Source organism: Salvelinus fontinalis, chromosome 22, assembly GCF_029448725.1.
Source record: "Salvelinus fontinalis isolate EN_2023a chromosome 22, ASM2944872v1, whole genome shotgun sequence".
Taxonomy (NCBI): domain Eukaryota; kingdom Metazoa; phylum Chordata; class Actinopteri; order Salmoniformes; family Salmonidae; genus Salvelinus; species Salvelinus fontinalis.
Window position 1 is genome coordinate 19221312 of NC_074686.1, and position 138157 is coordinate 19359468.

The 138157-nt window shown below is 43.7% G+C and overlaps 2 protein-coding genes and 77 non-coding genes across 80 annotated transcripts; 1 reads left to right on the forward strand and 78 right to left on the reverse strand.

Moving 5' to 3' along the window:
• Window positions 1-3830: 3830 nt before the first annotated feature.
• Window positions 3831-3904, reverse strand: trnai-aau (transfer RNA isoleucine (anticodon AAU)). Its single transcript has one exon. It is a non-coding gene; the product is annotated as a tRNA-Ile (tRNA).
• A 3127-nt stretch (window positions 3905-7031) lies between these two features.
• On the reverse strand, window positions 7032-7104 carry trnaf-gaa (transfer RNA phenylalanine (anticodon GAA)). The gene has a single exon. It is a non-coding gene; the product is annotated as a tRNA-Phe (tRNA).
• An 82-nt stretch (window positions 7105-7186) lies between these two features.
• trnai-aau (transfer RNA isoleucine (anticodon AAU)) lies at window positions 7187-7260 on the reverse strand. Its single transcript has one exon. It is a non-coding gene; the product is annotated as a tRNA-Ile (tRNA).
• A 1118-nt stretch (window positions 7261-8378) lies between these two features.
• Window positions 8379-8451, reverse strand: trnaf-gaa (transfer RNA phenylalanine (anticodon GAA)). Its single transcript has one exon. It is a non-coding gene; the product is annotated as a tRNA-Phe (tRNA).
• A 1422-nt stretch (window positions 8452-9873) lies between these two features.
• Window positions 9874-9947, reverse strand: trnai-aau (transfer RNA isoleucine (anticodon AAU)). The gene has a single exon. It is a non-coding gene; the product is annotated as a tRNA-Ile (tRNA).
• Window positions 9948-11215: 1268 nt separating this feature from the next.
• On the reverse strand, window positions 11216-11289 carry trnai-aau (transfer RNA isoleucine (anticodon AAU)). The gene has a single exon. It is a non-coding gene; the product is annotated as a tRNA-Ile (tRNA).
• Window positions 11290-11730: 441 nt separating this feature from the next.
• Window positions 11731-11803, reverse strand: trnaf-gaa (transfer RNA phenylalanine (anticodon GAA)). The gene has a single exon. It is a non-coding gene; the product is annotated as a tRNA-Phe (tRNA).
• Window positions 11804-11885: 82 nt separating this feature from the next.
• Window positions 11886-11959, reverse strand: trnai-aau (transfer RNA isoleucine (anticodon AAU)). The gene has a single exon. It is a non-coding gene; the product is annotated as a tRNA-Ile (tRNA).
• A 597-nt stretch (window positions 11960-12556) lies between these two features.
• trnai-aau (transfer RNA isoleucine (anticodon AAU)) lies at window positions 12557-12630 on the reverse strand. Its single transcript has one exon. It is a non-coding gene; the product is annotated as a tRNA-Ile (tRNA).
• A 1272-nt stretch (window positions 12631-13902) lies between these two features.
• Window positions 13903-13976, reverse strand: trnai-aau (transfer RNA isoleucine (anticodon AAU)). The gene has a single exon. It is a non-coding gene; the product is annotated as a tRNA-Ile (tRNA).
• Window positions 13977-14417: 441 nt separating this feature from the next.
• Window positions 14418-14490, reverse strand: trnaf-gaa (transfer RNA phenylalanine (anticodon GAA)). The gene has a single exon. It is a non-coding gene; the product is annotated as a tRNA-Phe (tRNA).
• An 82-nt stretch (window positions 14491-14572) lies between these two features.
• On the reverse strand, window positions 14573-14646 carry trnai-aau (transfer RNA isoleucine (anticodon AAU)). The gene has a single exon. It is a non-coding gene; the product is annotated as a tRNA-Ile (tRNA).
• A 597-nt stretch (window positions 14647-15243) lies between these two features.
• Window positions 15244-15317, reverse strand: trnai-aau (transfer RNA isoleucine (anticodon AAU)). The gene has a single exon. It is a non-coding gene; the product is annotated as a tRNA-Ile (tRNA).
• A 589-nt stretch (window positions 15318-15906) lies between these two features.
• trnai-aau (transfer RNA isoleucine (anticodon AAU)) lies at window positions 15907-15980 on the reverse strand. The gene has a single exon. It is a non-coding gene; the product is annotated as a tRNA-Ile (tRNA).
• A 597-nt stretch (window positions 15981-16577) lies between these two features.
• Window positions 16578-16651, reverse strand: trnai-aau (transfer RNA isoleucine (anticodon AAU)). The gene has a single exon. It is a non-coding gene; the product is annotated as a tRNA-Ile (tRNA).
• Window positions 16652-17092: 441 nt separating this feature from the next.
• Window positions 17093-17165, reverse strand: trnaf-gaa (transfer RNA phenylalanine (anticodon GAA)). Its single transcript has one exon. It is a non-coding gene; the product is annotated as a tRNA-Phe (tRNA).
• Window positions 17166-17247: 82 nt separating this feature from the next.
• On the reverse strand, window positions 17248-17321 carry trnai-aau (transfer RNA isoleucine (anticodon AAU)). The gene has a single exon. It is a non-coding gene; the product is annotated as a tRNA-Ile (tRNA).
• Window positions 17322-18581: 1260 nt separating this feature from the next.
• Window positions 18582-18655, reverse strand: trnai-aau (transfer RNA isoleucine (anticodon AAU)). The gene has a single exon. It is a non-coding gene; the product is annotated as a tRNA-Ile (tRNA).
• Window positions 18656-23123: 4468 nt separating this feature from the next.
• trnaf-gaa (transfer RNA phenylalanine (anticodon GAA)) lies at window positions 23124-23196 on the reverse strand. The gene has a single exon. It is a non-coding gene; the product is annotated as a tRNA-Phe (tRNA).
• An 82-nt stretch (window positions 23197-23278) lies between these two features.
• Window positions 23279-23352, reverse strand: trnai-aau (transfer RNA isoleucine (anticodon AAU)). Its single transcript has one exon. It is a non-coding gene; the product is annotated as a tRNA-Ile (tRNA).
• A 136-nt stretch (window positions 23353-23488) lies between these two features.
• trnaa-agc (transfer RNA alanine (anticodon AGC)) lies at window positions 23489-23561 on the forward strand. The gene has a single exon. It is a non-coding gene; the product is annotated as a tRNA-Ala (tRNA).
• Window positions 23562-24470: 909 nt separating this feature from the next.
• On the reverse strand, window positions 24471-24543 carry trnaf-gaa (transfer RNA phenylalanine (anticodon GAA)). Its single transcript has one exon. It is a non-coding gene; the product is annotated as a tRNA-Phe (tRNA).
• Window positions 24544-24625: 82 nt separating this feature from the next.
• Window positions 24626-24699, reverse strand: trnai-aau (transfer RNA isoleucine (anticodon AAU)). Its single transcript has one exon. It is a non-coding gene; the product is annotated as a tRNA-Ile (tRNA).
• Window positions 24700-27163: 2464 nt separating this feature from the next.
• On the reverse strand, window positions 27164-27236 carry trnaf-gaa (transfer RNA phenylalanine (anticodon GAA)). Its single transcript has one exon. It is a non-coding gene; the product is annotated as a tRNA-Phe (tRNA).
• Window positions 27237-27318: 82 nt separating this feature from the next.
• On the reverse strand, window positions 27319-27392 carry trnai-aau (transfer RNA isoleucine (anticodon AAU)). The gene has a single exon. It is a non-coding gene; the product is annotated as a tRNA-Ile (tRNA).
• Window positions 27393-29180: 1788 nt separating this feature from the next.
• trnaf-gaa (transfer RNA phenylalanine (anticodon GAA)) lies at window positions 29181-29253 on the reverse strand. Its single transcript has one exon. It is a non-coding gene; the product is annotated as a tRNA-Phe (tRNA).
• Window positions 29254-30526: 1273 nt separating this feature from the next.
• Window positions 30527-30599, reverse strand: trnaf-gaa (transfer RNA phenylalanine (anticodon GAA)). Its single transcript has one exon. It is a non-coding gene; the product is annotated as a tRNA-Phe (tRNA).
• Window positions 30600-30681: 82 nt separating this feature from the next.
• Window positions 30682-30755, reverse strand: trnai-aau (transfer RNA isoleucine (anticodon AAU)). Its single transcript has one exon. It is a non-coding gene; the product is annotated as a tRNA-Ile (tRNA).
• Window positions 30756-33225: 2470 nt separating this feature from the next.
• On the reverse strand, window positions 33226-33298 carry trnaf-gaa (transfer RNA phenylalanine (anticodon GAA)). Its single transcript has one exon. It is a non-coding gene; the product is annotated as a tRNA-Phe (tRNA).
• Window positions 33299-35235: 1937 nt separating this feature from the next.
• Window positions 35236-35308, reverse strand: trnaf-gaa (transfer RNA phenylalanine (anticodon GAA)). Its single transcript has one exon. It is a non-coding gene; the product is annotated as a tRNA-Phe (tRNA).
• A 1955-nt stretch (window positions 35309-37263) lies between these two features.
• trnaf-gaa (transfer RNA phenylalanine (anticodon GAA)) lies at window positions 37264-37336 on the reverse strand. Its single transcript has one exon. It is a non-coding gene; the product is annotated as a tRNA-Phe (tRNA).
• A 1937-nt stretch (window positions 37337-39273) lies between these two features.
• On the reverse strand, window positions 39274-39346 carry trnaf-gaa (transfer RNA phenylalanine (anticodon GAA)). The gene has a single exon. It is a non-coding gene; the product is annotated as a tRNA-Phe (tRNA).
• Window positions 39347-39943: 597 nt separating this feature from the next.
• trnaf-gaa (transfer RNA phenylalanine (anticodon GAA)) lies at window positions 39944-40016 on the reverse strand. Its single transcript has one exon. It is a non-coding gene; the product is annotated as a tRNA-Phe (tRNA).
• A 3307-nt stretch (window positions 40017-43323) lies between these two features.
• Window positions 43324-43396, reverse strand: trnaf-gaa (transfer RNA phenylalanine (anticodon GAA)). Its single transcript has one exon. It is a non-coding gene; the product is annotated as a tRNA-Phe (tRNA).
• Window positions 43397-45333: 1937 nt separating this feature from the next.
• On the reverse strand, window positions 45334-45406 carry trnaf-gaa (transfer RNA phenylalanine (anticodon GAA)). The gene has a single exon. It is a non-coding gene; the product is annotated as a tRNA-Phe (tRNA).
• A 1267-nt stretch (window positions 45407-46673) lies between these two features.
• On the reverse strand, window positions 46674-46746 carry trnaf-gaa (transfer RNA phenylalanine (anticodon GAA)). Its single transcript has one exon. It is a non-coding gene; the product is annotated as a tRNA-Phe (tRNA).
• Window positions 46747-47343: 597 nt separating this feature from the next.
• Window positions 47344-47416, reverse strand: trnaf-gaa (transfer RNA phenylalanine (anticodon GAA)). Its single transcript has one exon. It is a non-coding gene; the product is annotated as a tRNA-Phe (tRNA).
• A 2607-nt stretch (window positions 47417-50023) lies between these two features.
• On the reverse strand, window positions 50024-50096 carry trnaf-gaa (transfer RNA phenylalanine (anticodon GAA)). Its single transcript has one exon. It is a non-coding gene; the product is annotated as a tRNA-Phe (tRNA).
• A 1267-nt stretch (window positions 50097-51363) lies between these two features.
• trnaf-gaa (transfer RNA phenylalanine (anticodon GAA)) lies at window positions 51364-51436 on the reverse strand. Its single transcript has one exon. It is a non-coding gene; the product is annotated as a tRNA-Phe (tRNA).
• Window positions 51437-52703: 1267 nt separating this feature from the next.
• Window positions 52704-52776, reverse strand: trnaf-gaa (transfer RNA phenylalanine (anticodon GAA)). Its single transcript has one exon. It is a non-coding gene; the product is annotated as a tRNA-Phe (tRNA).
• A 603-nt stretch (window positions 52777-53379) lies between these two features.
• Window positions 53380-53452, reverse strand: trnaf-gaa (transfer RNA phenylalanine (anticodon GAA)). The gene has a single exon. It is a non-coding gene; the product is annotated as a tRNA-Phe (tRNA).
• A 1272-nt stretch (window positions 53453-54724) lies between these two features.
• Window positions 54725-54797, reverse strand: trnaf-gaa (transfer RNA phenylalanine (anticodon GAA)). The gene has a single exon. It is a non-coding gene; the product is annotated as a tRNA-Phe (tRNA).
• A 1272-nt stretch (window positions 54798-56069) lies between these two features.
• trnaf-gaa (transfer RNA phenylalanine (anticodon GAA)) lies at window positions 56070-56142 on the reverse strand. Its single transcript has one exon. It is a non-coding gene; the product is annotated as a tRNA-Phe (tRNA).
• Window positions 56143-58084: 1942 nt separating this feature from the next.
• On the reverse strand, window positions 58085-58157 carry trnaf-gaa (transfer RNA phenylalanine (anticodon GAA)). Its single transcript has one exon. It is a non-coding gene; the product is annotated as a tRNA-Phe (tRNA).
• A 1272-nt stretch (window positions 58158-59429) lies between these two features.
• On the reverse strand, window positions 59430-59502 carry trnaf-gaa (transfer RNA phenylalanine (anticodon GAA)). Its single transcript has one exon. It is a non-coding gene; the product is annotated as a tRNA-Phe (tRNA).
• A 1266-nt stretch (window positions 59503-60768) lies between these two features.
• On the reverse strand, window positions 60769-60841 carry trnaf-gaa (transfer RNA phenylalanine (anticodon GAA)). The gene has a single exon. It is a non-coding gene; the product is annotated as a tRNA-Phe (tRNA).
• Window positions 60842-61443: 602 nt separating this feature from the next.
• On the reverse strand, window positions 61444-61516 carry trnaf-gaa (transfer RNA phenylalanine (anticodon GAA)). The gene has a single exon. It is a non-coding gene; the product is annotated as a tRNA-Phe (tRNA).
• A 602-nt stretch (window positions 61517-62118) lies between these two features.
• Window positions 62119-62191, reverse strand: trnaf-gaa (transfer RNA phenylalanine (anticodon GAA)). Its single transcript has one exon. It is a non-coding gene; the product is annotated as a tRNA-Phe (tRNA).
• A 602-nt stretch (window positions 62192-62793) lies between these two features.
• trnaf-gaa (transfer RNA phenylalanine (anticodon GAA)) lies at window positions 62794-62866 on the reverse strand. The gene has a single exon. It is a non-coding gene; the product is annotated as a tRNA-Phe (tRNA).
• Window positions 62867-63468: 602 nt separating this feature from the next.
• On the reverse strand, window positions 63469-63541 carry trnaf-gaa (transfer RNA phenylalanine (anticodon GAA)). Its single transcript has one exon. It is a non-coding gene; the product is annotated as a tRNA-Phe (tRNA).
• Window positions 63542-64813: 1272 nt separating this feature from the next.
• trnaf-gaa (transfer RNA phenylalanine (anticodon GAA)) lies at window positions 64814-64886 on the reverse strand. Its single transcript has one exon. It is a non-coding gene; the product is annotated as a tRNA-Phe (tRNA).
• Window positions 64887-66152: 1266 nt separating this feature from the next.
• trnaf-gaa (transfer RNA phenylalanine (anticodon GAA)) lies at window positions 66153-66225 on the reverse strand. The gene has a single exon. It is a non-coding gene; the product is annotated as a tRNA-Phe (tRNA).
• Window positions 66226-66827: 602 nt separating this feature from the next.
• trnaf-gaa (transfer RNA phenylalanine (anticodon GAA)) lies at window positions 66828-66900 on the reverse strand. The gene has a single exon. It is a non-coding gene; the product is annotated as a tRNA-Phe (tRNA).
• Window positions 66901-67502: 602 nt separating this feature from the next.
• Window positions 67503-67575, reverse strand: trnaf-gaa (transfer RNA phenylalanine (anticodon GAA)). The gene has a single exon. It is a non-coding gene; the product is annotated as a tRNA-Phe (tRNA).
• Window positions 67576-68177: 602 nt separating this feature from the next.
• Window positions 68178-68250, reverse strand: trnaf-gaa (transfer RNA phenylalanine (anticodon GAA)). Its single transcript has one exon. It is a non-coding gene; the product is annotated as a tRNA-Phe (tRNA).
• Window positions 68251-69516: 1266 nt separating this feature from the next.
• Window positions 69517-69589, reverse strand: trnaf-gaa (transfer RNA phenylalanine (anticodon GAA)). Its single transcript has one exon. It is a non-coding gene; the product is annotated as a tRNA-Phe (tRNA).
• A 602-nt stretch (window positions 69590-70191) lies between these two features.
• trnaf-gaa (transfer RNA phenylalanine (anticodon GAA)) lies at window positions 70192-70264 on the reverse strand. Its single transcript has one exon. It is a non-coding gene; the product is annotated as a tRNA-Phe (tRNA).
• A 1266-nt stretch (window positions 70265-71530) lies between these two features.
• On the reverse strand, window positions 71531-71603 carry trnaf-gaa (transfer RNA phenylalanine (anticodon GAA)). The gene has a single exon. It is a non-coding gene; the product is annotated as a tRNA-Phe (tRNA).
• Window positions 71604-72205: 602 nt separating this feature from the next.
• On the reverse strand, window positions 72206-72278 carry trnaf-gaa (transfer RNA phenylalanine (anticodon GAA)). Its single transcript has one exon. It is a non-coding gene; the product is annotated as a tRNA-Phe (tRNA).
• Window positions 72279-72880: 602 nt separating this feature from the next.
• On the reverse strand, window positions 72881-72953 carry trnaf-gaa (transfer RNA phenylalanine (anticodon GAA)). The gene has a single exon. It is a non-coding gene; the product is annotated as a tRNA-Phe (tRNA).
• A 602-nt stretch (window positions 72954-73555) lies between these two features.
• Window positions 73556-73628, reverse strand: trnaf-gaa (transfer RNA phenylalanine (anticodon GAA)). Its single transcript has one exon. It is a non-coding gene; the product is annotated as a tRNA-Phe (tRNA).
• Window positions 73629-74894: 1266 nt separating this feature from the next.
• On the reverse strand, window positions 74895-74967 carry trnaf-gaa (transfer RNA phenylalanine (anticodon GAA)). Its single transcript has one exon. It is a non-coding gene; the product is annotated as a tRNA-Phe (tRNA).
• A 597-nt stretch (window positions 74968-75564) lies between these two features.
• On the reverse strand, window positions 75565-75637 carry trnaf-gaa (transfer RNA phenylalanine (anticodon GAA)). Its single transcript has one exon. It is a non-coding gene; the product is annotated as a tRNA-Phe (tRNA).
• Window positions 75638-77586: 1949 nt separating this feature from the next.
• Window positions 77587-77659, reverse strand: trnaf-gaa (transfer RNA phenylalanine (anticodon GAA)). The gene has a single exon. It is a non-coding gene; the product is annotated as a tRNA-Phe (tRNA).
• A 1266-nt stretch (window positions 77660-78925) lies between these two features.
• trnaf-gaa (transfer RNA phenylalanine (anticodon GAA)) lies at window positions 78926-78998 on the reverse strand. The gene has a single exon. It is a non-coding gene; the product is annotated as a tRNA-Phe (tRNA).
• Window positions 78999-79600: 602 nt separating this feature from the next.
• trnaf-gaa (transfer RNA phenylalanine (anticodon GAA)) lies at window positions 79601-79673 on the reverse strand. Its single transcript has one exon. It is a non-coding gene; the product is annotated as a tRNA-Phe (tRNA).
• A 602-nt stretch (window positions 79674-80275) lies between these two features.
• trnaf-gaa (transfer RNA phenylalanine (anticodon GAA)) lies at window positions 80276-80348 on the reverse strand. Its single transcript has one exon. It is a non-coding gene; the product is annotated as a tRNA-Phe (tRNA).
• A 1266-nt stretch (window positions 80349-81614) lies between these two features.
• Window positions 81615-81687, reverse strand: trnaf-gaa (transfer RNA phenylalanine (anticodon GAA)). The gene has a single exon. It is a non-coding gene; the product is annotated as a tRNA-Phe (tRNA).
• Window positions 81688-82959: 1272 nt separating this feature from the next.
• Window positions 82960-83032, reverse strand: trnaf-gaa (transfer RNA phenylalanine (anticodon GAA)). The gene has a single exon. It is a non-coding gene; the product is annotated as a tRNA-Phe (tRNA).
• A 602-nt stretch (window positions 83033-83634) lies between these two features.
• Window positions 83635-83707, reverse strand: trnaf-gaa (transfer RNA phenylalanine (anticodon GAA)). Its single transcript has one exon. It is a non-coding gene; the product is annotated as a tRNA-Phe (tRNA).
• An 82-nt stretch (window positions 83708-83789) lies between these two features.
• On the reverse strand, window positions 83790-83863 carry trnai-aau (transfer RNA isoleucine (anticodon AAU)). Its single transcript has one exon. It is a non-coding gene; the product is annotated as a tRNA-Ile (tRNA).
• Window positions 83864-91597: 7734 nt separating this feature from the next.
• Window positions 91598-91671, reverse strand: trnaf-aaa (transfer RNA phenylalanine (anticodon AAA)). The gene has a single exon. It is a non-coding gene; the product is annotated as a tRNA-Phe (tRNA).
• A 447-nt stretch (window positions 91672-92118) lies between these two features.
• trnaf-gaa (transfer RNA phenylalanine (anticodon GAA)) lies at window positions 92119-92191 on the reverse strand. The gene has a single exon. It is a non-coding gene; the product is annotated as a tRNA-Phe (tRNA).
• Window positions 92192-92794: 603 nt separating this feature from the next.
• Window positions 92795-92867, reverse strand: trnaf-gaa (transfer RNA phenylalanine (anticodon GAA)). Its single transcript has one exon. It is a non-coding gene; the product is annotated as a tRNA-Phe (tRNA).
• Window positions 92868-93470: 603 nt separating this feature from the next.
• Window positions 93471-93543, reverse strand: trnaf-gaa (transfer RNA phenylalanine (anticodon GAA)). The gene has a single exon. It is a non-coding gene; the product is annotated as a tRNA-Phe (tRNA).
• Window positions 93544-93625: 82 nt separating this feature from the next.
• Window positions 93626-93699, reverse strand: trnai-aau (transfer RNA isoleucine (anticodon AAU)). Its single transcript has one exon. It is a non-coding gene; the product is annotated as a tRNA-Ile (tRNA).
• A 436-nt stretch (window positions 93700-94135) lies between these two features.
• trnaf-gaa (transfer RNA phenylalanine (anticodon GAA)) lies at window positions 94136-94208 on the reverse strand. The gene has a single exon. It is a non-coding gene; the product is annotated as a tRNA-Phe (tRNA).
• Window positions 94209-107058: 12850 nt separating this feature from the next.
• Window positions 107059-112553, reverse strand: LOC129819986 (septin-10-like). Of its 2 annotated transcripts, none has more exons than XM_055876756.1 (10): window positions 112400-112553; window positions 111739-111803; window positions 111458-111653; window positions 111171-111357; window positions 109923-110084; window positions 109423-109519; window positions 109165-109333; window positions 108838-108970; window positions 108522-108700; window positions 107059-108319 (listed from the first exon to the last, which is right to left on the reverse strand). In XM_055876756.1, exons 1-10 carry the CDS (start codon window positions 112414-112416, stop codon window positions 108304-108306), a joined length of 1221 nt encoding a protein of 406 aa, XP_055732731.1. In that variant the 5' UTR covers window positions 112417-112553; the 3' UTR covers window positions 107059-108303. The 2 variants fall into 2 exon arrangements, with proteins under 2 accessions (XP_055732731.1, XP_055732730.1); XM_055876755.1 differs by having other exon boundaries at window positions 111739-111847.
• Window positions 112554-130638: 18085 nt separating this feature from the next.
• Window positions 130639-132128, reverse strand: LOC129820377 (type-4 ice-structuring protein-like). The gene is made up of 3 exons (XM_055877445.1): window positions 132076-132128; window positions 131079-131186; window positions 130639-130807 (listed from the first exon to the last, which is right to left on the reverse strand). Exons 1-3 carry the CDS (start codon window positions 132126-132128, stop codon window positions 130639-130641), a joined length of 330 nt encoding a protein of 109 aa, XP_055733420.1.
• Window positions 132129-138157: the final 6029 nt, after the last annotated feature.

The following is a 138157-nucleotide window of genomic DNA, read 5'->3' on the forward strand; positions in this document are numbered from 1 at the left end:
TTAACCTGGGTCAAACGTTTCGGGTAGCCTTCCACAAGCTTCCCACAATAAGTTGGGTGAATTCTGACCCATTCCTCCTGACAGAGCTGGTGTAACTGAGTCAGGTTTGTAGGCCTCCTTGCTCGCACACACTTTTTCAGTTCTGCCCACACATTTTCTATAGGATTGAGGTCAGGACTTTGTGATGGCCACTCTAATACCTTGACTTTGTTTTCCTTAAGCCATTTTGCCACAACTTTGGAAGTATGCTTGAGGTCATTGTCCATTTGGAAGACCCATTTGCGACCAAGCTTTAACTTCCTGACTGATGTCTTGAGATGTTGCTTCATTATATCAACATAATTCCCCTCCTCATGATGCCATCTATTTTGTGAAGCACACCAGTCCCTCCTGCGCTAAAGCACCCCCACAACATGATGCTGCCACCCCCGTGCTTCATGGCTGGGATGGTGTTCTTCGGCTTGCAAGCATTCCCCTTTTTCCTCCAAACATAACGATGGTCATTATGGCCAATGTCGTGTCTTTGGCATCATTAAACTGAAGACTGTTAGTTTATCAAATCAATTCTCTGTAATTATTATTACGTGATTAACATCTTGACGCTAGGGGCCAGATTTGTTTTTATAACGTTCCCAACGTAAACGGACTATTTCTCAGGCCCAGATCGTAGAATATGCATAGAATTTACAGATTATGATAGAAAACACTCCAAATTTTCCAAAATTGTCAAAATATTGTCTGTGAGTTTAACAAAACTGATTCTGCAGGCAAAAACCTGAGGAAATCCAACCCGGAAGTGCTTTTATTTTTTTTTATCCCTGTTCTGTTGCCTGCCCCTCCTCCATTTAAAGGCATATCAAACAGATTCCTTTCCTAATGGCTTCCTCGGGCTGTGACCAGGCTTTAGACATAGTTTCAGGCTTTTATTTTGAAAAATGAGCGAGAGTTTTCAAAACGAGTCAGGTGTCCTTTGATTAGTTCCTGGGCGCGAGAGGGGTAGCTCGAAATTTTCTTTCTCTCTTTTATTGAGTAGGTTATCATCCGGTTGAAATATTATTGATTATGTATGTTAAAAACAACCTGAGGATTGATTATAAAAAACGTTTGACATGTTTCTACGAACATTACGGATATTTTTGGGAATTTGTCTGCCTTTCAGGAACGGAACGAGGCTGTGGTTTTCTGAACATAACGCGCAACCCAAATGCCGTTTTTTTGTTATAAAACTAATATTTATCGAACAAAAATAACATTTATTGTGTCACTGGGAGTCTCGTGAGTACAAACATCCGAAGATTATGAAAGGTAAGCAATTCATTTTATTGCTTTTCTGACTTTCGTGACCAAGCTAATTTAAGGCTAACTGTTTTAGCATTGACTGATACACTCACAAACGCTTGGATTGCTTTCGCTGTAAAGCATATTTTCAAAATCTGACAAGATAGGTGGATTAACTAGTCAGGAAAATGTAATTAACCTCTTTGGGCTGCAGGGGCAGTATTGAGTAGCCTGGATAAAAGGTGCCCATTTCAAACGGCCTCGTACTCAATTCTTACTCATACAATATGCATATTATTATTACTATTGGATAGGAAACACTCTCTAGTTTCTAAAACCGTTTGAATTATATCTGTGAGTGAAACGGAACTCATTTTGCAGCAAACTTCCTGACAGGAAGTGGAAAATCTGAAATCGATGCTCTGTTCTAGGGCCTGCCTATAAATGTGCTTGATATTTATTAGTATACATGCACTTCATACGCCTTCCACTAGATGTCAACAGGCAGTGAGAGAAGAAATGGAGTGTATAACATGATCTGAGGTTGAATAAAAGCGCTTGGCATGACGTGACCCCAATTTCCTGTTTTCTGGAACGCGCGAGAAGGGACCTGGTATTGCCTTCTGTAAAGCTGTCGTTATAGACGACTAATATCTCCGGCTTTGATTTTATTTGATACATGTGACAATATCATCGTAAAGTATGTTTTTTCAATATAGTTTTATTAGATTATTGAAATTTTTTCGGGACGTTAGGCGTGTTGCTTTATCTGCGTTTGTTCAGGAAGGAGAGCTTTGCGCCACTTTGCTAGCTTTCTATGCTAATTGACTGGAGAAGAGGACATTCTAAATCCAAGCAACGATTGTTCAGGACAAAGGACACCTTGTACAACATTCTGATGGAAGATCATCAAAAGTAGGACCCATTTTATGATGCTATTTCATATATCTGTCGAACATGTGAACTAGTAGTTTGCGCCCAGATTTTGGACACGCTCTCGCCATAACGTAAACTGCATGTCGTAATGAAGTTATTTTTAGAATTCTAACACGGCGATTGCATTAAGAACTAGTGTATCTATCATTTCCTATACAACATGTATTTTTTAGTAATGTTTATGAATAGTTATTTGGTCAGAATATGTGAGTGTCAGAAAAATATCCGGACGTTGTGGGAAAAATATGCTACGTTAGCACAATGTATAACCACTGATTTCAGCTCTAAATATGAACATTTTCGAACAAAACATAAGTGTATGTATAACCTGATGTTATAGGACTGTCATCTGATGAAGCTTATCAAGGTTGGTCAAAAATTATATATTTTGCTGGTTTGTTACGATCGCTAACTTTTGCTGCTGGTAAATGGCTTGTGTTTCTGGCTATTGTGGTAAGCTAATATAATGCTATATTGTGTTTTCGCTGTAAAACACTTAAGAAATCGGAAATATTGGCTGGAATCACAAGATAACTGTCTTTCATTTGCTGTACACCATGTATTTTTCAGAAATGTTTTATGATGAGTATTTAGGTATTTGACGTTGGTGTCTGTAATTACTCTGGCTGCTTCGGTGCTATTTCTGACGGTAGCTGTGATGGTAGCTGCAATGTAAAACTGATTTATACCTCAAATATGCACATTTTTCGAACAAAACATAGATTTATTGTATAACATGTTATAAGACTGTCATCTGATGAAGTTGTTTCTTGGTTAGTTAGGTTGGTTCTTGGTTAGTTAGGTTGGCTTTGTGCATGCTACCTGTGCTGTGAATGATGTCTGTCCTTTTTTGTATTTGGTGGTGAGCTAACATAAATATACGTGGTGTTTTCGCTGTAAAACATTTAAAAAATCAGACATGTTGGCTGGATTCACAAGATGTTTATCTGTACCTCATGGCCAGTACGGGGATTGAACCAACGACCTTGGCGTTATTAGCACCACGCTCTAACCAACTGAGCTAACCGGCCACTTGCTACGGAGCGAAATTTTTAGGATGCACAGAGCCTCGGCCAGTGCTGGCGCAAAAACTAACAAGTCCACCAACAGTATAGCCTGACAAGACTAGACCCTCTTGGTTGCTCCTTGTGGCAAATCAACAAGGATGGGGAATTAGCTCAAATGGTAGAGTGCTTGCTTAGCATGCGAGAGGTGGTGGGATCGATGCCCACATTCTCCAAAATAACACATTTTGTTAGGGATCCAAGAACGTTCCAGTTCACACTTCATGCAACTTTGTCTAACAACAACCTACTGTCATGTAGCAACTTTCATGTCACAATGTCGGATGTAAAAGAATGACATGACTAACTTTCAGAGGAGCTGTAGGCACACACAATTGATGCCCACAAACAAAGCTGTGGGAAGTTTCCTTGAAGCCAAAGACAGAACAACAACTTATGCCGAAACCCAGGATCGAAACAGGGAACTTTAGATCTTCAGTCTAACGCTCTCCCAACTGAGCTATTTCGGCAAGTCAATAATATTAATTATGTGGCACACTTGACCATACACATGCAAGTGACTCATGATCTTGACAATCAAAATATACCTCATGGCCAGTACGGGGATCGAACCCACGACGTTGGCGTTATTAGCACCACGCTCTAACCAACTGAGCTAACCGGCCACTTGCTACGGAGCGAAATTTTTAGGATGCACAGAGCCTCGGCCAGTGCTGGCGCAAAAACTAACAAGTCCACCAACAGTATAGCCTGACAAGACTAGACCCTCTTGGTTGCTCCTTGTGGCAAATCAACAAGGATGGGGAATTAGCTCAAATGGTAGAGTGCTTGCTTAGCATGCGAGAGGTAGTGGGATCGATGCCCACATTCTCCAAAATAACACATTTTGTTGTGGATCCAAGAACGTTACAGTTCACACTTCATGCAGCTTTGTCTAACAACAACCTACTGTCATGTAGCAACTTTCATGTAACACTGATGTCACAATGTCGGATGTAAAAGAATGACATGACTAACTTTCAGAGGAGCTGTAGGCACACACAATTGATGCCCACAAACAAAGCTGTGGGAAGTTTCCTTGAAGCCAAAGACAGAACAACAACTTATGCCGAAACCCAGGATCGAAACAGGGAACTTTAGATCTTCAGTCTAACGCTCTCCCAACTGAGCTATTTCGGCAAGTCAATAATTTTAATTATGTGGCACACTTGACCATACACATGCAAGTGACTCATGATCTTGACAATCAAAATGTACCTCATGGCCAGTACGGGGATCGAACCCACGACCTTGGCGTTATTAGCACCACGCTCTAAACAACTGAGCTAACCGGCCACTTGCTACGGAGCGAAATTTTTAGGATGGACAGAGCCTCGGCCAGTGCTGGCGCAAAAACTGACAAGTCCACCAACAGTATAGCCTGACAAGACTAGACCCTCTTGGTTGCTCCTTGTGGCAAATCAACAAGGATGGGGAATTAGCTCAAATGGTAGAGTGCTTGCTTAGCATGCGAGAGGTAGTGGGATCGATGCCCACATTCTCCAAAATAACACATTTTGTTGTGGATCCAAGAACGTTCCAGTTCACACTTCATGCAGCTTTGTCTAACAACAACCTACTGTCATGTAGCAACTTTCATGTAACACTGATGTCACAATGTCGGATGTAAAAGAATGACATGACTAACTTTCAGAGGAGCTGTAGGCACACACAATTGATGCCCACAAACAAAGCTGTGGGAAGTTTCCTTGAAGCCAAAGACAGAACAACAACTTATGCCGAAACCCAGGATCGAAACAGGGAACTTTAGATCTTCAGTCTAACGTTCTCCCAACTGAGCTATTTCGGCAAGTCAATAATTTTAATTATGTGGCACACTTGACCATACACATGCAAGTGACTCATGATCTTGACAATCAAAATGTACCTCATGGCCAGTACGGGGATCGAACCCACGACCTTGGCGTTATTAGCACCACGCTCTAAACAACTGAGCTAACCGGCCACTTGCTACGGAGCGAAATTTTTTGGATGGACAGAGCCTCGGCCAGTGCTGGCGCAAAACCTGACAAGTCCACCAACAGTATAGCCTGACAAGACTAGACCCTCTTGGTTGCTCCTTGTGGCAAATCAACAAGGATGGGGAATTAGCTCAAATGGTAGAGTGCTTGCTTAGCATGCGAGAGGTAGTGGGATCGATGCCCACATTCTCCAAAATAACACATTTTGTTGTGGATCCAAGAACGTTCCAGTTCACACTTCATGCAGCTTTGTCTAACAACAACCTACTGTCATGTAGCAACTTTCATGTAACACTGATGTCACAATGTCGGATGTAAAAGAATGACATGACTAACTTTCAGAGGAGCTGTAGGCACACACAATTGATGCCCACAAACAAAGCTGTGGGAAGTTTCCTTGAAGCCAAAGACAGAACAACAACTTATGCCGAAACCCAGGATCGAAACAGGGAACTTTAGATCTTCAGTCTAACGCTCTCCCAACTGAGCTATTTCGGCAAGTCACTAATATTAATTATGTGGCACACTTGACCATACACATGCAAGTGACTCATGATTTTGACAATCTAAGTGTACCTCATGGCCAGTACGGGGATCAAACCCACGACCTTGGCGTTATTAGCACCACGCTCTAAACAACTGAGCTAACCGGCCACTTGCTACGGAGCGAAATTTTTAGGATGGACAGAGCCTCGGCCAGTGCTGGCGCAAAAACTGACAAGTCCACCAACAGTATAGCCTGACAAGACTAGACCCTCTTGGTTGCTCCTTGTGGCAAATCAACAAGGATGGGGAATTAGCTCAAATGGTAGAGTGCTTGCTTAGCATGCGAGAGGTAGTGGGATCGATGCCCACATTCTCCAAAATAACACATTTTGTTGTGGATCCAAGAACGTTCCAGTTCACACTTCATGCAGCTTTGTCTAACAACAACCTACTGTCATGTAGCAACTTTCATGTAACACTGATGTCACAATGTCGGATGTAAAAGAATGACATGACTAACTTTCAGAGGAGCTGTAGGCACACACAATTGATGCCCACAAACAAAGCTGTGGGAAGTTTCCTTGAAGCCAAAGACAGAACAACAACTTATGCCGAAACCCAGGATCGAAACAGGGAACTTTAGATCTTCAGTCTAACGCTCTCCCAACTGAGCTATTTCGGCAAGTCAATAATTTTAATTATGTGGCACACTTGACCATACACATGCAAGTGACTCATGATCTTGACAATCAAAATGTACCTCATGGCCAGTACGGGGATCGAACCCACGACCTTGGCGTTATTAGCACCACGCTCTAAACAACTGAGCTAACCGGCCACTTGCTACGGAGCGAAATTTTTAGGATGGACAGAGCCTCGGCCAGTGCTGGCGCAAAAACTGACAAGTCCACCAACAGTATAGCCTGACAAGACTAGACCCTCTTGGTTGCTCCTTGTGGCAAATCAACAAGGATGGGGAATTAGCTCAAATGGTAGAGTGCTTGCTTAGCATGCGAGAGGTAGTGGGATCGATGCCCACATTCTCCAAAATAACACGTTTTGTTGTGTATCCAAGAACGTTCCAGTTCACACTTCATGCAGCTTTGTCTAACAACAACCTACTGTCATGTAGCAACTTTCATGTAACACTGATGTCACAATGTCGGATGTAAAAGAATGACATGACTAACTTTCAGAGGAGCTGTAGGCACACACAATTGATGCCCACAAACAAAGCTGTGGGAAGTTTCCTTGAAGCCAAAGATAAAGATAGAACGACAACTAATGCCGAAACCCGGGATCGAACCAGGGACCTTTAGATCTTCAGTCTAACGCTCTCCCAACTGAGCTATTTCGGCAAGTCACTATTATTAATTATTTGGCACACTTGACCATACACATGCAAGTGACTCATGATTTTGACAATCAAAATGTACCTCATGGCCAGTACGGGAATCGAACCCACGACGTTGGCGTTATTAGCACCACGCTCTAACCAACTGAGCTAACCGGCCACTTGCTACGGAGCAAAATTTTTAGGATGCACAGAGCCTCGGCCAGTGCTGGCGCAAAAACTAACAAGTCCACCAACAGTATAGCCTGACAAGACTAGACCCTCTTGGTTGCTCCTTGTGGCAAATCGACAAGGATGGGGAATTAGCTCAAATGGTAGAGTGCTTGCTTAGCATGCGAGAGGTAGTGGGATCGATGCCCACATTCTCCAAAATAACCCATTTTGTTAGGGATCCAAGAACGTTCCAGTTCACACTTCATGCAACTTTGTCTAACAACAACCTACTGTCATGTAGCAACTTTCATGTCACAATGTCGGATGTAAAAGAATGACATGACTAACTTTCAGAGGAGCTGTAGGCACACACAATTGATGCCCACAAACAAAGCTGTGGGAAGTTTCCTTGAAGCCAAAGCTGAGGATAAAGATAGAACGACAACTAATGCCGAAACCCAGGATCGAACCAGGTACATTTAAATCTTCAGTCTAACGATCTCCCAACTGAGCTATTTCGGCAAGTCCCTAATAATAATTATGTGGCACACTTGACCATACACATGCAAGTGACTCATGATTTTGACAATCAAAATGTACCTCATGGCCAGTACGGGGATCGACCCACGACCTTGGCGTTATTAGCACCACGCTGTAACCAACTGAGCTAACCGGCCACTTGCTAAGGAGGAAGAATTTTTAGGATGCACAGAGCCTCGGCCAGTGCTGGCGCAATAACTAACAAGTCCACCAACAGTATAGCCTGACAAGACTAGACCCTCTTGGTTGCTCATTGTGGCAAATCAACAAGGATGGGGAATTAGCTCAAATGGTAGAGTGCTTGCTTAGCATGCGAGAGGTAGTGGGATCGATGCCCACATTCTCCAAAATAACACATTTTGTTGTGGATCCAAGAACGTTCCAGTTCACACTTCATGCAGCTTTGTCTATCAACAACCTACTGTCATGTAGCAACTTTCATGTAACACTGATGTCACAATGTCGGATGTAAAAGAATGACATGACTAACTTTCAGAGGAGCTGTAGGCACACACAATTGATGCCCACAAACAAAGCTGTGGGAAGTTTCCTTGAAGCCAAAGATAAAGATAGAACGACAACTAATGCCGAAACCCGGGATCGAACCAGGGACCTTTAGATCTTCAGTCTAACGCTCTCCCAACTGAGCTATTTCGGCAAGTCACTAATATTAATTATGTGGCACACTTGACCATACACATGCAAGTGACTCATGATTTTGACAATCTAAGTGTACCTCATGGCCAGTACGGGGATCAAACCCACGACCTTGGCGTTATTAGCACCACGCTCTAAACAACTGAGCTAACCGGCCACTTGCTACGGAGCGAAATTTTTAGGATGGACAGAGCCTCGGCCAGTGCTGGCGCAAAAACTGACAAGTCCTCCAACAGTATAGCCTGACAAGACTAGACCCTCTTGGTTGCTCCTTGTGGCAAATCAACAAGGATGGGGAATTAGCTCAAATGGTAGAGTGCTTGCTTAGCATGCGAGAGGGAGTGGGATCGATGCCCACATTCTCCAAAATAACACATTTTGTTGTGGATCCAAGAACGTTCCAGTTCACACTTCATGCAGCTTTGTCTAACAACAACCTACTGTCATGTAGCAACTTTCATGTAACACTGATGTCACAATGTCGGATGTAAAAGAATGACATGACTAACTTTCAGAGGAGCTGTAGGCACACACAATTGATGCCCACAAACAAAGCTGTGGGAAGTTTCCTTGAAGCCAAAGACAGAACAACAACTTATGCCGAAACCCAGGATCGAAACAGGGAACTTTAGATCTTCAGTCTAACGCTCTCCCAACTGAGCTATTTCGGCAAGTGACTAATATTAATTATGTGGCACACTTGACCATACACATGCAAGTGACTCATGATTTTGACAATCTAAGTGTACCTCATGGCCAGTACGGGGATCAAACCCACGACCTTGGCGTTATTAGCACCACGCTCTAAACAACTGAGCTAACCGGCCACTTGCTACGGAGCGAAATTTTTAGGATGGACAGAGCCTCGGCCAGTGCTGGCGCAAAAACTGACAAGTCCACCAAAAGTATAGCCTGACAAGACTAGACCCTCTTGGTTGCTCCTTGTGGCAAATCAACAAGGATGCGGAATTAGCTCAAATGGTAGAGTGCTTGCTTAGCATGCGAGAGGTAGTGGGATCGATGCCCACATTCTCCAAAATAACACATTTTGTTGTGGATCCAAGAACGTTCCAGTTCACACTTCATGCAGCTTTGTCTAACAACAACCTACTGTCATGTAGCAACTTTCATGTAACACTGATGTCACAATGTCGGATGTAAAAGAATGACATGACTAACTTTCAGAGGAGCTGTAGGCACACACAATTGATGCCCACAAACAAAGCTGTGAGAAGTTTCCTTGAAGCCAAAGACAGAACAACAACTTATGCCGAAACCCAGGATCGAACCATGGACCTTTAGATCTTCAGTCTAACGCTCTCCCAACTGAGCTATTTCGGCAAGTCACTATTATTAATTATTTGGCACACTTGACCATACACATGCAAGTGACTCATGATTTTGACAATCAAAATGTACCTCATGGCCAGTACGGGGATCGAACCCACGACGTTGGCGTTATTAGCACCACGCTCTAACCAACTGAGCTAACCGGCCACTTGCTACGGAGCAAAATTTTTAGGATGCACAGAGCCTCGGCCAGTGCTGGCGCAAAAACTAACAAGTCCACCAACAGTATAGCCTGACAAGACTAGACCCTCTTGGTTGCTCCTTGTGGCAAATCGACAAGGATGGGGAATTAGCTCAAATGGTAGAGTGCTTGCTTAGCATGCGAGAGGTAGTGGGATCGATGCCCACATTCTCCAAAATAACCCATTTTGTTAGGGATCCAAGAACGTTCCAGTTCACACTTCATGCAACTTTGTCTAACAACAACCTACTGTCATGTAGCAACTTTCATGTCACAATGTCGGATGTAAAAGAATGACATGACTAACTTTCAGAGGAGCTGTAGGCACACACAATTGATGCCCACAAACAAAGCTGTGGGAAGTTTCCTTGAAGCCAAAGCTGAGGATAAAGATAGAACGACAACTAATGCCGAAACCCAGGATCGAACCAGGTACATTTAAATCTTCAGTCTAACGATCTCCCAACTGAGCTATTTCGGCAAGTCCCTAATAATAATTATGTGGCACACTTGACCATACACATGCAAGTGACTCATGATTTTGACAATCAAAATGTACCTCATGGCCAGTACGGGGATCGACCCACGACCTTGGCGTTATTAGCACCACGCTGTAACCAACTGAGCTAACCGGCCACTTGCTAAGGAGGAAGAATTTTTAGGATGCACAGAGCCTCGGCCAGTGCTGGCGCAATAACTAACAAGTCCACCAACAGTATAGCCTGACAAGACTAGACCCTCTTGGTTGCTCCTTGTGGCAAATCAACAAGGATGGGGAATTAGCTCAAATGGTAGAGTGCTTGCTTAGCATGCGAGAGGTAGTGGGATCGATGCCCACATTCTCCAAAATAACCCATTTTGTTAGGGATCCAAGAACGTTCCAGTTCACACTTCATGCAACTTTGTCTAACAACAACCTACTGTCATGTAGCAACTTTCATGTCACAATGTCGGATGTAAAAGAATGACATGACTAACTTTCAGAGGAGCTGTAGGCACACACAATTGATGCCCACAAACAAAGCTGTGGGAAGTTTCCTTGAAGCTAAAGCTGAGGATAAAGATAGAACGACAACTAATGCCGAAACCCAGGATCGAACCAGGTACATTTAAATCTTCAGTCTAACGCTCTCCCAACTGAGCTATTGCAGCAAGTCCCTAATAATAATTATGTGGCACACTTGACCATACACATGCAAGTGACTCATGATTTTGACAATCAAAATGTACCTCATGGCCAGTACGGGGATCGAACCCACGACCTTGGCGTTATTAGCACCACGCTGTAACCAACTGAGCTAACCGGCCACTTGCTAAAGAGCAACATTTTTAGGATGCACAGAGCCTCGGCCAGTGCTGGCGCAATAACTAACAAGTCCACCAACAGTATAGCCTGACAAGACTAGACCCTCTTGGTTGCTCCTTGTGGCAAATCAACAAGGATGGGGAATTAGCTCAAATGGTAGAGTGCTTGCTTAGCATGCGAGAGGTAGTGGGATCGATGCCCACATTCTCCAAAATAACACATTTTGTTGTGGATCCAAGAACGTTCCAGTTCACACTTCATGCAGCTTTGTCTATCAACAACCTACTGTCATGTAGCAACTTTCATGTAACACTGATGTCACAAAGTCGGATGTAAAAGAAGGACATGACTAACTTTCAGAGGAGCTGTAGGCACACACAATTGATGCCCACAAACAAAGCTGTGGGAAGTTTCCTTGAAGCCAAAGATAGAACGACAACTAATGCCGAAACCCGGGATCGAACCAGGGACCTTTAGATCTTCAGTCTAACGCTCTCCCAACTGAGCTATTTCGGCAAGTCACTATTATTAATTATTTGGCACACTTGACCATACACATGCAAGTGACTCATGATTTTGACAATCAAAATGTACCTCATGGCCAGTACGGGGATCGAACCCACGACGTTGGCGTTATTAGCACCACGCTCTAACCAACTGAGCTAACCGGCCACTTGCTACGGAGCAAAATTTTTAGGATGCACAGAGCCTCGGCCAGTGCTGGCGCAAAAACTAACAAGTCCACCAACAGTATAGCCTGACAAGACTAGACCCTCTTGGTTGCTCCTTGTGGCAAATCAACAAGGATGGGGAATTAGCTCAAATGGTAGAGTGCTTGCTTAGCATGCGAGAGGTAGTGGGATCGATGCCCACATTCTCCAAAATAACCCATTTTGTTAGGGATCCAAGAACGTTCCAGTTCACACTTCATGCAACTTTGTCTATCAACAACCTACTGTCATGTAGCAACTTTCATGTCACAATGTCGGATGTAAAAGAATGACATGACTAACTTTCAGAGGAGCTGTAGGCACACACAATTGATGCCCACAAACAAAGCTGTGGGAAGTTTCCTTGAAGCCAAAGCTGAGGATAAAGATAGAACGACAACTAATGCCGAAACCCAGGATCGAACCAGGTACATTTAAATCTTCAGTCTAACGCTCTCCCAACTGAGCTATTGCAGCAAGTCCCTAATAATAATTATGTGGCACACTTGACCATACACATGCAAGTGACTCATGATTTTGACAATCAAAATGTACCTCATGGCCAGTACGGGGATCGAACCCACGACCTTGGCGTTATTAGCACCACGCTGTAACCAACTGAGCTAACCGGCCACTTGCTAAGGAGCAACATTTTTAGGATGCACAGAGCCTCGGCCAGTGCTGGCGCAATAACTAACAAGTCCACCAACAGTATAGCCTGACAAGACTAGACCCTCTTGGTTGCTCCTTGTGGCAAATCAACAAGGATGGGGAATTAGCTCAAATGGTAGAGTGCTTGCTTAGCATGCGAGAGGTAGTGGGATCGATGCCCACATTCTCCAAAATAACACATTTTGTTGTGGATCCAAGAACGTTCCAGTTCACACAGCTTTGTCTATCAACAACCTACTGTCATGTAGCAACTTTCATGTAACACTGATGTCACAATGTCGGATGTAAAAGAATGACATGACTAACTTTCAGAGGAGCTGTAGGCACACACAATTGATGCCCACAAACAAAGCTGTGGGAAGTTTCCTTGAAGCCAAAGCTGAGGATAAAGATAGAACGACAACTAATGCCGAAACCCAGGATCGAACCAGGTACATTTAAATCTTCAGTCTAACGATCTCCCAACTGAGCTATTTCGGCAAGTCCCTAATAATAATTATGTGGCACACTTGACCATACACATGCAAGTGACTCATGATTTTGACAATCAAAATGTACCTCATGGCCAGTACGGGGATCGACCCACGACCTTGGCGTTATTAGCACCACGCTGTAACCAACTGAGCTAACCGGCCACTTGCTAAGGAGGAAGAATTTTTAGGATGCACAGAGCCTCGGCCAGTGCTGGCGCAATAACTAACAAGTCCACCAACAGTATAGCCTGACAAGACTAGACCCTCTTGGTTGCTCCTTGTGGCAAATCAACAAGGATGGGGAATTAGCTCAAATGGTAGAGTGCTTGCTTAGCATGCGAGAGGTAGTGGGATCGATGCCCACATTCTCCAAAATAACCCATTTTGTTAGGGATCCAAGAACGTTCCAGTTCACACTTCATGCAACTTTGTCTAACAACAACCTACTGTCATGTAGCAACTTTCATGTCACAATGTCGGATGTAAAAGAATGACATGACTAACTTTCAGAGGAGCTGTAGGCACACACAATTGATGCCCACAAACAAAGCTGTGGGAAGTTTCCTTGAAGCTAAAGCTGAGGATAAAGATAGAACGACAACTAATGCCGAAACCCAGGATCGAACCAGGTACATTTAAATCTTCAGTCTAACGCTCTCCCAACTGAGCTATTGCAGCAAGTCCCTAATAATAATTATGTGGCACACTTGACCATACACATGCAAGTGACTCATGATTTTGACAATCAAAATGTACCTCATGGCCAGTACGGGGATCGAACCCACGACCTTGGCGTTATTAGCACCACGCTGTAACCAACTGAGCTAACCGGCCACTTGCTAAAGAGCAACATTTTTAGGATGCACAGAGCCTCGGCCAGTGCTGGCGCAATAACTAACAAGTCCACCAACAGTATAGCCTGACAAGACTAGACCCTCTTGGTTGCTCCTTGTGGCAAATCAACAAGGATGGGGAATTAGCTCAAATGGTAGAGTGCTTGCTTAGCATGCGAGAGGTAGTGGGATCGATGCCCACATTCTCCAAAATAACACATTTTGTTGTGGATCCAAGAACGTTCCAGTTCACACTTCATGCAGCTTTGTCTATCAACAACCTACTGTCATGTAGCAACTTTCATGTAACACTGATGTCACAAAGTCGGATGTAAAAGAAGGACATGACTAACTTTCAGAGGAGCTGTAGGCACACACAATTGATGCCCACAAACAAAGCTGTGGGAAGTTTCCTTGAAGCCAAAGATAGAACGACAACTAATGCCGAAACCCGGGATCGAACCAGGGACCTTTAGATCTTCAGTCTAACGCTCTCCCAACTGAGCTATTTCGGCAAGTCACTATTATTAATTATTTGGCACACTTGACCATACACATGCAAGTGACTCATGATTTTGACAATCAAAATGTACCTCATGGCCAGTACGGGGATCGAACCCACGACGTTGGCGTTATTAGCACCACGCTCTAACCAACTGAGCTAACCGGCCACTTGCTACGGAGCAAAATTTTTAGGATGCACAGAGCCTCGGCCAGTGCTGGCGCAAAAACTAACAAGTCCACCAACAGTATAGCCTGACAAGACTAGACCCTCTTGGTTGCTCCTTGTGGCAAATCAACAAGGATGGGGAATTAGCTCAAATGGTAGAGTGCTTGCTTAGCATGCGAGAGGTAGTGGGATCGATGCCCACATTCTCCAAAATAACCCATTTTGTTAGGGATCCAAGAACGTTCCAGTTCACACTTCATGCAACTTTGTCTATCAACAACCTACTGTCATGTAGCAACTTTCATGTCACAATGTCGGATGTAAAAGAATGACATGACTAACTTTCAGAGGAGCTGTAGGCACACACAATTGATGCCCACAAACAAAGCTGTGGGAAGTTTCCTTGAAGCCAAAGCTGAGGATAAAGATAGAACGACAACTAATGCCGAAACCCAGGATCGAACCAGGTACATTTAAATCTTCAGTCTAACGCTCTCCCAACTGAGCTATTGCAGCAAGTCCCTAATAATAATTATGTGGCACACTTGACCATACACATGCAAGTGACTCATGATTTTGACAATCAAAATGTACCTCATGGCCAGTACGGGGATCGAACCCACGACCTTGGCGTTATTAGCACCACGCTGTAACCAACTGAGCTAACCGGCCACTTGCTAAGGAGCAACATTTTTAGGATGCACAGAGCCTCGGCCAGTGCTGGCGCAATAACTAACAAGTCCACCAACAGTATAGCCTGACAAGACTAGACCCTCTTGGTTGCTCCTTGTGGCAAATCAACAAGGATGGGGAATTAGCTCAAATGGTAGAGTGCTTGCTTAGCATGCGAGAGGTAGTGGGATCGATGCCCACATTCTCCAAAATAACACATTTTGTTGTGGATCCAAGAACGTTCCAGTTCACACAGCTTTGTCTATCAACAACCTACTGTCATGTAGCAACTTTCATGTAACACTGATGTCACAATGTCGGATGTAAAAGAATGACATGACTAACTTTCAGAGGAGCTGTAGGCACACACAATTGATGCCCACAAACAAAGCTGTGGGAAGTTTCCTTGAAGCCAAAGACAGAACAACAACTTATGCCGAAACCCAGGATCGAACCATGGACCTTTAGATCTTCAGTCTAACGCTCTCCCAACTGAGCTATTTCGGCAAGTCACTATTATTAATTATTTGGCACACTTGACCATACACATGCAAGTGACTCATGATTTTGACAATCAAAATGTACCTCATGGCCAGTACGGGGATCGAACCCACAACGTTGGCGTTATTAGCACCACGCTCTAACCAACTGAGCTAACCGGCCACTTGCTACGGAGCAAAATTTTTAGGATGCACAGAGCCTCGGCCAGTGCTGGCGCAAAAACTAACAAGTCCACCAACAGTATAGCCTGACAAGACTAGACCCTCTTGGTTGCTCCTTGTGGCAAATCAACAAGGATGGGGAATTAGCTCAAATGGTAGAGTGCTTGCTTAGCATGCGAGAGGTAGTGGGATCGATGCCCACATTCTCCAAAATAACCCATTTTGTTAGGGATCCAAGAACGTTCCAGTTCACACTTCATGCAACTTTGTCTAACAACAACCTACTGTCATGTAGCAACTTTCATGTCACAATGTCGGATGTAAAAGAATGACATGACTAACTTTCAGAGGAGCTGTAGGCACACACAATTGATGCCCACAAACAAAGCTGTGGGATGTTTCCTTGAAGCTAAAGCTGAGGATAAAGATAGAACGACAACTAATGCCGAAACCCAGGATCGAACCAGGTACATTTAAATCTTCAGTCTAACGCTCTCCCAACTGAGCTATTGCAGCAAGTCCCTAATAATAATTATGTGGCACACTTGACCATACACATGCAAGTGACTCATGATTTTGACAATCAAAATGTACCTCATGGCCAGTACGGGGATCGAACCCACGACCTTGGCGTTATTAGCACCACGCTGTAACCAACTGAGCTAACCGGCCACTTGCTAAAGAGCAACATTTTTAGGATGCACAGAGCCTCGGCCAGTGCTGGCGCAATAACTAACAAGTCCACCAACAGTATAGCCTGACAAGACTAGACCCTCTTGGTTGCTCCTTGTGGCAAATCAACAAGGATGGGGAATTAGCTCAAATGGTAGAGTGCTTGCTTAGCATGCGAGAGGTAGTGGGATCGATGCCCACATTCTCCAAAATAACACATTTTGTTGTGGATCCAAGAACGTTCCAGTTCACACTTCATGCAGCTTTGTCTATCAACAACCTACTGTCATGTAGCAACTTTCATGTAACACTGATGTCACAAAGTCGGATGTAAAAGAAGGACATGACTAACTTTCAGAGGAGCTGTAGGCACACACAATTGATGCCCACAAACAAAGCTGTGGGAAGTTTCCTTGAAGCCAAAGATAGAACGACAACTAATGCCGAAACCCGGGATCGAACCAGGGACCTTTAGATCTTCAGTCTAACGCTCTCCCAACTGAGCTATTTCGGCAAGTCACTATTATTAATTATTTGGCACACTTGACCATACACATGCAAGTGACTCATGATTTTGACAATCAAAATGTACCTCATGGCCAGTACGGGGATCGAACCCACGACGTTGGCGTTATTAGCACCACGCTCTAACCAACTGAGCTAACCGGCCACTTGCTACGGAGCAAAATTTTTAGGATGCACAGAGCCTCGGCCAGTGCTGGCGCAAAAACTAACAAGTCCACCAACAGTATAGCCTGACAAGACTAGACCCTCTTGGTTGCTCCTTGTGGCAAATCAACAAGGATGGGGAATTAGCTCAAATGGTAGAGTGCTTGCTTAGCATGCGAGAGGTAGTGGGATCCATGCCCACATTCTCCAAAATAACCCATTTTGTTAGGGATCCAAGAACGTTCCAGTTCACACTTCATGCAACTTTGTCTATCAACAACCTACTGTCATGTAGCAACTTTCATGTCACAATGTCGGATGTAAAAGAATGACATGACTAACTTTCAGAGGAGCTGTAGGCACACACAATTGATGCCCACAAACAAAGCTGTGGGAAGTTTCCTTGAAGCCAAAGCTGAGGATAAAGATAGAACGACAACTAATGCCGAAACCCAGGATCGAACCAGGTACATTTAAATCTTCAGTCTAACGCTCTCCCAACTGAGCTATTGCAGCAAGTCCCTAATAATAATTATGTGGCACACTTGACCATACACATGCAAGTGACTCATGATTTTGACAATCAAAATGTACCTCATGGCCAGTACGGGGATCGAACCCACGACCTTGGCGTTATTAGCACCACGCTGTAACCAACTGAGCTAACCGGCCACTTGCTAAGGAGCAACATTTTTAGGATGCACAGAGCCTCGGCCAGTGCTGGCGCAATAACTAACAAGTCCACCAACAGTATAGCCTGACAAGACTAGACCCTCTTGGTTGCTCCTTGTGGCAAATCAACAAGGATGGGGAATTAGCTCAAATGGTAGAGTGCTTGCTTAGCATGCGAGAGGTAGTGGGATCGATGCCCACATTCTCCAAAATAACACATTTTGTTGTGGATCCAAGAACGTTCCAGTTCACACAGCTTTGTCTATCAACAACCTACTGTCATGTAGCAACTTTCATGTAACACTGATGTCACAATGTCGGATGTAAAAGAATGACATGACTAACTTTCAGAGGAGCTGTAGGCACACACAATTGATGCCCACAAACAAAGCTGTGGGAAGTTTCCTTGAAGCCAAAGACAGAACAACAACTTATGCCGAAACCCAGGATCGAACCATGGACCTTTAGATCTTCAGTCTAACGCTCTCCCAACTGAGCTATTTCGGCAAGTCACTATTATTAATTATTTGGCACACTTGACCATACACATGCAAGTGACTCATGATTTTGACAATCAAAATGTACCTCATGGCCAGTACGGGGATCGAACCCACAACGTTGGCGTTATTAGCACCACGCTCTAACCAACTGAGCTAACCGGCCACTTGCTACGGAGCAAAATTTTTAGGATGCACAGAGCCTCGGCCAGTGCTGGCGCAAAAACTAACAAGTCCACCAACAGTATAGCCTGACAAGACTAGACCCTCTTGGTTGCTCCTTGTGGCAAATCAACAAGGATGGGGAATTAGCTCAAATGGTAGAGTGCTTGCTTAGCATGCGAGAGGTAGTGGGATCGATGCCCACATTCTCCAAAATAACCCATTTTGTTAGGGATCCAAGAACGTTCCAGTTCACACTTCATGCAACTTTGTCTATCAACAACCTACTGTCATGTAGCAACTTTCATGTCACAATGTCGGATGTAAAAGAATGACATGACTAACTTTCAGAGGAGCTGTAGGCACACACAATTGATGCCCACAAACAAAGCTGTGGGAAGTTTCCTTGAAGCCAAAGCTGAGGATAAAGACAGAACGACAACTAATGCCGAAACCCAGGATCGAACCAGGTACATTTAAATCTTCAGTCTAACGCTCTCCCAACTGAGCTATTGCAGCAAGTCCCTAATAATAATTATGTGGCACACTTGACCATACACATGCAAGTGACTCATGATTTTGACAATCAAAATGTACCTCATGGCCAGTACGGGGATCGAACCCACGACCTTGGCGTTATTAGCACCACGCTGTAACCAACTGAGCTAACCGGCCACTTGCTAAGGAGCAACATTTTTAGGATGCACAGAGCCTCGGCCAGTGCTGGCGCAATAACTAACAAGTCCACCAACAGTATAGCCTGACAAGACTAGACCCTCTTGGTTGCTCCTTGTGGCAAATCAACAAGGATGGGGAATTAGCTCAAATGGTAGAGTGCTTGCTTAGCATGCGAGAGGTAGTGGGATCGATGCCCACATTCTCCAAAATAACACATTTTGTTGTGGATCCAAGAACGTTCCAGTTCACACTTCATGCAGCTTTGTCTAACAACAACCTACTGTCATGTAGCAACTTTCATGTAACACTGATGTCACAATGTCGGATGTAAAAGAATGACATGACTAACTTTCAGAGGAGCTGTAGGCACACACAATTGATGCCCACAAACAAAGCTGTGGGAAGTTTCCTTGAAGCCAAAGACAGAACAACAACTTATGCCGAAACCCAGGATCGAAACAGGGAACTTTAGATCTTCAGTCTAACGCTCTCCCAACTGAGCTATTTCGGCAAGTCAATAATTTTAATTATGTGGCACACTTGACCATACACATGCAAGTGACTCATGATCTTGACAATCAAAATGTACCTCATTGCCAGTACGGGGATCGAACCCACGACCTTGGCGTTATTAGCACCACGCTCTAAACAACTGAGCTAACCGGCCACTTGCTACGGAGCGAAATTTTTAGGATGGACAGAGCCTCGGCCAGTGCTGGCGCAAAAACTGACAAGTCCACCAACAGTATAGCCTGACAAGACTAGACCCTCTTGGTTGCTCCTTGTGGCAAATCAACAAGGATGGGGAATTAGCTCAAATGGTAGAGTGCTTGCTTAGCATGCGAGAGGTAGTGGGATCGATGCCCACATTCTCCAAAATAACACATTTTGTTGTGGATCCAAGAACGTTCCAGTTCACACTTCATGCAGCTTTGTCTAACAACAACCTACTGTCATGTAGCAACTTTCATGTAACACTGATGTCACAATGTCGCATGTAAAAGAATGACATGACTAACTTTCAGAGGAGCTGTAGGCACACACAATTGATGCCCACAAACAAAGCTGTGGGAAGTTTCCTTGAAGCCAAAGACAGAACAACAACTTATGCCGAAACCCAGGATCGAAACAGGGAACTTTAGATCTTCAGTCTAACGCTCTCCCAACTGAGCTATTTCGGCAAGTCACTAATATTAATTATGTGGCACACTTGACCATACACATGCAAGTGACTCATGATTTTGACAATCTAAGTGTACCTCATGGCCAGTACGGGGATCAAACCCACGACCTTGGCGTTATTAGCACCACGCTCTAAACAACTGAGCTAACCGGCCACTTGCTACGGAGCGAAATTTTTAGGATGGACAGAGCCTCGGCCAGTGCTGGCGCAAAAACTGACAAGTCCACCAACAGTATAGCCTGACAAGACTAGACCCTCTTGGTTGCTCCTTGTGGCAAATCAACAAGGATGGGGAATTAGCTCAAATGGTAGAGTGCTTGCTTAGCATGCGAGAGGTAGTGGGATCGATGCCCACATTCTCCAAAATAACACATTTTGTTGTGGATCCAAGAACGTTACAGTTCACACTTCATGCAGCTTTGTCTAACAACAACCTACTGTCATGTAGCAACTTTCATGTAACACTGATGTCACAATGTCGGATGTAAAAGAATGACATGACTAACTTTCAGAGGAGCTGTAGGCACACACAATTGATGCCCACAAACAAAGCTGTGGGAAGTTTCCTTGAAGCCAAAGACAGAACAACAACTTATGCCGAAACCCAGGATCGAAACAGGGAACTTTAGATCTTCAGTCTAACGCTCTCCCAACTGAGCTATTTCGGCAAGTCAATAATTTTAATTATGTGGCACACTTGACCATACACATGCAAGTGACTCATGATCTTGACAATCAAAATGTACCTCATTGCCAGTACGGGGATCGAACCCACGACCTTGGCGTTATTAGCACCACGCTCTAAACAACTGAGCTAACCGGCCACTTGCTACGGAGCGAAATTTTTAGGATGGACAGAGCCTCGGCCAGTGCTGGCGCAAAAACTGACAAGTCCACCAACAGTATAGCCTGACAAGACTAGACCCTCTTGGTTGCTCCTTGTGGCAAATCAACAAGGATGGGGAATTAGCTCAAATGGTAGAGTGCTTGCTTAGCATGCGAGAGGTAGTGGGATCGATGCCCACATTCTCCAAAATAACACATTTTGTTGTGGATCCAAGAACGTTCCAGTTCACACTTCATGCAGCTTTGTCTAACAACAACCTACTGTCATGTAGCAACTTTCATGTAACACTGATGTCACAATGTCGGATGTAAAAGAATGACATGACTAACTTTCAGAGGAGCTGTAGGCACACACAATTGATGCCCACAAACAAAGCTGTGGGAAGTTTCCTTGAAGCCAAAGACAGAACAACAACTTATGCCGAAACCCAGGATCGAAACAGGGAACTTTAGATCTTCAGTCTAACGCTCTCCCAACTGAGCTATTTCGGCAAGTCACTAATATTAATTATGTGGCACACTTGACCATACACATGCAAGTGACTCATGATTTTGACAATCTAAGTGTACCTCATGGCCAGTACGGGGATCAAACCCACGACCTTGGCGTTATTAGCACCACGCTCTAAACAACTGAGCTAACCGGCCACTTGCTACGGAGCGAAATTTTTAGGATGGACAGAGCCTCGGCCAGTGCTGGCGCAAAAACTGACAAGTCCACCAACAGTATAGCCTGACAAGACTAGACCCTCTTGGTTGCTCCTTGTGGCAAATCAACAAGGATGGGGAATTAGCTCAAATGGTAGAGTGCTTGCTTAGCATGCGAGAGGTAGTGGGATCGATGCCCACATTCTCCAAAATAACACATTTTGTTGTGGATCCAAGAACGTTACAGTTCACACTTCATGCAGCTTTGTCTAACAACAACCTACTGTCATGTAGCAACTTTCATGTAACACTGATGTCACAATGTCGGATGTAAAAGAATGACATGACTAACTTTCAGAGGAGCTGTAGGCACACACAATTGATGCCCACAAACAAAGCTGTGGGAAGTTTCCTTGAAGCCAAAGACAGAACAACAACTTATGCCGAAACCCAGGATCGAAACAGGGAACTTTAGATCTTCAGTCTAACGCTCTCCCAACTGAGCTATTTCGGCAAGTCAATAATTTTAATTATGTGGCACACTTGACCATACACATGCAAGTGACTCATGATCTTGACAATCAAAATGTACCTCATGGCCAGTACGGGGATCGAACCCACGACCTTGGCGTTATTAGCACCACGCTCTAAACAACCGAGCTAACCGGCCACTTGCTACGGAGCGAAATTTTTAGGATGGACAGAGCCTCGGCCAGTGCTGGCGCAAAAACTGACAAGTCCACCAACAGTATAGCCTGACAAGACTAGACCCTCTTGGTTGCTCCTTGTGGCAAATCAACAAGGATGGGGAATTAGCTCAAATGGTAGAGTGCTTGCTTAGCATGCGAGAGGTAGTGGGATCGATGCCCACATTCTCCAAAATAACACATTTTGTTGTGGATCCAAGAACGTTCCAGTTCACACTTCATGCAGCTTTGTCTAACAACAACCTACTGTCATGTAGCAACTTTCATGTAACACTGATGTCACAATGTCGGATGTAAAAGAATGACATGACTAACTTTCAGAGGAGCTGTAGGCACACACAATTGATGCCCACAAACAAAGCTGTGGGAAGTTTCCTTGAAGCCAAAGATAAAGATAGAACGACAACTAATGCCGAAACCCGGGATCGAACCAGAGACCTTTAGATCTTCAGTCTAACGCTCTCCCAACTGAGCTATTTCGGCAAGTCACTATTATTAATTATTTGGCACACTTGACCATACACATGCAAGTGACTCATGATTTTGACAATCAAAATGTACCTCATGGCCAGTACGGGGATCGAACCCACGACGTTGGCGTTATTAGCACCACGCTCTAACCAACTGAGCTAACCGGCCACTTGCTACGGAGCAAAATTTTTAGGATGCACAGAGCCTCGGCCAGTGCTGGCGCAAAAACTAACAAGTCCACCAACAGTATAGCCTGACAAGACTAGACCCTCTTGGTTGCTCCTTGTGGCAAATCGACAAGGATGGGGAATTAGCTCAATTGGTAGAGTGCTTGCTTAGCATGCGAGAGGTAGTGGGATCGATGCCCACATTCTCCAAAATAACCCATTTTGTTAGGGATCCAAGAACGTTCCAGTTCACACTTCATGCAACTTTGTCTAACAACAACCTACTGTCATGTAGCAACTTTCATGTCACAATGTCGGATGTAAAAGAATGACATGACTAACTTTCAGAGGAGCTGTAGGCACACACAATTGATGCCCACAAACAAAGCTGTGGGAAGTTTCCTTGAAGCCAAAGCTGAGGATAAAGATAGAACGACAACTAATGCCGAAACCCAGGATCGAACCAGGTACATTTAAATCTTCAGTCTAACGATCTCCCAACTGAGCTATTTCGGCAAGTCCCTAATAATAATTATGTGGCACACTTGACCATACACATGCAAGTGACTCATGATTTTGACAATCAAAATGTACCTCATGGCCAGTACGGGGATCGACCCACGACCTTGGCGTTATTAGCACCACGCTGTAACCAACTGAGCTAACCGGCCACTTGCTAAGGAGGAAGAATTTTTAGGATGCACAGAGCCTCGGCCAGTGCTGGCGCAATAACTAACAAGTCCACCAACAGTATAGCCTGACAAGACTAGACCCTCTTGGTTGCTCATTGTGGCAAATCAACAAGGATGGGGAATTAGCTCAAATGGTAGAGTGCTTGCTTAGCATGCGAGAGGTAGTGGGATCGATGCCCACATTCTCCAAAATAACACATTTTGTTGTGGATCCAAGAACGTTCCAGTTCACACTTCATGCAGCTTTGTCTATCAACAACCTACTGTCATGTAGCAACTTTCATGTAACACTGATGTCACAATGTCGGATGTAAAAGAATGACATGACTAACTTTCAGAGGAGCTGTAGGCACACACAATTGATGCCCACAAACAAAGCTGTGGGAAGTTTCCTTGAAGCCAAAGATAAAGATAGAACGACAACTAATGCCGAAACCCGGGATCGAACCAGGGACCTTTAGATCTTCAGTCTAACGCTCTCCCAACTGAGCTATTTCGGCAAGTCACTATTATTAATTATTTGGCACACTTGACCATACACATGCAAGTGACTCATGATTTTGACAATCAAAATGTACCTCATGGCCAGTACGGGGATCGAACCCACGACGTTGGCGTTATTAGCACCACGCTCTAACCAACTGAGCTAACCGGCCACTTGCTACGGAGCAAAATTTTTAGGATGCACAGAGCCTCGGCCAGTGCTGGCGCAAAAACTAACAAGTCCACCAACAGTATAGCCTGACAAGACTAGACCCTCTTGGTTGCTCCTTGTGGCAAATCGACAAGGATGGGGAATTAGCTCAATTGGTAGAGTGCTTGCTTAGCATGCGAGAGGTAGTCGGATCGATGCCCACATTCTCCAAAATAACCCATTTTGTTAGGGATCCAAGAACGTTCCAGTTCACACTTCATGCAACTTTGTCTAACAACAACCTACTGTCATGTAGCAACTTTCATGTCACAATGTCGGATGTAAAAGAATGACATGACTAACTTTCAGAGGAGCTGTAGGCACACACAATTGATGCCCACAAACAAAGCTGTGGGAAGTTTCCTTGAAGCCAAAGCTGAGGATAAAGATAGAACGACAACTAATGCCGAAACCCAGGATCGAACCAGGTACATTTAAATCTTCAGTCTAACGATCTCCCAACTGAGCTATTTCGGCAAGTCCCTAATAATAATTATGTGGCACACTTGACCATACACATGCAAGTGACTCATGATTTTGACAATCAAAATGTACCTCATGGCCAGTACGGGGATCGACCCACGACCTTGGCGTTATTAGCACCACGCTGTAACCAACTGAGCTAACCGGCCACTTGCTAAGGAGGAAGAATTTTTAGGATGCACAGAGCCTCGGCCAGTGCTGGCGCAATAACTAACAAGTCCACCAACAGTATAGCCTGACAAGACTAGACCCTCTTGGTTGCTCATTGTGGCAAATCAACAAGGATGGGGAATTAGCTCAAATGGTAGAGTGCTTGCTTAGCATGCGAGAGGTAGTGGGATCGATGCCCACATTCTCCAAAATAACACATTTTGTTGTGGATCCAAGAACGTTCCAGTTCACACTTCATGCAGCTTTGTCTATCAACAACCTACTGTCATGTAGCAACTTTCATGTAACACTGATGTCACAATGTCGGATGTAAAAGAATGACATGACTAACTTTCAGAGGAGCTGTAGGCACACACAATTGATGCCCACAAACAAAGCTGTGGGAAGTTTCCTTGAAGCCAAAGATAAAGATAGAACGACAACTAATGCCGAAACCCGTGATCGAACCAGGGACCTTTAGATCTTCAGTCTAACGCTTTCCCAAATGAGCTATTTCGGCAAGTCACTATTATTAATTATTTGGCACACTTGACCATACACATGCAAGTGACTCATGATTTTGACAATCAAAATGTACCTCATGGCCAGTACGGGGATCAAACCCACGACCTTGGCGTTATTAGCACCACGCTCTAAACAACTGAGCTAACCGGCCACTTGCTACGGAGCGAAATTTTTAGGATGGACAGAGCCTCGGCCAGTGCTGGCGCAAAAACTGACAAGTCCACCAACAGTATAGCCTGACAAGACTAGACCCTCTTGGTTGCTCCTTGTGGCAAATCAACAAGGATGGGGAATTAGCTCAAATGGTAGAGTGCTTGCTTAGCATGCGAGAGGTAGTGGGATCGATGCCCACATTCTCCAAAATAACACATTTTGTTGTGGATCCAAGAACGTTACAGTTCACACTTCATGCAGCTTTGTCTAACAACAACCTACTGTCATGTAGCAACTTTCATGTAACACTGATGTCACAATGTCGGATGTAAAAGAATGACATGACTAACTTTCAGAGGAGCTGTAGGCACACACAATTGATGCCCACAAACAAAGCTGTGGGAAGTTTCCTTGAAGCCAAAGACAGAACAACAACTTATGCCGAAACCCAGGATCGAAACAGGGAACTTTAGATCTTCAGTCTAACGCTCTCCCAACTGAGCTATTTCGGCAAGTCAATAATTTTAATTATGTGGCACACTTGACCATACACATGCAAGTGACTCATGATCTTGACAATCAAAATGTACCTCATGGCCAGTACGGGGATCGAACCCACGACCTTGGCGTTATTAGCACCACGCTCTAAACAACTGAGCTAACCGGCCACTTGCTACGGAGCGAAATTTTTAGGATGGACAGAGCCTCGGCCAGTGCTGGCGCAAAAACTGACAAGTCCACCAACAGTATAGCCTGACAAGACTAGACCCTCTTGGTTGCTCCTTGTGGCAAATCAACAAGGATGGGGAATTAGCTCAAATGGTAGAGTACTTGCTTAGCATGCGAGAGGTAGTGGGATCGATGCCCACATTCTCCAAAATAACACATTTTGTTGTGGATCCAAGAACGTTCCAGTTCACACTTCATGCAGCTTTGTCTAACAACAACCTACTGTCATGTAGCAACTTTCATGTAACACTGATGTCACAATGTCGGATGTAAAAGAATGACATGACTAACTTTCAGAGGAGCTGTAGGCACACACAATTGATGCCCACAAACAAAGCTGTGGGAAGTTTCCTTGAAGCCAAAGATAAAGATAGAACGACAACTAATGCCGAAACCCGGGATCGAACCAGGGACCTTTAGATCTTCAGTCTAACGCTCTCCCAACTGAGCTATTTCGGCAAGTCACTATTATTAATTATTTGGCACACTTGACCATACACATGCAAGTGACTCATGATTTTGACAATCAAAATGTACCTCATGGCCAGTACGGGGATCGAACCCACGACGTTGGCGTTATTAGCACCACGCTCTAACCAACTGAGCTAACCGGCCACTTGCTACGGAGCAAAATTTTTAGGATGCACAGAGCCTCGGCCAGTGCTGGCGCAAAAACTAACAAGTCCACCAACAGTATAGCCTGACAAGACTAGACCCTCTTGGTTGCTCCTTGTGGCAAATCGACAAGGATGGGGAATTAGCTCAATTGGTGGAGTGCTTGCTTAGCATGCGAGAGGTAGTGGGATCGATGCCCACATTCTCCAAAATAACCCATTTTGTTAGGGATCCAAGAACGTTCCAGTTCACACTTCATGCAACTTTGTCTAACAACAACCTACTGTCATGTAGCAACTTTCATGTCACAATGTCGGATGTAAAAGAATGACATGACTAACTTTCAGAGGAGCTGTAGGCACACACAATTGATGCCCACAAACAAAGCTGTGGGAAGTTTCCTTGAAGCCAAAGCTGAGGATAAAGATAGAACGACAACTAATGCCGAAACCCAGGATCGAACCAGGTACATTTAAATCTTCAGTCTAACGATCTCCCAACTGAGCTATTTCGGCAAGTCCCTAATAATAATTATGTGGCACACTTGACCATACACATGCAAGTGACTCATGATTTTGACAATCAAAATGTACCTCATGGCCAGTACGGGGATCGACCCACGACCTTGGCGTTATTAGCACCACGCTGTAACCAACTGAGCTAACCGGCCACTTGCTAAGGAGGAAGAATTTTTAGGATGCACAGAGCCTCGGCCAGTGCTGGCGCAATAACTAACAAGTCCACCAACAGTATAGCCTGACAAGACTAGACCCTCTTGGTTGCTCATTGTGGCAAATCAACAAGGATGGGGAATTAGCTCAAATGGTAGAGTGCTTGCTTAGCATGCGAGAGGTAGTGGGATCGATGCCCACATTCTCCAAAATAACACATTTTGTTGTGGATCCAAGAACGTTCCAGTTCACACTTCATGCAGCTTTGTCTATCAACAACCTACTGTCATGTAGCAACTTTCATGTAACACTGATGTCACAATGTCGGATGTAAAAGAATGACATGACTAACTTTCAGAGGAGCTGTAGGCACACACAATTGATGCCCACAAACAAAGCTGTGGGAAGTTTCCTTGAAGCCAAAGACAGAACAACAACTTATGCCGAAACCCAGGATCGAAACAGGGAACTTTAGATCTTCAGTCTAACGCTCTCCCAACTGAGCTATTTCGGCAAGTCAATAATTTTAATTATGTGGCACACTTGACCATACACATGCAAGTGACTCATTATCTTGACAATCAAAATGTACCTCATGGCCAGTACGGGGATCGAACCCACGACCTTGGCGTTATTAGCACCACGCTCTAAACAACTGAGCTAACCGGCCACTTGCTACGGAGCGAAATTTTTAGGATGGACAGAGCCTCGGCCAGTGCTGGCGCAAAAACTGACAAGTCCACCAACAGTATAGCCTGACAAGACTAGACCCTCTTGGTTGCTCCTTGTGGCAAATCAACAAGGATGGGGAATTAGCTCAAATGGTAGAGTGCTTGCTTAGCATGCGAGAGGTAGTGGGATCGATGCCCACATTCTCCAAAATAACACATTTTGTTGTGGATCCAAGAACGTTCCAGTTCACACTTCATGCAGCTTTGTCTAACAACAACCTACTGTCATGTAGCAACTTTCATGTAACACTGATGTCACAATGTCGGATGTAAAAGAATGACATGACTAACTTTCAGAGGAGCTGTAGGCACACACAATTGATGCCCACAAACAAAGCTGTGGGAAGTTTCCTTGAAGCCAAAGATAAAGATAGAACGACAACTAATGCCGAAACCCGGGATCGAACCAGGGACCTTTAGATCTTCAGTCTAACGCTCTCCCAACTGAGCTATTTCGGCAAGTCACTAATATTAATTATGTGGCACACTTGACCATACACATGCAAGTGACTCATGATTTTGACAATCTAAGTGTACCTCATGGCCAGTACGGGGATCAAACCCACGACCTTGGCGTTATTAGCACCACGCTCTAAACAACTGAGCTAACCGGCCACTTGCTACGGAGCGAAATTTTTAGGATGGACAGAGCCTCGGCCAGTGCTGGCGCAAAAACTGACAAGTCCACCAACAGTATAGCCTGACAAGACTAGACCCTCTTGGTTGCTCCTTGTGGCAAATCAACAAGGATGGGGAATTAGCTCAAATGGTAGAGTGCTTGCTTAGCATGCGAGAGGTAGTGGGATCGATGCCCACATTCTCCCAAATAACACATTTTGTTGTGGATCCAAGAACGTTCCAGTTCACACTTCATGCAGCTTTGTCTAACAACAACCTACTGTCATGTAGCAACTTTCATGTAACACTGATGTCACAATGTCGGATGTAAAAGAATGACATGACTAACTTTCAGAGGAGCTGTAGGCACACACAATTGATGCCCACAAACAAAGCTGTGGGAAGTTTCCTTGAAGCCAAAGACAGAACAACAACTTATGCCGAAACCCAGGATCGAAACAGGGAACTTTAGATCTTCAGTCTAACGCTCTCCCAACTGAGCTATTTCGGCAAGTCAATAATTTTAATTATGTGGCACACTTGACCATACACATGCAAGTGACTCATGATCTTGACAATCAAAATGTACCTCATGGCCAGTACGGGGATCGAACCCACGACCTTGGCGTTATTAGCACCACGCTCTAAACAACTGAGCTAACCGGCCACTTGCTACGGAGCGAAATTTTTAGGATGGACAGAGCCTCGGCCAGTGCTGGCGCAAAAACTGACAAGTCCACCAACAGTATAGCCTGACAAGACTAGACCCTCTTGGTTGCTCCTTGTGGCAAATCAACAAGGATGGGGAATTAGCTCAAATGGTAGAGTGCTTGCTTAGCATGCGAGAGGTAGTGGGATCGATGCCCACATTCTCCAAAATAACACATTTTGTTGTGGATCCAAGAACGTTCCAGTTCACACTTCATGCAGCTTTGTCTAACAACAACCTACTGTCATGTAGCAACTTTCATGTAACACTGATGTCACAATGTCGGATGTAAAAGAATGACATGACTAACTTTCAGAGGAGCTGTAGGCACACACAATTGATGCCCACAAACAAAGCTGTGGGAAGTTTCCTTGAAGCCAAAGATAAAGATAGAACGACAACTAATGCCGAAACCCGGGATCGAACCAGGGACCTTTAGATCTTCAGTCTAACGCTCTCCCAACTGAGCTATTTCGGCAAGTCACTATTATTAATTATTTGGCACACTTGACCATACACATGCAAGTGACTCATGATTTTGACAATCAAAATGTACCTCATGGCCAGTACGGGGATCGAACCCACGACGTTGGCGTTATTAGCACCACGCTCTAACCAACTGAGCTAACCGGCCACTTGCTACGGAGCAAAATTTTTAGGATGCACAGAGCCTCGGCCAGTGCTGGCGCAAAAACTAACAAGTCCACCAACAGTATAGCCTGACAAGACTAGACCCTCTTGGTTGCTCCTTGTGGCAAATCGACAAGGATGGGGAATTAGCTCAATTGGTGGAGTGCTTGCTTAGCATGCGAGAGGTAGTGGGATCGATGCCCACATTCTCCAAAATAACCCATTTTGTTAGGGATCCAAGAACGTTCCAGTTCACACTTCATGCAACTTTGTCTAACAACAACCTACTGTCATGTAGCAACTTTCATGTCACAATGTCGGATGTAAAAGAATGACATGACTAACTTTCAGAGGAGCTGTAGGCACACACAATTGATGCCCACAAACAAAGCTGTGGGAAGTTTCCTTGAAGCCAAAGCTGAGGATAAAGATAGAACGACAACTAATGCCGAAACCCAGGATCGAACCAGGTACATTTAAATCTTCAGTCTAACGATCTCCCAACTGAGCTATTTCGGCAAGTCCCTAATAATAATTATGTGGCACACTTGACCATACACATGCAAGTGACTCATGATTTTGACAATCAAAATGTACCTCATGGCCAGTACGGGGATCGACCCACGACCTTGGCGTTATTAGCACCACGCTGTAACCAACTGAGCTAACCGGCCACTTGCTAAGGAGGAAGAATTTTTAGGATGCACAGAGCCTCGGCCAGTGCTGGCGCAATAACTAACAAGTCCACCAACAGTATAGCCTGACAAGACTAGACCCTCTTGGTTGCTCATTGTGGCAAATCAACAAGGATGGGGAATTAGCTCAAATGGTAGAGTGCTTGCTTAGCATGCGAGAGGTAGTGGGATCGATGCCCACATTCTCCAAAATAACACATTTTGTTGTGGATCCAAGAACGTTCCAGTTCACACTTCATGCAGCTTTGTCTATCAACAACCTACTGTCATGTAGCAACTTTCATGTAACACTGATGTCACAATGTCGGATGTAAAAGAATGACATGACTAACTTTCAGAGGAGCTGTAGGCACACACAATTGATGCCCACAAACAAAGCTGTGGGAAGTTTCCTTGAAGCCAAAGCTGAGGATAAAGATAGAATGACAACTAATGCCGAAACCCAGGATCGAACCAGGTACATTTAAATCTTCAGTCTAACGCTCTCCCAACTGAGCTATTGCAGCAAGTCCCTAATAATAATTATGTGGCACACTTGACCATACACATGCAAGTGACTCATGATTTTGACAATCAAAATGTACCTCATGGCCAGTACGGGGATCGAACCCACGACCTTGGCGTTATTAGCACCACGCTGTAACCAACTGAGCTAACCGGCCACTTGCTAAGGAGCAACATTTTTAGGATGCACAGAGCCTCGGCCAGTGCTGGCGCAATAACTAACAAGTCCACCAACAGTATAGCCTGACAAGACTAGACCCTCTTGGTTGCTCCTTGTGGCAAATCAACAAGGATGGGGAATTAGCTCAAATGGTAGAGTGCTTGCTTAGCATGCGAGAGGTAGTGGGATCGATGCCCACATTCTCCAAAATAACACATTTTGTTGTGGATCCAAGAACGTTCCAGTTCACACTTCATGCAGCTTTGTCTATCAACAACCTACTGTCATGTAGCAACTTTCATGTAACACTGATGTCACAATGTCGGATGTAAAAGAAAGACATGACTAACTTTCAGAGGAGCTGTAGGCACACACAATTGATGCCCACAAACAAAGCTGTGGGAAGTTTCCTTGAAGCCAAAGACAGAACAACAACTTATGCCGAAACCCAGGATCGAAACAGGGAACTTTAGATCTTCAGTCTAACGCTCTCCCAACTGAGCTATTTCGGCAAGTCAATAATTTTAATTATGTGGCACACTTGACCATACACATGCAAGTGACTCATTATCTTGACAATCAAAATGTACCTCATGGCCAGTACGGGGATCGAACCCACGACCTTGGCGTTATTAGCACCACGCTCTAAACAACTGAGCTAACCGGCCACTTGCTACGGAGCGAAATTTTTAGGATGGACAGAGCCTCGGCCAGTGCTGGCGCAAAAACTGACAAGTCCACCAACAGTATAGCCTGACAAGACTAGACCCTCTTGGTTGCTCCTTGTGGCAAATCAACAAGGATGGGGAATTAGCTCAAATGGTAGAGTGCTTGCTTAGCATGCGAGAGGTAGTGGGATCGATGCCCACATTCTCCAAAATAACACATTTTGTTGTGGATCCAAGAACGTTCCAGTTCACACTTCATGCAGCTTTGTCTAACAACAACCTACTGTCATGTAGCAACTTTCATGTAACACTGATGTCACAATGTCGGATGTAAAAGAATGACATGACTAACTTTCAGAGGAGCTGTAGGCACACACAATTGATGCCCACAAACAAAGCTGTGGGAAGTTTCCTTGAAGCCAAAGATAAAGATAGAACGACAACTAATGCCGAAACCCGGGATCGAACCAGGGACCTTTAGATCTTCAGTCTAACGCTCTCCCAACTGAGCTATTTCGGCAAGTCACTAATATTAATTATGTGGCACACTTGACCATACACATGCAAGTGACTCATGATTTTGACAATCTAAGTGTACCTCATGGCCAGTACGGGGATCAAACCCACGACCTTGGCGTTATTAGCACCACGCTCTAAACAACTGAGCTAACCGGCCACTTGCTACGGAGCGAAATTTTTAGGATGGACAGAGCCTCGGCCAGTGCTGGCGCAAAAACTGACAAGTCCACCAACAGTATAGCCTGACAAGACTAGACCCTCTTGGTTGCTCCTTGTGGCAAATCAACAAGGATGGGGAATTAGCTCAAATGGTAGAGTGCTTGCTTAGCATGCGAGAGGTAGTGGGATCGATGCCCACATTCTCCCAAATAACACATTTTGTTGTGGATCCAAGAACGTTCCAGTTCACACTTCATGCAGCTTTGTCTAACAACAACCTACTGTCATGTAGCAACTTTCATGTAACACTGATGTCACAATGTCGGATGTAAAAGAATGACATGACTAACTTTCAGAGGAGCTGTAGGCACACACAATTGATGCCCACAAACAAAGCTGTGGGAAGTTTCCTTGAAGCCAAAGACAGAACAACAACTTATGCCGAAACCCAGGATCGAAACAGGGAACTTTAGATCTTCAGTCTAACGCTCTCCCAACTGAGCTATTTCGGCAAGTCAATAATTTTAATTATGTGGCACACTTGACCATACACATGCAAGTGACTCATGATCTTGACAATCAAAATGTACCTCATGGCCAGTACGGGGATCGAACCCACGACCTTGGCGTTATTAGCACCACGCTCTAAACAACTGAGCTAACCGGCCACTTGCTAACAAGCAACATTTTTAGGATGCACAGAGCCTCGGCCAGTGCTGGCGCAATAACTAACAAGTCCACCAACAGTATAGCCTGACAAGACTAGACCCTCTTGGTTGCTCCTTGTGGCAAATCAACAAGGTTGGGGAATTAGCTCAAATGGTAGAGTGCTTGCTTAGCATGCGAGAGGTAGTGGGATCGATGCCCACTTTCTCCAAAATAACACATTTTGTTGTGGATCCAAGAACGTTCCAGTTCACACTTCATGCAGCTTTGTCTATCAACAACCTACTGTCATGTAGCAACTTTCATGTAACACTGATGTCACAATGTCGGATGTAAAAGAATGACATGACTAACTTTCAGAGGAGCTGTAGGCACACACAATTGATGCCCACAAACAAAGCTGTGGGAAGTTTCCTTGAAGCCAAAGACAGAACAACAACTTATGCCGAAACCCAGGATCGAAACAGGGAACTTTAGATCTTCAGTCTAACGCTCTCCCAACTGAGCTATTTCGGCAAGTCAATAATTTTAATTATGTGGCACACTTGACCATACACATGCAAGTGACTCATGATCTTGACAATCAAAATGTACCTCATGGCCAGTACGGGGATCGAACCCACGACCTTGGCGTTATTAGCACCACGCTCTAAACAACTGAGCTAACCGGCCACTTGCTAAGGAGCAACATTTTTAGGATGCACAGAGCCTCGGCCAGTGCTGGCGCAATAACTAACAAGTCCACCAACAGTATAGCCTGACAAGACTAGACCCTCTTGGTTGCTCCTTGTGGCAAATCAACAAGGTTGGGGAATTAGCTCAAATGGTAGAGTGCTTGCTTAGCATGCGAGAGGTAGTGGGATCGATGCCCACATTCTCCAAAATAACACATTTTGTTGTGGATCCAAGAACGTTCCAGTTCACACTTCATGCAGCTTTGTCTATCAACAACCTACTGTCCTGTAGCAACTTTCATGTAACACTGATGTCACAATGTCGGATGTAAAGGAATGACATGACTAACTTTCAGAGGAGCTGTAGGCACACACAATTGATGCCCACAAACAAAGCTGTGGGAAGTTTCCTTGAAGCCAAAGATAGAACGACAACTGATGCCGAAACCCGGGATCGAACCAGGGACCTTTAGATCTTCAGTCTAACGCTCTCCCAACTGAGCTATTTCGGCAAGTCACTAATATTAATTATGTGGCACACTTGACCATACACATGCAAGTGACTCATGATTTTGACAATCTAAGTGTACCTCATGGCCAGTACGGGGATCAAACCCACGACCTTGGCGTTATTAGCACCACGCTCTAAACAACTGAGCTAACCGGCCACTTGCTACGGAGCGAAATTTTTAGGATGGACAGAGCCTCGGCCAGTGCTGGCGCAATAACTAACAAGTCCACCAACAGTATAGCCTGACAAGACTAGACCCTCTTGGTTGCTCCTTGTGGCAAATCAACAAGGTTGGGGAATTAGCTCAAATGGTAGAGTGCTTGCTTAGCATGCGAGAGGTAGTGGGATCGATGCCCACATTCTCCAAAATAACACATTTTGTTGTGGATCCAAGAACGTTCCAGTTCACACTTCATGCAGCTTTGTCTATCAACAACCTACTGTCATGTAGCAACTTTCATGTAACACTGATGTCACAATGTCGGATGTAAAAGAATGACATGACTAACTTTCAGAGGAGCTGTAGGCACACACAATTGATGCCCACAAACAAAGCTGTGGGAAGTTTCCTTGAAGCCAAAGCTGAGGATAAAGATAGAATGACAACTAATGCCGAAACCCAGGATCGAACCAGGTACATTTAAATCTTCAGTCTAACGCTCTCCCAACTGAGCTATTGCAGCAAGTCCCTAATAATAATTATGTGGCACACTTGACCATACACATGCAAGTGACTCATGATTTTGACAATCAAAATGTACCTCATGGCCAGTACGGGGATCGAACCCACGACCTTGGCGTTATTAGCACCACGCTGTAACCAACTGAGCTAACCGGCCACTTGCTAAGGAGCAACATTTTTAGGATGCACAGAGCCTCGGCCAGTGCTGGCGCAATAACTAACAAGTCCACCAACAGTATAGCCTGACAAGACTAGACCCTCTTGGTTGCTCCTTGTGGCAAATCAACAAGGATGGGGAATTAGCTCAAATGGTAGAGTGCTTGCTTAGCATGCGAGAGGTAGTGGGATCGATGCCCACATTCTCCAAAATAACACATTTTGTTGTGGATCCAAGAACGTTCCAGTTCACACTTCATGCAGCTTTGTCTATCAACAACCTACTGTCATGTAGCAACTTTCATGTAACACTGATGTCACAATGTCGGATGTAAAAGAAAGACATGACTAACTTTCAGAGGAGCTGTAGGCACACACAATTGATGCCCACAAACAAAGCTGTGGGAAGTTTCCTTGAAGCCAAAGACAGAACAACAACTTATGCCGAAACCCAGGATCGAAACAGGGAACTTTAGATCTTCAGTCTAACGCTCTCCCAACTGAGCTATTTCGGCAAGTCAATAATTTTAATTATGTGGCACACTTGACCATACACATGCAAGTGACTCATTATCTTGACAATCAAAATGTACCTCATGGCCAGTACGGGGATCGAACCCACGACCTTGGCGTTATTAGCACCACGCTCTAAACAACTGAGCTAACCGGCCACTTGCTACGGAGCGAAATTTTTAGGATGGACAGAGCCTCGGCCAGTGCTGGCGCAAAAACTGACAAGTCCACCAACAGTATAGCCTGACAAGACTAGACCCTCTTGGTTGCTCCTTGTGGCAAATCAACAAGGATGGGGAATTAGCTCAAATGGTAGAGTGCTTGCTTAGCATGCGAGAGGTAGTGGGATCGATGCCCACATTCTCCAAAATAACACATTTTGTTGTGGATCCAAGAACGTTCCAGTTCACACTTCATGCAGCTTTGTCTAACAACAACCTACTGTCATGTAGCAACTTTCATGTAACACTGATGTCACAATGTCGGATGTAAAAGAATGACATGACTAACTTTCAGAGGAGCTGTAGGCACACACAATTGATGCCCACAAACAAAGCTGTGGGAAGTTTCCTTGAAGCCAAAGATAAAGATAGAACGACAACTAATGCCGAAACCCGGGATCGAACCAGGGACCTTTAGATCTTCAGTCTAACGCTCTCCCAACTGAGCTATTTCGGCAAGTCACTAATATTAATTATGTGGCACACTTGACCATACACATGCAAGTGACTCATGATTTTGACAATCTAAGTGTACCTCATGGCCAGTACGGGGATCAAACCCACGACCTTGGCGTTATTAGCACCACGCTCTAAACAACTGAGCTAACCGGCCACTTGCTACGGAGCGAAATTTTTAGGATGGACAGAGCCTCGGCCAGTGCTGGCGCAAAAACTGACAAGTCCACCAACAGTATAGCCTGACAAGACTAGACCCTCTTGGTTGCTCCTTGTGGCAAATCAACAAGGATGGGGAATTAGCTCAAATGGTAGAGTGCTTGCTTAGCATGCGAGAGGTAGTGGGATCGATGCCCACATTCTCCCAAATAACACATTTTGTTGTGGATCCAAGAACGTTCCAGTTCACACTTCATGCAGCTTTGTCTAACAACAACCTACTGTCATGTAGCAACTTTCATGTAACACTGATGTCACAATGTCGGATGTAAAAGAATGACATGACTAACTTTCAGAGGAGCTGTAGGCACACACAATTGATGCCCACAAACAAAGCTGTGGGAAGTTTCCTTGAAGCCAAAGACAGAACAACAACTTATGCCGAAACCCAGGATCGAAACAGGGAACTTTAGATCTTCAGTCTAACGCTCTCCCAACTGAGCTATTTCGGCAAGTCAATAATTTTAATTATGTGGCACACTTGACCATACACATGCAAGTGACTCATGATCTTGACAATCAAAATGTACCTCATGGCCAGTACGGGGATCGAACCCACGACCTTGGCGTTATTAGCACCACGCTCTAAACAACTGAGCTAACCGGCCACTTGCTAACAAGCAACATTTTTAGGATGCACAGAGCCTCGGCCAGTGCTGGCGCAATAACTAACAAGTCCACCAACAGTATAGCCTGACAAGACTAGACCCTCTTGGTTGCTCCTTGTGGCAAATCAACAAGGTTGGGGAATTAGCTCAAATGGTAGAGTGCTTGCTTAGCATGCGAGAGGTAGTGGGATCGATGCCCACTTTCTCCAAAATAACACATTTTGTTGTGGATCCAAGAACGTTCCAGTTCACACTTCATGCAGCTTTGTCTATCAACAACCTACTGTCATGTAGCAACTTTCATGTAACACTGATGTCACAATGTCGGATGTAAAAGAATGACATGACTAACTTTCAGAGGAGCTGTAGGCACACACAATTGATGCCCACAAACAAAGCTGTGGGAAGTTTCCTTGAAGCCAAAGACAGAACAACAACTTATGCCGAAACCCAGGATCGAAACAGGGAACTTTAGATCTTCAGTCTAACGCTCTCCCAACTGAGCTATTTCGGCAAGTCAATAATTTTAATTATGTGGCACACTTGACCATACACATGCAAGTGACTCATGATCTTGACAATCAAAATGTACCTCATGGCCAGTACGGGGATCGAACCCACGACCTTGGCGTTATTAGCACCACGCTCTAAACAACTGAGCTAACCGGCCACTTGCTAAGGAGCAACATTTTTAGGATGCACAGAGCCTCGGCCAGTGCTGGCGCAATAACTAACAAGTCCACCAACAGTATAGCCTGACAAGACTAGACCCTCTTGGTTGCTCCTTGTGGCAAATCAACAAGGTTGGGGAATTAGCTCAAATGGTAGAGTGCTTGCTTAGCATGCGAGAGGTAGTGGGATCGATGCCCACATTCTCCAAAATAACACATTTTGTTGTGGATCCAAGAACGTTCCAGTTCACACTTCATGCAGCTTTGTCTATCAACAACCTACTGTCCTGTAGCAACTTTCATGTAACACTGATGTCACAATGTCGGATGTAAAGGAATGACATGACTAACTTTCAGAGGAGCTGTAGGCACACACAATTGATGCCCACAAACAAAGCTGTGGGAAGTTTCCTTGAAGCCAAAGATAGAACGACAACTAATGCCGAAACCCGGGATCGAACCAGGGACCTTTAGATCTTCAGTCTAACGCTCTCCCAACTGAGCTATTTCGGCAAGTCACTAATATTAATTATGTGGCACACTTGACCATACACATGCAAGTGACTCATGATTTTGACAATCTAAGTGTACCTCATGGCCAGTACGGGGATCAAACCCACGACCTTGGCGTTATTAGCACCACGCTCTAAACAACTGAGCTAACCGGCCACTTGCTACGGAGCGAAATTTTTAGGATGGACAGAGCCTCGGCCAGTGCTGGCGCAATAACTAACAAGTCCACCAACAGTATAGCCTGACAAGACTAGACCCTCTTGGTTGCTCCTTGTGGCAAATCAACAAGGTTGGGGAATTAGCTCAAATGGTAGAGTGCTTGCTTAGCATGCGAGAGGTAGTGGGATCGATGCCCACATTCTCCAAAATAACACATTTTGTTGTGGATCCAAGAACGTTCCAGTTCACACTTCATGCAGCTTTGTCTATCAACAACCTACTGTCCTGTAGCAACTTTCATGTAACACTGATGTCACAATGTCGGATGTAAAGGAATGACATGACTAACTTTCAGAGGAGCTGTAGGCACACACAATTGATGCCCACAAACAAAGCTGTGGGAAGTTTCCTTGAAGCCAAAGATAGAACGACAACTAATGCCGAAACCCGGGATCGAACCAGGGACCTTTAGATCTTCAGTCTAACGCTCTCCCAACTGAGCTATTTCGGCAAGTCACTAATATTAATTATGTGGCACACTTGACCATACACATGCAAGTGACTCATGATTTTGACAATCTAAGTGTACCTCATGGCCAGTACGGGGATCAAACCCACGACCTTGGCGTTATTAGCACCACGCTCTAAACAACTGAGCTAACCGGCCACTTGCTACGGAGCGAAATTTTTAGGATGGACAGAGCCTCGGCCAGTGCTGGCGCAAAAACTGACAAGTCCACCAACAGTATAGCCTGACAAGACTAGACCCTCTTGGTTGCTCCTTGTGGCAAATCAACAAGGATGGGGAATTAGCTCAAATGGTAGAGTGCTTGCTTAGCATGCGAGAGGTAGTGGGATCGATGCCCACATTCTCCCAAATAACACATTTTGTTGTGGATCCAAGAACGTTCCAGTTCACACTTCATGCAGCTTTGTCTAACAACAACCTGCTGTCATGTAGCAACTTTCATGTAACACTGATGTCACAATGTCGGATGTAAAAGAATGACATGACTAACTTTCAGAGGAGCTGTAGGCACACACAATTGATGCCCACAAACAAAGCTGTGGGAAGTTTCCTTGAAGCCAAAGACAGAACAACAACTTATGCCGAAACCCAGGATCGAAACAGGGAACTTTAGATCTTCAGTCTAACGCTCTCCCAACTGAGCTATTTCGGCAAGTCAATAATTTTAATTATGTGGCACACTTGACCATACACATGCAAGTGACTCATGATCTTGACAATCAAAATGTACCTCATGGCCAGTACGGGGATCGAACCCACGACCTTGGCGTTATTAGCACCACGCTCTAAACAACTGAGCTAACCGGCCACTTGCTACGGAGCGAAATTTTTAGGATGCACAGAGCCTCGGCCAGTGCTGGCGCAAAAACTAACAAGTCCACCAACAGTATAGCCTGACAAGACTAGACCCTCTTGGTTGCTCCTTGTGGCAAATCAACAAGGATGGGGAATTAGCTCAAATGGTAGAGTGCTTGCTTAGCATGCGAGAGGTAGTGGGATCGATGCCCACATTCTCCAAAATAACACATTTTGTTGTGGATCCAAGAACGTTCCAGTTCACACTTCATGCAGCTTTGTCTATCAACAACCTACTGTCATGTAGCAACTTTCATGTAACACTGATGTCACAATGTCGGATGTAAAAGAATGACATGACTAACTTTCAGAGGAGCTGTAGGCACACACAATTGATGCCCACAAACAAAGCTGTGGGAAGTTTCCTTGAAGCCAAAGCTGAGGATAAAGATAGAACGACAACTAATGCCGAAACCCAGGATCGAACCAGGTACATTTAAATCTTCAGTCTAACGATCTCCCAACTGAGCTATTTCGGCAAGTCCCTAATAATAATTATGTGGCACACTTGACCATACACATGCAAGTGACTCATGATTTTGACAATCAAAATGTACCTCATGGCCAGTACGGGGATCGACCCACGACCTTGGCGTTATTAGCACCACGCTGTAACCAACTGAGCTAACCGGCCACTTGCTAAGGAGGAAGAATTTTTAGGATGCACAGAGCCTCGGCCAGTGCTGGCGCAATAACTAACAAGTCCACCAACAGTATAGCCTGACAAGACTAGACCCTCTTGGTTGCTCATTGTGGCAAATCAACAAGGATGGGGAATTAGCTCAAATGGTAGAGTGCTTGCTTAGCATGCGAGAGGTAGTGGGATCGATGCCCACATTCTCCAAAATAACACATTTTGTTGTGGATCCAAGAACGTTCCAGTTCACACTTCATGCAGCTTTGTCTATCAACAACCTACTGTCATGTAGCAACTTTCATGTAACACTGATGTCACAATGTCGGATGTAAAAGAATGACATGACTAACTTTCAGAGGAGCTGTAGGCACACACAATTGATGCCCACAAACAAAGCTGTGGGAAGTTTCCTTGAAGCCAAAGCTGAGGATAAAGATAGAATGACAACTAATGCCGAAACCCAGGATCGAACCAGGTACATTTAAATCTTCAGTCTAACGCTCTCCCAACTGAGCTATTGCAGCAAGTCCCTAATAATAATTATGTGGCACACTTGACCATACACATGCAAGTGACTCATGATTTTGACAATCAAAATGTACCTCATGGCCAGTACGGGGATCGAACCCACGACCTTGGCGTTATTAGCACCACGCTGTAACCAACTGAGCTAACCGGCCACTTGCTAAGGAGCAACATTTTTAGGATGCACAGAGCCTCGGCCAGTGCTGGCGCAATAACTAACAAGTCCACCAACAGTATAGCCTGACAAGACTAGACCCTCTTGGTTGCTCCTTGTGGCAAATCAACAAGGATGGGGAATTAGCTCAAATGGTAGAGTGCTTGCTTAGCATGCGAGAGGTAGTGGGATCGATGCCCACATTCTCCAAAATAACACATTTTGTTGTGGATCCAAGAACGTTCCAGTTCACACTTCATGCAGCTTTGTCTATCAACAACCTACTGTCATGTAGCAACTTTCATGTAACACTGATGTCACAATGTCGGATGTAAAAGAATGACATGACTAACTTTCAGAGGAGCTGTAGGCACACACAATTGATGCCCACAAACAAAGCTGTGGGAAGTTTCCTTGAAGCCAAAGACAGAACAACAACTTATGCCGAAACCCAGGATCGAAACAGGGAACTTTAGATCTTCAGTCTAACGCTCTCCCAACTGAGCTATTTCGGCAAGTCAATAATTTTAATTATGTGGCACACTTGACCATACACATGCAAGTGACTCATTATCTTGACAATCAAAATGTACCTCATGGCCAGTACGGGGATCGAACCCACGACCTTGGCGTTATTAGCACCACGCTCTAAACAACTGAGCTAACCGGCCACTTGCTACGGAGCGAAATTTTTAGGATGGACAGAGCCTCGGCCAGTGCTGGCGCAAAAACTGACAAGTCCACCAACAGTATAGCCTGACAAGACTAGACCCTCTTGGTTGCTCCTTGTGGCAAATCAACAAGGATGGGGAATTAGCTCAAATGGTAGAGTGCTTGCTTAGCATGCGAGAGGTAGTGGGATCGATGCCCACATTCTCCAAAATAACACATTTTGTTGTGGATCCAAGAACGTTCCAGTTCACACTTCATGCAGCTTTGTCTAACAACAACCTACTGTCATGTAGCAACTTTCATGTAACACTGATGTCACAATGTCGGATGTAAAAGAATGACATGACTAACTTTCAGAGGAGCTGTAGGCACACACAATTGATGCCCACAAACAAAGCTGTGGGAAGTTTCCTTGAAGCCAAAGATAAAGATAGAACGACAACTAATGCCGAAACCCGGGATCGAACCAGGGACCTTTAGATCTTCAGTCTAACGCTCTCCCAACTGAGCTATTTCGGCAAGTCACTAATATTAATTATGTGGCACACTTGACCATACACATGCAAGTGACTCATGATTTTGACAATCTAAGTGTACCTCATGGCCAGTACGGGGATCAAACCCACGACCTTGGCGTTATTAGCACCACGCTCTAAACAACTGAGCTAACCGGCCACTTGCTACGGAGCGAAATTTTTAGGATGGACAGAGCCTCGGCCAGTGCTGGCGCAAAAACTGACAAGTCCACCAACAGTATAGCCTGACAAGACTAGACCCTCTTGGTTGCTCCTTGTGGCAAATCAACAAGGATGGGGAATTAGCTCAAATGGTAGAGTGCTTGCTTAGCATGCGAGAGGTAGTGGGATCGATGCCCACATTCTCCCAAATAACACATTTTGTTGTGGATCCAAGAACGTTCCAGTTCACACTTCATGCAGCTTTGTCTAACAACAACCTACTGTCATGTAGCAACTTTCATGTAACACTGATGTCACAATGTCGGATGTAAAAGAATGACATGACTAACTTTCAGAGGAGCTGTAGGCACACACAATTGATGCCCACAAACAAAGCTGTGGGAAGTTTCCTTGAAGCCAAAGACAGAACAACAACTTATGCCGAAACCCAGGATCGAAACAGGGAACTTTAGATCTTCAGTCTAACGCTCTCCCAACTGAGCTATTTCGGCAAGTCAATAATTTTAATTATGTGGCACACTTGACCATACACATGCAAGTGACTCATGATCTTGACAATCAAAATGTACCTCATGGCCAGTACGGGGATCGAACCCACGACCTTGGCGTTATTAGCACCACGCTCTAAACAACTGAGCTAACCGGCCACTTGCTAACAAGCAACATTTTTAGGATGCACAGAGCCTCGGCCAGTGCTGGCGCAATAACTAACAAGTCCACCAACAGTATAGCCTGACAAGACTAGACCCTCTTGGTTGCTCCTTGTGGCAAATCAACAAGGTTGGGGAATTAGCTCAAATGGTAGAGTGCTTGCTTAGCATGCGAGAGGTAGTGGGATCGATGCCCACTTTCTCCAAAATAACACATTTTGTTGTGGATCCAAGAACGTTCCAGTTCACACTTCATGCAGCTTTGTCTATCAACAACCTACTGTCATGTAGCAACTTTCATGTAACACTGATGTCACAATGTCGGATGTAAAAGAATGACATGACTAACTTTCAGAGGAGCTGTAGGCAAACACAATTGATGCCCACAAACAAAGCTGTGGGAAGTTTCCTTGAAGCCAAAGACAGAACAACAACTTATGCCGAAACCCAGGATCGAAACAGGGAACTTTAGATCTTCAGTCTAACGCTCTCCCAACTGAGCTATTTCGGCAAGTCAATAATTTTAATTATGTGGCACACTTGACCATACACATGCAAGTGACTCATGATCTTGACAATCAAAATGTACCTCATGGCCAGTACGGGGATCGAACCCACGACCTTGGCGTTATTAGCACCACGCTCTAAACAACTGAGCTAACCGGCCACTTGCTAAGGAGCAACATTTTTAGGATGCACAGAGCCTCGGCCAGTGCTGGCGCAATAACTAACAAGTCCACCAACAGTATAGCCTGACAAGACTAGACCCTCTTGGTTGCTCCTTGTGGCAAATCAACAAGGTTGGGGAATTAGCTCAAATGGTAGAGTGCTTGCTTAGCATGCGAGAGGTAGTGGGATCGATGCCCACATTCTCCAAAATAACACATTTTGTTGTGGATCCAAGAACGTTCCAGTTCACACTTCATGCAGCTTTGTCTATCAACAACCTACTGTCCTGTAGCAACTTTCATGTAACACTGATGTCACAATGTCGGATGTAAAGGAATGACATGACTAACTTTCAGAGGAGCTGTAGGCACACACAATTGATGCCCACAAACAAAGCTGTGGGAAGTTTCCTTGAAGCCAAAGATAGAACGACAACTAATGCCGAAACCCGGGATCGAACCAGGGACCTTTAGATCTTCAGTCTAACGCTCTCCCAACTGAGCTATTTCGGCAAGTCACTAATATTAATTATGTGGCACACTTGACCATACACATGCAAGTGACTCATGATTTTGACAATCTAAGTGTACCTCATGGCCAGTACGGGGATCAAACCCACGACCTTGGCGTTATTAGCACCACGCTCTAAACAACTGAGCTAACCGGCCACTTGCTACGGAGCGAAATTTTTAGGATGGACAGAGCCTCGGCCAGTGCTGGCGCAATAACTAACAAGTCCACCAACAGTATAGCCTGACAAGACTAGACCCTCTTGGTTGCTCCTTGTGGCAAATCAACAAGGATGGGGAATTAGCTCAAATGGTAGAGTGCTTGCTTAGCATGCGAGAGGTAGTGGGATCGATGCCCACATTCTCCAAAATAACACATTTTGTTGTGGATCCAAGAACGTTCCAGTTCACACTTCATGCAGCTTTGTCTATCAACAGCCTACTGTCCTGTAGCAACTTTCATGTAACACTGATGTCACAATGTCGGATGTAAAGGAATGACATGACTAACTTTCAGAGGAGCTGTAGGCACACACAATTGATGCCCACAAACAAAGCTGTGGGAAGTTTCCTTGAAGCCAAAGACAGAACAACAACTTATGCCGAAACCCAGGATCGAAACAGGGAACTTTAGATCTTCAGTCTAACGCTCTCCCAACTGAGCTATTTCGGCAAGTCAATAATTTTAATTATGTGGCACACTTGACCATACACATGCAAGTGACTCATGATCTTGACAATCAAAATGTACCTCATGGCCAGTACGGGGATCGAACCCACGACCTTGGCGTTATTAGCACCACGCTCTAAACAACTGAGCTAACCGGCCACTTGCTAAGGAGCAACATTTTTAGGATGCACAGAGCCTCGGCCAGTGCTGGCGCAATAACTAACAAGTCCACCAACAGTATAGCCTGACAAGACTAGACCCTCTTGGTTGCTCCTTGTGGCAAATCAACAAGGTTGGGGAATTAGCTCAAATGGTAGAGTGCTTGCTTAGCATGCGAGAGGTAGTGGGATCGATGCCCACATTCTCCAAAATAACACATTTTGTTGTGGATCCAAGAACGTTCCAGTTCACACTTCATGCAGCTTTGTCTATCAACAACCTACTGTCCTGTAGCAACTTTCATGTAACACTGATGTCACAATGTCGGATGTAAAGGAATGACATGACTAACTTTCAGAGGAGCTGTAGGCACACACAATTGATGCCCACAAACAAAGCTGTGGGAAGTTTCCTTGAAGCCAAAGATAGAACGACAACTAATGCCGAAACCCGGGATCGAACCAGGGACCTTTAGATCTTCAGTCTAACGCTCTCCCAACTGAGCTATTTCGGCAAGTCACTAATATTAATTATGTGGCACACTTGACCATACACATGCAAGTGACTCATGATTTTGACAATCTAAGTGTACCTCATGGCCAGTACGGGGATCAAACCCACGACCTTGGCGTTATTAGCACCACGCTCTAAACAACTGAGCTAACCGGCCACTTGCTACGGAGCGAAATTTTTAGGATGGACAGAGCCTCGGCCAGTGCTGGCGCAATAACTAACAAGTCCACCAACAGTATAGCCTGACAAGACTAGACCCTCTTGGTTGCTCCTTGTGGCAAATCAACAAGGATGGGGAATTAGCTCAAATGGTAGAGTGCTTGCTTAGCATGCGAGAGGTAGTGGGATCGATGCCCACATTCTCCAAAATAACACATTTTGTTGTGGATCCAAGAACGTTCCAGTTCACACTTCATGCAGCTTTGTCTATCAACAACCTACTGTCCTGTAGCAACTTTCATGTAACACTGATGTCACAATGTCGGATGTAAAGGAATGACATGACTAACTTTCAGAGGAGCTGTAGGCACACACAATTGATGCCCACAAACAAAGCTGTGGGAAGTTTCCTTGAAGCCAAAGATAGAACGACAACTAATGACGAAACCCGGGATCGAACCAGGGACCTTTAGATCTTCAGTCTAACGCTCTCCCAACTGAGCTATTTCGGCAAGTCACTAATATTAATTATGTGGCACACTTGACCATACACATGCAAGTGACTCATGATTTTGACAATCTAAGTGTACCTCATGGCCAGTACGGGGATCAAACCCACGACCTTGGCGTTATTAGCACCACGCTCTAAACAACTGAGCTAACCGGCCACTTGCTACGGAGCGAAATTTTTAGGATGGACAGAGCCTCGGCCAGTGCTGGCGCAAAAACTGACAAGTCCACCAACAGTATAGCCTGACAAGACTAGACCCTCTTGGTTGCTCCTTGTGGCAAATCAACAAGGATGGGGAATTAGCTCAAATGGTAGAGTGCTTGCTTAGCATGCGAGAGGTAGTGGGATCGATGCCCACATTCTCCCAAATAACACATTTTGTTGTGGATCCAAGAACGTTCCAGTTCACACTTCATGCAGCTTTGTCTAACAACAACCTGCTGTCATGTAGCAACTTTCATGTAACACTGATGTCACAATGTCGGATGTAAAAGAATGACATGACTAACTTTCAGAGGAGCTGTAGGCACACACAATTGATGCCCACAAACAAAGCTGTGGGAAGTTTCCTTGAAGCCAAAGACAGAACAACAACTTATGCCGAAACCCAGGATCGAAACAGGGAACTTTAGATCTTCAGTCTAACGCTCTCCCAACTGAGCTATTTCGGCAAGTCAATAATTTTAATTATGTGGCACACTTGACCATACACATGCAAGTGACTCATGATCTTGACAATCAAAATGTACCTCATGGCCAGTACGGGGATCGAACCCACGACCTTGGCGTTATTAGCACCACGCTCTAAACAACTGAGCTAACCGGCCACTTGCTACGGATCAAAATTTTTAGGATGCACAGAGCCTCGGCCAGTGCTGGCGCAAAAACTAACAAGTCCAGCAACAGTATAGCCTGACAAGACTAGACCCTCTTGGTTGCTCCTTGTGGCAAATCAACAAGGATGGGGAATTAGCTCAAATGGTAGAGTGCTTGCTTAGCATGCGAGAGGTAGTGGGATCGATGCCCACATTCTCCAAAATAACACATTTTGTTGTGGATCCAAGAACGTTCCAGTTCACACTTCATGCAGCTTTGTCTATCAACAACCTACTGTCCTGTAGCAACTTTCATGTAACACTGATGTCACAATGTCGGATGTAAAGGAATGACATGACTAACTTTCAGAGGAGCTGTAGGCACACACAATTGATGCCCACAAACAAAGCTGTGGGAAGTTTCCTTGAAGCCAAAGATAGAACGACAACTAATGACGAAACCCGTGATCGAACCAGGGACCTTTAGATCTTCAGTCTAACGCTCTCCCAACTGAGCTATTTCGGCAAGTCACTAATATTAATTATGTGGCACACTTGACCATACACATGCAAGTGACTCATGATTTTGACAATCTAAGTGTACCTCATGGCCAGTACGGGGATCAAACCCACGACCTTGGCGTTATTAGCACCACGCTCTAAACAACTGAGCTAACCGGCCACTTGCTACGGAGCGAAATTTTTAGGATGGACAGAGCCTCGGCCAGTGCTGGCGCAAAAACTGACAAGTCCACCAACAGTATAGCCTGACAAGACTAGACCCTCTTGGTTGCTCCTTGTGGCAAATCAACAAGGATGGGGAATTAGCTCAAATGGTAGAGTGCTTGCTTAGCATGCGAGAGGTAGTGGGATCGATGCCCACATTCTCCCAAATAACACATTTTGTTGTGGATCCAAGAACGTTCCAGTTCACACTTCATGCAGCTTTGTCTAACAACAACCTGCTGTCATGTAGCAACTTTCATGTAACACTGATGTCACAATGTCGGATGTAAAAGAATGACATGACTAACTTTCAGAGGAGCTGTAGGCACACACAATTGATGCCCACAAACAAAGCTGTGGGAAGTTTCCTTGAAGCCAAAGACAGAACAACAACTTATGCCGAAACCCAGGATCGAAACAGGGAACTTTAGATCTTCAGTCTAACGCTCTCCCAACTGAGCTATTTCGGCAAGTCAATAATTTTAATTATGTGGCACACTTGACCATACACATGCAAGTGACTCATGATCTTGACAATCAAAATGTACCTCATGGCCAGTACGGGGATCGAACCCACGACCTTGGCGTTATTAGCACCACGCTCTAAACAACTGAGCTAACCGGCCACTTGCTACGGAGCAAAATTTTTAGGATGCACAGAGCCTCGGCCAGTGCTGGCGCAAAAACTAACAAGTCCAGCAACAGTATAGCCTGACAAGACTAGACCCTCTTGGTTGCTCCTTGTGGCAAATCAACAAGGATGGGGAATTAGCTCAAATGGTAGAGTGCTTGCTTAGCATGCGAGAGGTAGTGGGATCGATGCCCACATTCTCCAAAATAACACATTTTGTTGTGGATCCAAGAACGTTCCAGTTCACACTTCATGCAGCTTTGTCTATCAACAACCTACTGTCATGTAGCAACTTTCATGTAACACTGATGTCACAATGTCGGATGTAAAAGAATGACATGACTAACTTTCAGAGGAGCTGTAGGCACACACAATTGATGCCCACAAACAAAGCTGTGGGAAGTTTCCTTGAAGCCAAAGATAAAACGACAACTAATGCCGAAACCCGGGATCGAACCAGGGACCTTTAGATCTTCAGTCTAACGCTCTCCCAACTGAGCTATTTCGGCAAGTCACTAATATTAATTATGTGGCACACTTGACCATACACATGCAAGTGACTCATGATTTTGACAATCTAAGTGTACCTCATGGCCAGTACGGGGATCAAACCCACGACCTTGGCGTTATTAGCACCACGCTCTAAACAACTGAGCTAACCGGCCACTTGCTACGGAGCGAAATTTTTAGGATGGACAGAGCCTCGGCCAGTGCTGGCGCAAAAACTGACAAGTCCACCAACAGTATAGCCTGACAAGACTAGACCCTCTTGGTTGCTCCTTGTGGCAAATCAACAAGGATGGGGAATTAGCTCAAATGGTAGAGTGCTTGCTTAGCATGCGAGAGGTAGTGGGATCGATGCCCACATTCTCCAAAATAACACATTTTGTTGTGGATCCAAGAACGTTCCAGTTCACACTTCATGCAGCTTTGTCTAACAACAACCTACTGTCATGTAGCAACTTTCATGTAACACTGATGTCACAATGTCGGATGTAAAAGAATGACATGACTAACTTTCAGAGGAGCTGTAGGCACACACAATTGATGCCCACAAACAAAGCTGTGGGAAGTTTCCTTGAAGCCAAAGACAGAACAACAACTTATGCCGAAACCCAGGATCGAAACAGGGAACTTTAGATCTTCAGTCTAACGCTCTCCCAACTGAGCTATTTCGGCAAGTCAATAATTTTAATTATGTGGCACACTTGACCATACACATGCAAGTGACTCATGATCTTGACAATCAAAATGTACCTCATGGCCAGTACGGGGATCGAACCCACGACCTTGGCGTTATTAGCACCACGCTCTAAACAACTGAGCTAACCGGCCACTTGCTACGGAGCGAAATTTTTAGGATGCACAGAGCCTCGGCCAGTGCTGGCGCAAAAACTAACAAGTCCACCAACAGTATAGCCTGACAAGACTAGACCCTCTTGGTTGCTCCTTGTGGCAAATAAACAAGGATGGGGAATTAGCTCAAATGGTAGAGTGCTTGCTTAGCATGCGAGAGGTAGTGGGATCGATGCCCACATTCTCCAAAATAACACATTTTGTTGTGGATCCAAGAACGTTCCAGTTCACACTTCATGCAGCTTTGTCTATCAACAACCTACTGTCATGTAGCAACTTTCATGTAACACTGATGTCACAATGTCGGATGTAAAAGAATGACATGACTAACTTTCAGAGGAGCTGTAGGCACACACAATTGATGCCCACAAACAAAGCTGTGGGAAGTTTCCTTGAAGCAAAAGATAGAACGACAACTAATGCCGAAACCCGGGATCGAACCAGGGACCTTTAGATCTTCAGTCTAACACTCTCCCAACTGAGCTATTTCGGCAAGTCACTAATATTAATTATGTGGCACACTTGACCATACACATGCAAGTGACTCATGATTTTGACAATCTAAGTGTACCTCATGGCCAGTACGGGGATCAAACCCACGACCTTGGCGTTATTAGCACCACGCTCTAAACAACTGAGCTAACCGGCCACTTGCTACGGAGCGAAATTTTTAGGATGGACAGAGCCTCGGCCAGTGCTGGCGCAAAAACTAACAAGTCCACCAACAGTATAGCCTGACAAGACTAGACCCTCTTGGTTGCTCCTTGTGGCAAATCAACAAGGATGGGGAATTAGCTCAAATGGTAGAGTGCTTGCTTAGCATGCGAGAGGTAGTGGGATCGATGCCCACATTCTCCAAAATAACACATTTTGTTGTGGATCCAAGAACGTTCCAGTTCACACTTCATGCAGCTTTGTCTAACAACAACCTACTGTCATGTAGCAACTTTCATGTAACACTGATGTCACAATGTCGGATGTAAAAGAATGACATGACTAACTTTCAGAGGAGCTGTAGGCACACACAATTGATGCCCACAAACAAAGCTGTGGGAAGTTTCCTTGAAGCCAAAGACAGAACAACAACTTATGCCGAAACCCAGGATCGAAACAGGGAACTTTAGATCTTCAGTCTAACGCTCTCCCAACTGAGCTATTTCGGCAAGTCAATAATTTTAATTATGTGGCACACTTGACCATACACATGCAAGTGACTCATGATCTTGACAATCAAAATGTACCTCATGGCCAGTACGGGGATCGAACCCACGACCTTAGCGTTATTAGCACCACGCTCTAAACAACTGAGCTAACCGGCCACTTGCTACGGAGCGAAATTTTTAGGATGCACAGAGCCTCGGCCAGTGCTGGCGCAAAAACTAACAAGTCCACCAACAGTATAGCCTGACAAGACTAGACCCTCTTGGTTGCTCCTTGTGGCAAATAAACAAGGATGGGGAATTAGCTCAAATGGTAGAGTGCTTGCTTAGCATGCGAGAGGTAGTGGGATCGATGCCCACATTCTCCAAAATAACACATTTTGTTGTGGATCCAAGAACGTTCCAGTTCACACTTCATGCAGCTTTGTCTATCAACAACCTACTGTCCTGTAGCAACTTTCATGTAACACTGATGTCACAATGTCGGATGTAAAGGAATGACATGACTAACTTTCAGAGGAGCTGTAGGCACACACAATTGATGCCCACAAACAAAGCTGTGGGAAGTTTCCTTGAAGCCAAAGATAGAACGACAACTAATGCCGAAACCCGGGATCGAACCAGGGACCTTTAGATCTTCAGTCTAACGCTCTCCCAACTGAGCTATTTCGGCAAGTCACTAATATTAATTATGTGGCACACTTGACCATACACATGCAAGTGACTCATGATTTTGACAATCTAAGTGTACCTCATGGCCAGTACGGGGATCAAACCCACGACCTTGGCGTTATTAGCACCACGCTCTAAACAACTGAGCTAACCGGCCACTTGCTACGGAGCGAAATTTTTAGGATGGACAGAGCCTCGGCCAGTGCTGGCGCAAAAACTGACAAGTCCACCAACAGTATAGCCTGACAAGACTAGACCCTCTTGGTTGCTCCTTGTGGCAAATCAACAAGGATGGGGAATTAGCTCAAATGGTAGAGTGCTTGCTTAGCATGCGAGAGGTAGTGGGATCGATGCCCACATTCTCCAAAATAACACATTTTGTTGTGGATCCAAGAACGTTCCAGTTCACACTTCATGCAGCTTTGTCTAACAACAACCTACTGTCATGTAGCAACTTTCATGTAACACTGATGTCACAATGTCGGATGTAAAAGAATGACATGACTAACTTTCAGAGGAGCTGTAGGCACACACAATTGATGCCCACAAACAAAGCTGTGGGAAGTTTCCTTGAAGCCAAAGATAAAGACAGAACGACAACTTTTGCCGAAACCCGGGATCGAACCAGGGACCTTTAGATCTTCAGTCTAACGCTCTCCCAACTGAGCTATTTCGGCAAGTCGCTAATATTAATTATGTGGCACACTTGACCATACACATGCAAGTGACTCATGATTTTGACAATCAAAGTGTACCTCATGGCCAGTACGGGGATCGAACCCACCACCTTGGCGTTATTAGCACCACGCTCTAAACAACTGAGCTAACCGGCCACTTGCTACGGAGCAAAATTTTTAGGATGGACAGAGCCTCGGCCAGTGCTGCGCAAAAACTGACAAGTCCACCAACAGTATAGCCTGACAAGACTAGACCCTCTTGGTTGCTCCTTGTGGCAAATTAACAAGGATGGGGAATTAGCTCAAATGGTAGAGTGCTTGCTTTGCATGCGAGAGGTAGTGGGATCGATGCCCACATTCTCCAAAATAACACATTTTGTTGTGGATCCAAGAACATTCCAGTTCACACTTCATGCAGCTTTGTCTAACAACAACCTACTGTCATGTAGCAACTTTCATGTAACACTGATGTCACAATGTCGGATGTAAAAGAATGACATGACTAACTTTCAGAGGAGCTGTAGGCACACACAATTGATGCCCACAAACAAAGCTGTGGGAAGTTTCCTTGAAGCCAAAGACAGAACAACAACTTATGCCGAAACCCAGGATCGAAAGATGGAACTTTAGATCTTCAGTCTAACGCTCTCCCAACTGAGCTATTTCGACAAGTCAATAATTTTAATTATGTGGCACACTTGACCATACACATGCAAGTGACTCATGATCTTGACAATCAAAATGTACCTCATGGCCAGTACGGGGATCGAACCCACGACCTTGGCGTTATTAGCACCACGCTCTAAACAACTGAGCTAACCGGCCACTTGCTACGGAGCGAAATTTTTAGGATGGACAGAGCCTCGGCCAGTGCTGGCGCAAAAACTAACAAGTCCACCAACAGTATAGCCTGACAAGACTAGACCCTCTTGGTTGCTCCTTGTGGCAAATCAACAAGGATGGGGAATTAGCTCAAATGGTAGAGTGCTTGCTTAGCATGCGAGAGGTAGTGGGATCGATGCCCACATTCTCCAAAATAACACATTTTGTTGTGGATCCAAGAACGTTCCAGTTCACACTTCATGCAGCTTTGTCTAACAACAACCTACTGTCATGTAGCAACTTTCATGTAACACTGATGTCACAATGTCGGATGTAAAAGAATGACATGACTAACTTTCAGAGGAGCTGTAGGCACACACAATTGATGCCCACAAACAAAGCTGTGGGAAGTTTCCTTGAAGCCAAAGATAAAGACAGAACGACAACTTTTGCCGAAACCCGGGATCGAACCAGGGACCTTTAGATCTTCAGTCTAACGCTCTCCCAACTGAGCTATTTCGGCAAGTCGCTAATATTAATTATGTGGCACACTTGACCATACACATGCATGTGACTCATGATTTTGACAATCAAAGTGTACCTCATGGCCAGTACGGGGATCGAACCCACCACCTTGGCGTTATTAGCACCACGCTCTAAACAACTGAGCTAACCGGCCACTTGCTACGGAGCAAAATTTTTAGGATGGACAGAGCCTCGGCCAGTGCTGCGCAAAAACTGACAAGTCCACCAACAGTATAGCCTGACAAGACTAGACCCTCTTGGTTGCTCCTTGTGGCAAATTAACAAGGATGGGGAATTAGCTCAAATGGTAGAGTGCTTGCTTTGCATGCGAGAGGTAGTGGGATCGATGCCCACATTCTCCAAAATAACACATTTTGTTGTGGATCCAAGAACATTCCAGTTCACACTTCATGCAGCTTTGTCTAACAACAACCTACTGTCATGTAGCAACTTTCATGTAACACTGATGTCACAATGTCGGATGTAAAAGAATGACATGACTAACTTTCAGAGGAGCTGTAGGCACACACAATTGATGCCCACAAACAAAGCTGTGGGAAGTTTCCTTGAAGCCAAAGACAGAACAACAACTTATGCCGAAACCCAGGATCGAAAGATGGAACTTTAGATCTTCAGTCTAACGCTCTCCCAACTGAGCTATTTCGACAAGTCAATAATTTTAATTATGTGGCACACTTGACCATACACATGCAAGTGACTCATGATCTTGACAATCAAAATGTACCTCATGGCCAGTACGGGGATCGAACCCACGACCTTGGCGTTATTAGCACCACGCTCTAAACAACTGAGCTAACCGGCCACTTGATACGGAGCGAAATTTTTAGGATGCACAGAGCCTCGGCCAGTGCTGGCGCAAAAACTAACAAGTCCACCAACAGTATAGCCTGACAAGACTAGACCCTCTTGGTTGCTCCTTGTGGCAAATCAACAAGGATGGGGAATTAGCTCAAATGGTAGAGTGCTTGCTTTGCATGCGAGAGGTAGTGGGATCGATGCCCACATTCTCCAAAATAACACATTTTGTTGTGGATCCAAGAACGTTCCAGTTCACACTTCATGCAGCTTTGTCTAACAACAACCTACTGTCATGTAGCAACTTTCATGTAACACTGATGTCACAATGTCGGATGTAAAAGAATGACATGACTAACTTTCAGAGGAGCTGTAGGCACACACAATTGATGCCCACAAACAAAGCTGTGGGAAGTCTCCTTGAAGCCAAAGATAAAGATAGAACGACAACTTTTGCCGAAACCCGGGATCGAACCAGGGACCTTTAGATCTTCAGTCTAACGCTCTCCCAACTGAGCTATTTCGGCAAGTCGCTAATATTAATTATGTGGCACACTTGACCATACACATGCATGTGACTCATGATTTTGACAATCAAAGTGTACCTCATGGCCAGTACGGGGATCGAACCCACCACCTTGGCGTTATTAGCACCACGCTCTAAACAACTGAGCTAACCGGCCACTTGCTACGGAGCAAAATTTTTAGGATGGACAGAGCCTCGGCCAGTGCTGCGCAAAAACTGACAAGTCCACCAACAGTATAGCCTGACAAGACTAGACCCTCTTGGTTGCTCCTTGTGGCAAATTAACAAGGATGGGGAATTAGCTCAAATGGTAGAGTGCTTGCTTTGCATGCGAGAGGTAGTGGGATCGATGCCCACATTCTCCAAAATAACACATTTTGTTGTGGATCCAAGAACGTTCCAGTTCACACTTCATGCAGCTTTGTCTAACAACAACCTACTGTCATGTAGCAACTTTCATGTAACACTGATGTCACAATGTCGGATGTAAAAGAATGACATGACTAACTTTCAGAGGAGCTGTAGGCACACACAATTGATGCCCACAAACAAAGCTGTGGGAAGTTTCCTTGAAGCCAAAGACAGAACAACAACTTATGCCGAAACCCAGGATCGAAAGATGGAACTTTAGATCTTCAGTCTAACGCTCTCCCAACTGAGCTATTTCGACAAGTCAATAATTTTAATTATGTGGCACACTTGACCATACACATGCAAGTGACTCATGATCTTGACAATCAAAATGTACCTCATGGCCAGTACGGGGATCGAACCCACGACCTTGGCGTTATTAGCACCACGCTCTAAACAACTGAGCTAACCGGCCACTTGCTACGGAGTGAAATTTTTAGGATGCACAGAGCCTCGGCCAGTGCTGGCGCAAAAACTAACAAGTCCACCAACAGTATAGCCTGACAAGACTAGACCCTCTTGGTTGCTCCTTGTGGCAAATCAACAAGGATGGGGAATTAGCTCAAATGGTAGAGTGCTTGCTTTGCATGCGAGAGGTAGTGGGATCGATGCCCACATTCTCCAAAATAACACATTTTGTTGTGGATCCAAGAACGTTCCAGTTCACACTTCATGCAGCTTTGTCTAACAACAACCTACTGTCATGTAGCAACTTTCATGTAACACTGATGTCACAATGTCGGATGTAAAAGAATGACATGACTAACTTTCAGAGGAGCTGTAGGCACACACAATTGATGCCCACAAACAAAGCTGTGGGAAGTTTCCTTGAAGCCAAAGACAGAACAACAACTTATGCCGAAACCCAGGATCGAAAGATGGAACTTTAGATCTTCAGTCTAACGCTCTCCCAACTGAGCTATTTCGACAAGTCAATAATTTTAATTATGTGGCACACTTGACCATACACATGCAAGTGACTCATGATCTTGACAATCAAAATGTACCTCATGGCCAGTACGGGGATCGAACCCACGACCTTGGCGTTATTAGCACCACGCTCTAAACAACTGAGCTAACCGGCCACTTGCTACGGAGCGAAATTTTTAGGATGCACAGAGCCTCGGCCAGTGCTGGCGCAAAAACTAACAAGTCCACCAACAGTATAGCCTGACAAGACTAGACCCTCTTGGTTGCTCCTTGTGGCAAATCAACAAGGATGGGGAATTAGCTCAAATGGTAGAGTGCTTGCTTTGCATGCGAGAGGTAGTGGGATCGATGCCCACATTCTCCAAAATAACACATTTTGTTGTGGATCCAAGAACGTTCCAGTTCACACTTCATGCAGCTTTGTCTAACAACAACCTACTGTCATGTAGCAACTTTCATGTAACACTGATGTCACAATGTCGGATGTAAAAGAATGACATGACTAACTTTCAGAGGAGCTGTAGGCACACACAATTGATGCCCACAAACAAAGCTGTGGGAAGTTTCCTTGAAGCCAAAGATAAAGATAGAACGACAACTTTTGCCGAAACCCGGGATCGAACCAGGGACCTTTAGATCTTCAGTCTAACGCTCTCCCAACTGAGCTATTTCGGCAAGTCGCTAATATTAATTATGTGGCACACTTGACCATACACATGCAAGTGACTCATGATTTTGACAATCAAAGTGTACATCATGGCCAGTACGGGGATCGAACCCACCACCTTGGCGTTATTAGCACCACGCTCTAAACAACTGAGCTAACCGGCCACTTGCTACGGTGCAAAATTTTTAGGATGGACAGAGCCTCGGCCAGTGCTGCGCAAAAACTGACAAGTCCACCAACAGTATAGCCTGACAAGACTAGACCCTCTTGGTTGCTCCTTGTGGCAAATTAACAAGGATGGGGAATTAGCTCAAATGGTAGAGTGCTTGCTTTGCATGCGAGAGGTAGTGGGATCGATGCCCACATTCTCCAAAATAACACATTTTGTTGTGGATCCAAGAACGTTCCAGTTCACACTTCATGCAGCTTTGTCTAACAACAACCTACTGTTATGTAGCAACTTTCATGTAACACTGATGTCACAATGTCGGATGTAAAAGAATGACATGACTAACTTTCAGAGGAGCTGTAGGCACACACAATTGATGCCCACAAACAAAGCTGTGGGAAGTTTCCTTGAAGCCAAAGACAGAACAACAACTTATGCCGAAACCCAGGATCGAAAGATGGAACTTTAGATCTTCAGTCTAACGCTCTCCCAACTGAGCTATTTCGACAAGTCAATAATTTTAATTATGTGGCACACTTGACCATACACATGCAAGTGACTCATGATCTTGACAATCAAAATGTACCTCATGGCCAGTACGGGGATCGAACCCACGACCTTGGCGTTATTAGCACCACGCTCTAAACAACTGAGCTAACCGGCCACTTGCTACGGAGCAAAATTTTTAGGATGCACAGAGCCTCGGCCAGTGCTGGCGCAAAAACTAACAAGTCCACCAACAGTATAGCCTGACAAGACTAGACCCTCTTGGTTGCTCCTTGTGGCAAATCAACAAGGATGGGGAATTAGCTCAAATGGTAGAGTGCTTGCTTTGCATGCGAGAGGTAGTGGGATCGATGCCCACATTCTCCAAAATAACACATTTTGTTGTGGATCCAAGAACGTTCCAGTTCACACTTCATGCAGCTTTGTCTAACAACAACCTACTGTCATGTAGCAACTTTCATGTAACACTGATGTCACAATGTCGGATGTAAAAGAATGACATGACTAACTTTCAGAGGAGCTGTAGGCACACACAATTGATGCCCACAAACAAAGCTGTGGGAAGTTTCCTTGAAGCCAAAGATAAAGATAGAACGACAACTTTTGCCGAAACCCGGGATCGAACCAGGGACCTTTAGATCTTCAGTCTAACGCTCTCCCAACTGAGCTATTTCGGCAAGTCGCTAATATTAATTATGTGGCACACTTGACCATACACATGCATGTGACTCATGATTTTGACAATCAAAGTGTACCTCATGGCCAGTACGGGGATCGAACCCACCACCTTGGCGTTATTAGCACCACGCTCTAAACAACTGAGCTAACCGGCCACTTGCTACGGAGCAAAATTTTTAGGATGGACAGAGCCTCGGCCAGTGCTGCGCAAAAACTGACAAGTCCACCAACAGTATAGCCTGACAAGACTAGACCCTCTTGGTTGCTCCTTGTGGCAAATTAACAAGGATGGGGAATTAGCTCAAATGGTAGAGTGCTTGCTTTGCATGCGAGAGGTAGTGGGATCGATGCCCACATTCTCCAAAATAACACATTTTGTTGTGGATCCAAGAACGTTCCAGTTCACACTTCATGCAGCTTTGTCTAACAACAACCTACTGTCATGTAGCAACTTTCATGTAACACTGATGTCACAATGTCGGATGTAAAAGAATGACATGACTAACTTTCAGAGGAGCTGTAGGCACACACAATTGATGCCCACAAACAAAGCTGTGGGAAGTTTCCTTGAAGCCAAAGACAGAACAACAACTTATGCCGAAACCCAGGATCGAAAGATGGAACTTTAGATCTTCAGTCTAACGCTCTCCCAACTGAGCTATTTCGACAAGTCAATAATTTTAATTATGTGGCACACTTGACCATACACATGCAAGTGACTCATGATCTTGACAATCAAAATGTACCTCATGGCCAGTACGGGGATCGAACCCACGACCTTGGCGTTATTAGCACCACGCTCTAAACAACTGAGCTAACCGGCCACTTGCTACGGAGAGAAATTTTTAGGATGCACAGAGCCTCGGCCAGTGCTGGCGCAAAAACTAACAAGTCCACCAACAGTATAGCCTGACAAGACTAGACCCTCTTGGTTGCTCCTTGTGGCAAATCAACAAGGATGGGGAATTAGCTCAAATGGTAGAGTGCTTGCTTTGCATGCGAGAGGTAGTGGGATCGATGCCCACATTCTCCAAAATAACACATTTTGTTGTGGATCCAAGAACGTTCCAGTTCACACTTCATGCAGCTTTGTCTAACAACAACCTACTGTCATGTAGCAACTTTCATGTAACACTGATGTCACAATGTCGGATGTAAAAGAATGACCTGACTAACTTTCAGAGGAGCTGTAGGCACACACAATTGATGCCCACAAACAAAGCTGTGGGAAGTTTCCTTGAAGCCAAAGATAGAACGACAACTTTTGCCGAAACCCGGGATCGAACCAGGAACCTTTAGATCTTCAGTCTAACGCTCTCCCAACTGAGCTATTTCGGCAAGTCGCTAATATTAAGTATGTGGCACACTTGACCATACACATGCAAGTGACTCATGATTTTGACAATCAAAGTGTACATCATGGCCAGTACGGGGATCGAACCCACCACCTTGGCGTTATTAGCACCACGCTCTAAACAACTGAGCTAACCGGCCACTTGCTACGGAGCAAAATTTTTAGGATGGACAGAGCCTCGGCCAGTGCTGCGCAAAAACTGACAAGTCCACCAACAGTATAGCCTGACAAGACTAGACCCTCTTGGTTGCTCCTTGTGGCAAATTAACAAGGATGGGGAATTAGCTCAAATGGTAGAGTGCTTGCTTTGCATGCGAGAGGTAGTGGGATCGATGCCCACATTCTCCAAAATAACACATTTTGTTGTGGATCCAAGAACGTTCCAGTTCACACTTCATGCAGCTTTGTCTAACAACAACCTACTGTCATGTAGCAACTTTCATGTAACACTGATGTCACAATGTCGGATGTAAAAGAATGACATGACTAACTTTCAGAGGAGCTGTAGGCACACACAATTGATGCCCACAAACAAAGCTGTGGGAAGTTTCCTTGAAGCCAAAGATAAAGATAGAACGACAACTTTTGCCGAAACCCGGGATCGAACCAGGGACCTTTAGATCTTCAGTCTAACGCTCTCCCAACTGAGCTATTTCGGCAAGTCGCTAATATTAATTATGTGGCACACTTGACCATACACATGCAAGTGACTCATGATTTTGACAATCAAAGTGTACCTCATGGCCAGTACGGGGATCGAACCCACCACCTTGGCGTTATTAGCACCACGCTCTAAACAACTGAGCTAACCGGCCACTTGCTACGGAGCAAAATTTTTAGGATGGACAGAGCCTCGGCCAGTGCTGCGCAAAAACTGACAAGTCCACCAACAGTATAGCCTGACAAGACTAGACCCTCTTGGTTGCTCCTTGTGGCAAATTAACAAGGATCGGGAATTAGCTCAAATGGTAGAGTGCTTGCTTTGCATGCGAGAGGTAGTGGGATCGATGCCCACATTCTCCAAAATAACACATTTTGTTGTGGATCCAAGAACGTTCCAGTTCACACTTCATGCAGCTTTGTCTAACAACAACCTACTGTCATGTAGCAACTTTCATGTAACACTGATGTCACAATGTCGGATGTAAAAGAATGACATGACTAACTTTCAGAGGAGCTGTAGGCACACACAATTGATGCCCACAAACAAAGCTGTGGGAAGTTTCCTTGAAGCCAAAGATAAAGATAGAACGACAACTTTTGCCGAAACCCGGGATCGAACCAGGAACCTTTAGATCTTCAGTCTAACGCTCTCCCAACTGAGCTATTTCGGCAAGTCGCTAATATTAAGTATGTGGCACACTTGACCATACACATGCAAGTGACTCATGATTTTGACAATCAAAGTGTACATCATGGCCAGTACGGGGATCGAACCCACCACCTTGGCGTTATTAGCACCACGCTCTAAACAACTGAGCTAACCGGCCACTTGCTACGGAGCAAAATTTTTAGGATGGACAGAGCCTCGGCCAGTGCTGCGCAAAAACTGACAAGTCCACCAACAGTATAGCCTGACAAGACTAGACCCTCTTGGTTGCTCCTTGTGGCAAATTAACAAGGTTCGGGAATTAGCTCAAATGGTAGAGTGCTTGCTTTGCATGCGAGAGGTAGTGGGATCGATGCCCACATTCTCCAAAATAACACATTTTGTTGTGGATCCAAGAACGTTCCAGTTCACACTTCATGCAGCTTTGTCTAACAACAACCTACTGTCATGTAGCAACTTTCATGTAACACTGATGTCACAATGTCGGATGTAAAAGAATGACATGACTAACTTTCAGAGGAGCTGTAGGCACACACAATTGATGCCCACAAACAAAGCTGTGGGAAGTTTCCTTGAAGCCAAAGATAAAGATAGAACGACAACTTTTGCCGAAACCCGGGATCGAACCAGGGACCTTTAGATCTTCAGTCTAACGCTCTCCCAACTGAGCTATTTCGGCAAGTCGCTAATATTAATTATGTGGCACACTTGACCATACACATGCAAGTGACTCATGATTTTGACAATCAAAGTGTACCTCATGGCCAGTACGGGGATCGAACCCACCACCTTGGCGTTATTAGCACCACGCTCTAAACAACTGAGCTAACCGGCCACTTGCTACGGAGCAAAATTTTTAGGATGGACAGAGCCTCGGCCAGTGCTGCGCAAAAACTGACAAGTCCACCAACAGTATAGCCTGACAAGACTAGACCCTCTTGGTTGCTCCTTGTGGCAAATTAACAAGGATGGGGAATTAGCTCAAATGGTAGAGTGCTTGCTTTGCATGCGAGAGGTAGTGGGATCGATGCCCACATTCTCCAAAATAACACATTTTGTTGTGGATCCAAGAACGTTCCAGTTCACACTTCATGCAGCTTTGTCTAACAACAACCTACTGTCATGTAGCAACTTTCATGTAACACTGATGTCACAATGTCGGATGTAAAAGAATGACATGACTAACTTTCAGAGGAGCTGTAGGCACACACAATTGATGCCCACAAACAAAGCTGTGGGAAGTTTCCTTGAAGCCAAAGATAAAGATAGAACGACAACTTTTGCCGAAACCCGGGATCGAACCAGGGACCTTTAGATCTTCAGTCTAACGCTCTCCCAACTGAGCTATTTCGGCAAGTCGCTAATATTAATTATGTGGCACACTTGACCATACACATGCAAGTGACTCATGATCTTGACAATCAAAATGTACCTCATGGCCAGTACGGGGATCGAACCCACCACCTTGGCGTTATTAGCACCACGCTCTAAACAACTGAGCTAACCGGCCACTTGCTACGGAGCAAAATTTTTAGGATGGACAGAGCCTCGGCCAGTGCTGCGCAAAAACTGACAAGTCCACCAACAGTATAGCCTGACAAGACTAGACCCTCTTGGTTGCTCCTTGTGGCAAATTAACAAGGATGGGGAATTAGCTCAAATGGTAGAGTGCTTGCTTTGCATGCGAGAGGTAGTGGGATCGATGCCCACATTCTCCAAAATAACACATTTTGTTGTGGATCCAAGAACGTTCCAGTTCACACTTCATGCAGCTTTGTCTAACAACAACCTACTGTCATGTAGCAACTTTCATGTAACACTGATGTCACAATGTCGGATGTAAAAGAATGACATGACTAACTTTCAGAGGAGCTGTAGGCACACACAATTGATGCCCACAAACAAAGCTGTGGGAAGTTTCCTTGAAGCCAAAGACAGAACAACAACTTATGCCGAAACCCAGGATCGAAAGATGGAACTTTAGATCTTCAGTCTAACGCTCTCCCAACTGAGCTATTTCGACAAGTCAATAATTTTAATTATGTGGCACACTTGACCATACACATGCAAGTGACTCATGATCTTGACAATCAAAATGTACCTCATGGCCAGTACGGGGATCGAACCCACGACCTTGGCGTTATTAGCACCACGCTCTAAACAACTGAGCTAACCGGCCACTTGCTACGGAGAGAAATTTTTAGGATGCACAGAGCCTCGGCCAGTGCTGGCGCAAAAACTAACAAGTCCACCAACAGTATAGCCTGACAAGACTAGACCCTCTTGGTTGCTCCTTGTGGCAAATCAACAAGGATGGGGAATTAGCTCAAATGGTAGAGTGCTTGCTTTGCATGCGAGAGGTAGTGGGATCGATGCCCACATTCTCCAAAATAACACATTTTGTTGTGGATCCAAGAACGTTCCAGTTCACACTTCATGCAGCTTTGTCTAACAACAACCTACTGTCATGTAGCAACTTTCATGTAACACTGATGTCACAATGTCGGATGTAAAAGAATGACATGACTAACTTTCAGAGGAGCTGTAGGCACACACAATTGATGCCCACAAACAAAGCTGTGGGAAGTTTCCTTGAAGCCAAAGATAAAGATAGAACGACAACTTTTGCCGAAACCCGGGATCGAACCAGGGACCTTTAGATCTTCAGTCTAACGCTCTCCCAACTGAGCTATTTCGGCAAGTCGCTAATATTAATTATGTGGCACACTTGACCATACACATGCAAGTGACTCATGATTTTGACAATCAAAGTGTACCTCATGGCCAGTACGGGGATCGAACCCACCACCTTGGCGTTATTAGCACCACGCTCTAAACAACTGAGCTAACCGGCCACTTGCTACGGAGCAAAATTTTTAGGATGGACAGAGCCTCGGCCAGTGCTGCGCAAAAACTGACAAGTCCACCAACAGTATAGCCTGACAAGACTAGACCCTCTTGGTTGCTCCTTGTGGCAAATTAACAAGGATGGGGAATTAGCTCAAATGGTAGAGTGCTTGCTTTGCATGCGAGAGGTAGTGGGATCGATGCCCACATTCTCCAAAATAACACATTTTGTTGTGGATCCAAGAACGTTCCAGTTCACACTTCATGCAGCTTTGTCTAACAACAACCTACTGTCATGTAGCAACTTTCATGTAACACTGATGTCACAATGTCGGATGTAAAAGAATGACATGACTAACTTTCAGAGGAGCTGTAGGCACACACAATTGATGCCCACAAACAAAGCTGTGGGAAGTTTCCTTGAAGCCAAAGACAGAACAACAACTTATGCCGAAACCCAGGATCGAAAGATGGAACTTTAGATCTTCAGTCTAACGCTCTCCCAACTGAGCTATTTCGACAAGTCAATAATTTTAATTATGTGGCACACTTGACCATACACATGCAAGTGACTCATGATCTTGACAATCAAAATGTACCTCATGGCCAGTACGGGGATCGAACCCACGACCTTGGCGTTATTAGCACCACGCTCTAAACAACTGAGCTAACCGGCCACTTGCTACGGAGAGAAATTTTTAGGATGCACAGAGCCTCGGCCAGTGCTGGCGCAAAAACTAACAAGTCCACCAACAGTATAGCCTGACAAGACTAGACCCTCTTGGTTGCTCCTTGTGGCAAATCAACAAGGATGGGGAATTAGCTCAAATGGTAGAGTGCTTGCTTTGCATGCGAGAGGTAGTGGGATCGATGCCCACATTCTCCAAAATAACACATTTTGTTGTGGATCCAAGAACGTTCCAGTTCACACTTCATGCAGCTTTGTCTAACAACAACCTACTGTCATGTAGCAACTTTCATGTAACACTGATGTCACAATGTCGGATGTAAAAGAATGACATGACTAACTTTCAGAGGAGCTGTAGGCACACACAATTGATGCCCACAAACAAAGCTGTGGGAAGTTTCCTTGAAGCCAAAGATAGAACGACAACTTTTGCCGAAACCCGGGATCGAACCAGGAACCTTTAGATCTTCAGTCTAACGCTCTCCCAACTGAGCTATTTCGGCAAGTCGCTAATATTAAGTATGTGGCACACTTGACCATACACATGCAAGTGACTCATGATTTTGACAATCAAAGTGTACATCATGGCCAGTACGGGGATCGAACCCACCACCTTGGCGTTATTAGCACCACGCTCTAAACAACTGAGCTAACCGGCCACTTGCTACGGAGCAAAATTTTTAGGATGGACAGAGCCTCGGCCAGTGCTGCGCAAAAACTGACAAGTCCACCAACAGTATAGCCTGACAAGACTAGACCCTCTTGGTTGCTCCTTGTGGCAAATTAACAAGGATGGGGAATTAGCTCAAATGGTAGAGTGCTTGCTTTGCATGCGAGAGGTAGTGGGATCGATGCCCACATTCTCCAAAATAACACATTTTGTTGTGGATCCAAGAACGTTCCAGTTCACACTTCATGCAGCTTTGTCTAACAACAACCTACTGTCATGTAGCAACTTTCATGTAACACTGATGTCACAATGTCGGATGTAAAAGAATGACATGACTAACTTTCAGAGGAGCTGTAGGCACACACAATTGATGCCCACAAACAAAGCTGTGGGAAGTTTCCTTGAAGCCAAAGATAAAGATAGAACGACAACTTTTGCCGAAACCCGGGATCGAACCAGGGACCTTTAGATCTTCAGTCTAACGCTCTCCCAACTGAGCTATTTCGGCAAGTCGCTAATATTAATTATGTGGCACACTTGACCATACACATGCAAGTGACTCATGATTTTGACAATCAAAGTGTACCTCATGGCCAGTACGGGGATCGAACCCACCACCTTGGCGTTATTAGCACCACGCTCTAAACAACTGAGCTAACCGGCCACTTGCTACGGAGCAAAATTTTTAGGATGGACAGAGCCTCGGCCAGTGCTGCGCAAAAACTGACAAGTCCACCAACAGTATAGCCTGACAAGACTAGACCCTCTTGGTTGCTCCTTGTGGCAAATTAACAAGGATCGGGAATTAGCTCAAATGGTAGAGTGCTTGCTTTGCATGCGAGAGGTAGTGGGATCGATGCCCACATTCTCCAAAATAACACATTTTGTTGTGGATCCAAGAACGTTCCAGTTCACACTTCATGCAGCTTTGTCTAACAACAACCTACTGTCATGTAGCAACTTTCATGTAACACTGATGTCACAATGTCGGATGTAAAAGAATGACATGACTAACTTTCAGAGGAGCTGTAGGCACACACAATTGATGCCCACAAACAAAGCTGTGGGAAGTTTCCTTGAAGCCAAAGATAAAGATAGAACGACAACTTTTGCCGAAACCCGGGATCGAACCAGGAACCTTTAGATCTTCAGTCTAACGCTCTCCCAACTGAGCTATTTCGGCAAGTCGCTAATATTAAGTATGTGGCACACTTGACCATACACATGCAAGTGACTCATGATTTTGACAATCAAAGTGTACATCATGGCCAGTACGGGGATCGAACCCACCACCTTGGCGTTATTAGCACCACGCTCTAAACAACTGAGCTAACCGGCCACTTGCTACGGAGCAAAATTTTTAGGATGGACAGAGCCTCGGCCAGTGCTGCGCAAAAACTGACAAGTCCACCAACAGTATAGCCTGACAAGACTAGACCCTCTTGGTTGCTCCTTGTGGCAAATTAACAAGGTTCGGGAATTAGCTCAAATGGTAGAGTGCTTGCTTTGCATGCGAGAGGTAGTGGGATCGATGCCCACATTCTCCAAAATAACACATTTTGTTGTGGATCCAAGAACGTTCCAGTTCACACTTCATGCAGCTTTGTCTAACAACAACCTACTGTCATGTAGCAACTTTCATGTAACACTGATGTCACAATGTCGGATGTAAAAGAATGACATGACTAACTTTCAGAGGAGCTGTAGGCACACACAATTGATGCCCACAAACAAAGCTGTGGGAAGTTTCCTTGAAGCCAAAGATAAAGATAGAACGACAACTTTTGCCGAAACCCGGGATCGAACCAGGGACCTTTAGATCTTCAGTCTAACGCTCTCCCAACTGAGCTATTTCGGCAAGTCGCTAATATTAATTATGTGGCACACTTGACCATACACATGCAAGTGACTCATGATTTTGACAATCAAAGTGTACCTCATGGCCAGTACGGGGATCGAACCCACCACCTTGGCGTTATTAGCACCACGCTCTAAACAACTGAGCTAACCGGCCACTTGCTACGGAGCAAAATTTTTAGGATGGACAGAGCCTCGGCCAGTGCTGCGCAAAAACTGACAAGTCCACCAACAGTATAGCCTGACAAGACTAGACCCTCTTGGTTGCTCCTTGTGGCAAATTAACAAGGATGGGGAATTAGCTCAAATGGTAGAGTGCTTGCTTTGCATGCGAGAGGTAGTGGGATCGATGCCCACATTCTCCAAAATAACACATTTTGTTGTGGATCCAAGAACGTTCCAGTTCACACTTCATGCAGCTTTGTCTAACAACAACCTACTGTCATGTAGCAACTTTCATGTAACACTGATGTCACAATGTCGGATGTAAAAGAATGACATGACTAACTTTCAGAGGAGCTGTAGGCACACACAATTGATGCCCACAAACAAAGCTGTGGGAAGTTTCCTTGAAGCCAAAGACAGAACAACAACTTATGCCGAAACCCAGGATCGAAAGATGGAACTTTAGATCTTCAGTCTAACGCTCTCCCAACTGAGCTATTTCGACAAGTCAATAATTTTAATTATGTGGCACACTTGACCATACACATGCAAGTGACTCATGATCTTGACAATCAAAATGTACCTCATGGCCAGTACGGGGATCGAACCCACCACCTTGGCGTTATTAGCACCACGCTCTAAACAACTGAGCTAACCGGCCACTTGCTACGGAGCAAAATTTTTAGGATGCACAGAGCCTCGGCCAGTGCTGGCGCAAAAACTAACAAGTCCACCAACAGTATAGCCTGACAAGACTAGACCCTCTTGGTTGCTCCTTGTGGCAAATCAACAAGGATGGGGAATTAGCTCAAATGGTAGAGTGCTTGCTTTGCATGCGAGAGGTAGTGGGATCGATGCCCACATTCTCCAAAATAACACATTTTGTTGTGGATCCAAGAACGTTCCAGTTCACACTTCATGCAGCTTTGTCTAACAACAACCTACTGTCATGTAGCAACTTTCATGTAACACTGATGTCACAATGTCGGATGTAAAAGAATGACATGACTAACTTTCAGAGGAGCTGTAGGCACACACAATTGATGCCCACAAACAAAGCTGTGGGAAGTTTCCTTGAAGCCAAAGATAGAACGACAACTTTTGCCGAAACCCGGGATCGAACCAGGGACCTTTAGATCTTCAGTCTAACGCTCTCCCAACTGAGCTATTTCGGCAAGTCGCTAATATTAATTATGTGGCACACTTGACCATACACATGCAAGTGACTCATGATTTTGACAATCAAAGTGTACCTCATGGCCAGTACGGGGATCGAACCCACCACCTTGGCGTTATTAGCACCACGCTCTAAACAACTGAGCTAACCGGCCACTTGCTACGGAGCAAAATTTTTAGGATGGACAGAGCCTCGGCCAGTGCTGCGCAAAAACTGACAAGTCCACCAACAGTATAGCCTGACAAGACTAGACCCTCTTGGTTGCTCCTTGTGGCAAATTAACAAGGATGGGGAATTAGCTCAAATGGTAGAGTGCTTGCTTTGCATGCGAGAGGTAGTGGGATCGATGCCCACATTCTCCAAAATAACACATTTTGTTGTGGATCCAAGAACGTTCCAGTTCACACTTCATGCAGCTTTGTCTAACAACAACCTACTGTCATGTAGCAACTTTCATGTAACACTGATGTCACAATGTCGGATGTAAAAGAATGACATGACTAACTTTCAGAGGAGCTGTAGGCACACACAATTGATGCCCACAAACAAAGCTGTGGGAAGTTTCCTTGAAGCCAAAGATAAAGATAGAACGACAACTTTTGCCGAAACCCGGGATCGAACCAGGGACCTTTAGATCTTCAGTCTAACGCTCTCCCAACTGAGCTATTTCGGCAAGTCGCTAATATTAATTATGTGGCACACTTGACCATACACATGCAAGTGACTCATGATTTTGACAATCAAAGTGTACCTCATGGCCAGTACGGGGATCGAACCCACCACCTTGGCGTTATTAGCACCACGCTCTAAACAACTGAGCTAACCGGCCACTTGCTACGGAGCAAAATTTTTAGGATGGACAGAGCCTCGGCCAGTGCTGCGCAAAAACTGACAAGTCCACCAACAGTATAGCCTGACAAGACTAGACCCTCTTGGTTGCTCCTTGTGGCAAATTAACAAGGATGGGGAATTAGCTCAAATGGTAGAGTGCTTGCTTTGCATGCGAGAGGTAGTGGGATCGATGCCCACATTCTCCAAAATAACACATTTTGTTGTGGATCCAAGAACGTTCCAGTTCACACTTCATGCAGCTTTGTCTAACAACAACCTACTGTCATGTAGCAACTTTCATGTAACACTGATGTCACAATGTCGGATGTAAAAGAATGACATGACTAACTTTCAGAGGAGCTGTAGGCACACACAATTGATGCCCACAAACAAAGCTGTGGGAAGTTTCCTTGAAGCCAAAGACAGAACAACAACTTATGCCGAAACCCAGGATCGAAAGATGGAACTTTAGATCTTCAGTCTAACGCTCTCCCAACTGAGCTATTTCGACAAGTCAATAATTTTAATTATGTGGCACACTTGACCATACACATGCAAGTGACTCATGATCTTGACAATCAAAATGTACCTCATGGCCAGTACGGGGATCGAACCCACCACCTTGGCGTTATTAGCACCACGCTCTAAACAACTGAGCTAACCGGCCACTTGCTACGGAGCAAAATTTTTAGGATGCACAGAGCCTCGGCCAGTGCTGGCGCAAAAACTAACAAGTCCACCAACAGTATAGCCTGACAAGACTAGACCCTCTTGGTTGCTCCTTGTGGCAAATCAACAAGGATGGGGAATTAGCTCAAATGGTAGAGTGCTTGCTTTGCATGCGAGAGGTAGTGGGATCGATGCCCACATTCTCCAAAATAACACATTTTGTTGTGGATCCAAGAACGTTCCAGTTCACACTTCATGCAGCTTTGTCTAACAACAACCTACTGTCATGTAGCAACTTTCATGTAACACTGATGTCACAATGTCGGATGTAAAAGAATGACATGACTAACTTTCAGAGGAGCTGTAGGCACACACAATTGATGCCCACAAACAAAGCTGTGGGAAGTTTCCTTGAAGCCAAAGATAGAACGACAACTTTTGCCGAAACCCGGGATCGAACCAGGGACCTTTAGATCTTCAGTCTAACGCTCTCCCAACTGAGCTATTTCGGCAAGTCGCTAATATTAATTATGTGGCACACTTGACCATACACATGCAAGTGACTCATGATTTTGACAATCAAAGTGTACCTCATGGCCAGTACGGGGATCGAACCCACCACCTTGGCGTTATTAGCACCACGCTCTAAACAACTGAGCTAACCGGCCACTTGCTACGGAGCAAAATTTTTAGGATGGACAGAGCCTCGGCCAGTGCTGCGCAAAAACTGACAAGTCCACCAACAGTATAGCCTGACAAGACTAGACCCTCTTGGTTGCTCCTTGTGGCAAATTAACAAGGATGGGGAATTAGCTCAAATGGTAGAGTGCTTGCTTTGCATGCGAGAGGTAGTGGGATCGATGCCCACATTCTCCAAAATAACACATTTTGTTGTGGATCCAAGAACGTTCCAGTTCACACTTCATGCAGCTTTGTCTAACAACAACCTACTGTCATGTAGCAACTTTCATGTAACACTGATGTCACAATGTCGGATGTAAAAGAATGACATGACTAACTTTCAGAGGAGCTGTAGGCACACACAATTGATGCCCACAAACAAAGCTGTGGGAAGTTTCCTTGAAGCCAAAGATAAAGATAGAACGACAACTTTTGCCGAAACCCGGGATCGAACCAGGAACCTTTAGATCTTCAGTCTAACGCTCTCCCAACTGAGCTATTTCGGCAAGTCGCTAATATTAAGTATGTGGCACACTTGACCATACACATGCAAGTGACTCATGATTTTGACAATCAAAGTGTACATCATGGCCAGTACGGGGATCGAACCCACCACCTTGGCGTTATTAGCACCACGCTCTAAACAACTGAGCTAACCGGCCACTTGCTACGGAGCAAAATTTTTAGGATGGACAGAGCCTCGGCCAGTGCTGCGCAAAAACTGACAAGTCCACCAACAGTATAGCCTGACAAGACTAGACCCTCTTGGTTGCTCCTTGTGGCAAATTAACAAGGATGGGGAATTAGCTCAAATGGTAGAGTGCTTGCTTTGCATGCGAGAGGTAGTGGGATCGATGCCCACATTCTCCAAAATAACACATTTTGTTGTGGATCCAAGAACCTTCCAGTTCACACTTCATGCAGCTTTGTCTAACAACAACCTACTGTCATGTAGCAACTTTCATGTAACACTGATGTCACAATGTCGGATGTAAAAGAATGACATGACTAACTTTCAGAGGAGCTGTAGGCACACACAATTGATGCCCACAAACAAAGCTGTGGGAAGTTTCCTTGAAGCCAAAGATAAAGATAGAACGACAACTTTTGCCGAAACCCGGGATCGAACCAGGGACCTTTAGATCTTCAGTCTAACGCTCTCCCAACTGAGCTATTTCGGCAAGTCGCTAATATTAATTATGTGGCACACTTGACCATACACATGCAAGTGACTCATGATTTTGACAATCAAAGTGTACCTCATGGCCAGTACGGGGATCGAACCCACCACCTTGGCGTTATTAGCACCACGCTCTAAACAACTGAGCTAACCGGCCACTTGCTACGGAGCAAAATTTTTAGGATGGACAGAGCCTCGGCCAGTGCTGCGCAAAAACTGACAAGTCCACCAACAGTATAGCCTGACAAGACTAGACCCTCTTGGTTGCTCCTTGTGGCAAATTAACAAGGATCGGGAATTAGCTCAAATGGTAGAGTGCTTGCTTTGCATGCGAGAGGTAGTGGGATCGATGCCCACATTCTCCAAAATAACACATTTTGTTGTGGATCCAAGAACGTTCCAGTTCACACTTCATGCAGCTTTGTCTAACAACAACCTACTGTCATGTAGCAACTTTCATGTAACACTGATGTCACAATGTCGGATGTAAAAGAATGACATGACTAACTTTCAGAGGAGCTGTAGGCACACACAATTGATGCCCACAAACAAAGCTGTGGGAAGTTTCCTTGAAGCCAAAGATAAAGATAGAACGACAACTTTTGCCGAAACCCGGGATCGAACCATGGACCTTTAGATCTTCAGTCTAACGCTCTCCCAACTGAGCTATTTCGGCAAGTCGCTAATATTAATTATGTGGCACACTTGACCATACACATGCAAGTGACTCATGATTTTGACAATCAAAGTGTACCTCATGGCCAGTACGGGGATCGAACCCACCACCTTGGCGTTATTAGCACCACGCTCTAAACAACTGAGCTAACCGGCCACTTGCTACGGAGCAAAATTTTTAGGATGGACAGAGCCTCGGCCAGTGCTGCGCAAAAACTGACAAGTCCACCAACAGTATAGCCTGACAAGACTAGACCCTCTTGGTTGCTCCTTGTGGCAAATTAACAAGGATGGGGAATTAGCTCAAATGGTAGAGTGCTTGCTTTGCATGCGAGAGGTAGTGGGATCGATGCCCACATTCTCCAAAATAACACATTTTGTTGTGGATCCAAGAACGTTCCAGTTCACACTTCATGCAGCTTTGTCTAACAACAACCTACTGTCATGTAGCAACTTTCATGTAACACTGATGTCACAATGTCGGATGTAAAAGAATGACATGACTAACTTTCAGAGGAGCTGTAGGCACACACAATTGATGCCCACAAACAAAGCTGTGGGAAGTTTCCTTGAAGCCAAAGACAGAACAACAACTTATGCCGAAACCCAGGATCGAAAGATGGAACTTTAGATCTTCAGTCTAACGCTCTCCCAACTGAGCTATTTCGACAAGTCAATAATTTTAATTATGTGGCACACTTGACCATACACATGCAAGTGACTCATGATCTTGACAATCAAAATGTACCTCATGGCCAGTACGGGGATCGAACCCACGACCTTGGCGTTATTAGCACCACGCTCTAAACAACTGAGCTAACCGGCCACTTGCTAAGGAGCAACATTTTTAGGATGCACAGAGCCTCGGCCAGTGCTGGCGCAATAACTAACAAGTCCACCAACAGTATAGCCTGACAAGACTAGACCCTCTTGGTTGCTCCTTGTGGCAAATCAACAAGGTTGGGGAATTAGCTCAAATGGTAGAGTGCTTGCTTAGCATGCGAGAGGTAGTGGGATCGATGCCCACATTCTCCAAAATAACACATTTTGTTGTGGATCCAAGAACGTTCCAGTTCACACTTCATGCAGCTTTGTCTATCAACAACCTACTGTCCTGTAGCAACTTTCATGTAACACTGATGTCACAATGTCGGATGTAAAGGAATGACATGACTAACTTTCAGAGGAGCTGTAGGCACACACAATTGATGCCCACAAACAAAGCTGTGGGAAGTTTCCTTGAAGCCAAAGATAGAACGACAACTAATGCCGAAACCCGGGATCGAACCAGGGACCTTTAGATCTTCAGTCTAACGCTCTCCCAACTGAGCTATTTCGGCAAGTCACTAATATTAATTATGTGGCACACTTGACCATACACATGCAAGTGACTCATGATTTTGACAATCTAAGTGTACCTCATGGCCAGTACGGGGATCAAACCCACGACCTTGGCGTTATTAGCACCACGCTCTAAACAACTGAGCTAACCGGCCACTTGCTACGGAGCGAAATTTTTAGGATGGACAGAGCCTCGGCCAGTGCTGGCGCAATAACTAACAAGTCCACCAACAGTATAGCCTGACAAGACTAGACCCTCTTGGTTGCTCCTTGTGGCAAATCAACAAGGTTGGGGAATTAGCTCAAATGGTAGAGTGCTTGCTTAGCATGCGAGAGGTAGTGGGATCGATGCCCACATTCTCCAAAATAACACATTTTGTTGTGGATCCAAGAACGTTCCAGTTCACACTTCATGCAGCTTTGTCTATCAACAACCTACTGTCCTGTAGCAACTTTCATGTAACACTGATGTCACAATGTCGGATGTAAAGGAATGACATGACTAACTTTCAGAGGAGCTGTAGGCACACACAATTGATGCCCACAAACAAAGCTGTGGGAAGTTTCCTTGAAGCCAAAGATAGAACGACAACTAATGCCGAAACCCGGGATCGAACCAGGGACCTTTAGATCTTCAGTCTAACGCTCTCCCAACTGAGCTATTTCGGCAAGTCACTAATATTAATTATGTGGCACACTTGACCATACACATGCAAGTGACTCATGATTTTGACAATCTAAGTGTACCTCATGGCCAGTACGGGGATCAAACCCACGACCTTGGCGTTATTAGCACCACGCTCTAAACAACTGAGCTAACCGGCCACTTGCTACGGAGCGAAATTTTTAGGATGGACAGAGCCTCGGCCAGTGCTGGCGCAAAAACTGACAAGTCCACCAACAGTATAGCCTGACAAGACTAGACCCTCTTGGTTGCTCCTTGTGGCAAATCAACAAGGATGGGGAATTAGCTCAAATGGTAGAGTGCTTGCTTAGCATGCGAGAGGTAGTGGGATCGATGCCCACATTCTCCCAAATAACACATTTTGTTGTGGATCCAAGAACGTTCCAGTTCACACTTCATGCAGCTTTGTCTAACAACAACCTGCTGTCATGTAGCAACTTTCATGTAACACTGATGTCACAATGTCGGATGTAAAAGAATGACATGACTAACTTTCAGAGGAGCTGTAGGCACACACAATTGATGCCCACAAACAAAGCTGTGGGAAGTTTCCTTGAAGCCAAAGACAGAACAACAACTTATGCCGAAACCCAGGATCGAAACAGGGAACTTTAGATCTTCAGTCTAACGCTCTCCCAACTGAGCTATTTCGGCAAGTCAATAATTTTAATTATGTGGCACACTTGACCATACACATGCAAGTGACTCATGATCTTGACAATCAAAATGTACCTCATGGCCAGTACGGGGATCGAACCCACGACCTTGGCGTTATTAGCACCACGCTCTAAACAACTGAGCTAACCGGCCACTTGCTACGGAGCGAAATTTTTAGGATGCACAGAGCCTCGGCCAGTGCTGGCGCAAAAACTAACAAGTCCACCAACAGTATAGCCTGACAAGACTAGACCCTCTTGGTTGCTCCTTGTGGCAAATCAACAAGGATGGGGAATTAGCTCAAATGGTAGAGTGCTTGCTTAGCATGCGAGAGGTAGTGGGATCGATGCCCACATTCTCCAAAATAACACATTTTGTTGTGGATCCAAGAACGTTCCAGTTCACACTTCATGCAGCTTTGTCTATCAACAACCTACTGTCATGTAGCAACTTTCATGTAACACTGATGTCACAATGTCGGATGTAAAAGAATGACATGACTAACTTTCAGAGGAGCTGTAGGCACACACAATTGATGCCCACAAACAAAGCTGTGGGAAGTTTCCTTGAAGCCAAAGCTGAGGATAAAGATAGAACGACAACTAATGCCGAAACCCAGGATCGAACCAGGTACATTTAAATCTTCAGTCTAACGATCTCCCAACTGAGCTATTTCGGCAAGTCCCTAATAATAATTATGTGGCACACTTGACCATACACATGCAAGTGACTCATGATTTTGACAATCAAAATGTACCTCATGGCCAGTACGGGGATCGACCCACGACCTTGGCGTTATTAGCACCACGCTGTAACCAACTGAGCTAACCGGCCACTTGCTAAGGAGGAAGAATTTTTAGGATGCACAGAGCCTCGGCCAGTGCTGGCGCAATAACTAACAAGTCCACCAACAGTATAGCCTGACAAGACTAGACCCTCTTGGTTGCTCATTGTGGCAAATCAACAAGGATGGGGAATTAGCTCAAATGGTAGAGTGCTTGCTTAGCATGCGAGAGGTAGTGGGATCGATGCCCACATTCTCCAAAATAACACATTTTGTTGTGGATCCAAGAACGTTCCAGTTCACACTTCATGCAGCTTTGTCTATCAACAACCTACTGTCATGTAGCAACTTTCATGTAACACTGATGTCACAATGTCGGATGTAAAAGAATGACATGACTAACTTTCAGAGGAGCTGTAGGCACACACAATTGATGCCCACAAACAAAGCTGTGGGAAGTTTCCTTGAAGCCAAAGATAGAACGACAACTTTTGCCGAAACCCGGGATCGAACCAGGGACCTTTAGATCTTCAGTCTAACGCTCTCCCAACTGAGCTATTTCGGCAAGTCGCTAATATTAATTATGTGGCACACTTGACCATACACATGCAAGTGACTCATGATTTTGACAATCAAAGTGTACCTCATGGCCAGTACGGGGATCGAACCCACCACCTTGGCGTTATTAGCACCACGCTCTAAACAACTGAGCTAACCGGCCACTTGCTACGGAGCAAAATTTTTAGGATGGACAGAGCCTCGGCCAGTGCTGCGCAAAAACTGACAAGTCCACCAACAGTATAGCCTGACAAGACTAGACCCTCTTGGTTGCTCCTTGTGGCAAATTAACAAGGATGGGGAATTAGCTCAAATGGTAGAGTGCTTGCTTTGCATGCGAGAGGTAGTGGGATCGATGCCCACATTCTCCAAAATAACACATTTTGTTGTGGATCCAAGAACGTTCCAGTTCACACTTCATGCAGCTTTGTCTAACAACAACCTACTGTCATGTAGCAACTTTCATGTAACACTGATGTCACAATGTCGGATGTAAAAGAATGACATGACTAACTTTCAGAGGAGCTGTAGGCACACACAATTGATGCCCACAAACAAAGCTGTGGGAAGTTTCCTTGAAGCCAAAGACAGAACAACAACTTATGCCGAAACCCAGGATCGAAAGATGGAACTTTATATCTTCAGTCTAACGCTCTCCCAACTGAGCTATTTCGACAAGTCAATAATTTTAATTATGTGGCACACTTGACCATACACATGCAAGTGACTCATGATCTTGACAATCAAAATGTACCTCATGGCCAGTACGGGGATCGAACCCACGACCTTGGCGTTATTAGCACCACGCTCTAAACAACTGAGCTAACCGGCCACTTGCTACGGAGCGAAATTTTTAGGATGCACAGAGCCTCGGCCAGTGCTGGCGCAAAAACTAACAAGTCCACCAACAGTATAGCCTGACAAGACTAGACCCTCTTGGTTGCTCCTTGTGGCAAATCAACAAGGATGGGGAATTAGCTCAAATGGTAGAGTGCTTGCTTTGCATGGGAGAGGTAGTGGGATCGATGCCCACATTCTCCAAAATAACACATTTTGTTGTGGATCCAAGAACGTTCCAGTTCACACTTCATGCAGCTTTGTCTAACAACAACCTACTGTCATGTAGCAACTTTCATGTAACACTGATGTCACAATGTCGGATGTAAAAGAATGACATGACTAACTTTCAGAGGAGCTGTAGGCACACACAATTGATGCCCACAAACAAAGCTGTGGGAAGTTTCCTTGAAGCCAAAGATAGAACGACAACTTTTGCCGAAACCCGGGATCGAACCAGGGACCTTTAGATCTTCAGTCTAACGCTCTCCCAACTGAGCTATTTCGGCAAGTCGCTAATATTAATTATGTGGCACACTTGACCATACACATGCAAGTGACTCATGATTTTGACAATCAAAGTGTACCTCATGGCCAGTACGGGGATCGAACCCACCACCTTGGCGTTATTAGCACCACGCTCTAAACAACTGAGCTAACCGGCCACTTGCTACGGAGCAAAATTTTTAGGATGGACAGAGCCTCGGCCAGTGCTGCGCAAAAACTGACAAGTCCACCAACAGTATAGCCTGACAAGACTAGACCCTCTTGGTTGCTCCTTGTGGCAAATTAACAAGGATGGGGAATTAGCTCAAATGGTAGAGTGCTTGCTTTGCATGCGAGAGGTAATGGGATCGATGCCCACATTCTCCAAAATAACACATTTTGTTGTGGATCCAAGAACGTTCCAGTTCACACTTCATGCAGCTTTGTCTAACAACAACCTACTGTCATGTAGCAACTTTCATGTAACACTGATGTCACAATGTCGGATGTAAAAGAATGACATGACTAACTTTCAGAGGAGCTGTAGGCACACACAATTGATGCCCACAAACAAAGCTGTGGGAAGTTTCCTTGAAGCCAAAGATAAAGATAGAACGACAACTTTTGCCGAAACCCGGGATCGAACCAGGAACCTTTAGATCTTCAGTCTAACGCTCTCCCAACTGAGCTATTTCGGCAAGTCGCTAATATTAAGTATGTGGCACACTTGACCATACACATGCAAGTGACTCATGATTTTGACAATCAAAGTGTACATCATGGCCAGTACGGGGATCGAACCCACCACCTTGGCGTTATTAGCACCACGCTCTAAACAACTGAGCTAACCGGCCACTTGCTACGGAGCAAAATTTTTAGGATGGACAGAGCCTCGGCCAGTGCTGCGCAAAAACTGACAAGTCCACCAACAGTATAGCCTGACAAGACTAGACCCTCTTGGTTGCTCCTTGTGGCAAATTAACAAGGATGGGGAATTAGCTCAAATGGTAGAGTGCTTGCTTTGCATGCGAGAGGTAGTGGGATCGATGCCCACATTCTCCAAAATAACACATTTTGTTGTGGATCCAAGAACCTTCCAGTTCACACTTCATGCAGCTTTGTCTAACAACAACCTACTGTCATGTAGCAACTTTCATGTAACACTGATGTCACAATGTCGGATGTAAAAGAATGACATGACTAACTTTCAGAGGAGCTGTAGGCACACACAATTGATGCCCACAAACAAAGCTGTGGGAAGTTTCCTTGAAGCCAAAGATAAAGATAGAACGACAACTTTTGCCGAAACCCGGGATCGAACCAGGGACCTTTAGATCTTCAGTCTAACGCTCTCCCAACTGAGCTATTTCGGCAAGTCGCTAATATTAATTATGTGGCACACTTGACCATACACATGCAAGTGACTCATGATTTTGACAATCAAAGTGTACCTCATGGCCAGTACGGGGATCGAACCCACCACCTTGGCGTTATTAGCACCACGCTCTAAACAACTGAGCTAACCGGCCACTTGCTACGGAGCAAAATTTTTAGGATGGACAGAGCCTCGGCCAGTGCTGCGCAAAAACTGACAAGTCCACCAACAGTATAGCCTGACAAGACTAGACCCTCTTGGTTGCTCCTTGTGGCAAATTAACAAGGATCGGGAATTAGCTCAAATGGTAGAGTGCTTGCTTTGCATGCGAGAGGTAGTGGGATCGATGCCCACATTCTCCAAAATAACACATTTTGTTGTGGATCCAAGAACGTTCCAGTTCACACTTCATGCAGCTTTGTCTAACAACAACCTACTGTCATGTAGCAACTTTCATGTAACACTGATGTCACAATGTCGGATGTAAAAGAATGACATGACTAACTTTCAGAGGAGCTGTAGGCACACACAATTGATGCCCACAAACAAAGCTGTGGGAAGTTTCCTTGAAGCCAAAGACAGAACAACAACTTATGCCGAAACCCAGGATCGAAAGATGGAACTTTAGATCTTCAGTCTAACGCTCTCCCAACTGAGCTATTTCGACAAGTCAATAATTTTAATTATGTGGCACACTTGACCATACACATGCAAGTGACTCATGATCTTGACAATCAAAATGTACCTCATGGCCAGTACGGGGATCGAACCCACGACCTTGGCGTTATTAGCACCACGCTCTAAACAACTGAGCTAACCGGCCACTTGCTACGGAGCGAAATTTTTAGGATGCACAGAGCCTCGGCCAGTGCTGGCGCAAAAACTAACAAGTCCACCAACAGTATAGCCTGACAAGACTAGACCCTCTTGGTTGCTCCTTGTGGCAAATCAACAAGGATGGGGAATTAGCTCAAATGGTAGAGTGCTTGCTTTGCATGCGAGAGGTAGTGGGATCGATGCCCACATTCTCCAAAATAACACATTTTGTTGTGGATCCAAGAACGTTCCAGTTCACACTTCATGCAGCTTTGTCTAACAACAACCTACTGTCATGTAGCAACTTTCATGTAACACTGATGTCACAATGTCGGATGTAAAAGAATGACATGACTAACTTTCAGAGGAGCTGTAGGCACACACAATTGATGCCCACAAACAAAGCTGTGGGAAGTTTCCTTGAAGCCAAAGATAGAACGACAACTTTTGCCGAAACCCGGGATCGAACCAGGGACCTTTAGATCTTCAGTCTAACGCTCTCCCAACTGAGCTATTTCGGCAAGTCGCTAATATTAATTATGTGGCACACTTGACCATACACATGCAAGTGACTCATGATTTTGACAATCAAAGTGTACCTCATGGCCAGTACGGGGATCGAACCCACCACCTTGGCGTTATTAGCACCACGCTCTAAACAACTGAGCTAACCGGCCACTTGCTACGGAGCAAAATTTTTAGGATGGACAGAGCCTCGGCCAGTGCTGCGCAAAAACTGACAAGTCCACCAACAGTATAGCCTGACAAGACTAGACCCTCTTGGTTGCTCCTTGTGGCAAATTAACAAGGATGGGGAATTAGCTCAAATGGTAGAGTGCTTGCTTTGCATGCGAGAGGTAGTGGGATCGATGCCCACATTCTCCAAAATAACACATTTTGTTGTGGATCCAAGAACGTTCCAGTTCACACTTCATGCAGCTTTGTCTAACAACAACCTACTGTCATGTAGCAACTTTCATGTAACACTGATGTCACAATGTCGGATGTAAAAGAATGACATGACTAACTTTCAGAGGAGCTGTAGGCACACACAATTGATGCCCACAAACAAAGCTGTGGGAAGTTTCCTTGAAGCCAAAGACAGAACAACAACTTATGCCGAAACCCAGGATCGAAAGATGGAACTTTATATCTTCAGTCTAACGCTCTCCCAACTGAGCTATTTCGACAAGTCAATAATTTTAATTATGTGGCACACTTGACCATACACATGCAAGTGACTCATGATCTTGACAATCAAAATGTACCTCATGGCCAGTACGGGGATCGAACCCACGACCTTGGCGTTATTAGCACCACGCTCTAAACAACTGAGCTAACCGGCCACTTGCTACGGAGCGAAATTTTTAGGATGCACAGAGCCTCGGCCAGTGCTGGCGCAAAAACTAACAAGTCCACCAACAGTATAGCCTGACAAGACTAGACCCTCTTGGTTGCTCCTTGTGGCAAATCAACAAGGATGCGGAATTAGCTCAAATGGTAGAGTGCTTGCTTTGCATGCGAGAGGTAGTGGGATCGATGCCCACATTCTCCAAAATAACACATTTTGTTGTGGATCCAAGAACGTTCCAGTTCACACTTCATGCAGCTTTGTCTAACAACAACCTACTGTCATGTAGCAACTTTCATGTAACACTGATGTCACAATGTCGGATGTAAAAGAATGACATGACTAACTTTCAGAGGAGCTGTAGGCACACACAATTGATGCCCACAAACAAAGCTGTGGGAAGTTTCCTTGAAGCCAAAGATAAAGATAGAACGACAACTTTTGCCGAAACCCGGGATCGAACCAGGGACCTTTAGATCTTCAGTCTAACGCTCTCCCAACTGAGCTATTTCGGCAAGTCGCTAATATTAATTATGTGGCACACTTGACCATACACATGCAAGTGACTCATGATTTTGACAATCAAAGTGTACATCATGGCCAGTACGGGGATCGAACCCACCACCTTGGCGTTATTAGCACCACGCTCTAAACAACTGAGCTAACCGGCCACTTGCTACGGAGCAAAATTTTTAGGATGGACAGAGCCTCGGCCAGTGCTGCGCAAAAACTGACAAGTCCACCAACAGTATAGCCTGACAAGACTAGACCCTCTTGGTTGCTCCTTGTGGCAAATTAACAAGGATGGGGAATTAGCTCAAATGGTAGAGTGCTTGCTTTGCATGCGAGAGGTAGTGGGAGCGATGCCCACATTCTCCAAAATAACACATTTTGTTGTGGATCCAAGAACGTTCCAGTTCACACTTCATGCAGCTTTGTCTAACAACAACCTACTGTCATGTAGCAACTTTCATGTAACACTGATGTCACAATGTCGGGTGTAAAAGAATGACATGACTAACTTTCAGAGGAGCTGTAGGCACACACAATTAATGCCCACAAACAAAGCTGTGGGAAGTTTTCTTGAAGCCAAAGATAAAGATAGAATGACAACTAATGCCGAAACCCAGGATCGAACCAGGGACCTTTAGATCTTCAGTCTAACGCTCTCCCAACTGAGCTATTTCGGCAAGTCACTAGTATTTATTATGTGGCACACTTGACCATACACATGCAAGTGACTCATGATTTTGACAATCAAAATGTACCTCATGGCCAGTACGGGGATCGAACCCACGACCTTGGCGTTATTAGCACCACGCTCTAACCAACTGAGCTAACCGGCCACTTGCTGCAGAGCGAAATTTTTAGGATGGACAGAGCCTCGGCCAGTGCTGGCGCAAAAACTAACAAGTCCACCAACAGTATAGCCTGACAAGACTAGACCCTCTTGGTTGCTCCTTGTGGCAAATCAACAAGGATGGGGAATTAGCTCAAGTGGTGGAGTGCTTGCTTAGCATGCGAGAGGTAGTGGGAGCGATGCCCACATTCTCCAAAATAACACAATTTGTTGTGGATCCAAGAACGTTCCAGTTCACACTTCATGCTGCTTTGTCTAACAACAACCTACTGTCATGTAGCAACTTTCATGTAACACTGATGTCACAATGTCGGGTGTAAAAGAATGACATGACGAACTTTCAGAGGAGCTGTAGGCACACACAAATGATGCCCACAAACAAAGCTGTGGGAAGTTTCCTTGAAGCCAAAGATAGAACGTCAACTAATGCTGAAACCCGGGATAGAACCAGGGACCTTTAGATCTTCAGTCTAACGCTCTCCCAACTGAGCTATTTCGGCAAATCACTAGCATTAATTATGTGGCACACTTGACCATACACATTGTGGGGTTTTTATAAGGTTTTTGACATGCTTAACTAACTATTCTTATGCATTAAAGTTTGAATTGCTGACTCTTGTGAACCTGCATTTTCCATTTGTCTCTACTCTTACCAGTGCTCTGTCTACCCATGAATATCAGCCTGAAATGTGTGTGTGTTAAAGAGAGCGCTGTACTGTATGAAATATGTGTGTGTATGCAACAAATGTATCAGTAGTGTGGGCGCTGTACTATGTGACCGGGACTGTGCCAATCTGAGAGAGACACAGGAGGGGGGTGAATCAGGAGACTGCTGACCAGACAATAACAGATAAACTATACACACGAAAAACATATGTGAATTTCTGAGTTATGCACTATAACCCAATACTATAACAAACGTGATTAGCAACTGTATTGTATGTGATTGAATACTATAACAAACGTGATTAGCAACTATATCATATGTGATTGAATATTGTATTGTATGTGATTGAATACTATAACAAATGTGATTTGATATTGACAAACTGTTTGAGCGCCTGGATGTCTGTGTGTGTGTGCTGGAAGTAACAGTTAGCTCAGATAAGAAGCTGGGAAGCTGTAGTTAGCCTTGAGCGAGAACAGAGGACAATACATACAGGTGCAGATATCTCAGACAATGTTATAAAACTGTCTGACCTCAGTCTTTGGGGTGAAGGAGCGTAATCTACACAGCAACAGTATCGGGACATCATATGCGCTAAGGGACCAGGACTGGCTTAAGGCGCCAACATCAACGATAGGCTGGGTGAGTCTAAACCACGCCCAGTCTCTACTCTGACAGGCCGGCTCGGAAGCGGGAACAATCTCTGTTACGAGTATAAAATATTATCTTTGTCAGAAACAAATCAGTTCTCTGTCTTATCCTGCGTGATGAAACATTGAACCCGTATATACGGAAATTGTATTTGCCATTTATTAACTTTTGAATTAAACAATTATTTTAACCAAGTTCAGGTGTTCCTATCTCAGTTGAACTTTCGCAACCCTAACAAATGGTGACCCCGACCGTGAACTGAGGGAACTTCGCTGGACATTGAGGCATCCAGCCTTTGGCCTAGACTGTCGCCAGATGGGGTCCTCTCACAAAAAGCCCGGGTCTACTAAAAAACAGGTAAGCAGAGCCTATTGTTTCAAAACTGAAATTTTGCATATTGGACTTAACCAAATTTATTTTGTGAGAAAACCTAACTGGTGTAAGTTGCTAAATTTTGAACCATATGTTCACCACAACAAAGTAAGGATAAAACTAACTACGTATTATTTAATTACGTACTACTTGATGGCGAATGCATTTTCAATTGGCCAACAGAATGACAATGGAATGACTGTGTGTATGACGTGATATTAAAAGCCTGTTTGTGTGTGTGTATGTATCTAAGCTAGGGTTGTTTTATTAAAAGTCTTATATATAAGACTTTAGGGAAGTGATTGAGGACAATGGCCACATAACCACCGTGAATGGCGGAATATTGGAAATAAGACAAGTTCTAATAATTGAACGGCAATATACCGGGTTCACGGATTTTTATGTATTTACATGGTATGTGGGATATAAGACAAATTGTCGATTAATAAGTCTAGGTGGACCCTCGACTAAAAGTGGACGGCAACATAGTCCAGGGGAAGGCAGAAGTATTGGATATAAGACAAGTCTAGGTGGACCCTCGACGGCAATACACTGTATAAGACAAGTCCCCTGTAACAAGTGAACGGCAAGACATTGGATATAAGACAAGTTGGGTTTATATGCGCATATTACCGAACGGCAATGTTTTGGAAATAAGACAAGTTCACTGATTGGATAAGACGTGTTGGATATAAGACAAGTCACACTGTATGTCTGTTGCTTTATGATTGTATCCCTCTGTATGTACTGTATCAGGCTTTTATGTGAAGGGGAGTAAGGACATATATACATAACGTAACCATATATACTTAAGTTGTACATTAACCACATACTATAATCTCACATTATTTGTCACGGACACTCTTGTCTAACTACGTAATAACAGATAAAAACAAAAATTATTAAACAAAAGATATAATAAGAAACAGGTATGTGTCAAATAGTTGGGGGTGGAGAGCTATGCAGAGAATGGACATAAGATGGCAGTATTGCAGCACTCAACGGTCTCCCAGTCGAAGGGGAGCCTGTTTGAGTGCTGGTCACATAACAGAAAACTTAAAACCAATTCGGAGTAGAGAGAATACAGTTAATGACTTATTTAGGTTAAATTTTGGTACGTTTACACTTTGGAGTAGAGAAAGTTGAGAAGTTGATTTTACTTATACGATAGTTTTGATGCAAAACTCAGTTGGAGTAAGTAGATGTTTTGCCTAGAGGCATGAATAAGACAGTTAGTTTTGGTATTGGCTACTAATCAGTGTATGTTGCTGGAGACAGGATGATTTGTTTTGTAACGACGTAAAATAACGTCACCAGGGGGGATACACGATTACGTTACTCGAATGGATTTGGTCATTGTTCAGGTACACTATTTCCTTTACTTCATGCAGTATAGTTTTGATTAAGAGATGTTGATTGACGTTGTATATTCTATTCAAGATCCAACCTTTGTGATAAATTGGGTTTGGTTTATCGAATCCGTACTATTGCCTGTTGCAGTTAGTTAACAGTGAGAGAAAATGTGTGTTTGCGTTCACTTTTCAAAAGTGGCTAAAAGTTATTGGTTTTTGTTTAGGTAACACCAGGGATTTCGAACAAAAAGTAAACGTAGTCTAAACGTGATCTGTTTTCATTATGGTGAACAATGACCGGCCCGCAAACTGGTATGGCTGGCTGGGAATTTTTAAAGGGACAGTACACGTTTATCACAGTTGTGTGAATGAGTTACATGAAACATCGGGGAAATTTAAAACGAATGATTTGAGGGTATTATCATAATTATTAGTTTTTGTTTTTGTGGTAAACGTTTGGGTTAAGGGGTTTTCCATGTTCCCGAGAGACAAGATAATATTAGGAGTTTTACTTTCTGAGTTTTATTTAGACAAGGGATTTTTTAAGATAAAGGGTTCTTTTGATATGTCTAGACATGGGATGGAACACGAATGTAGGTGTAACCTTTTTGACCTATTTTCGTTGCATTTTCCTGTGATTTGATCACTCACAGGGAAGTGTAGTGAGAGTAATGCAATTGTGGTCATTTGGGAATACTAGTTCTGAGATAAATTGATTATAATAGAGTTTATAACTCTTGAACATAATTGTAGTTTGAACCACTGAGGAGTCAGGATTCTGTTTTTAAACATTGGTTATGAAGGTTTTGAATTGGCTATTATTGTTTTGGTATTACAACAGAAAAAATCCCATTTGTCATCGATAATAAATATGGGATGATATGATACATTGAGGTTTGAACAGGAGATATTTTAAGCCAATAGGGCAGGAAAGTAATAGGTTTCAGTTCTTAGAGGAGTGATCCTGGGGGGAGAGAGCTTATTTAAATAGTAAGGACTTTAGAGATTGACACTATAAGACATGTTGTTGTTATTTTTAAATCCATGATAAAGTCAAAAGTGAGACACTTAGTTAATATTTATTAGAAAAAGGCAGACAGATGGGTCTACCCCGCACTGTTGAGACCTTGAAGGTTTGAGAGCAGAGTGGGGAGGGGGGTACCATGAAATGAGCAAGGTAGGCTGTGAAATAAGATAGGAGAGAAGGGGTTTAACATATATAAGCAGCACAGATACATTTTAAAGTAGATAAGTCACTTGACAGAGAATTGGAAAAGTATAGATATGAATGGACGCCCAAGGTACAATTGGACATGTGGAAAATGAAAGGGGCGTTCCTATTGTATAATGTAGAACATAAGAATATTTTACTACTCATAATTAAGTCCTTATTTAGAGTAGGTAAGGTTGTTACCTGGCCAGAGCCAGGTATCAAACGGGGGAGGGGTACATTGTGGACTAGGATAGGATGGGGCCTATTGGATAATAAACTAATAAAAATAAAAAATAAATCTTAAAAAAATAAAAATTCTAGCTAATAAATAGGCATAGAAGTTAAATATATAATCAGATAGAACAAATGACAAACTGTTTGTTAACCAAACCTGTATGTCCAAGATTTTATGCACTACAGGTGAATTACAGGTGAACTCACTCAATCCAGTCCCTGAGGCCTGTTGGGGGGACCATACCAAGGACTCCTGGTAACAGCTAGCTGAAGTAGCTACCCGGATTCATATCACACTGCGGGAGGGTAAGACACATTGACACTGTCGAACAAGCACAGTGTCCGAGAGGAGAACTGGAATTAACAGAATTCTGGGGGCCATCTCTCGGATGAAAATTTCCTTTTCCCGTCATTCCATCCCTGTGTTTGTTCATAGAAGTGAAGGTGTGTCTGGCTTCTTGCTGATGATGTTTTCTCTGGGAGAGGGTGGGGCTTTACAGGACTGCTTGTGGTCCTGAGTTGTCTGTTTAGGATACGATGGGGATGCTACCATCACAGTACTGCCAGAACCACCACCAGTTCCAACAGACCAGGTTCAGCCGGCCTCCTCCACCACTTCAAGACCAAGTCCCACACCACCACCTAAGCTCTCCAATCTGGTACAGGTAATAAATGTGAAAGACATCTCAGATAGTGACCAATCTGAAACTGGTTATGAGGGTGGGGAGAACATGTGGTTGGCCTATATGAGATACACTGCCAAAACACTTAATAGAAAGGACTGTGTCGTATGTGGACATGCCAGACCTATTCTGGCTGCTCACCCATTTGCCCTAAGTAATGGGGAAGGTTGGATGTGCATATTGGAAAGTTTAAGCCAAATTCAACCCTGTGTAAAACTCTGAGTCTTGTGTTCCCAGAAGTCCGTCCCCAGAAGACACCATGGGGGTTAAGGCATATGGGGGATATTACAGCTGTAACACTGGTACAGGTAGAGGTATGGACTATGGGAGGTTCCCTGCTGCTGCCTGCATCACTAATGTCACTATTAACTAGAGGTGTTGCTGATGTATGGTGGATGTGAGGACCTGCCAGGCGGTTGACCCCAATTTTGAAAGGAGATTGTCAGGGAACATGTGTTTTGGCCAGTCTGATAAACACCATTGCCTATTATTGAGGTTACAGCTGACCAACTTTTGGGAGCTGCACATGACAGAGGCTTGGGACCAACCCAGGAGACGGCAGAAACGTGACGCTCCTTGGTCCGAGGGAACAGATAACATCCACACCAACCTGTTGGGGTCCCAATAGGGGTTCCCCACGAATTCCAGACATTAAACAGGAATGATGGCCTGTGGCATTTATTGCCCATTATTGGCCCAGCTATTGTTGATGCTAAACAGAATGCCTGGATCAATTATATCTGGTATAATCAACAATGATTTGTTAACTACACCCACACTGCACTTACAGGGATAGCTGAACAATTGGATGCCACCTCGTAGACAAAATAGACTAGCACTAGACATGATTCTGGCCAACCAGGGGGGTGTTTGTAAAATGTTTGGAGAACAATGTTGCACGTTTATCCCTAACAATACCAGTCTGGATGGGAGCATTTCAAAAGATCTGAGCGGGTTGGAGAAGTTATCTGTGGAGATGAAGGATCTTGCAGGTGTGGAGGAGAGTGGACTGTTCTCCTGGCTGGGTGGTTGGTTTGGTGAGTACGCTGTATTCCCCTTGATGGTTACTGGATTTCTGACCCTAATAATTGTATTTTGCTATGTTTTCTGTTGTGCTGCTTGCATTTTACCTTGTGCCAAGAAATCTATTGCAGATGCTGCTAAGGCCTCTGGCATGATGCCCCTGCTTGCAGCTAGTGGGGAGGATGCAGAGACCAATGAACAGAGGGGTTGACTGAGGGTGACCCATGGTTTGCTGTAAAAGAGGTTTATGAATAACACTGTTCTCCCTAAGAAGGTTATAAGTTCCTGGGTGGTAACGAGCCCACCTGGTATATGGAAAAGGGATGGAATTTTTATTGGTTGTGACACCTTACAGGTGTCAAACGGGGGAATCAAAAATAAAAATGTCAATCAAAAATGTTTAAGTAATAAAAATGTCTATGTTAATCAAAAATTGTTTATGTTGACACCTATAGGTGTCAAACGGGGGATTGTGGGGTTTTTATAAGGTTTTTGACATGCTTAACTAACTATTCTTATGCATTAAAGTTTGAATTGCTGACTCTTGTGAACCTGCATTTTCCATTTGTCTCTACTCTTACCAGTGCTCTGTCTAGCCATGAATATCAGCCTGAAATGTGTGTGTGTTAAAGAGAGCGCTGTACTGTATGAAATATGTGTGTGTATGCAACAAATGTATCAGTAGTGTGGGCGCTGTACTATGTGACCGGGACTGTGCCAATCTGAGAGAGACACAGGAGGGGGGTGAATCAGGAGACTGCTGACCAGACAATAACAGATAAACTATACACACGAAAAACATATGTGAATTTCTGAGTTATGCACTATAACCCAATACTATAACAAACGTGATTAGCAACTGTATTGTATGTGATTGAATACTATAACAAACGTGATTAGCAACTATATCATATGTGATTGAATATTGTATTGTATGTGATTGAATACTATAACAAATGTGATTTGATATTGACAAACTGTTTGAGCGCCTGGATGTCTGTGTGTGTGTGCTGGAAGTAACAGTTAGCTCAGATAAGAAGCTGGGAAGCTGTAGTTAGCCTTGAGCGAGAACAGAGGACAATGCATACAGGTGCAGATATCTCAGACAATGTTATAAAACTGTCTGACCTCAGTCTTTGGGGTGAAGGAGCGTAATCTACACAGCAACAGTATCGGGACATCATATGCGCTAAGGGGCCAGGACTGGCTTAAGGCGCCAACATCAACGATAGGCTGGGTGAGTCTAAACCACGCCCAGTCTCTACTCTGACAGGCCGGCTCGGAAGCGGGAACAATCTCTGTTACGAGTATAAAATATTATCTTTGTCAGAAACAAATCAGTTCTCTGTCTTATCCTGCGTGATGAAACATTGAACCCGTATATACGGAAATTGTATTTGCCATTTATTAACTTTTGAATTAAACAATTATTTTAACCAAGTTCAGGTGTTCCTATCTCAGTTGAACTTTCGCAACCCTAACACATGCAAGTGACTCATGATTTTGACAATCAAAATGTACCTCATGGCCAGTACGGGGATCGAACCCACGACTTTGGCGTTTTTAGCCCCACGCTCTAACCAACTGAGCTAACCGTCCACTTGCTACAGAGCGAAATTTTTAGGATGGACAGAGCCTCGGCCAGTGCTGGCGCAAAAACTAACAAGTCCACCAACAGTATAGCCTGACAAGACTAGACCCTCTTGGTTGCTCCTTGTGGCAAATCAACAAGGATGGGGAATTAGCTCAAGTGGTGGAGTGCTTGCTTAGCATAGGAGCGGTAGTGGGATCGATGCCCACATTCTCCAAAATAACACATTTTGTTGTGGATCCAAGAACGTTCCAGTTCACACTTCATGCAGCTTTGTCTAACAACAACCTACTGTCATGTAGCAACTTTCATGTAACACTGATGTCACAATGTCGGATGTAAAAGAATGACATGACTAACTTTCAGAGGAGCTGTAGGCACACACAATTGATGCCCACAAACAAAGCTGTGGGAAGTTTCCTTGAAGCAAAAAATAAAGACAGAACGACAACTAATGCCAAAACCCGGGATCGAACCAGGGACCTTTAGATCTTCAGTCTAACGCTCTCCCAACTGAGCTATTTCAGCAAGTCACTAATATTAATTATGTGGCATACTTGATAATACACATGCAAGTGACTCATGATTTTGACAATCAAAGCGTACCTCATGGCCAGTACGGGGATCGAACCCACGACCTTGGCGTTATTAGCACCACGCTCTAACCACCTGAGCTAACCTGCCACTTGCTACAGAGGGAAATTTTTAGGATGGACAGAGCCTCGGCCAGTGCTGGCGCAAAAACTAACAAGTCCACCAACAGTATAGCCTGACAAGACTAGACCCTCTTGGTTGCTCCTTGTGGCAAATCAACAAGGATGGGGAATTAGCTCAAGTGGTGGAGTGCTTGCTTAGCATAGGAGCGGTAGTGGGATCGATGCCCACATTCTCCAAAATAACACATTTTGTTGTGGATCCAAGAACGTTCCAGTTCACACTTCATGCAGCTTTGTCTAACAACAACCTACTGTCATGTAGCAACTTTCATGTAACACTGATGTCACAATGTCGGATGTAAAAGAATGACATGACTAACTTTCAGAGGAGCTGTAGGCACACACAATTGATGCCCACAAACAAAGCTGTGGGAAGTTTCCTTGAAGCCAAAGATAAAGACAGAAGGACAACTAATGCCAAAACCCGGGATCGAACCAGGGACCTTTAGATCTTCAGTCTAACGCTCTCCCAACTGAGCTATTTCGGCATTTCACTAATATTAATTATGTGGCACACTTGATAATACACATGCAAGTGACTCATGATTTTGACAATCAAAGCGTACCTCATGGCCAGTACGGGGATCGAACCCACGACCTTGGCGTTATTAGCACCACGCTCTAACCACCTGAGCTAACCATCCACTTGCTGCAGAACGAAATTTTTAGGATGGACAGAGCCTCGGCCAGTGCTGGCGCAAAAACTAACAAGTCCACCAACAGTATAGCCTGACAAGACTAGACCCTCTTGGTTGCTCCTTGTGGCAAATCAACAAGGATGGGGAATTAGCTCAAGTGGTGGAGTGCTTGCTTAGCATGCGAGCGGTAGTGGGATCGATGCCCACATTCTCCAAAATAACACATTTTGTTGTGGATCCAAGAACGTTCCAGTTCACACTTCATGCAGCTTTGTCTAACAACAACCTACTGTCATGTAGCAACTTTCATGTAACACTGATGTCACAATGTCGGATGTAAAAGAATGACATGACTAACTTTCAGAGGAGCTGTAGGCACACACAATTGATGCCCACAAACAAAGCTGTGGGAAGTTTCCTTGAAGCCAAAGATAAAGACAGAACGACAAATAATGCCAAAACCCGGGATCGAACCAGGGACCTTTAGATCTTCAGTCTAACGCTCTCCCAACTGAGCTATTTCAGCAAGTCACTAATATTAATTATGTGGCACACTTGATAATACACATGCAAGTGACTCATGATTTTGACAATCAAAGTGTACCTCATGGCCAGTACGGGGATCGAACCCACAACCTTGGCGTTATTAGCACCACACTCTAACCAACTGAGCTAACCGGCCACTTGCTACAGAGCGAAATTTTTAGGATGGACAGACCCTCGGCCAGTGCTGGCGCAAAAACTAACAAGTCCACCAACAGTATAGCCTGACAAGACTAGACCCTCTTGGTTGCTCCTTGTGGCAAATCAACAAGGATGGGGAATTAGCTCAAGTGGTAGAGTGCTTGCTTAGCATGCGAGCGATAGTGGGATCGATGCCCACATTCTCCAAAATAACACATTTTGTTGTGGATCCAAGAACGTTCCAGTTCACACTTCTTCCAGCTTTGTCTAACAACCTACTGTCATGTAGCAACTTTCATGTAACACTGATGTCACATGTAAAAGAATGACATGACTAACTTTCAGAGGAACTGTAGGCACACACAATTGATGCCCACAAACAAAGCTGTGGGAAGTTTCCTTGAAGCCAAAGATAAAGATAGAACGACAACTAATGCCAAAACCCGGGATTGAACCAGGGACCTTTAGATCTTCAGTCTAACGCTCTCCCAACTGAGCTATTTCGGCAAGTCACTAAAGGTAATTATGTGGCACACTTGACCATACACATGCAAGTGACTCATGATTTTGACAATCAAAATGTACCTCACGGCCAGTACGGTGATCGAACCCATGACCTTGGCGTTATTAGCACCACGCTCTAAACACCTGAGCTAACCAGCCACTTGATATGATGTGAAATTTTTAGGATGCACAGAGCCTCGGCCAGTGCTGGCGCAAAAACTAACAAGTCCACCAACAGTATAGCCTGACAAGACTAGACCCTCTTGGTTGCTCCTTGTGGCAAATCAATAAGGATGGGGAATTAGCTCAAATGGTAGAGTACTTGCTTAGCATGCGAGAGGTAGTGGGATCGATGCCCACATTCTCCAAAATAACACATTTTGTTGTGGATCCAAGAACAATCCAGTTCACACTTCATGCAGCTTTGTCTAACAACAACCTACTGTCACGTAGCAACTTTCATGTAACACTGATGTCACAATGTTGGATGTAAAAGAATGACATGACTAACTTTCAGAGGAGCTGTAGGCACACACAATTGATGCCCACAAACAAAGCTGTGGGAAGTTTCCTTGAAGCCAAAGATAAAGATAGAACGACAACTAATGCCGAAACCAGGGATCAAACCAGTGACTTTTAGCTCTTCAGTCTAACGCTCTCCCAACTGAGCTTTTTCGGCAAGTCACTAAAATATAATTATGTGGCACACTTGACCATACACATGCAAGTGACTCATGATTTTGACTATCAAAATGTACCTCATGGACAGTACGGGGATCGAACCCACGACCTTGGCGTTATTAGCACCACGCTCTAACCAACTGAGCTAACCGGCCAATTTCAACGGAGCAACATTTTTAGGATGGACAGAGCCTCGGCCAGTGCTGGCGCAAAAACTAACAAGTCCACCAACAGTATAGCCTGACAAGACTAGACCCTCTTGGTTGCTCCTTGTGGCAAATCAACAAGGATGGGGAATTAGCTCAAGTGGTAGAGTGCTTGCTTAGCATGCGAGCGGTAGTGGGATCGATGCCCACATTCTCCAAAATAACACATTTTGTTGTGGATCCAAGAACGTTCCAGTTCACACTTCATGCAGCTTTGTCTAACAACCTACTGTCATGTAGCAACTTTCATGTAACACTGATGTCACAATGTCGGATGTAAAAGAATGACATGACTAACTTTCAGAGGAGCAGTAGGCACACACAATTGATGCCCACAAACAAAGCTGTGGGAAGTTTCCTTGAAGCCAAAGCAGAGGATAAAGATAGAAATGGCGTTATTAGCACCACGCTCTAACCAACTGAGCTAACCCGCCGCTTGCTACGGAGCAACATTTTTAGGATGCACAGAGCCTCGGCCAGTGCTGGCGCAAAAACTAACAAGTCCACCAACAGTATAGCCTGACAAGACTAGACCCTCTTGGTTGCTCCTTGTGGCAAATCAACAAGAATGGGGAATTAGCTCAAATGGTAGAGTGCTTGCTTAGCATGTGAGAGGTAGTGGGATCGATGCCCACATTCTCCAAAATAACACATTTTGTTGTGGATCCAAGAACGTTCCAGTTCACACTTCATGCAGCTTTGTCTAACAACAACCTACTGTCATGTAACAATGACAAGCAACTTTCATGTAACACTGATTTCACAATGTCAGATGAAAAAGAATGACATGACTTACTTTCAGAGGAGCAGCGTATGGTGTGACTCGAGGTCCCTTTTTGGACACGGTTAAGGTGCTCTTTCATGACTGGATCAAATTGTGCCATCAGTTCAACCTCTTTGAGAAAATGTCTATTTGATGGAGAGTACAGTGTTTGTGTGTGTCCCCTTAGTGACAGATTTCTAGTTGCCAGAGACTGCACAATAGCAGTCAGACGTGTCAACACCTCTCTCCATCTTATCCTCTCAGCCTCCATAAGTACCATCTCATGCTTATGAATTGTTTCCCCTTTTTTGATCCTCATTGCCAGTTTTCATGCAGTTTTGGTGTTTTGGACTGCTGTCGTGGGAAGTCAAAGAACTTGCATGTTTCCAGTCTGTCAGTCCTGAGTTTGCTAAATGTATTTTCTTCTTAGAAAACAGTTTGCAGCAGAAGCAGAAGAGGCTGGTGTTTCTTTCAGAATACACCAACCAACTTCTAGGGATTTTTGCACCACTCACCAAGGTCTTCCAGAAAAGCTGGTGGTGGAAACTTCTTCCATCACTCTCATTCCTTGGGAAAACAAAGTTAGGTGGTACCTCACTTGGTCCTCCGCAAACTAATTGTGTCCGAATTCTGTCAGTCAGAACTAAAGGAAGTCAGCAGGGTCTGTAGACAGTGGTTCATCCTCAGCAGCAGGATTTGGTGGGGATGCTGCTACAGACATTTCTAATGGAGAGCACATGGGCATTAGTTTACACGTTATTTACAGCATTTATAGTGGTCAAACATCCCACATACATACCCAGGAATAATAAAGTCATCATTGTTACCTACAATACGGAAACTTAAAACTTTGCAAAAGGGAAATTATTTATTTTGTTTATGTTATGCAGGGATGCACACATAAACACGTGCATGTACCCACACACACCTGAATAATCCTGCTGGGTAGAAGTGGAAGCAAATGGGTCTTCATTCTTATCCTCAGGCTCAGACAACATTTGTTAAGACACCTGTCCAAAATATTTCAGAAGTGCCCCTGAATTTGCATTGAAAAACAGTATTTGAGTCTGACACCCTAAATACATTTGCTGCACAATTAAATAGACATGTCAATATGCACAATTTATCAAACTTTCAGAATAGGAACCAAATTAACTATACAACCAGGTGCGAAAATCTGATATCAACTTTGGAGGGGACAATTACATTAAATTTTCACAAGAGCAATTCCTGAGGGGGACACCAAAAGTAGTGCTGTAACACATAGCCTATGTTGTAATATGTTAAATGTATATTGAGGAACCATAATTAGTACAACTGGATAATTGATAGGTACAATAGTTAATTGAGGGGTTGTCCCAACTTGTTCAAATGTTTAAATCATTTTAATACTACTACTAATAATAGTTATAGCAGTGTTCCTAATCAGTCCTGTATGTAAGGAGGGGATTGGATTTACAACCAGCAATACCAAGAAAGGCCAGTAAGTGGCAATGGTACTGTACAATGTGTATGGGTGCCGTTTTCGTAAATACAATGAACATGGTGTGACCTCATCAAAAAGACTCTCCATTGAGAACCATCACAAAGTTGGTCTCCGTATTGAAGTTACCTTTTATTTACCTTTTTCTGATACATTTATATAGTCATTAAATATGTGCCACTGGCCTGAGTCTACTACAATAGCTTTACAAGAACAAAAAGCTCAAAATAAGTACAGTTCTAAAAGTGAAATAACTACTTCAATGAATACCCAAATAAATCAACCAAAATATCCTTTAAAAAAAACGTATTTATTGTTCAGTCAGTCTCAACTCTTCAAACAACAGCTATGGACAAGTATGTCACACAAAGTATGCAATTTTAAATAAAATAACATCAAATAAATAATTAGTGTACTGTGTACTGTGATGTACTAAAAACGACTAAATGAAAGAACAAATATCACACTATACACCAGGGGTTCTCAAACAAACAGGTCCCTGGTGTAATTGTAATGCGTCCGTGAAATAAAAAAGTGTAATGAACGTATTCAGCACAAGGATTCCAGTAACTTCACATATAATAGAGCGGAGGAGGTCCCTGAGGACCACTCAAAACCTTGCCCGCCTTGACTCAAAATATGCAGGGGTTCCAGTACCCAAAAAAGGTTGAGAACCACTGCTATACACACTACTGAACAAAAGAACCGAACATATGTTTGCAGGTTTCAATGGATCCAACAAATTGCTGGCAGATATTTTCCCTCGAGACCATCCTGCCTGCCTTTATGTACATTACAGACAACTACGCCGTTCAGTTTATTTTGGCCCATGCTAGCCCGTAGCCAAGTCTTTAACCTGCGGAGTGCACTGAAACTCCTCTCAGCCTCACATGAAGACACTGGCACCACAAACAAAATTCTGATTAGCACCTCAACTTGGTCAACCAACCTCTGCACCTCCACTGGAAGCCTCCTGAGGACCTTCCGCTGCCTCTCCACTGCTGCTACAAGGGAATTTGTTGTGAAATAGAGGAAACTGCACCGAAAGAGAATCTATGTTCAGCTCAGGGTACCTATCTAGAGAATCATCCAACTCCCCTGTGAGAAGCGCTCTTTCCAACTTTTGCAGGACGTTTAGACTGTCCTGGTCAAAACAGTCGCCAAACGGAACCTCCACACCATCCAACACTTAAAAGAATTCTGCCATATAGTGATCCACTGCTTTGCCAGAAAATCGTCTTGAGTGTGTCTCAATGGATTCAATCAATGTTTTTGCTTTCTCATAAAGTGCACGGTAGCTTCGTCATTTCTGCTGTTTACGTCACACGCTGGATAACTGGGGACTGATTGGATTTAGCTGGTGTGCTGTTACAGTTACAAAGTGGCAGTGGGTTTGGCAGTTTTGATGTGCTGTGAATTTCTCAATGGCTTTTCTCCAGATCCTAAATCCTGCACTAATGAAAGCAGCATCCGCTCTTTGGCAAAAAGATTGTTGGCTTGAAAACACAACACTCCTTTTATTAATGTAGCTAGGGGAAATCACGAAACCATCTCTCTTGAAACGTCAACACTGTTGGCAAGAGTTAGCGTTTCTATAAATTGTGGGTGTGGCTGATATGGTTTTGTGCCATCACTGAGGTAATTGGACAATGCTGTGCCACTGTCCCCTATACTGGTGCTGCTGGCAACCAGGTTGACACCTGGTCCTGCCGTGGCTGTGACACTGTCCTCTGAAGTCTCTCTCCCTGTGTCACGTTCCTGACCTGTTTTCTGGCCCAGGCCTATAGTGCGCTTCGAGAGGTCAGTGTGCCCTGTTCCTGCTCCCCGCACTAGCCTTGAAGTGCGTGCCGTCATCCCGGTACCTCCAGTTCTGGCACCACGCACCAGGCCTACTGTGCGCCTCAGCAGGGCAGAGTCGGCCGTCTGCCCAACGCCTTCTGCACTGCCTGTCTGCCCAGCGCCGTCTGAGCCATCTGTCTGTCCAGCGCCGTCTGAGCCATCTGTCTGTCCAGCGCCGTCTGAGCCATCTATCTGCCCAGCGCAGTCTAAGTCATCCGTCTGCACAGCGCCTTCTGAGCCATCCGTCTGCACAGCGCCTTCTGAGCCGCCCGTCTGTCCCGAGCCATTAGAGCCGTCCGTCAGTCAGGAGCTGCCAGAGCCGCCAGCCAGTCAGGAGCTGCCAGAGCCGCCAGCCAGTCAGGAGCTGCCAGAGCCGCCAGCCAGTCAGGAGCTGCCAGAGCCGCCAGCCAGTCAGGAGCTGCCAGAGCCGCCAGCCAGTCAGGAGCTGCCAGAGCCGCCAGCCAGTCAGGAGCCGCCAGAGCCGCCAGCCAGTCAGGAGCTGCCCTACAGTCAGGAGCTGTCCTACAGTCATGAGCTGCCTTACAGTCATGAGCTGCCCTACAGTCATGAGCTGCCCTACAGTCATGAGCTGCCCTACAGTCATGAGCTGCCCTACAGTCATGAGCTGCCCTACAGTCATGAGCTGCCCCACAGTCATGAGCTGCCCCACAGTCATGAGCTGCCCCACAGTCATGAGCTGCCCCTCAGCCCGGACCTGCCAGAGTCCCTCAGCCCGGACCTGCCAGAGTCCCTCAGCCCGGACCTGCCAGAGTCCCTCAGCCAGGACCTGCCAGAGTCCCTCAGCCAGGACCTGCCAGAGTCCCTCAGCCAGGACCTGCCAGAGTCCCTCATCCCGGTGCTGCCCCTCATCCCGGTGCTGCCCCTTATCCCGGTGCTTCCCCTTATCCCGGTGCTGCCCCTTCATTTAGGTGGTTTTAGTTGGAGGGTGGTCATTGGGAGGGGAATACAGAAGCGGGGAGTGACTATGGTGGTGTGGGGACAGCGTCCGGAGCCTGAGCCACCACCGTGGTCAGATGCCCACCCAGACCCTCCCCTGGACTTTGTGCTGGTTCGCCCGGCGTTCGCACCTTGAGGGGGGGGTTCTGTCACGTTCCTGACCTGTTTTCTGTTGTTTTGTATGTGTGTGATGGTCAGGGCGTGAGTTTGGGGTGGGCAGTCTATGTTTTCCGTTTCTATGTTGGTTTTGGGTTGCCTGGTATGGCTCTTAATTAGAGGCAGGTGTTTTGCGTTTTCCTCTAATTGAGAGTCATATTAAGGTAGGAGGTTCTCACTGTTTGTTTGTGGGTGATTTTCACTGTGTCTGTGTTTGTTGCACCACACGGTACTGTCTCGTCTCGTTCGTTCGGTCGTTCCTGTTTATGTGGTCCTCGTTTCATGTAAGTTCATAGTTTAGGTCTGTCTAGTTCGTTTTGTAAAATTATTCAAGTGTTCTTCGTGTGTTTAGTTTCGTCTTGTTAAATAAAGTTCATTATGTATTCACAACCCGCTGCGCCTTGGTCAACTCACTCACCGAAAGAGAGCCGCTACACCCTGGCTCTTTCCCTTTCACCACCCTCACTGACTCACAGCCTGTCTCCTAAAAAAGAAATAAGGTGTTTTCTCCTAACTACCGGTACCCAAAACTACACAATTAATCACAACAGCAATACCATTGCCTTAAACAAATATTCGTTCAGTAACCAGTTTAAGTTGAGAGTGGGTGTATCCATGGCATTTTCCAATTATGTCCCTATTTTACAAGTCTAAAAAAGTGAACCTTTCATAATGTTGCCAAACAAAGACTCAACAAACTTACCCGAGACTCCCTGTCTCTGCCAGTCTGTCCCTGCCCATCTGTCCCCAGCTCTGCTGTCTGTGTGCCATATGTTGCCTGCTCTACCTAATGACATCACTGTGAACCATTTCCATTAGCATTTCACTTCTTTCTTATTAACATTGTATCAACTATTCTTTGAGATATTAGGCTACTAGGGTTCTTACTATGCATTTTGGTGTACTGAAAAAAATACTCTGTCTGTCTTTTTTCTGCCATTTTTCTACCTGGCTGGCTGGCTACACACACACACACAGTGTGCAGGTTATTTACAGTAGGATATGGGCTTCTATCATCTATCATTTTAGATGGGCTTCGATCTAAAAGGTAACTAGCTTGTCAGCTAGCAAATGTGACACGGATTGCAGTGACAAGGGTTGACAGCTGTATGAGTTCACAATTTACACAACGTATGCTGCAACCTTCTGTAATTTTAATGTAGTTTGTTTTATATTGGCTGGCTTCCAACAATAGTTGAATTTGCAGAGCTGGCGAGCACCAATTCCGTTTCTGTGGTGCTATAATCTTTGCTATCGTCAGTTTACTCCAAGATTGGCACACAGGTGCTTCAAAGTCCCCTAGTGACAATTTAGCTTTTGCAACGAAACCATTAAAGATATTTATAAGAGAGTGTAGTTCTGTTCAGTTTATCACTAACCTTATCACAGGGACTTTGAAGCACTACAGCTGCATGCTGATCTTGGAATAAACTGACGATAGCAAAGATGTAATCTTTGACGACGCCACATAAATGGAATATGTACTAACTAGCTTGCTAGCTAGTGTTTGCTTTAGTTTGCTCGTTAGCTCTGCAAATTCAACTATTGTGTGTGTGAACCCTGCCAACATAAAACAACATCGCTATGGTGCGATTGACTGGATTAATCTCACGTTAGTTACGTGCATTGAGTGCCTTTCAGATGGTAGGCACGAACCCTCTGTTACCTTGCCATCTAAGGAACACTACATTGCATTGCTAGCTTCTCTCATTGACTCAAATAGCTGCAGACACTGGTTGATGCTACTGTAACGTTAGCAAAATAGCTAACGTAGAGAGTGACCTGTAATTTAATGCAGCGAAAATGAAGATTTGTGACTGTTTATAAAAGTGTCTTCTTGTATTGTGTTTGGACTACTTCCTGGAAGTCATGCACCAATGACAAACTCTCAGATTCCCACACCAGTGTTTCCAACTCCTCAGTAAGGAAAGTAACTATTGGCTGTCCTAAAAGTCAGTTTAGACTGAGACATGATGAGCTAGCCAGCTAGATGTTTAGCTTATGTCACAGAGAGGCACACACACAGTGGACAAGCTGAGTAAGAGCAGTGAATTATGTTTGTGCAGTGAATTATTTTAGACAAAAAAACATTTTACATTTACATCCCGCCCTGAATGTAAGCCAGGGCGGGATCAGCCAGCGGCGGCTTCCCGCATGCGCGATTAATTTGCAGTCTGGATGCGGAGGGGTGAACATCTCATGCTCTGACTGCAGCTGGGAGACTGCTGCGTGAGGACTGGGCCCCCTGTGAGTACTTTGGGACGGGGTTGGGGCCCAAGGCAGCACCCACTGCTCGTTGAGAAGAGTAAGAACGATATGTGCTTTGACGTCAGTCTCCAATAACACCAGAAAAGTCACTAGATTTGTCGCTAGTCGCTTTTTTGAAAATGTGTCGCTAGAGGGGTCTGAATACTTGCTAAATATAGCAACAAAGTCGAAAGTGTAATAAATACCATTTAATATAACACAAGCATATCCCTATTACATTGTTATAACTAACTTCTTTCTAAACAGGGTTTCTCACAAACTCATAAAGCAGATAATGAGACCCACACACACCCAGAGACAGATTGCTGACATAGACCTTTTATAAACACTGACAAGAAAAGGGTGCTTGGTACTGTATTTCACGAGGTACTGAGACACACACATACCCAAGGACAGAGGGCTGACGTAAATCTTTCATAGACACAGATAAGACAGGAACATCTACGCACACACAAAAACTCCTCTTCAGTCTGAACATTTTTGAAGACAAAGAACTCTACTCAGAGCCAATGGGACAGTGATACTAGCATGAAGGAGACCTCGCCCAACTCATCAGAACCAACCAGAGGACCAGAACTTCCAGACTCAACCTACTTTCTGTACTGTATAAAATGTATATGCACTCTGTTATCTGGGCTTATTTCTGCAAGTTCCATATGAGCTAAATGAATAAGTCCGTGCACGCTTGTACCAGATATCTTTACTCTTAAATAAAACTGTCACTTGTCATACAATTTACCACCTTGTCTGAATCGATCCTTGACCGGCTCACCCTTCTCCATATCCAATTATCAACAAAAGTACCTGCATCATGTGCCACTGCTGAGGGCTGGGAGGCTGTGGATCAAACCATTGTGAGGCAAAGGGCGGGGATTCGCAATCTTTTGAAACTTAAAAACGCGCTATTAAGTGTCTATAATCAGCCCAAGTGCTCTCATTGCGTTTATATTAATATTATTGAAATTACATAGTTATGTTTACAGTGATATATTTTTCCCAGGATGGCGGGGTCATGTCCTCCCTGGGATTTCTGCCTGTGCATACAACCTCCTTGCTTGACTAATTCTAGGCAAAAGACACCCCAAAATACTCAATATATCACACAATACAAAATATCAGCATAATATAGACGTCTTTTAAGTTACAGCATTGGAAATTCCCCTTACTGAGGTTAGGACCTCGTCAATACAATCACAGAAAACCTTTGTGACCTCAATGAAAGTTAACCAAATCAATAATGTGCTAGTTAGGTTGTAATCGTTTTGCTGCAGACTACAAACATTATCATGATGAAACTGTGTGAAATTATATCCAATGTTATGTAAAGTAGCTGGACAGAAAACGTAATATTGTCGCCCTATGTGTAATAGCATAGCAAGCAACATAGGCTAACAAACATAAGTGTTATACTAGCCTTTTCCATTACATGCATAATATTATACTCATAAAGAGATGACATAGCTGCATACCTTTATCTTTTGCGCGTTTCTCCTCTTTCCTTTTTCCTAAACTGGGCACCTGATGGCTTAGACCTTTTCTTATCCATTTGTGTTGATTTGGCACTCGAGCATCAATACATTACCCATCCCCCAACACTGTCAACCAAGAGTCAAGACTAAACATATTCTCCTTGGTGGTGTGCAGACTGGTTTTATATTATTCTTTACGATTTCACACAAACCAGAAAAAAATGCAATGTCTTTGAAACTATATATTCACAGTATTATGACTGAATTGTGGCTTATTTTGGTAGCATTTCATAGTGTGACAGATTTGACTAACTGTATTAGTACTGTACGAAGTTAGAGGTGTGCTATTTGATAGATTTCCCCGCTCCCCGTACCTCAGGCTTCCTGTGTGGAGACCTGAGGTCAACCTACCCCCTCCCCCCTCCCCATCTCTTCTGAGTGGGGAGGGGACCTTACCAGGCAGTAGCCTGCCTAGCTCACAAACTAGAACCATGGCGCCCACTCCGACAAGGTTAATTGACCCACAGTCCCACATGGTGACTTATAATTGACGTGTGTTGATGTCACAAGTTTACTGGAGAACTGAGACGAAGTAGAGACTCTGGACAGGGTGGATATTCGTATAATAAAAAGCAGTTTTATTCAGAGGTAAAGATATCTGATACAAGCATGCATGGACTCGTTCATTCAGCTCGTAAGGAACCTGCAGACAGAGCCCAGATAACAGAAATACATAGACATTTTATACAGGACAGAAAGTAGGTTGAGTCTGGTAGACCTGGTTTTCTGGTTGGTCCTGATCAGGTTGTTGTCTTCTCATATTGGTCCTGATGAGCTGGGCGTCATCCTTCTGAGTCTTACAGCAAAAGTTCTTTGTTACCAAATGTTCAGCTAAAACAAGAGATTAGGTGTGTGCGCAGATGTTCCTATTTAATCAGTGTTTATGAAAGGTTTATGTCAGCCCTCTGTCCTTGGTTATGTGTGTGTCTCATTATCTCGTGAAATGCAGACCCAAGCACTCTTGATCAAGGCCTTTCCTGCCTTATCAGTGTTTATGAATGGTCTGTGTCAGCCATCTGTCTCTGGGTGTGTGTGGGTCTCAGTTTCTGCTTATGAGTATGTGAGAAACCCTGTTTTAGAAAGAAGTTAGTTATAACAATGTAATAGCAATATGCTTGTGTTATGAAAAATGGTATTTATTACAAATCCCCCTCTCTCATAAGAGACGTGACAAAAACTAGGACAAAAGCTATAAATGGCAAAATTAGAGTAAACTTTATCAGAAGATAAAACTTTGATTCCCCCTCTTCACGTCTCACAAGAGACGAGACAAAAGCTAGGACAAAAGCTATAAATGGCAAAATTAGAGTAAACTTTATCAGAAGATAAAGCTTTGATTCCCCCTCTTCACATCTCACAAAAGACGTGACAAAAGTTATAAATGGCAGAATAGGGCAAACTTTATCAGAAGATAAAGTTTTAATTCCCCCTCTTCACGTCTCACAAGAGACGTGACAAAAGCTATAAATGGCAGAATAGGGCAAACTTTATCAGAAGGTGACGTGCAAATGAGCGACAGAAAACCGATCGCGCAAATGTCACCATTCCAAATTCTTGTGTGGGTGCCCCGTGCCGCCCCCGGCATGGTTCTGCCCTGGGCGGGTGCCCATGTCGCCCATACCTAAATCCACCACTGAGGGCCGGGATTATGCTAACCTACATCCTGCCTTGACTCGAGTGAAGTGCATGTGATATTTGAAGGTATAAAGACGAGAGACCCATTCATACCCTAGTTCCGTGGCTTTCTTTCAAAATAGGTAATTTACACTATAATCCAGTTTTTGACCAAGTTAACCTGCTCATGTGTGCATAGGTTTATTTGCAGAACATATTGTAGCCTAATGTTGAAAGGCTGCCGGTGTTTTTGTGTATGGCATAGATAAGAAATATCAGAACGCTTGTTATTAATATCTTATTCCCTCGCTGGGCGGTAGGCATACACAGCTGTGGCATGGATGACTTTTCTAATCAAACCCATCTCAGGATGTACAGGGCAATTATGTAGGCCTAAAGGATATATCTACATTTCATTTAAAACAAACACATTTGGCTATTATAAGTGAGTTACAACTGAGACATATATTTTGGTAGGTTATGTCTAACGCTAGTGTACTAAAATCACCACAAAAATATTGTAATCTAAAAAATGTGCTCAACAGAAACAAACAGCTCTGAAAACCTATAAATATTTTTGTTCCAATTCGAACGTTGTCATAGCGGGAATACTAACCTCGTCTGGACCTACAATACAAATCCCAATTGTTGGAAATTACATGGGAATACAGATGGGAGGATTTTCAGTAGCCTCTTCAAAATGTATTTTGAAGCTTGCTAGTCAGGCCTACCTTCAGCCTAAAACAATATTGATCAAAAGAGTTATAGGCTAGATTGGAATGTTGCCTACTAAAATAGACCTACAGAATATTACTATTCCCTGCCTTGTATGCGATGACAAAAATATATCTGATCAATGGAAATAAGAAACCTCATGTTCTCCCTCTGTAGGGATTTCATGAAAATGCTAAACTGTAGACCAATTATTTTAGTTAGACCTACAACCGAAAATCCATGTTAACGTTCAGTGCCAGACAGACACGTCTGCTGGCTTTGGCGGCAATAAAGTTTCATTTTTAATCTTTCGGTTGGTTGCATTTTAGTCGGACAGCGATGAACCTAATTTGTATAGCTCGGAGAGGTTTTGGGTCAGATCTGGTCCACCTCGGATCCGAATCGTATTTATTTTTATGACCGGATTGTGTCAGGGTCAGGTAGGAATTTAACAGATTCAATTCGGTTTGGATCTCAATTTTGGGGAGTGAGAAGACCTCTAGATCAGGGTGTCAGGAGAGAGTAAATAAAATGGCATCAAGAAAGAAAAAAAACCCCACTGGAGATACTGTATCACCTCAGTCAGTACTAGAGCAGAAAACACCTTTTAAGTAGCATAGACATCAAGAAAAGAAAATGAGGCTGAGTTTTATAAACTGCTTTTATATAAATAATGAGAAATACTGTTGGAAAAATGTACAATACTGCAGGTCAACTTCACTACATAGACAACTTATTTATTTAAAACTGAGAACAAAATTGCACACAATGCATAGGACACTGGGTTAAAAGATAACTTATGAAAAATACAATTGTTACAGATATTAAAATCTTTCCCCAATAACACGGTTTATCAAATGCATGCCAAATGAGTGAAGGGACAGTGGAATGAAGAGGAGTCTGACTGGGGTAGTTAAAACATGTAAACATGACATCACTCGTGTAAACAGTACCCTGATCTGCGCTGGTCTATAGTGAGTCCATATAAATATCACATGTAAGGCACACAAAGACTTTAAGCACTCAAGAGTTTCAGTTTGGCATTTGGAATATAATCATTGGTTAAACTCTCCCTAAGAAGGAAAATGAATATACCTAACAAGTGTAAATTTACAGAAATCCCATCCAATTAGTAAATAAACTACAACCCAATGAATCCTATTTTACTAATAAATGGTAGTGAAACAGTCAGTAAAGTGTAAAGCAAGTAAAAAGGGAAATCATTGGCAAAACTGCAAGGCTACTGGTGACCTATAGTGGCAGGGGTTAATAGAGGGATATATAAAGCAAAATGCAACTAAAAGGAAGTATAAAATAACAAACATTCATATTTGTCACTGAACATCAAAGCAGTGTTTCCCCTTCAATAAGATCTTTGAGAACTAACACTCAAAATAAACTTGACAGTCAGGGAGAATGTAAAATTCCATGTCATGGGTCACCCATTGATTTTGTTACAATGTTTGAGTCACACAGATTGCATAAAATGGTATAAGCCATAGCAAAATGTGTAGAATTGCAGGAAATTAACTTTAAAACAGCAACATTATCTGATGCCAAAAGGGCCTCTAAAACCACGCCATTGGCCACACCCCCGAATAACTTTGCCACCGATGCTGAAAGAAATCATAGGAGAAACACTGAAGCAAACCGAACAGGAACAACACGTGAGCCTCATAACTTACATCTGAAGACTGATGTCTTATGGGCTGTTGACAGTACGGTCAGTTTTAAAATGCATTTTTTTGTTCCTTTCTTTATAAAGTAAGAAATTTGAAGTTAGCAGGCTCTGTGAAATTACTTTCTATTTAGCGCCAGAATCTAGCCAACGAGGGCAGAATAGAGGACTAGATGCCAGTGGTTGTTTTGATCCAAGTCACGCTGATCTTCACATGAACCCAGAGCTGAGACAGAGAGATGTGGGACAAGAGGGAAAGTGGGGGACAATAAGAGAAGAGAGCTGGACAATCATGTGTTAGGAACTGCCCTCAGTCACAGCACAAAGACTGATATCAAACATCTATAGAAAAAATCTAAGCTGCTCAAATGGAGACATTAAAAAGAGATAACATTTATGGCCTAGAGGTCAGAGGTACTGTAACTCACTTCTTGCGGTCCTTGTCCTTCTTCCCGTTAGCATTAAGGTTCTGAGCCTGCAGTAGCTGGGCTGCAGCTCGTCTCTTACTGAAGGAACTTTGTTCCTCCTCTAGAACTCGTCTCTTCTCCTCCAACGCACCCCTCTCCTCCGCATGCAACCGCTTCAGCTGCTCAAACCTTCCCTGCAGCTACACACAGCAGCAAAAAGGTTAGAGACTTACAATGGATACCTTAACATAAAATACATGTTCTGCTAAGTATAGTAATATATCTGTATTTGTGAATGAGGTGTGTTACTATAGGTGTGAGTGCATGTGACATGTACCCCTCTCTCAGCATCTTTGAGTTCAGCCTCCTTCTCTTTGACTCTCTGGACAAACAGCTGTCTCATCTCCTCCTCTCGCCGCTGAAGTTCCCCCAGAAACTCTGTACGCTTTGCTTCATATGTCTGCTGCAGGCTGTGCACACATTTCAAAGGTCATACACACTTCAATTTCACTAGTGCCAGAGTCAATGTGTGTGTATCGTACCCGACAGGTTTGCTTTCAGTGTGTGTGTGTGTGTGTACCTGACAGGTTTGCTTTCAGTGTGTGTGTGTGTGTGTGTGTGTGTACCTGACAGGTTTGCTTTCAGTGTGTGTGTGTGTGTGTACCTGACAGGTTTGCTCTCAGGGTCTGTGTCTCTGAAGCCTATCTCCTCTAGCTTGCAGCGGCGGTACAGTTCATAGTGACGTGTGTGAGTCTGCTCTCTCAGGTCCTCCATGTTCACACAGATCAGCATTTCACGCAGTTTCACAAAGTCACAGTGAATCTCGTTCTCCACTGAAACACAATCAGCACAACAGTGGATTTGTCCAATCTTCTTCTCCTGCCCCACAGAGGGACCCAAACACACACACTCTCGCTCTTACCTTGCACTACGCCCCAGGGGTACTGGCGAGCCTTCACCATTTTGTTCCCAACCATCATCTCCTCTGTACTACCCACTACAGCAAACGGCAGGTGGCCCTGCACACACAGACACACACACTTCCAGTTGAGGAAGGAACTGTCCCAAATCAGGATAGGGTATGCAAGCATTGTTTTAATTCAAATCTATTTTTGACTCGCTGAGCTATCCACGTGTGACATGGATGTGCAGTTTGAAGTCTGGTTTGAATTAGCGGCAGGCGTTTGATCAATACCCACCTTTGTGACATGGATGAAGCCTTAGTTAGAATGTGAAGCCAACTGAAGCTAGCTAGTTTTAGACGATCCTGCATATCTCTAGCTGGCTTGGTGACATAGGCCTGAGATGTAGACTGCACATTACAGACACTAAGATACTTATGTGAATACCATCTTTTGAGACGCTCTGTCAACGATAACTACATAAACATGTGCAGCAGCAGATGCGTGTGCATGTACTTACATTCATGGTAGTGTTAACCTTGGCTACAGTCTCATCGTCCAGAGGGAACTGGTAGATCTGAACTCCGTTACTGACCAGCTCACTCATTATCTTGAGCTTAAACTTGTGCAGCTCACTCTTAGAGATGGTGTCCGCCTTGGCTATCACTGGGATGATGTTCACCTGGAACAAACACACAGACAAAATGTGGTATTCCTGTGCAAATAAGGATGGTGAGAATTACACAATATTTATTTTAGTACTGAAAGAAACCATTTTGAAGGCGCACATTCTACATGACATTAGCATTCTAGCTTGTCTACTTGTCTACAATGCAACTCATAGTACTTTGCAAGCTGCAGACTCATGATTCATAGTGTTATTGACAGAATCCCACCCAAAAGCCACCCAGCCTACACTAGCTTCTGGCCTACACCCACACACACCACAGCTAAGTATATACTCTGCGCCTGGTACAAACACACTGTTCTCTGTCTCGCTCTGCATCAGTCCTCTACTTTTACTGTTCTCACTCTCTCCCATCTTTTCAGAGTCACTACATCTCTGTCCATACAGGACAAAGAAAGCTAGACAGCATTCCACAGAAAACAACCCCATTCAGATGGTAATCACTGGGGTGGGCACACACAGCTGAGCTCATTCCAGCTACTGTGAGTGACTAGACAGCGAGCAGAGGAACTATAGACCACTCCAAGAGTGGACACATCTAGGGTAACACTAAACTACGACAGTCAGGCAAGGATAAATTCTGAAACCGCGCTATAGCGTGCTTGACTTCCAATTGAGCAGTCACCTGCAGCGATTACCTTGAATGGGATCTCCACAAACTCAGTAACATTGCCTTTAAAAGATGCATTGTGGTCCCATGTGGCTCAGTTGGTAGAGCATGGCACTTGAGGACAAGTACAAAAATGTATGCACTCACTATTGTAAGTCGCTCTGGATAAGAGGGTCTGCTAAATAAAAATAAATAAAATCATAGAAAAGTAAACGTACAAACATGAAGAGATTGAATCCTGGCCTCAGTCATGTGCATTCACATAAATCTTGTGAATGCACAACTACACACAAGCACTCAGATTCGAGAAGCTAAAAAAATACCCTGACATCTGGAGCTTAATATCTCCTTCCTACAGTTGGTTCAGTGTTTGACTGCCACAAGGATCTGAGAGCTGTGACCTCAGTACAGTGATATGAGCAGGGTCAGTGACTAGACTGGGTCAGTGACCAGAAGCCATTGACAGACACCTTGCTGTCTAGTTTCTTCATAGTGAGTAGGTCCAGGGACTTGAGGGAGTGTCCGGAGGGCGATATGAAGTAGAGACAGGCATGGAGCCGGGAGTCGTGGTAGTTATGGAGGCTTCTCTTGATCTTCAGCTCCTCCTGGAGATACGTCTCATACTGACGGTCTATATAGTCCACCACCGGCTGGTAGCTAGTAGGGAGAAACATAAGGTTAGTATACACACACTTGCCCAGTTTGTTCAGCTAGTCTTAAAAGCTGACAGTGATGTGACACACACCCCTCTCCCTACCTGTCCTGTTTGTTCATCTGGTCTCCAAAGCCAACAGTGTTGACTACTGTGAGTCTGAGTTTGACATTACTCTCCTGCAGGTCGTATGTCTGGGCTCGCAGCTTCACCTGTGGCTCGAAGTGGGACGACTCACAGTTCTCAAAGTTAGTGTTGAACAGTGTGTCCATCAGGGTCGACTTACCAATACCAGTCTCACCTGGTGGGACACACAGAGAGAGAGACGGAGTGTGAGAGGCAGCAAGGGGATAGGCCTGGTTGGAGAGAGACGGTTGTGGTCTTACCTATACAGAGGATGTTGAAACAGAAGCCTTGGCAGGTGGACTTGTTGACCAGCTGGTCTGGAAGGCTGTCAAACCCAACATGGCCAGATAGAGAGAGGGGATGTGCTCCCTTATCGTGTCAGGAACACAACATAACACATCAACAGACTCTCCCCCAGAGTAATGTCTGTTCAAACACTTAATATAAGCCTCTGAGCCTCTTGTTTATTGCTCTAGTGTAGTGAACAAGAAATGCCATTTGAAACGTAACAAAATATAATCATTTGAAAACAGCTGACGTTAAATCATGGCATTATTTTGAGTCAAATTTGATCTCAAGACACAGCTCGCAAAACATCGATATCTAAAGTTCGCTACTATCTAACGACAGCTTAACGAAGTTAAACTTTCACAGCCAGTGCCGGCTATGAAAATAGCGGAGGAGGCTACAACTTTACTAAGGTTTGCTAACACGACTGGATAGCTAGCTAGCCAACTTAACAACTTTCTTAGGCACAGCTGGTTACTTTTACAAGCAAGCTAGTTAGAATTAGCAAGGGACACTCCCTGGCATGTCTCACTCTACTCAAACGTTCTAAACTTGTTCGTTCTGTAAAGTTTCTATTCAGATAGCTAACTCTAAATACTAGGGAATATATACAAAAACTACTTTATGACGTACCAGCTGCCGAGCAACATCAGAGGAAGACATTGTTTGGATATATATTTTTACAAAGAAATGTCAAAACAAAGTAGATGTCATAAACGGAGGAGATGCTTAAAAAATACTTATAGCTAGCTTCTTCTTCAGTGGGGTTTCTAGGCGGTTGGCATCCAACGTTATGCTGCATTAACGCCACCTACTGTACTGGGGTGTGTGCCAGAGACAGGGAGGAAATTCGACCTGCCCACCCCGTTTTTATGAAAAAAATATAACATTTTTGATTCTAATGATGACTCAGTATGCTATCAGTATATACTCAGTATCCCCTTCTCCCTCATAATGGATCTCACTACCTCTCTCGGCTCTCATACTGCCGGTCCCAGTGGAAAAAGTTATGCTCCCTTTACTTTCAATGCATTTTTCCACAAAAGATAGAGAAACTGTTGTGCTAAATAAAAAATGTGGGTAAACTGCGATTACTTGCTTACCCTACACCACTGATCCGCTCAGTGTTTGAGATCAATTGACACCCTTTACCATGGCACTTTGAGATTTATTTTAAACTGCAAAATCCTTACGCACCACTGCACTTTGTATACCAGAGTTGGCTGGCCTTCTCTAGTCATTCATAGGCTCAGTCACTGGTATACTTTTATTTATAAAGCCATTTTGGGTTTACTACCTTTTTATTTGGGCATTTTTATTGTTCAGAAATGTGGTGGGTACTCTCTTAACTGTTCCAAATGTCCGAACTGAATTTGGTAAAAGGGCTTTTATGTACTCTGCGCCATCGTCTTGGAACGCCTTACAAAATACTTTTAAACTGGAAGAACTTGTCCCGATTGGTATTTTTAAATCACTGATGAATGATCTTGAGACTGATTCCCTAACCTGTCAATGTTTTTAATTTGGTGTTTTGGATTTTTGTTATACTCTTGTGAATTCTATATTTTTTACTAGATTATTTGTAGTTTTTCATGTTGTTTGTCTGTAATTTTTGTTATGACTTGGTGCTGCCTATCTTGGCCAGAACGCTCTTGAAAAATAGATTTTAAATCTCAATGAGCCCTTCCTGGTTAAATAAAGGTTAAATAATTAAAATAAACTGATCAGTACATGTTCCGGTCACTGTTCCCTGGCAGTAATCACACCTTCCTGTTGGATGCTTTCCTATCATTTTTAATGTTTTATTCAGCCGGCTGTGTCCCACCCCACCATGTAAAGATGGTCTCCTCTCTTCTCTCTTCCTGCCGTCCTCCCCTCCCACTCTTTCCTCTGTGCTTGTGATAGATGCCTGCCCTTTGTGTCTCTGTTCTACCTCTCCTGCCATCTCCACACTACTACTCCCATATCAGTCCCGTAAGAGCTGCCTTGCTCATTGGCAATTCCACATCCATTATCCTGAGGGCCTTCTTAGCAATCCCATTTACTTCCTCATTCCTTTCCACTAGCAATGCGCATACCCCACCCATTTGAGGATCTGTAGCTGTGTCCCATTAGAGCCCCATGGTAGAGGTGTTATAATACCTATAAAACCTTGCAGTCAAACAGGGAAATGGTTACAATCGTTTTTCCACCATTCATTATTCCCGATTTTAGAAACACTTAAAATAAGGGTTGTGTTTCGTATATGCATACCCTAGTGTGACGTTTAATAACCATGTAAATCTCTCTCCGACAATATATTCGGCTCTATTTACTCTCAGATTCGAAAATGCTAATTAGCATCAGTAGACGTCACGCAAAACTACAAATCCCTGCAAGCTCCTGCACCTCATCTCTAGCTGATACCTTTGCTAACAGGTATTGTATCAATTTAAAACTTGCACAATACAGTTCACAGAATTGACAATTTAAAGAAATGTAGCCTGCAGTACTCCTCAATGCCATTGGATGAATCCCAGAACATATTCCAGTCTGTGCTAGCAAAACAGTCCTGTAGCGTAGCATCGGCACCTGACCTAACCACTTCCATATTGAGCGAGTCACTGGTACTTCCTACTTTAGTTTTTGCTTGTAAGCAGGAATCGGGAGGATTTAATTATGGTCAGATTTGCCAAATAGAGGGCGAGGGAAAACTTTGTATGCTCTGGTTGCACATGACATGCTGGTAGAAATGAGGTAAAACATATTTAAGTTTGCCTGCATCAAATCAAAGGTGTATTTGTCATGTGTGCTGAATACAACAGGTGTAGACCTTACAGTGAAATGCTTACTTACAGGCTCTAACCAATAGTGCAAAAAAGGTATTAGGTGAACAATAGGTAAGTAAAGAAATAAAACAACAGTAGAAAAACAGGCTTTAAGGCTATATACAGTAGCGAGGCTATAAAAGTACCGAATTTCTTTCCGTCTTAATTTGCTTGAGCCAATCAGTTGTGTTGTGACAAGATAGGTGTGGTATACAGAAGACAGCCCTATATGGCAAAAGACCAAGTCCATATTATTACAAGAACAGCTCAAATAAGTAAAGAGAAATGACAGTCAATCATTACATTAAGACATGAAGGTCAGTCAATTCAGAAAATGTCAAGAACTTTGAACGTTTCTTCAAGTGGACACCAATAATAAGAAGAGACTTGCTTGGGCCAAGAAACACCGGTGGAAATCTGTCCTTTCGTCTGTCCAAATTAGAGATTTTTGGTTCCAACCACCGTGTCTTAGTGTTACGCAGAGTATGTGAATGGATGATCTATGCATGTGTGGTTCCCACCGTGAAAGGCACACTTAACCAGTATGGCTACCACAGCATTCTGCAGTGATACACCATCCCATCTGGTGTGCGCTTAGTGGGAATAACATTTGTCCTTCAACAGAACAATAACCTAACATACCTCCAGACTGTGTAAAGGCTATTTGACTAAGAAGAAGAGTTATGGAGTGCTGCATCAGATGACCTGGCCTCCACAATCATCCGACCTCAACCCAATTGAGATGGTTTGGGATGAGCTGCATGGAAGAGTGAAAGAAAAGCAGGCAGCAAGTGCTCAGTATATGTGGGAACTCCTTCAAGACTGTTGGAAAAGCTTTCCTCATGAAGCTGGTTGGTTTATATAACTAGGCAAGTCAGTTAAAAACAAATTCTTATTTACAATGACGGCCTACATCAAGGCAAAAGGTGGCTACTTTGAAGAATCTCAAATATAAAATATATTTTGATTTGTTTATCCCTTTTTTGGTTACTACATGATTCCATATGTGTTATTTCATACAGTTGAAGTCGGAAGTTTACATACATTTAGGTTGAAGTCATTAAAACTCATTTTTCAACCACTCCACAAATTTCTTGTTAACAAACTATAGTTTTGGCAAGTCGGTTAGGACATCTACTTTATGCATGACACAAGTAGATTTTCCAACAATTGTTTACAGACAAATTATTTCACTTATCATTCACTGTATCACAATTCCAGTGGGTCAGAAGTTTACATACACTAAGTTGACTGTGCCTTTAAACAGCTTGGAAAATTCCAGAAAAGTATGTCATGGCTTTAGAAGCTTCTGATAGGCTAATTGACATAATTTGAGTCAATTGGAGGTGTACCTGTGGATGTATTTCAAGGCCGACCTTCAAACTCAGTGAATTTTTGCGTGACATCATGGGAACATCAAAAGAAATCAGACAAGACATCAGAAAAAAAATTGTAGACCTCCACAAGTCTGGTTCATCCTTGGGAGCAATTTCCAAATGCTTGAAGGTACCACGTTCATCTGTACAAACAATAGTATGCAAGTATAAACACCATGGCACCACGCAGCCGTCATGCCGCTCAGGAAGGAGAGGCGTTCTGTCTCCTAGAGATGTACTTTGGTGCGAAAAGTGCAAATCAATCCCAGAACAACAGCAAAGGACCTCATGAAGATCACCCAACTTATTGTGGGAAACTTGTGGAAGGCTACCGAAACGTTTGACCCAAGTTAATCAATTTAATGCCAGTGCTACCAAATACTAATTGAGTGTATGTAAACTTCTGACCCACTGGGAATGTGATGAAAGAAATATAATCTGAAATAAATCATTCTCTCTACTATTGTTCTGACATTTCACATTCTTAAAATGTCTTAGGGATAACCCTTTTTTTGAATAAATTTGCCCCTAAATGACATACCCAAATCTAACTGCCTGTAGCTCAGGCCCTGAAGCAAGAATATGCATATTCTTGGTACCATTTGAAAGTAAACACTTGTGGAAATGTGAATTCAATGTAGGAGAAAGTAACACAATAGATCTGGTAGAAAAAAATATAAATTAAAACCCAACCGGCCTTTTTCTTCTTCCATCTTTGAAATGCAAGAGAAAGGTCATAGTTATAGCCATCACTCTGGTTGTAATTCTTCTAGTGTCCACAAGATGGCATCAGTGTATGTGCAAAGTTTCAGAGGGATAACTTGAAAAATGAGTCCCCAGGTACATTTGGGCAAATCATGAATGAGACATTCGCATTCATATATGGTGCTTATTTGACAAAGATACAGTCCTTCAAGTGATGGCCGCCCGCATCATTGGCGTAACATGAAGGCGTCGCTCTCTGACCAAATATGGTGTCCTATAGGATATACTACACCCCTAATGAAATAGTGAAGTCTTGTTACCTTCTAGGATCTCTGAGGAATACATATAAACGTGATTTGAATCGTTCAAACAACATTTAGGGAGAGATTTTCACAGATTACTTTCTTTGCAAATTGAAAGAGTGGAAATACAAAATCAGTCGCGTGTGCTATATGGACCTTTTTATGATATGAAAAAGGATTTTATCTAACAAAACGACACTTCATGTTATCTCTGGGACCCTTTGGATGATAAATCAGAGCAAGATTTCTGAATGTAAGTACACATTTCACCTTCAGAGGTGAATTATAAAACCTATCGCGTTGAAAAAAAGTGTTTTGTTGTTAAGAGCTCTCCTCAAACCATAGCATGGGATTTTTTTCGCTTGGACAGTGCAGTTATATTAACAAGAATTTAAGCTTTCGGCCGATTTATAAGACACTTCTATGTACCAACATTTGTTGTTACTCTAAAATCTGAGATCTTGATATAACGCGCTGCATGATTTACAACTGTCCCGTTGACGGAACGCCGATCCTTAAGAAAAGTGGTGATCCTAACTGACCTAAGACGGGGAATTTTTACTAGGATTAAATGTCAGGAATTGTAAACAAATGAGTTTAAATGTATTTGGCTAAGGTGTATGTAAACTTCCGACTTCAACTGTAGTTTTGATGTCTTCACTAATATTCTACAAGGTAAAAAAAAAGAGAAGAAAAATCTTGAATGAGTAGGTGTGTCCAAACTTTTGACTAGTAATGTATAATACGAATTGAAATTTCTGGCATATCATACAAAATGGGTGATGGATATCCACAAATTATACAGTACAAAACATGACATATCATGCTAAATGGAAAGCCTTGGATTTACGTACAGAATAATACACCATGCTCTGAGAGCAGGTTGCAGTGATGACAAAAGCCCTGGTCTACCCTAGAATGCCTCAACAAAAATATAGATGCAACATGCAACACTTTCAATGATTTTACTGAGTTAAAAATCCTATAAGGAAATCAGTCAATTCACATAAATTCATTAGGCCCTGATTTCACATGACTGGGAATACAGAAGCTTATGAGAATGGCTTTCAGACAATTAGTTCAAATTTCTTTTCAATGACAGTCCATGTATGGCTTCTTTTTATCTTCTTCCAAAAGTCCCACAAGAATCTTGAAAACCTCCCAGGCAGACCAGTCATCAGTGGTAATGAAAGTCTGACAGAACCCATCTCCAAGTACATTGATTACTTTATTACGCCTTTTCTGACGTCACTGCCAGCCAATCTCAAGATACCACAGATGTGTTGAACAAAATTAAGGAATTTAACAATATAGGTACAGCTTCCTTTTTGGTTAACATGGATGTGGAGTCTCTATACACCACCATTGAACATGAACAAGGATTGGCAACTATGCACCATTTCTTGAGTACCCGGCCTGTGACTGAGATGCCTCCCATAGAATTCATTGTCTCACTGACTGAATGGACTCTTAATAATAACATCTTTGTCTCTCAGGACTGTATTTTTAAACAAAGGATGTGCCATGGGAGCTTGCTACAGCCCTTCCTATGCTGGTTTGTACTTGGGTAAATGGGAAAATTACTTCATTTTGGATCCTTCAAAAAAACAGTTATTTGACTGGATTATATGGCGGGGACACTATTTTGATGATGTTTGCCTGTTCTGGTCTGGCTCAGAAGATGAACTTATTTCCTTCAACCAATACCTTAACAGCAATAACTCTAACATCAAACTAACTATGGAGTACAGCAAGGATAACATACATTTTGTTGGACCTTGACATCAGTAAAAATGACGAAGGTAGTTTGCACACATCAATCTTTAGGAAGCCTACAGATGGGAATACCATTCTGATGGCAGACAGTTTTCACCCCAAAAGGCTAAAAGAGAACATTCCATATGGCCAATTCCAAAGAGTCCGCAGAATGTGCGATCAGGCAACAGACTACAGTGTCTAATCTGCTGAATTGGAGAATCGCTTCTTGAATCGGGGCTACAGCGCTCAGGTCCGGAAAGATGCAGGTATAAGGGCTGGATGACTTGACAGGGAGAACTTGTTGCGAAGGGGAGCGCCTCGTTATGCATCAGAGAGAGAGAGTACTTTGTTACAAAATACAGTACTGAAGCAGAGAACATTAAAAAATAATTGAGGAATCATCCAAAGTGATACGCTACCACGCTAAGTCTTCCCAGAGCCACCAGTCATAAGCTTTAAGAGATGTCCTACCTTAATGACAAATTAGTTCACAGCTATCTTCCTGGTGACAGTCAAAAAACTTGGCTAGCACACAAACTCAAGGGCTCTTTTAAATGCAACCAGTGCAACCATTGCAGATATTTTGCACAGAAAAAGTTTTTTGTTGACACAGCTTCTAAAATGGAGTATCAAGTCAAGCATTTCATTAACTGCAAAACCACTCATGTCATCTACAGATTGGATTGTCCACAGTGCAAGGTATTCTACATTGGACGGACAAAGAGACGCCTTCAAGACCGCTCAGATGAAGACTACCCCATCACAAGGCACTACAAGTCCTTACATCATGGTAACCCTGCCTCCCTACAAGGTATGGGTATTGATCATGTTCCGGTCTCAATTGAAAAGGGGACCGTCTTAAACAGTTAAACCAAAGGGAACGGTTTAAGATTTACAAACTACAGGCCACTAAGTACCCTGGTTTAAATTAAGATATGGATTTCTCACCTTTTCTGTGGGGTCGTGATAGGTCTATTTGCTGTCATTTAGTGGACATTTCTGCTATTTTGTCCTCAGCTATGTTTAGACTGTTGTCCATGTTCGCTGTGTTTTAGGGTTATATGGAATAGATGGCTCTCCTATTCTTGGCACTTTGTCCAGTCATATTCAAGGTTGGAAGTACCTTTCTAGGGGTTCTGATGCTTCTAGCTTGGAGTTGCATTTTTGATAACATATTTATAATATTTCCCTTTTTAATGTGTATAGTATTGCTTAATAGGTGTTGTCCAATGAATGCTGTAACCACTCCCTCTTCAAATCAGGACTGATTTGAAAAAGCTGTTCAAAAGAGAACATTTTATTATCATTTCTTTGTACTCCCTGACGAAGGCCATGCAGCCGAAACGCGTCAGAGTTTTTAAACTTTGTTTCCATTGAACATGCCATACAAATAAAGGCATTTAAATTACTTAAATGAATAGTGCCTTGGTCCTCCTTTCTTTTTGATGACAGATTTGCATCTGTTGGCCACAGACATATAAAAAAAAGTTAGGGGCGCGGATCAGTAAACCAGTCAGTATGTGGTGTGACCACCATTTGCCTAAAACAGCGTGACACATCTCCTTCACATAGAGTTGATCAGGCTGTTGATTGTGGCCTGTGGAATGTTGTCCCACTACTCTTCAATGGCTGTGCGAAGTTACTGGGTATTGGCTGGTACTGGGGCACACTGTCCTGCACGTCGATCCAGAGCATCCCAAACATGCTCAATGGGAGATATGTCTGAGTATGCAGGCCATGGAAGAACTAGGACATTTTCAGCTCCCAGAAATTATGTACAGATCCTTGTGACATGGGGCCGTGCATTATCATGCTGAAACATGAGGTGATGGGGGTGGATGAATGGCACGACAATGGGCCTCAGGATCTTGTCACGGTATTTCTGTGCATTCAAAATTACATTGATAAAATGGAATTGTGTTCATTGTCCTAGCTTATGTCTGCCCGTACCGTAACCCCACTGCCACCATGGGGCACTCTGTTCACAACGTTGACATCAATACACTGCTCGCCCACACAACACCATACACGCTGCTTTCCATCTTCCCGGTGCAGTTGAAACCGGGATTTATCTGTCAAGAGCAAACTTCTCCAGCATTCCAGTGGCCATCGAAGGTGAGAATTTTCCCGCGGAAGTCGGTTTACGATGCTGAACTGCAGTCAGGTCAAGACCCTGGTGAGGATGACTAGCACACAGATGATTTTCCTGATTTCTGACAGTTTGTGCAGAAATTCTTCGGTTGTGCAAACCCACAGCTTCATCAGCTGTCTGGGTGATTGGTTTTAGACAATCCCACAGGTGAAAAAGCCAAATGTGGAGGTCCTGGGCTGGTGTGGTTACACGTGGTCTGCGGTTGTGAGGACGGTTTGAAGTACTGCCAAATTCTCTAAAACGACTTTTGAGACAGCTTATGGTAGAGAAATTAACATTACATTTTCTGGCAACAGCTCTGGTGAACATTCCTGCGGTCAGCATGCCAATTGCATGCTCCCTCAAAACTTGAGACATCTGTGACATTGTGTTGTGTTTCATTTTATTGTCCCCAGCACAAAGTGCACCTGTGTAATGACACTTCTTCCATTTAAGAATGATTGAGGCCACTGTGTTCTTGGGGACCTTCAATTCTGCAGAAATGTTTTGGTACCCTTCACCAGATCTGTGTCTCGACACAATCCTGTATCGGAGCTCTACGGACAATTCCTTCGACCTCATGGCTTGGTTTTTGCTCTGACATGTACTGTCAACTGTGGGACCTTATATAGACAGGTGTGTGCCTTTCCAAATTATGTCCAATCAATTGACTTTTGAATTTACCAGAGGTAGACTCCAATCACGTTGTAGAAACATCTCAAGGATGATCAATGGAAATAGGATGCACCTGAGCTTAATTTCGAGTCTCATAGCAAAGGGTCTGAATAATTATGTAAATAAGGAATTTCTGTTTTTCATTTTGAATATATTTGCAATCATTTCTAAAAACATGTTTTCGCTTTGTCATTATGGGTATTGTGTGTAGATTGCTGAGGATTTTTGTTTATTTAATGCTTCTCCCTCCCTCTTGGTCTTAGGCTTTGGGATAGTTAAAAGGCCAGTGCCAGAGTACCTGAAAGACCTACTAGAACATTAATAATTTAGCTGTTTGAAAACCAATTTCTCCAGAATCGAGTTGTGTGACATTATCATTATCCAACAAGTATGTAGTCACAAGCTTGATGTCATCATTGCATGCTAGGAATATGGGACCAAATACTAAACGTTTAACTTCTTTCATACACTATAAGTACATTTGTTCAAATACTTAACTTCTTCAAATCGGGGGGCTAGATACATAAAGTGGGGAAGAACTGGGACGAAAGGTACACTTTATTTTCTTACGTACTCAGAGATTGATAGAGCTAGTGCCACCATATTTTACTATAAACCACTTATACATGTCCTCAACCATTAGCAACTGTAATTTCATTTCTAGGTTAAAGGAGTTCAAATGAAATAGACAGAGAACAGAACTACCACAACGTTACTTTTGTACCTACTGCGGGCCGAAGTAACACATGCTTTGTCGGAAGTAAGGGCTAGCGAGAAGTGCACAATATCTGTGTCATGACTGTCCATGAGAATCCAAATAGGTCAGATCAGGTTTGCAATGAATAACTTCAGTCAGATGTAGACGGGGAAGGAAATAACTAGTGGGGATTAACAACTCACGTACTGTTGTAAATCAAGGGAGAAGATCCAGGCCTGTGCTCTCCAAATCCACCAAAGGAATGTGCTTTGTCTCAACAGACATTTTTCCCGCTGAAACTCTACCACGTTCAAAAGCAAATACTGGAACAACGTTTCTAATGTAGAACATGGGGAACGGTCAAAGGCGATCTATAGAACACTAATGTCATTTTGTTTGTTATTTTGTGATGTCATTAAAAATATTATAAAGGAAATACTGTAACTTGGAAAGTATAACCACTACAGTACATATATGAAGTTTCCATACTATGTGTTGTAATTACTATGTGTTGCATGTAATATGAAAAATGATTAAAATGTTTTTGTTAAGAGAGGGATGTGATGTGAGAAGCTGTAAGAGAGAATTGTTTTCTATAACTTTGCACTGTGAGTAGTCACCGCCCCGAAGTGAACCACCCCTTTCAAGCAAAAGGTATAAATGATGTGTTAAGAAAAAAAACACATTAGACCGGAAAAAGTGTGAAGCTGCATGTTTAAAATGTTTTGAACATTAAATCTCAACACGAGGTGGAGATGATAAACTCACCTCCCCGGACAATATCTGGTACAGCTGATTGTAAGTAAAGTATCTTCGAAAGCGAATTTAAGTAGGACCATTCTGTTGATCTGCTAAAACCATCATATTACGCTACTCTCATCACCCCACTGGGGAACCATCGATATAGCTGGCTAGCCTATCTTCAAAGAAGTCTCTTCAAGAGTGAATGGAAGGAAAGTCAACTCTGTAGTTCTTTTCAGGACTACACGACAAGTCACAGGATACCAGACAACTACAAAGAAGGACAACAGTAGAAGACTTGTTGGAACCATTTCGGACAATCAGAGCCTTACAAGAGTGCCGCCAAAAGGCCCTTTCCAAGGCTGCTCTATTCACAGAGAGATCCGCGGCGAACCCAGTCATTTCACATAAATACATTTATGATTTCTTACTCAAAGCGGGCGGCGGTTCGTGTGCAAAGTATATGGTTACTGTAGGTCAGAGTAGTTTCTAAATGTACCAGTGTCTCCGTCCCTCTCTCTCTCCATCTCTTCTTTAACAAGCAGTCATGTTTTTGTCATTCCGCTAGGGATCTGTTTTCAGCATATTAAGTCTCCAATCAATAACCGTTGCAAAGTGTGTATGTTTATCCTGTGTTCCCATTTAATTAGCTAGTAAATGAATAATTAAACCAATTTGTGTAGTACTGAATAATTAGTAAGTCTCAGGTTTTTGCAAATGCAAGGAGGTTACGACTGTTCGTAATGATGATATGAGGTTATGATTAATACGTTGACTGTTTATAGATGTGATCGGTAAAGACCTTTTAGAGTTTAATTCGGGAGATGGTAACTCTTTAAAGAATCAGTATCGTGGTGCCACAGATCCTAATGAATTAATTGTTCCATGATTTATTTATAAATAACATATAAGTCAAGTCATGACAGCTGTTACGTCTGTGCCTGTCACGGATCTTTCTGGAACTTTCACTGCGCACACCTGGCTCCTATTCCCACTGATTGTATTTGTATATATGTGCCCTTTGTTCACCATGGTGATGTCGATTATTGTTACTATGTCCGTTGGTCGTGAGTACCTGTGCTGTGTGTTTTGAGCTTTCGTGCCCTTGTGGATTGTGCAGATGATTACAGGTCTTGTCCCGTGTGTTAATCATTGTGTGCGTGTGTATTTATTCGAGGTGCTCCTCTCTTTTTTGTTTGGGTTTCAACCCTGTGTTTTGTGTATGTGTTTGTTTGGTCTTCGTCCCCGTGCCTTTACACGGCACCCCGTAATTTGGGGTATAATTTTAAAAACTAATATACATTCCTGCGCCTGTCTCCCGAATCATTGTTACCAACGTGACAGTGCCCTACCAATGTTACTTACGCCCCACCCCTCTCTCTTGTAACTTCTCCCTGGCTAGCATCCAAGACTAGCTAGCAAGATATTTAAAAGCTATGCTGTAATTTAGTTTCTAGATGGTTTAAGAAAATAACATCTTGATACGTCAATCAAGATGGCGCTGACAGAGATGGTCGCTTTGCGTTCTTAGGAAACTATGCAGTATTTATTTTATTTTATGTACTATTTCTTACATTGTTAGCCAAGGAAATCTCAAGTGTTATTACATACAGCTGGGAAGAACTATTGGATATGAGAGCAACATCAACTTACCAACATTACGACCAGGAATACGACTTTCCCGAAGCTCTTCGGACTACCACCCAGGACAATGGACCTAATCCCAGCAGCTGACTGAAAACAACGGCGACGGAGAAGGGGCAGACGGAGCAGTCTTCTGGTTAGACTTCGTAAATGGGCACACCGCTCACCGCTCCCGAGTATATTACTTGCCAATGTCCAGTCTCTTGCCAACAAGGTAGATGAAATTTGAGCGAGGTTTGTCTTCCAGAGAGACATCAGAGATTGTAACATTCTCTGTTTCACGGAAACATGGCTCTCTCGGGATATGTTGTCGGAATTGGTTCAGCCACCTGGCTTCTCCATGCATCGTGCCGACAGAGATAAACACCTCTCTAGGAAGAGGAAGGGCGGGGGTGTATGCTTTATGATTTAACAACTCTAGGTGTAATCATAAAAACATACAGGAACTCAACTCCTTCTGCTCACCCGACCTAGAATACCTTACAATCAAATGTCGGCCATTCTACCTACCAACAGAATTCTCGTCAGTTATAGTCACAGCTGTGTACATCCCCCCCTTAAGCGAACACCAAGACGGCCCTTAAGGAACTTTTCTGGACTCTATGTAAATTGTAAACTATATATCCGGGGCTGCATTTATTGTAGCTGGGAATTTTAACAAAGAACATTTGGAAACAATGCTATTGAAATGTTATCAGCATAAAGATTGCACGACACGTAGGGCAAATATTCTTGACTACTGCTACTCTAACTTCCGTGACGCATACAAAGCCCTCCCCCGCCCTCTCTTCGGCAAATCCGACCACGACGGCATCTTACTCGTCTCGTACACAGACAGTGTAGTGAAGAAGGCGCAACAGCGCTTCTTGAACCTCAGGAGGCTGAAGAAATTTGGCTTGTCACCCAAATCCCTGACTAACTTTTACAGATGCACAATCGAGAGCATCCTGTCGGCTGTATATCACAGCCTGGTACGGCAACTGCACCGACCTCAACTGCAAGGCTCTCCAGAGGGTGGTGCGGTCTGCACAATGCATCACCGGGGCCAAACTACCTGCCCTCCATGACACACCTACAACACCCGATGTCACAGGAAGGCCAAAAAGATCATCAAGGACAACAACCACCCGAGCCACTGCGTGTTCACACCGTTATCATCCAGAAGGTAAGGTCAGTACAGGTGCATCAAAGCTGGGACCGAGAGATTGAAAAACAGCTTCTATATCAAAGCCATCAGACTGTCAAATAACCATCACTAACTCAGAGAGGCTGCTGCCTACACTGAGACCCAATCACTGGACACTTTAATAAATTCATCACTAGTCACTTAAAACAATGCCACTTTAAATAATGCCACTTTAATAATGTTTACATATCTTACTTTACTCACATCACATGTACAGTGGGGAGAACAAGTATTTGATACACTGCCAATTTTGCAGGTTTTCCTACTTACAAAGCATGTAGAGGTCTGTAATTTTTATCATAGGTACACTTCAACTGCGAGAGACGGAATCTAAAACAAAAATCCAGAAAATCACATTGTATGATTTTTAAGTAATTAATTTGCATTTTATTGCATGACATAAGTATTTGATACATCAGAAAAGCAGAACTTAATATTTGGTACAGAAACCTTTGTTTGCAATTACAGAGATCATACGTTTCCTGTAGTTCTTGACCAGGTTTGCACACACTGCAGCATGGATTTTGGCCCACTCCTCCATACAGACCTTCTCCAGAACCTTCAGGTTTCGGGGCTGTCGCTGGGCAAGACGGACTTTCAGCTCCCTCCAAAGATTTTCTATTGGGTTCAGGTTTGGAGACTGGCTAGGCCACTCCAGGACCTTGAGATGCTTCTTATGGAGCCACTCCTTAGTTGCCCTGGCTGTGTGTTTCGGGTCGTTGTCATGCTGGAAGACTCAGCTACGACCCATCTTCAATGCTCTTACTGAGGGAAGGAGGTTGTTGGCCAAGATCTCGCGATACATGGCCCCATCCATCCTCCCCTCAATACGGTGCAGTCGTCCTGTCCCCTTTGCAGAAAAGCATCCCCAAAGAATGATGTTTCCACCTCCATGCTTCACGGTTGGGATGGTGTTCTTGGGATTGTACTCATCCTTCTTCTTCCTCCAAACACGGCGAGTGGAGTTTAGACCAAAAAGCTCTATTTTTGTCTCATCAGACCACATGACCTTCTCCCATTCCTCCTCTGGATCATCCAGATGGTCATTGGCAAACTTCAGACAGGCATGGAAATGCGCTGGCTTGAGCAGGGGGACCTTGCGTGCCCTGCAGGATTTTAATCCATGACGGCGTAGTGTGTTACTAATGGTTTTCTTTGAGACTGTGGTCCCAGCTCTCTTCAGGTCATTTACCAGGTCCTGCCGTGTAGTTCTGGGCTGATCCCTCACCTTCCTCATGATCATTGATGCCCCACGAGGTGAGATCTTGCATGGAGCCCCAGACTGAGGGTGATTGACCGTCATCTTGAACTTCTTCCATTTTCGAATAATTGCGCCAACAGTTGTTGCCTTCTCACCAAGCTGCTTGCCTATTGTCCTGTAGCCCATCGCAGCCTTGTGTAGGTCTACAATTTTATCCCTGATATCCTTACACAGCTCTCTGGTCTTGGCCATTGTAGAGAGGTTGGAGTCTGTTTGATTGAGTGTGTGGACAGGTGTCTTTTATACAGGTAACAAGTTCAAACAGGTGCAGTTAATACAGGTAATGAGTGGAGAACAGGAGGGTTTCTTAAAGAAAAACTAACAGGTCTGTGAGAGCCGGAATTCTTACTGGTTGGTAGGTGATCAAATACTTGTGTCATGCAATAAAATTATAATTAATTACTTACAAATCATACAATGTGGGCCTCCCGGGTGGAGCAGTGGTCTAGGGCACTGCATCGCAGTGCTAACTGCGCCACCAGAGTCTCTGGGTTCGCCCCCAGGCTCTGTCGCAGCCGGCCGCGACCGGGAGGTCCGTGGGGCGACGCACAATTGGGCCAGCGTCATCCGGGTTAGGGAGGGTTTGGCCGGTAGGGATTTCCTTGTCTCATCGCGCTCCAGCGACTCCTGTGGCGGGCTGGGCGCAGTGCGCGCTAACCAAGGGGGGCCAGGTGCACGGTGTTTCCTCCGACACATTGGTGCGGCTGGCTTCCGGGTTGGAGTCGCGCTGTGTTAAAGAAGCAGTTGGGTTGGTTGGGTTGTGCTTCGGAGGACGCATAGCTTTCGACCTTCGTCTTTCCCGAGCCTGTACGGGAGTTGTAGCGATGAGACAAGATAGTAATTACTAGCGATTGGATACCACGAAAATTGGGGAGAAAAGGGGATCAAATTTTAAAAAATTATAATAATAATAAAAATAAAAAAAATCATACAATGTGATTTTCTGGATTTTTGTTTTAGATTCCGTCTCTCAGTTGAAGTGTACCTATGATAAAAAATTACAGACCTCTACATGCTTTGTAAGTTGGAAAACATGCAAAATCGGCAGTATATCAAATACTTGTTCTCCCCACATTATATTGTATATACTGTATTTTATACCATCTACTGCACCATGCCTATGCCACTTGGCCATCGCTCATCCATATATTCACCACTTTAGATTTGTGCGTATTAGGTAGTTGGTGGGGAATTGTTAGATTACTTGTTAAATTTGTGTGTAGTAGGTAGTTGTTGGGAATTGTTAGATATTACTTGTTAGATATTATTGCACTGTTGGAACTAGAAGCACAAGTATTTCGCTACACTCACATTAACATCTGCTAACCATGTGTATGTGACCAATAAAATTTGATTTGATGTCTGGAACAGGGAAAAAATTAAAAAACACAATTCTACAAAAAACATGTCTTTCTTTTTTTACTTTCCCTTGTTCAAAACAACTTTTGTATAAAACTGGTTGAAATGTTGTTGCAAGCGTACCGATTTTTTTGCTGGGAGGTTGTCTTCCTCATTAGGCACATGCGTGTGTCATTACGTCATTCTAGCTTCTGTGTTATTTGAGAAAATGGGTGTGTGTAAGGGCTGTCGTTCTCCTCATCCTCGGACGAGGAGAGGAGAGAAGGATCAGTGGACCAATACGCAGCATTTGGGAAATAAGCCATCTCTTTATTTACAACGATGGCAACACGAAAACAAACACTTACAAATTTACAAAACAAGAAAACGACGTAGACGAAAACCTGAACTTGAACTTACTTAACTAACGTAAAACTCACGGACAGGAACAGACTACATCAAAACGAAACGAACAGCCAAACAGTCCCGTAAGGTACATACATCGACGAAACAGGAGACAATCACCCACAAACAAACAGTGAGAACACCCTACCTAAATATGACTCTTAATTAGAGGAGAACGCAAAACACCTGCCTCTAATTAAGAGCCATACCAGGCAACCACAACCAACATAGAAACAGATAACATAGACTGCCCACCCAAAACACATGCCCTGACCTAAACACATACAAAAACAACATAAAACAGGTCAGGACCGTTACAGTGTGTTACTTCCGCACCGCGTTACTTTCGTCATGGTTTGCGGTGAGGACTAGATGATATACAGCTACAAACAGAATTTACTTTTCATAGGTTAGGAGAACTTACACAGCAGGTTATGATAATTAACATAGCAGGTTAAAATAATTAGGTAAAGGTTAGGACACTGCTTAGGTTTATGCGTAATTAAAATGCAAAAATTCTGCCCGAAACAACAAAAATAAAAGACAATTTATGCAATGTAGGTGTCACTTCCATATGTAGTGTCACGCCCTGATCTGTTTCACCTGTCCTTGCGCTTGTCTCCACCCCCCTCCAGGTGTCGCCCCTCTTTCCAATTATCCCCTGTGTTTTTATACCTGTGTTCTCTGTCTGTTTGTTGCCAGTTCGTCTTGTTCGTTCAAGCTAACCAGCAGTTTCCTGTCAGCTCCTATCGTTTCCCAGCCTCTCTTTCCTCATCTTCCTGGTTTTTGACCTCTGCCTATCCTCACCCTGTACTGCCCGCCTGACCTTTCTGCCTGTCCCTGACCCTGAGTTTGCCTGCCGTCCTGTACTGTTGCTCCACCTCTGGATTACTGAACTCTGCCTGTCCCTGACCCTGAGTCCGCCTGCCATACTGTACCTTTGCTTTACCGTGGATCTTCGACCCCTGCCCGCCTTGACCTGTCTTTGCCTGCCCCTGTTGCAACAACAAACATTGTTACCTTGACAGTCTGCACCTGGGTCTTACCTTTATTCCTGATATGTAGCTGTATACCATGTAGCGACAACCCGGTTCTCCACTGCTTTTATTTAAAAACGGTAAAAACGATATGTATGAAAATACCCTCAGATGAAAGGTGACATGTTGTACTGTCACCTCATATGAAACATTTGCTATAAAATACAAAATGCTGTAGAAGAGCCAAAAGTACACATTTTTGTTTCACTGTCCAAATAAATACGGAGGGGAGTGTATTGATGTTTTAATTGAGGGAATGGGTTGGTAGTGTATGACCTGTGATGGAATAAAATGGGTTATTGAAACTAGAATTCCTAAATTGAGGAATTAAACAGATTTTCAATAATCGTACACCAAACAAATATGTGAAGTGATTTATGACTGGAAACTAATTTCAGTGAAAATGAATAGACTACAAATTACAATAGAGACCACAGAACCAGTTTCCAAGTTGTAATGATGTTCTGGATTACTACTGTCTGTCTTTGCATGTCAACAATATTCGTCTTGGCACAAATACAGAAGACTTTCTAGGGAGTTTATCCTAGCCACCGTGCTTCTACACCTGCATTGCTTGTTGTTTGGGGTTTTAGGCTGGGTTTCTGTACAGCACTTTGTGACATCAGCTGATGTAAGAAGGGCTTTATAAATACATTTGATTGATTGATTGATTGATTGATTGATAGACTTAAGCAGAGGGTTGAAAGCTTGTCTGGTTCCAACTCTTGGTGGATTGGTTTTGGCTGATTGTAAGCCCATGGAGCTGTTGATTCGGTCCGAGGTGATAAGGTTATTGAAAAATAACTGCTTTATTGGCCGAGGGACTTGGTCTGGTCCATCAACTTGCGTAAGAGGTCTTCCATCTGAGCCTGGAAGTTGTCGACCAGAGGCTTAAGCTGGGCCTGCATGTTCTCAGCCAGGGGCTTCAGCTGGGCCTGGATCTGCTGCAGCTGGGCCTTTCCATCCTCTACGAACGTCCTGTTTGGAAGGAAGCTGGTGGTTAGTGGTCTGAATATTGACAAAGGAGAGTGCCAAAAATATTATTTGAAAATAAGTTCGAAACACATTGCCTGTTAAAGCTTTTGCAGGTCATTAGCATTTTTTAAATCTAATTTTGGAATGTATATGATTGTTGCGAAGTATCCATTCTACAGCATTATTTTTGACTGCTGTTTATTGTAAATTTCGCAAAAGAATGAAGATGTGTTGTGTTTTTTTCACAGTTAATAGTTTAAAAAATGTCGCTCACTCTGACTGGATCTTCTGCACTAGCTCCTGAGTGGTGGAGGTCAGCTGAGCTGACAGATCCTGGAAATACTGTGCCAGCGTCTCAACCTCGGGGGACTGTGCTGCTTGGCTTCCTATGGGTAGCCAGAGGATAACTTCATTAACGTATTCCAACATTGTACTCAAACCGTTTATGCCCATACAGCATACAACAACACATACAAGACCCTCTCTACATACAGTCATTTAAAATACATGAGTTATAAATAAATACACCAACTCTGCAATATAAGATTCCTATATCTTGCATATCTCTCAGTATTGTTGTATTATACGCTGAGTATAGCAAACATTAGGAAACCCTTTTGCCCTCAGAACAGCCCAAATTTATTGGGCATGGACTCTACAAAGTGTCGAAGCATTCCACAGGGATGCTGGCCCATGTTGACTCCAATGCTTCCCACAGTTGTGTCAAGTTGGCAGGATTTTCTTTGGGTGGTGGACCATTCTTGATACACACGGGAAACTGTTGAGCGTGGAAACCCAGCAGCATTGCAGTTCTTGACACAAACCGGTGCTCCTGGCACCTTCTACCATATCCTGTTCAAATGGACTTAAATATTTTCACCCTCTAAATGGCACACATTCACAATCCACGTCTTAATTGTCTCAAGGTTTAAACATCCTTCTTTAACCTGTCTCCTCCCCTTCATCTACACTGATTGAAGTGGATTTAACAAGTGACATCAATAAGGGATCATAGCTTTCGCCTGGATTTACCTAGTCAGTCTATGTGAGGGAAAGAGCAGGTGTTCTTAATGTTTTGTACACTCAGTGTATCGTGCACATATATGAAATATAGTTATAGATCCACATAATCTCCATACAGAATGCAATCTATGAGACTGTGTGTGTGTGTACGTGTTTTTGTTTCAGCTATGATTGTGTATTTAATTCTGAGTGCTACCACAGGGGAGAAACTAACGACAGTGTTCCTTTCACTTATGAAGATTTTTCACTTCAAGTGTGCCAGAGCGAGCACGACAACTAGGGCGGCAAGGGAGAACTTCATGGCTGCTGAGTATGGCACCTGAGGAGAGAAGAAAGTGCTAGGATTAGCTTGACCCCATAGGTCTGTGGAGGCATGGTTTGATCACCGGATGGCTGTGGTGTAAAGTAACTAAGTAAAAATAATTTTAAGTACTACTAAGTCGTTTTTACTTTACTATTCATATTTTTGACAATTTGTACTTTTACTCCACCACATTCTTAAAGAAAATATGTACTTTTTAATCCCATATATTTCCCCTGACACATAAAAGTACTTGTTACATTTCAAATGCTCAGGCTGGAGAGAAATATGGTCCAATTCACACACAACGCATTGTCATCACTACTGCCTCTGATCTGGTGGACTCACTAACCACAAATACTGCGTTTGTAAAATATGTCTGAGTGTTGGAGTTTGCCCCTGGCTATCCGTATATTTAAAATACAAGAACATCGTGCTGTCTGGTTTGTGTAATATACGGAATTTGATGAAGACACATAGTATTTACTTTTTACATTTTTACTCAAGTATGACAATTGATTACTTTTTCCACCACTGTACTTTAGTACATTTACTGAAGTAGTATTTTACTGTGGGACATTCACTTTTACTTGAGTCATTTTGTATTAAGGTATCTTTATTTTTACTCATGTATGACAATTAAGTACTTTTCCCACCACTCCAGGGTGGTAGGATTGCCATCCCTAAAGCATTTAGTTGTTTCAAGGATTTTCCCTTGGTATAACAAATAAGGGCACTCAGTGGCAGGTTTGGGATCAGTTAAACTTAACTCAGTTAATTCAGGGAGATTTTGAAATCATAATGAATTGGTTTAATAGTAATGGAGTTGGTCAAATACATGGCTCCCGAGTGGCACAGCGGTCTAAGGCACAGCATCTTAGTACTAGAGGCGTCATTACAGACCCTGGTTCAATTCCAGGCTGTATTACAACCGGCTGTGATTGGGAGTCCCATATGGCGGAGCACAATTTGTCCAGCGTTGTTAGTGTTTGGTTGGGGTAGGCCGTCATTGTAAATAAGAATTTGTTCTTAATTGACTTACCTAGTTAAATAAAGGTTAAAATAAAGAAAAAAAATACCCGTACCCCTGACTCCCTAGTAAATTGCACCTTCTGCCTTAAGGACAACAAAGTCAAGGTATTGGAGTGGCCCTGACCTCAATCCTATAGACAATGTGTGGGCAGAACTGAAAAGCGTGTGCGAGCAAGGAGGCCTACAAACCTGACTCAGTTACACCAGCTCTGTCAGGAGGAATGGGCCAAAATTCACCCAACTTATCGTGGGAGCTTTTGGAAGGCTACCCGACACATTTGACCCAAGTTAAACAATTTAAAGGCAATGCTACCAAATACTAATTGAGTGTATGTAAACGTCTGACCCACTGGGAATGTGATAAAATAAATAAAATCTGAAATAAATCATTCTCTCTACTATTATTCCGACATTTCACATTCTTAACATAAAGTGGTGATCCTAACTGACCTAAGACAGGGAATTTTTACTAGGATTAAATGTCAGAAATTGTCAGTTTGTATTTAGCTAATGTGTATGTAAACTTCCGACTTCAACTGTATATACACTACCATTCAAAAGTTTTGGGTCACTTATAAATGTCTTTGTTTTGAAGGAAATGCAATTTTTTTGTCCATGAAAATAACTTCAAATTGATCAGAAATACAGTGTAGACATTGTTAATGTTGTAAATGACTATTGTACGGCTGATTTGTAATGGAATATCTACATAGGCGTACAGAGGCCCATTATCAGCAACCATCACTCCTGTGTTCCAATGGCAAGTTGTGTTAGCTAATCCAAGTTTATCATTTTAAAAGGCTAATTGATCATTAGAAAACCCTTTTGCAATTATGTTAGCACAGCTGAAAACGTTGTCCTATTAAAGAAGCAATAAAACTGGCCTTCTTTAGACTAGTTGAGTATCTGGAGCATCAGCATTTGTGGGTTCGATTACAGGCTCAAAATGGCCAGAAACAAAGGACTTTCTTCTGAAACTCGTCAGTCTATTGTTGTTCTGCGATATGAAGGCTATTCCATGCGAGAAATTGTCAAGAAACTGATGATCTCGTATAACGTTGTGTACTACTCCCTTCACAGAACAGCGCAAACTGGTTCTAACAGAATAGAAAGAGGAGTGGGAGGCCCAGGTGCACAACTGAGCAAGAGGACAAGTACATTAGAGTGTCTAGTTTGAGAAACAGACGCCTCACAAGTCCTCAACTGGCAGCTTCATTAAATAGTACCCCGCAAAACACCAGTCTCAACGTCAACAGTGAAGAGGCGACTCCGGGATGCTGGCATTCTAGGCAGAGTTCCTCTGTCCAGTGTCTGTGTTCTTTTGCCCATCTTAATCTTTTCTTTTCATTGGCCAGTCGGAGATATGGCATTTTCTTTGCAACTCTGCATAGAAGGCCAGCATCCAGGAGTTGCCTCTTCACTGTTTACGTTGAGACCGGTGTTTTGCGGGTACTATTTAATGGGGCTGCCATATGTGTTATTTCATCGTTTTGATGTCTTCACTATTATTCTACAATTTAGAAAATCGTCAAAATAATGAAAAACCCTGGAATGAGTGGGTGTTCAAACTTTTGACTGGTACTGTGTATATATATATCTGTCTGTCTGTCTGTCTGTGTATAACTATACATTTTATATTCATTTATACTGTTATTGCCTTTTATTCATAAATGTTGCATTTGGTAATATTAGGTCAGAATTCTTTAGTTATTAATGGTGGAATTTCTCCACAAACATTTCTATGTGACTGTCACGATCGTCAAAGGGACTGAGTGAGGACCAAGGCGCAGCGCGTGAAAAGAACATCTTCTTTTATCATTTAAAGAAGGAACAAACAAAACAAAACAACAAACAGACGACCGTGAAGCTATAAATACAAAATGGTGCTGACACTGCCCATTACACAATGACACAGACAATTCCCCACAAACAGCTAAAGCCTATGGTTACCTTAAATATGGCTCCCAATCAGAGACAACAATAACCAGCTGTCTCTAATTGAGACCCAATTCAGGCAACCATAGACTTTCCTAAACACCTACACTCAACCATAGACACAGCTAGACAACTATACTAAACATAAACCCAACTACTCTAAATAAACCCCCTAAACCTTACAACCACCCTAGACACTACAAAACCCACATAAATTACCCATGTCACACCCTGACCTAACTAAAATAATAAAGAAAACAAAGAATACTAAGGCCAGGGCGTGACAGTGACGTCTGCATGTAACCTGGGGCCATTTATTTCCAGTGTCTTAGAGAAGGAGTGCCGATTTACCTTGGGTTAATCACAGACTGTGTTGATTCATACAATGCCCTTGAGCTCTTGTACTTTCCTTTCAGAAAAATATGCAGAAGCTAGGCCTAAGTGTTCACTACTATGGCTTTGAATGCAAAGGGCACTCAATATCATCTGTTATTTGTAGTGGTGATCCATCATTCAGGGCGGGTCGGACAGAGCCACACCTGTTTTGAGTCCCACAAACATAATGAATGGTCCAAAAATATATGAATTAGTATATATATATATATTTTTTTTTTGGTTGCCTTTTTTGCATGTTATTTTATTTTGGCATTAATACGTGTCACATATCAGTTTGCAAACAATGTACAAAATAAATACAAATCTTTGAGTTAATAAAGCCACATACAAACATTGAGTAAGGCAACTCCAAAATGCAGGCGTTTAAACTTAGCTCAGTGCTTTTTGTGGTGGTGGGGCAGCCAAAGGAAAATACGGAGTGTATAAAGTAAAGTTCTCTAGTTGCGCCGTGATTGGCTCAATGTTCTGTCAGTCATGGGGACACTACGTCACTAAAAAATCTGCGGGGAGAGCTCGAAAATTCAAGCCCCTTGGGTGCTGCCATACAGTTACATTAGAAGTGCCCATCCAAGAAGGGTCATTGGCCACAGATAAAATTACGTTAAATCACGTTATATATACCGTAGCTTTGAATGGACTGATGTCAACATCATACTTTAAAAATCTTAGCTAGCAAGCTAGACAAGCAGTCATCATCATGAATCAGGTCGACAATCTACTGGCAAATCCTTTTCAATCCTTGTCATATGAAGAGAAATTATAGATATAATGTATCGGTGCTCATTGGCCATTGGACATAAATATTACACAACAAGTTGAAAATTGAAAATTCAACAATGAGTGGTTTGGAAAGAATCAGTGGCTAACTGCAAGTGTTGCAAAGCAATCATTAGCCTTCTTTTTCAGGGTGTGTGGTCCAAGTCTGGGTTTAACTTATGGCTGAGATCCCGTTAACGAGATCGATATGACAACAGCCAGTGAAAGTGCAGGGTGCCAATTCAAACAACAGAAATCTCAAAATTAAAATTCCTCACACATACAAGTATCTTATACCATTTTAAAGGCAATCTTGTTGTTAATCCCACCACAGTGTCCGATTTCAAAAAGGCTTTACAGCGAAAGCACCACAAACAATTATGTTAGGTCACCGCCAAGTCACAGAAAAACAGCCATTTTTCCAGCCAAAGACAGGAGTCACAAAAAGCATAAATAGAGATAAAATGAATCTGTAACCTTTGATGATCTTCACCAGATGACACTCATAGGACTTCATGTTACACTATACAAGTATGGTTTGTTCGGTAAATTTCATATTTATATAAAAACATCTCAGTATACATTGGCGCGTTATGTTCAGTAGTTCCAAAAACATCCCGTGATTTTGCAGAGAGCCACATCAATTTCCAGAAATACTCAAAATAAACGTTGATCAAAGATACAAGTGTTATACATAGAATTTTAGATCCACTTCTCCTTAATGCAACCGCTGTGTCAGATTTCAAAAAAGCTTTACGGAAAAAGCAAACCATGCAATAATCTGCGTACGGCGCTCAGAGCCCAAACCAGCCAAGAAGATATCCGCCATATTGTGCAGTCAACAGAAGTCAGAAATAACATGATAAATATTCACTTACCTTTGATGATCTTCATCAGAATGCACTTCCAGAAATCCCAGTTCCACAATAAATGTTTGTTTTGTTCGATAATGTCCAAATAGCTACTTTTGTTAGTGCGTTTTGTAAACAAATCGAAAGTCACGAAGCGCGTTCACTAGGAGCAGACAAAATGTCAAAAATTTCCGTTACAGTCCGTAGAAACATGTCAAACGATGTATAGAATCAATCTTTAGGATGTTTTTAACATAAATCTTCAATAATGTTCCAACCGGAGAATTCCTTTGTCTTCAGAAAAGCAAATGGAACAGAGCTCACTCTCACGTGAACGAGCGTCACGAGCTCAAAGCATTCTGCCAGACCTCTGACTCATTACCCTCTCATTCGGCCCCACTTCACAGTAGAAGCATCACACAAGGTTCTATAGACTGTTGACATCTAGTGGAAGCCTTAGGAAGTGCAACATGAACCATATCCCACTGTATCTTCAATAGGGAATGAGTTGAAAAATGAACAACCTCAGATTTCCTACTTCCTGGTTGGATTATTTCTCAGTTTTTTTCTGCCATATGAGTTATGTTATACTCACAGACATTATTCAAACAGTTTTAGAAACCTCAGAGTGTTTTCTATCCAAATATACTAATAATATGCATATATTAGCAACTGGGACTGAGTAGCAAGCCGTTTACTCTGGGCACCTCTGGGCACCTTATTCATCCAAGCTACTCAATACTGCCCCCAGCCATAATAAGTTTTAAGGGTCTCTTTACCAAGCTCAAAAGAATAAACATTCAACACCATGGGCCAGTAAAGGTTGTATACATTGGCCATGCTGCCAATCCAGCATGACTTCTGCGGCATTCAAAACAACTGGAAACTTGGTACTGGGAAATCTCAGACTTCAGTGAGTTCAAGACAACTGGGAACTCTGAAAAAAACTAGTTCCAATAGGGAAAATAAGTATTGAACGGTCATCCAACTCGGAATTCCAAGTCAGGAACTCTGGCCTCTTTCTTGAACTCCAACCTGAAGATCACTGACGTCATGATT

Bases quoted from the DNA above. Each gene is read 5' to 3' on its own strand.
- LOC129819986 (XM_055876755.1), bottom strand. From the start codon at position 112,429: ATGTCTTCCTCTGATGTTGCTCGGCAGCTG. The intron at 111,358-111,457 runs GTAGGGAGAGGG...TCTCCCTACTAG, and splicing joins CAGATGAACAAACAGGACAG to CTACCAGCCGGTGGTGGACT. The intron at 109,334-109,422 runs GTAAGAGCGAGA...ATTGTGTTTCAG, and splicing joins CCCCTGGGGCGTAGTGCAAG to TGGAGAACGAGATTCACTGT.
- LOC129820377 (XM_055877445.1), bottom strand. From the start codon at position 132,128: ATGAAGTTCTCCCTTGCCGCCCTAGTTGTCGTGCTCGCTCTGGCACAC. The intron at 131,187-132,075 runs GTGAAAAATCTT...ACCCATAGGAAG, and splicing joins CTCGCTCTGGCACACTTGAA to CCAAGCAGCACAGTCCCCCG. The intron at 130,808-131,078 runs GTGAGCGACATT...CCTTCCAAACAG, and splicing joins GTGCAGAAGATCCAGTCAGA to GACGTTCGTAGAGGATGGAA.